Source organism: Xenopus tropicalis, chromosome 8, assembly GCF_000004195.4.
Source record: "Xenopus tropicalis strain Nigerian chromosome 8, UCB_Xtro_10.0, whole genome shotgun sequence".
NCBI classification, from domain to species: Eukaryota; Metazoa; Chordata; class Amphibia; order Anura; family Pipidae; genus Xenopus; species Xenopus tropicalis.
Window position 1 is genome coordinate 90,827,590 of NC_030684.2, and position 144,179 is coordinate 90,971,768.

At 38.0% G+C, this 144,179-nt stretch overlaps 3 protein-coding genes across 6 annotated transcripts; 2 read left to right on the forward strand and 1 right to left on the reverse strand.

The window, feature by feature from the left end:
- Nucleotides 1–543: 543 nt before the first annotated feature.
- On the forward strand, nt 544–22,776 carry cyp46a1.3 (cytochrome P450 family 46 subfamily A member 1, gene 3). Its single transcript, NM_001032346.1, is given in 15 exon segments — nt 544–692; nt 3,124–3,201; nt 4,261–4,342; nt 5,851–5,921; nt 7,216–7,302; nt 8,098–8,236; nt 9,182–9,292; nt 11,616–11,772; nt 12,645–12,707; nt 15,021–15,093; nt 18,396–18,480; nt 18,967–19,077; nt 19,649–19,737; nt 20,461–20,527; nt 21,494–22,776. Coding segments are annotated over 15 exon segments (1,515 nt in total). The 5' UTR covers nt 544–555; the 3' UTR covers nt 21,659–22,776.
- Nucleotides 22,777–25,259: 2,483 nt separating this feature from the next.
- Nucleotides 25,260–70,814, forward strand: mia2 (MIA SH3 domain ER export factor 2). 4 transcript variants are annotated; one of them, XM_012968602.3, is made up of 32 exons: nt 25,262–25,473; nt 27,154–27,287; nt 28,859–28,945; nt 29,728–29,845; nt 29,932–30,567; nt 31,207–31,545; nt 38,991–39,134; nt 41,083–41,210; nt 46,379–46,507; nt 47,153–47,174; nt 48,589–48,677; nt 48,767–48,838; nt 50,618–50,728; nt 51,522–51,593; nt 53,461–53,565; nt 54,580–54,702; nt 55,253–55,373; nt 56,111–56,157; nt 57,315–57,405; nt 58,122–58,260; nt 59,141–59,242; nt 59,338–59,398; nt 65,036–65,071; nt 65,184–65,251; nt 65,420–65,499; nt 65,922–65,951; nt 66,364–66,486; nt 67,028–67,186; nt 67,730–67,864; nt 69,133–69,179; nt 69,262–69,484; nt 70,280–70,814. In XM_012968602.3, exons 1-32 carry the CDS (start codon nt 25,359–25,361, stop codon nt 70,441–70,443), a joined length of 4,050 nt encoding a protein of 1,349 aa, XP_012824056.2. In that variant the 5' UTR covers nt 25,262–25,358; the 3' UTR covers nt 70,444–70,814. The 4 variants fall into 4 exon arrangements, with proteins under 4 accessions (XP_012824053.2, XP_012824054.2, XP_012824055.2 ...); XM_012968599.3 differs by having other exon boundaries at nt 25,260–25,473; nt 29,932–31,545; XM_012968600.2 differs by having other exon boundaries at nt 25,260–25,473; nt 29,932–31,545; nt 41,110–41,210.
- A 9,213-nt stretch (nt 70,815–80,027) lies between these two features.
- On the reverse strand, nt 80,028–92,313 carry fbxo33 (F-box protein 33). The gene is given in 5 exon segments (NM_001142195.1): nt 80,028–82,440; nt 84,518–85,203; nt 87,673–87,783; nt 91,461–91,977; nt 92,237–92,313. Coding segments are annotated over 4 exon segments (1,551 nt in total). The 5' UTR covers nt 91,943–91,977; nt 92,237–92,313; the 3' UTR covers nt 80,028–82,168.
- Between the last annotated feature and the right edge of the window lie 51,866 nt (nt 92,314–144,179).

The following is a 144,179-nucleotide window of genomic DNA, read 5'->3' on the forward strand; positions in this document are numbered from 1 at the left end:
TGCCTCGTGATTTTTTTCATGAAACAAGTGTGCCTTTGCCCAAAAAAGGTTGAAAAACACTGGGTTAGGTTAATCTTAATGTAACATATTCATCCCCACGTAACTAAAACATATACATTCTTTCAAGCTATAAGTTCATTTGTGTGTTCTTGGACACAAAGTTTTTTTATTATCTCACTATTTATGCAGCCACATTCCACTTTATTGCTCATAAAAACCTGTTTTGCAAGGTGTGCCTACGACTGCATAACATATTTACATAGGCATGCTGATTTAGTGTTTGGTATTGGAGACATTTATATTATAACACAAGCAGACACGCCATACAAAATTGCAGTTCTAATGGGGGCAAGGAAACTTTGCTGACCATTTATTTGAAATACGACTACTCCTGTATTTTGCATGGGATTTCCCCTTTATAAGGCCTCAGCAGAGACAGCTGCTATTGTACAAATGCCTTCCGGTATGGTGTGAAGCCCAGCCCACTGTCCTTCCCTCCCCAGCTGCATTCATGTCACTCAGAACACACAAACAGTTCTGTCCCGCACAGTGATCATGGGGCTGTGGGCACTTATCGGCTGGGCAGCCCTCCTGCTGCTGGCACTGATACTGATCTGCTTCCTCCTGTTCAGTGGATACATCCACTATATTCATATGAAGTATGACCACATCCCAGGGCCGCCCAGAGACAGGTGAGAAACTGTGAAAGAGGAACATGTAATGAAAAATACCCAATACAATGCTAAGCAGGTCTCACCCTGCAAAATATGTCTGTTAACTCTTTCACTGATGCTTTGGTAAGTGATGGAGCACTAGTGGGAGACTGAGTCAAGTACAATGTAATACAGGCAACAGCAGCCCCTTATACAGGGAGAAAATGCTGTTATGTTCGTTTGGCAAATGGTTTTTATCACACTGTCTAGAGAGCAGTGAAGTGACATTGTTTAGCTGATTGTATTTACAAGATATTCGACTGCACATTTGAGAAATGTATTGACCTGTTCTTTTGTTGTTTCTGTCACTGAAAAATCTGTTCAGAGTGTTTCTCTTGGTAGCAGAACTATAAAGTACTTCTTCCTTCACCCTAACATATAAGTTACTATTGCTGTTAAATAAGCCCTGAGAAACTGAATAATGAGCGCCTGGCCAGTGCTACCAGTTTTTGGATTTAACCATTTTTATCAGCCCCTTGTCTTAGACTAATAAATGTGTGATGGCAAATAAAATGGGTAAAAGTGCACTCACTTAAGTGGTTACCTGTACATGGCCATTCTGAGCATATCATTACCATATTATTACTGTCTGTTTAAAGAAACTAAATTTTTAATATAAATATTCAGCTGTCCAACAGAACTAGACATACAGCTGGGAATGGATTGTTTAATGGTAAATTCCACATTTTGTTATAGTGCAACTTCCACCATGTTTAAAATAGTGTCAATAGTGCTTGTGTTAAATTTTAAAGGTGTTGTTTACCTTTACGTTCAGTTTTAGTATATAGAATATACCATTTCTATCGTGTTCAATTGTTCTTCCGTTTTAAAAGTTTTTTAATTATTTGCCTACTTCTTAATCCTCTTTGAAGGTTTCAAATAGGGGTCATTGACCCCAGCAGCCAAAATACAATGCCCTATAAGGCTACAACTTTATTGCTATTGTTATATTAAAAATATATTTTTCAGAATATCACTGTCCACATAACGCTAAAAGTTTATTTAAAGTTCAGCAGTGTAACTACTCTGCGCCAGGCCCCCCAATTTTTGGATGGGCCCGGCACAGAGTAGCAAACTCAAGGGGCTCCCTTCCCCCCGCCAGCTTTGCCCCCTGTGTTTCCGCTAGCCGCCCACTCTCCCAGGGCTACCATCAGAAACTTTGGGGCCCCACACAAGTTATTTATAAGGGGCCCCCATGAACACAAGTACACAGTACCAAAATTTTGGCCACACACGCCCCTTGTGTAAAATATAAACTGCTAATGTTACTCTATAATAATCAATTCATATAAAGAGTTCCATTGATTAATGTGCTAATAAGTCATTCAGTTTATTGGGGGGCAGTGAAGTTTGCCCTAAGTTTAACCCCTTCCCACCTACCTGCCCCTGCTCTTAACAATCATTGTTTGATATGGAAGTTACATACGTTTACGTAAACTGTGTAAGTTTAGGAGCCCCATGTGGGTCCAATATCTAGCCAGTATTAGTTCATAAAAACAGTAAAAATTATGAATGTGTTAATAAGCCTATTTAATTGGGGGGGGGGGGGGTCAGAGGAGTCTATATGTAAGTTACGTAAGTTTCTTTAAAAAAAAAAAATGTTTTTGCATATGTTACGTAAATAGCATAAGCTTAGGGACCCCATATATTGCTGTGGGGCTCAATAACCAGTCATTTCCCTGTTGCAAAGTTCATGTAGAATAGTAAATAGGTCCCAATATAAACAGCTGACGTTACTCTATAATAAGCAGCTCATATGAATAGTTCAAGTTAATCATTAATGAGCTAATAATTCAGTCAGCTTATTGAGGGCAGTGGAATTTACCTTAAATTTTTTAATTAATTGGTGGTCAGTGGAGTTTGTCCCTGCCAAGCTTCTCTGCATTGTCTTTTGCTTGATACACAAGTGACCTAAGTTTCTAGGCAAGTTATGTAGTTTTCTAAGCAGTTTTTGCAAAAGTTACGTAATTTATGTAACTTAATGTGTAACATACACAATTTGCGACCAGGTCCCCTTACAGAAGATTTCACGGGGCCCCTCCCCCCTGATGGCGGCCCTGCGCTCTTCTATCTAAGAGCTGGCAGTTGCGGGCATTTACAAGCAACCATAGAGGAAGCAGACCCAGTGGTCCAGGCCCCCCTGTCCCCCAGGCCCCCCTTCCACAGCGACTAATCTCCCCGTCTGTCACAGCCCTAATAAGAGACAACCATCAGCAATTTAAATCCTCACCTCTGTTAATTTTTATATAATGTAACTACCAGTTAAACAGATTTCATTTAGTGAACCTGATTGATAGGTGTCTGTTTTTAACCATACATTACCGTTTCAACCTTTGACATTACTATGTTGCTATGTATTCAGAGAATATGTTATTGCAAGTCACTAGGTCTGTGTGTCTTTGTTTTTAAGCTTTTTCTTGGGACATTCACCGACAATGCTCCGCTTAATGAAAAACAATTTGCTCATGTATGATCATTTTCTGGGATGGTAAGTCACTTTTTTAAACATGATTATTATCTTCTGTGCTCAGAGTTCTGGACATTCATAGACCAATGAAAAATCATAGAAATATAAAGCTCATCTGCTCCATTAATTTAATTTAGGCGAGAATAGAATCATCTGTCTACTGCTACAAAATAGAAAGATGTTTGGATTCTAAGAATAATAAGTTATTCTAGCCATTTTGCATACTGGGCCAATACTAAATAAAACCTATGGTTTCTAGTGTGAAATACATATTCTGTACTATTTGTAATTCATGCCACATTGGTGCCCCACTTTAAATGCTGTCTTGCTATTATCTATTTTGTCTTGACAATTAAAGCTGGCATACATAGAGAGATCCACATGTTTGGTACGGTGGCCAAATGACTAGGTATTTACCCTCCAGACTGATTAGATCATGTATATGGGGCTTGTTCGGATCCCACTAGGAAAAGGTGTACATCCCAGGCCAGCGTGATCATTGTCAGAAGGGTTTTTTCATCCTTCCTCGCAATTATAAGATATAGATTATGAGAGTATTATTTTGGTCCTACATAAGGGCCAATAAGTTGCTGACAGCCATTAAGAAATCATGTGCCAATATTGCCAGCTTCAGTCTGTAACACACAATTTACAGCTAGTGCTGTCCAACTTTTTACATGCAGTGGTAGGATTATCTGACATACCACATACCTGAAGCAGATTATATTAAAATGGACAGATCATACAAAGATGATCTCTTGACTAATCTTGACAAAGATGGGCTGGGAGAGATAAAAATAGCTTGGAGGGCCACATCCTACCTGCAGGCCTTCAGCTGGACAACCCTGGGCTAGAAGAAGACAATGTACAAAGAAAAAGATGCACATAGTTAAGTACATTATTATTTTGTTTACATTTAACTTGTTCCATAACTAAACAGCCTGCTATGCACTTGTATCTAGTGTACCACCTATGTGATTGCATTATATATACTTAATTAGAACCTATGCTGGATTGCAGAGTTTACGTAACCACTTATGACTACAGCTACTGCACACTATACTTCTGTTCTGTTTACAGGGTTCAGAAGTATGGCCCAGTTGTTCGCATTAATGGATTACATAGGGTCATTATACTTGTTGTTAGCCCTGAAGCAGTAAAGGTATGAACTCAAATACACAACCTTTTGATGAAATATAGAATTTCTTTCCAGAAATAAGGTTGCTCTAAAAATAGCAATGCATTGTCACTGTCTATCAACCTTCAGATTATTATAATACACACATTTCAGTGAATCATGACAGAAATTACATCACTAAAAACCATTTATAACTGATGACATCACTAAGCACTGTTTATAAGGATATAATTTACAGAATATTCATAGGTCTTGTGCTTTATAAATATATATCACAGATCTGCCCATGGATGTAATGTGCAGTATTTATTGTTGGAGCTGTCTTTACAGGCCTACCTATATGTCCTGTCCTTCTTCCCTATTAAAGGACATGTAAAGTCTATTTCACTGGGGGTACCAAAATGTTAGGCCCCCCTCTCCAGTAAAATAGATTTTACTTCTATTATTTGGTGCTTGGCGTTCTGCACATGTGCAGTAGAGTAGATGCTAGGTTTACTTTACTGCACAAGCGCAAACATGGATTTTCACTTGGACACCAGTAGGAAAGGTATGTAAAATGTAGATGCAGCACTTAGACGTTTTTTTCCACTGGCTTGTGCAGTTTTCTCCTAACAAGAGCACCAGCTTGGGGAAAAAAAACCTAGCAACCTATTTTACTGGGGGGTGCCTAATATTTTGGACCCTCCCATGAAATAAACTTTACATATCCTTTAATACCATTGGCGTTATTGACTGGCAAGGCCAGTAAAATTTTGGGTACGTGGCAACTGTATGTGTGAGTTGACAGGTGACCAAGGTTTCAGCTTTTGTGAGAGCATTTACCAAAAAGAACTGAACTGTGCACACAACAAACTTTTATTTCCCCCTTGCAAACAGAGTACAGGTGCAAACGTCACATTATTAGAAATGCAGCAGGAATTGCTGTTATCTTAAGTTTCCACCAGATGTCACCATAAGTAAAGAAACTGACACGTGAAATAAGTATCTGCAATAAATGCAGTTATTTTTATTCACCTATGTGCAGACATTCTTAGTAAAAGACATTACCTTTCTACTATATTCCAAAATTATATACCCTCTGTCCACAACCAGATACATGAAATGTGTGTGGAAGGTCCTCCAAATGCAGTTTGTACAGGTACAGGTATAGGATCTATTACCTAGAAACCCAATATCTAGATAGCACTGGATCACAGAGTCTATTTTTGAGCAAATGATAACATTTTAAATATGATTTCCATTTTCTCTGTAATAATAAAACAGTACCTTGAACTTGATGGTAACTAACCTGTATGATTCCATATTGGTGACAAAACAGTACTATTGGGTTTATTTAATATTTAAATATTAAAATACTTAAATAAAGGGCAAAACCCATTACCTGGAAAACCCCAGGTCCCCAGATCCCATACTGTGTATTCTGCTTTTCTAATTACAAAGTTTACTGAGAAGTACCAAGGGGCAGTGCATACTTCTGTAGTATCCTTCAAAACTATTTTGTTTCCTTGTCTCAGATCTTTGTTTATTTTCAGGAACTTCTCATGTCACCAAAATACTCCAAGGACAAGTTCTATGATGTTATTGCAAACATGTTTGGAGTGAGGTATGTAAAGAAGTGGAGGGATAGGTTGGGAAATATGTGTTAACTTTAAATTGACATGCATTTACAGGCTTGTGTTAATTTGACCATTAAGGGCCAAGCAAACAGCTCCTTAAAGTATTAAATATGCTGGTTTCTATCAATAAAACAATTGGAATATTTTTCTCATTATACACAGTATCTAAAGGTGCTATACACACAGGCACATTCCATAAAAGCTATATCTAATTCCAAGTATGAATTATAATGGGGTTTTTTGAATGTTTTCTCGGGGTCCAATTAAAATCAGCTTCATGACTCAGGTGCCAGTGCACCAATGTTGCTAGCTTGTAGTAGACCAATAAAACAAATTGCTGCTGGTATAGTTTATATTAGCAAATGAGCCCCACTGAAACATGGACTGCCTTGATATTTTATTACATCTCGGCTGCTTTCTATGTGCCCCCCCCAAAAAAACTGGTGCTGTGAACCATGGCCCAAACCCAATCATATCCTGTCAGTGTAATATAAACAAAGAGAAATACCCTGTTAAGAACCATTCTGCAAAGCTGTACATAGACACTGCACAATATACAAAAACAAAAGCCAATAAAGGTAAAAAAAAAAATCTAGAATAGGAAGCTAGAGAAATAAAATGTGTGGTCTGGCCATAGTGGCCAGGTTGGAAAATTAGATAAATAGAATAAGGTAAAATTGCTAGCAAAAACCTTTCTTTTATAGAAAGAGTGTATCAAAATCTAGTGTAAGGGTAGGTGTCACAAAATTATATATTTTTTTTAATGTGTAATGGTGGGATAAAGTAGTTAAATCCCATAGGTATCTCTAAAGCAGTGGTTCATAAACTGTAGGTCTGTGGGCAGGGTTGTAGCTGTGGCAGGGGCAGGGCCCAGTCTCAAGGTCAGTCAGAGAAAGATTTGCTCTCCTAGATATTCCTGGAAGCTCAACCCAAGGGTTAATGGTAGGATTTAGGGTGAAAATGTATTTCCTGTCCTACATATTCTTAGATCCATGACTGATACAGCAATGTTTAAAGAAGAAAATTATTTAGATTACAAATCTAGTATTGGTAAAAGTTATGATCTATTTTAAAGGTCTACGAGTTAACTCGTAGTTTTATTGGTTAATTGGGTTGACAGAACTGTAGTAGCTGATGAGCTGCTTGAAACTGCATTTTAAATGGCAATGCCAGGGTAATGGAATTTTGGTGGCCTTATATGAAAAATGCATAGTGCATTTTGGAAATATTCTGTGTTTAAAAGATTTATAGTAAACATCTCAACTGTACTGCTTCCTCTAGGTTCATGGGAAAGGGTTTAGTGACTGATCGAGATTATGATCATTGGCATAAACAGAGGAGAATTATGGATCCTGCTTTCAGCAGAACGTAAGTGAATAGCAATTGTTTGAAAGGAAATGTTGTTTATGTGTTCATATCGAATCATCCTCTTCCTGAAGTTATAATAACATATTATTTTAATAAAAAAATTAATTGCAATCTCTGTAGAAAAATATGTATCCCTTACTGTTTATTTTATATTTAGGATCATGTTGGGCTGTAATTATTTGCCACATTTTGTTATAGCCCCATATGGCTTAGCTGTTTTAACCATATATTTTGAATGGTAACTGAAATACAATAGTGATCCCTGCTTTGTGTTAAGCGCAAAGGACGAGTGAACATGTAAGAGCTAAAGGAAAAGTAATGCTATCACTGTAAGTAGCACAACCATGATTTCTAAATACTACTGGGATATTATTTTAACACTAACAGGGAAATTCAGAGAAGAATTAGAAGATTTTTGGCCATAGACTAGAATGTGATTCAGTATTGCAGTGACCAAGCCAGTGAAGATGCTTTAATAAAAAAAAAAAGCAAATCTATTTCAACAATAGGAAAAAAGTTAGGAAACCTTTAATAAAATTAGAAAAAGTTTGAACTGCTGGGAACATGCAAGGGAACCATCAGGAAACCTACTGTAAACCTTTCCCTTAATTATGCTTTTTTATCAGGTATTGCTACACTTGTATTAAAGAACCATTGGCATTGGTTAATTTGTCTTCCAGTGTGTAACCCCTAATTTGCAGAGAAATGGGCAGGTCTGATCTTTTTATAAAGTAAAAAAAAATAGTACCCCTTATTACCTAAAATACATTGGGTTTTTTTTACTTTTCCATGTAGCTACCTAATGGGTTTAATGGGGCCCTTTAATGAAAAAGCAGAGGAGCTGATGGAGAAACTAATGGAGAAAGCAGATGGAAAGTGCGAGATTAAAATGCATGACATGCTCAGTAGACTGACATTGGATGTAATTGGCAAGGTAACACTGACGCTTCAGGTATTAGTAATTATAACAAAGTCATTGTAGACTTAGACATATATATATATATATATATATATATATATATATATATATATATATATATATATATATTTGTTTTATACCACATTTTTACAGTGGAAAGATTAAAAAAAATGTGCACTACCTTCATACAGTTGAAGAGTTCTCAAACTACACTGGGCCCTATGTGGACCACCAGTAAAAGGGGCCTGGGGTCATCTGTATTTACAACAATTGTTGATTCTCTTGCAACTCTTTAGGTGAATTTTCAGCCCCTTAGTCATCATCATTCCCTCTGCTCCTTGCAGTGGCAGACAGCATCCCAGCCCCTCTAGGAGTTGCCTCCACAGGCAGGCAGGCTTACTGACCTGTGTCCTGCTCTGAGAGCCATTTTCTCTTTCTCACAGAAAGGCTGTCTCTCCTTCTCACACAAAAGGAAAAGTCCATTGGTGTAAAAGGACACCCCGTTTTCATACAGTAATAGCTCAGCTTTTAGCTGCCACCTAATTACCTGACAGAGGGAAAGTTAACAATCTCTCACCTAAGCATCCCTACACAGCCCATATAATGTACCTTAAAGGCACACTTCCCTGTTCATTTCTATACTGTTCTGCCACACCCCTTACTAATATTTATGGTGGTCCTTTAGAGTTACAAAGACTGAATTAAGCACGCTGTGGAGTAGCACACACAAACTGCTGTGCAGGAAGGCGGGTGATACCTTTTTCTAGCTGTGTTTAATTGCTTAATTCTCCGAATTTTGTCTTTTGATAAACAGCAACCTAGTTTTCACTAAAACTATCAGCATCTAAGCAAGGCAGCCAATCCTATTTACTCTGTGAAGTATTGCAAACACACTAAGCAATTATGGTACTTTTTTCTCAAAAAAAGTATGTGCACTTCAGCTTTCTTTATAATTTACAGGTTGCTTTTGGAATGGAATTGAATTCCCTCAATGATGATCTAACACCGTTCCCAAAAGCTATTTCACTGGTTATGAAAGGTATAGTGGAAATGAGGAATCCAATGGTAAGGGTAAGCATTCTGAGAAATAAACAACTAGAAAAAAGATACCTCACCCACACTGTAAGGTGAAGGGACTTGTTCTATGGTTAGGATAGACGATCCACCTCAGCTGGCCCTTAATGATTATAAGAACCACCTGAAGTGGCCCCAGACAAAAAGTTAACCACAAAACAGAATTAATAAAATACCTGTACACAATTCTTATCCTATACACTCTACTCCTATGCAGTTCTTATCCTATTCACACTACAACTGCAAGGTGTCGACTACATGATTTGGTTTTATCAATTGATGCCAGTATGTTCACTACTAATACAGTAAGTCCCTAACAGATATTAGCTACGATGCTAGCTACTCCTAATTATTGAAATATATGCTTAGAGTGGATATTTTATTCTTTCTCTGAATCTAAGGCACCCTGATAAACTATATAACAAATACATGATATTGTTGCTAATACTCTTTAACAAGTTGCGTTATCGGACGTGCTACATTTTTTTGCCATGTTAGCATACAGTGTTGCGCTTCGTTATCATACAATTGCCCAAAATCTCTTGTATATAGTTGCTATTTGTTGTATCCCTTGTGTATATATTCCCTTTCGATAGTTTTTTCCCCCACTTTTTTCCCACCACTGAATGTTTATTAGACGCTGTTTTGTTGTGTGAGTCACTTTGTAAAAGGCTAGTGATATAGCCAAAATGTTAGTCTTCATAATAAACACCGTATTTATTTTAGAAGCCCTGTGAGTGCGGATCTCTTCGCTGCTATATAATGGAGTGCTGGGGTAATGTGTATAGTATACTGTATAATACAAGCCACTCACCTACGTGCAACCAATTAGTTTTGATTGAATCATGGGATGAGCTGCATTTTTTGGATATATTTGTATGGTAAGGGGAAGTGGCTATTCCCTAATTGAATGCGTGCTCTCCCAACCCCGGCCCTTTAAGGATAGCCTTGCAGTTAGGAAGGTGTTTATAAGCTCAATCGCTGTCATGCCAAATAAAGAGAAAAGCAGGTATGGTCTTTGTCCCACCAAAGAAAATATACTCTCTCTTTTTTTGCTAGGTTAGGACTGATGCAAGGACACTGCCTTGACGGGCGCATCAGCTTATGCATACTTTGTACAAACCGTGTAACTAAACGTGTCTCTTTTCACTAAATGCAGACATTTTTCCTTCAGTGTGTGCAAATTGGTTTTTAATATTTTCTTGAAGCTATATAATAGAGTGCTGGGGTAATGTGTATAGTATATATATATATGTTTAAAACAAAAGTTAATGTGCATCAGACCATATGTCCATATCTATTTCCACTCCCACCAGTAAAGGTCGCTCTCAACCCATACCAGCACCACAAAGAACTGTCTTTTTTAGTTGAAGAGAAGCAGGAAACCATTACCTTTGCCTCTGTGTCTCAATTAATTTTCTTTAACGGGTATGTAGTTTACTGCCTGTTTAGCCTCAAAAAATGTTGGCACAATATGATTATCTAAATTCTAAAGAATAGATTTCCTTTAGAGGCAATTAGTGCCTTGACATGCTCTCATATGTTAACATGGTAACTGGGAAAAAAATTACAAAATGGCTGATGCAACATACTGGTTTAGGTATATGGATACCTATGTTTACCGTATTTTTCGCCATATAAGACGCACTTTTTCTTCCCCAAAACTGGGGGGGAAAAGTTTGTGCGTCTTATACGGCGAATGCGTCTTCCTGTATGTGCCGCGGCTCTCTGCCACATACTCGCTTTTATAAGGTTGCGCCCGTGCGTACTGACGTCACACGCACAGGGCGCAACCTTATAAAACCACAGAAGAAGCTGGGAGCCGCGGCACAGAGAGGAAGACATCATGGGAGCCGGAGGCTGCTGGGGGAAAATGGAAGGTGCTTGGGGGCCCGGGGGGAAGCTGAAGAATGCTGTGGGTGCCGTGGGGGAGCTGGAGGATGCTTGGAAGCCCTGGGGGATGCTGAAGGATACTTGGGGAGGCCCTGGGGGAAGCTGAAGGATGCTTGGGGGGGGCACTAGGGGAAGCCTCATTATGTGCGAGCCCAGAGACAATTAACTTTATACAGTTGATATAAAATATTTTACGACAGTATTTGCTTCAGAATCTTTTTTTTCTAGATTTTCCTCCTTTAAAATTGGGTGCGTATTATATTCCGGAGCGTCTTATAGGGCGAAAAATACGGTATTCTCAGATTTGGGAACTTTGGTTGTGTGCTATGTTTTACAAACAAAAAATAAAAAAATGTAAATATGATAGAACCCATATTAATAACATAATCTGTATTATGGTTAGAAACTTTTCTTTTTCTGTTCATAGTATTCTCTGGCAAAGAGAGGGTTCATCAGGAAAGTGCAGGAGAGCATCAGGCTGCTTCGCCAGACAGGGAAGGAATGCATTGAAAGGAGACAGAAGCAGATACAGGATGGAGAGGACATTCCAGTGGATATACTGACACAGATACTCAAGGGGGCAGGTAGCGTTTATTTTAAAGAGATACCGAGCATCAGTAACTCCTCAAGCTCAGAGTTCAATTTTATAGCTTGCCTGACAATGGGGTAATTTGTATTAAATTGTAAGGCCTTAACCACTTTATTGGCAGTAAGGACTGGACCCCCATTACACATATACACTTATTTATACACTCTTTATAATTCAATACAGGTATGAGACCTCTTATCCAGAATGCTCGGGACCTAGGGTCCAGATAAGGAGTCTTTCCGTAATTTGGAACTTAAAATCATTTAAACAGTAAATAATTTCAATAGGATTGTTTTGCCTCAAATAAGAATTAGTTATATCTTAGTAAAAGGTACTGTTTAATTATAACAGTGACAAAGGAAACCATTTTTGAAAATCAGAATTATTTGATTAAAACAGAATCTATGGGAGATGGCCTTCCCATGATGCCTTCCTTTCTGGATAGCGGATTTCTGGATAACGGATCCCATAACTATAACCTATATATAACCATACTTAGGTTTTAAGTTAAAATACACCATTTACTACACTACACTTATTTACTGGTATTTTGTAATAGAAGTATTGCATAGTGGTAGGTCTGATCACAGTAATATCACATACTGTATATTTTCTCTGTGGCCACCACTGCATGATTTTTTTTCTTTAAATGTCTAGGAAAGATAGTTCCCTTAACTGCATTTTAATAATTAAAGCTAGCTCTGTCCTGTACTAGTAATAGAGAGGTAGGATCAAGGATCAAATGTGCAAGAGCACAAGTGTGCATGCCAAGTTATGGTTGTTATGGTAGGTAGATTTTCTTATTTCAGGTGCTCTGCAATCCCGTGCTGTCAGATATTAAAATAGTCTAATTTTGTCTTTCTGCAGCTATGGAAGAGGAATGTGATCCTGAGATTCTCTTGGACAATTTTGTCACTTTCTTTATTGCAGGTTTGGAATTTTTTAATGTTTTCATTCTTTTGTGGGGGTAAATCATATATAAGATAAACAAACAAAGTCATTCTATACATGCTTACTAGCAACTTGCAGCAACTAACAATGTGCCTGCTCTGATGAACTGCACAGCACTGTACAAGGGAACCTGGACTTATCATCTTTAATCTACAGGTTATTTAAGATTGCAGTGGTCTTGAAACTTTTTAAGATCAAGATCTTCTTTGATGGCCAACATTTAGTAAGGGCATCTCTTCATTATTAACAAGGTTACAAATTTACGAGCATTTCTCTATCAGCCATAGCAACATCTAGGAGAAGAAATAAGTACTGACTGAAATGTTAACTACTTATCTTTAAACTAAACCTTCAGTAACTATCTAGAAGCATAATCAGGCATTCTTTCCAGACCTTACTGTAACAAGCCTTCAGGCTGGACCCCCCCTTCCCCAGCCATTTTTCCAAGCCTCCCTACAAGGCCATCCCCACAGTTTGGGAATCACTGCCTAATTGTCACAACTGTCTTTAATCAAGTAAATGCTGTTATTGACTCCACATGCCTTTTGTGCGCTAAAAGTTATGCCAACCCCCTACAAAAGGAGTGTGTTAAGAAATTGGACTGCATCTAAAAATTAAATTGAATTCATAAATAAACTCAATTGTATACAACACTTGTTTACCCTGGCCAGTGGGAAATAATAAGCTTAGTGATGGGTGAATATGTCCCGTTGTCACTTAGACAAAAAAAAATCTCAAATCGCATTGAAGTAAATGTTTTTTTACTGCAACTTTTTCCAAACCGTGGCAAATTTTTTTTTTTTAGATGTTACTGATCAGTACAGGCTATATATATATAAGGTCTTGACAAAGGCCCAAGGTGGGGGCCGAAACGTTGACCTATTTCTCCATGTATTAAGTTTTATATAGTTCAATAAAAGCTAACTTTTAAAGGATTCCCAGTGTGCACCGCTATACCTGTGGACTCTATTGAAATTGCTTGAATCGGTAGCACCTGGGTCAATTAGCCACTTGCTAAGGAGTGCTGAACCCTCTTGGTTTGTGTGTGTGTATATATATATATATATATATATATATATATATATATATATAAATAGCTAGCTAACAGCACTATTGCCCTCAGAGTACAGTAACAATTGCCCTCAGAGTACAGTAACACAAATAAGCATTTATTCTGTAATAAATGCAGGAAATCAAAGAAACCAACTAGGACATATGATTTTATAGCTCTCAAAATTACAATTGTTCAGCATATCAAGCTAGAGAATCTATAAACAGTGCCAAATCTTCTCCTCATATTTTAATGAAATGAATGCCTACCAGGACTTGTTCACTTTGTGAGTAGGAATGTTGGGGGGGGTGGTCATTACTTATATGAAAAGTAATTGAAATATAGTAAGCCATATTGTGACTATTAAGAAAGTTTACAGGAAAGTGTTTAACAAAGTGACACATTTATTAAATAATAGCAGATAAATGTGTCAGTTCATCAGAATGTGATTGATGGCTGTAAGCAGTCGATTCTGTTAAATTGGGTCATTAAGCTTTAACATCTCTCTGAATCCTTAAAGGAGTGTTTTAAAGTAATTGAAATATAATGTACTGTGGCCCTGCAATGGTAAAACTTGGGTGTTTGCTTCAGGAACACTACTATAGTTTAAATAAATAAGCTGCTGTGTAGCCATGGGGGCAGCCATTCAAGCTGGAAAAAAGGAGAAAAGGCACAGGTTACATAGCAAATAACAGATAAGACACCATTGTATTCTACAGGGTTTATCTGTTAGCTGCTATATAACCTGTGCCTTTGCTTCTTTTGAATGGCTGCCCCTATGGCTACACACCAGGGTTTATATAAACTCTAGTAATGTTTCTGAAGCAAACACAAAACTTTTACCTGTGCAGGGCAGCAGTACATTATAGTTTAATTTCTTTGAAATATATACATTTTTTGGTGTTACTGTTCCTTTAATCCCTGATGCAAATTGCAAGGAGGATTAATAATTTAGACTACACTTTCTTATACTAGAACAAATTGCTCCAGCCTGAAAAAAGCTCCCTAAATCTGATAGCATCATTATTTACAGTATTGACCACTCTGTAAAAAATAATGCTTTAATAAATTAGCCCCTAAATTGGTGACCCAGCAGTCACGAGCACAATTTGGTACCTAAATTAGTACCATAAAGTATTGTTTACTTAATCTAAAAAATCCAGTTTCCAGCCTGTTGCAACTCAAAATGTATGATGATTGATTTATAATAATTATGTTAATTAGGCTTGTTTATTTTTCAGGCCAAGAAACCACTGCCAACCAGTTGTCATTTGTAGTGATGGAATTGGGGCGAAATCCAGAGATTCTAGAAAAGTAAGGCAAAAGTTCCACTTTACTAATTTATATCAAGTATATATATATATATATATATACAGAGCCCTGGTTGCTACGAAACCATAGTCCTAGGATACCAATCGCTTTGTACTGCATAACTTATGATTAAAACAAGTGGATATGAATCACAATAACAAATGGATTTAATTGTTGTTTAGCGCCTTTCATTGTTCGTCTACTGTAAACTCGCGCTCAACAAAATGAATGTAGACACAAGGAAACGATGGTTAGAGTTTATTTATTGCTTACATTCTGTAACATAACTGTAACATTCTGTTATTATGCTTAACACTTCAGTGATATTTTTTTCTTTTTACCCTCAACTGTTGTATTTGCACTTTTGTGTATATCACTGATGGGAGACGTCATGCATTCACGTCACAGACTGTGTTTTCCCGCCACACTAAGGGGCACATTTACAAAAGCACGAACGCACGAGCGTTCATGTGAATGATTTTTTCAGGCGTCCGCACGACTTTTTCGTACGGCGCACAACTTTTTCGGACGTTTGCACGAAAAAATCGGAAAGGTTTTACCGCTGTTTACAATTGTTCAGTACGAAAATTTTGTGACTTTCGGATCGCCAATACGATATTATCGTGACTAATACGATTTTTCGTAAGCATTTTCGTGATATTTGTGATCTTACGAAATTTTCGTTTCCAATACGATTTTTTCCCATTCGTGATTCGGATTCGTGGATTAGTAAATGTGCCCCTATGTATTTAAGTTTGGTTTCATTACTTTTTTGTTACTTTTGAGAAAGGCTGCAGGAGTGGCCAAAATGTCAGTCATAAGATTTTTTTATGTCCTGTGTGAAGCGGCCCATTTTTGTTTGATTATCTACGCTCGTGAGGACTGCACCCAAGCATCTATTGTATATTTTTCGGGAGTGCCGACCTGTTTGAACTTCTAAGTATATATATATATATATATATATATAATATATATACCGTATATACTCAAATATAAGCCGAGTTTTTCAGCACTAAAAATGTGCTCAAAAAGTAACCCTCGGCGTATACTCAAGTATACCTCCCCCCTACCTCCCTCCACTTGTGTCCGTCCTGCACGTAACGCACTCGGACCCCCTTGCTTGGCCGCCGTGTATAGTGACGAGTCGCTGTGCTGATCTGCCAGCCACATAATCTGCAGGCAGTTCTTTACCTGCACTGTCCGGACCAGGAAGCGGGAGCATTCTTCAAACAGAGCCGTAAGCTGGAACATATCTGCCACCTCGTACGTCGCATAGCGTGTGCGCGCATGAACACCATGCACTCCGTTCACTTTCCTGCCGACTCTTGATCTGACGATGCAATGCACACGCACTCACCTCCAAGCGCGTTACATCGTCAGATCAAGAAGAATGCTCCCGCTTCCTGGTCCGGACAGTGCAGGTAAAGAACTGCCTGCAGATTATGTGGCTGACAGATCAGCGCAGCAACTCATCACTATACACGGCGGCCAAGCACCTGCGCAAAAACTCACTTGTCCCAGATACTGTACATGATTCAGAAGAGTTCCTTAACCTTGCGTGCATGGACACACCTCCATCCACAGGGGGCGGGTTCAAGATCAGCGCAGTGGGGGGCAAGGGGAAGCAGGATGGGACCAGCAAGGGGCAAGTCATTGGTGAGTAGGAGTGGAAGCGTGGTGGCCATTGTAACTGTTTAATAAGAGTGTAAGCTCTTCGGGACAAGCCATTAGTTTAGTACCCCCTCCCCTGATCTACCTAGACACACATCCGTTCACGGGGGGCAGGGGGGGGTTGGGTGCGCGTTACATCTTCTTGGCACTTCAGCAGAATGGCTGCCAACAGGACTTCCCCTTTATACTGTATGTAAGGAAGATGATTTATGCACCAAGCAAGTCCTTTTCACACTGCCTACACTACAAAGACACCTGCCTTTTGCTTTTACATCAACTGTGATTTGCCTGTTTCTTCCTGTGTGAAACCACCCATACAGTCTGATGAATACAAAAAAATAACAAAAGAAAAGTCAGAGAATTTTACTGCCCTAATGACTAGAATCTCAGCCATAAAGCAGAGCTGCTGTACTGCAATCACAAGACTGATTTTCAAAATGTAAGAAAATTATTTTTGTAGTACTGTGGTGGGACTTGTACACTGGGGTCCAAGTACTTGATAATTAGTATGGCAGCTTCCTTAGCGTTCCCAAACTTGCTTTTGTCTGCTGCTGTAGCATTTTTCTTTCCCTAAAGTTATCTATTTATTTATCTGTTATTTATTTGATTATTGAAACTTAGCAGTAGCGGCTGCATTTCCCACCCTAGGCTTATACTCGAGTCAATAAGTTTTTCCAGTTTTCTTAGGTAAAATTAGGTACCTCGGCTTATATTCGGATCGGCTTATACTCGAGTATATACGGTATATATATATATTTATTTATTGATAGTGAAAATAATGCAATAATTACAGATATCTATCAGTTTTATTTTATGGAATCTGGTGTTTTTTTATTTACTTTGCTATCTGTTGTTCTTGAGATTAAACCAAAATGTGCACTAAGTTCAGTGATACTAGCAACCAAAATGGGATCATTTGAAAGGCTAGACACTATCATATTTACAGCGAATCCCTCTTTCTATGCACTTCTTTATTTCTATATCATTCTGACATTCAAAGACAGGGTGAGCTTAGTAATCAGAAGTAATAACTAAAAAATATATCTATAAAATGTCTAATTTTCCTTAAATCAGTCATCACCCAAACGGAACATAATACAACTTCTAAACCACCCTAATGCATACCTTAATACATTTCTGTGCACCATAGCATATGCAAAAGAGAAAAAAAATTTAATATGTGTAAAAGGTGTATGCACAATAGTATATCAGAAAAAAGCTCTGGGCATTGTACACGATCCGACTCATCCTGGCCACTGTCTCTTCCAGCTCTTGCCATCAGGGAAGAGATATAGAGCAATGAAAGCCAGAACTAATCGTTTGAGAGACAGCTTTTATCCAAGAGCAATTATGGCTTTAAATATGAAACAGTAGAATGATATTTTCTATTATTATGCCACTGCTTTGAGTTGTTGCTTGCTTCTTTTTAAATCTCGTTGTTTACTATGTGACAATGACAATAAAGATATATTCTATTCTATATAAATACCACCAGTGTCACAGGTACAATTTGTGGAATTATAATTGTTTTGGATTGGCAAGCTTTTTTTGTCATTTTGTATACATTGCTCTATTTGATCGTGTTGAAAAAAAATATTGTTTTTATTTGTTCATTTTAAATATGCTATTTTCAGAGCCCAGGCGGAAATTGATGAAGTCATAGGATCTAAGAGAGACATTGAGTATGAAGACCTTGGCAAACTGCAGTACTTGTCCCAGGTACCATAAACAACTTAAACAATAACTATATGCAGTGGCCTGTGTTGAAGATAATTAGAACCAGGAAACATAGAATCTTATTGTGGCAAGGACTCTGAGCCATGACAGAAATGTGTATATATTTAATTGCGTAGACACAACCCTTTTTTTAGTGTACCAGAAGTTACTTATGATTCTACTAGTGCATTTATCATATGTACAGTGTGCAATATAATCAACATATAAGGGCAGACACAATCGTAAACAGGTCCAGCAACATTGCTCTCTGCTGTTACTACTATAGGGTAGTTGATGTTGGCATGCAAATTGGATAAAAAGTTTGAAAAAAATCAAATCATGTATGTAATACTAGTACATCTGAACATATGGATATTGCTATCCTTTGAACTAATCCTAACTTATTGCATTTTATTAATTTATATTATTTGCCTAAATAGTTTAAACTATTTTGCAAATGTATAAATCTGCATCCCATCTGTCCTACAGGTCCTAAAGGAAACCCTTCGCTTATACCCTACAGCACCAGGCACTTCACGGGGGCTTACGGAGGACATGGTAATAGATGGAGTTAAGGTCCCAGAAAATGTAACTATTATGGTAAGTCACATTAAACTTCATCTACATCAGTCCCTTTCATAATGAATTTTATAAGCCCCTATATTACACACACTATGGTCAATTTTATCAGGAGCCACTTAACCTGCCTGTATGTTTTGGAGTATGTGAAGAAAGCAAAGCACCCTGTCAAAATTGAATTGATGAGACATTGGCAGATTAAGGTATCCATATCTCTTTAGTCATGGATCCCCAACCTTTTTTTACCAGTGAGCCACTTTCAAATGTAAAATGAATTGGGGAGCAACACAAGCATGAAAATTGTACCTGGGGCTACCAAATAAGGGCTGTGATTGGCTATTTGATAGCCCCTATATGGACTGGTAGCCTACAGGAGGCTCTGTTAGGCAAAAGAAAAGTGGCAAAAACTTGCCTTCAAACCAGGAATTAAAAAATAAGCACCTGCTTTGGGCCACTGGGAGCAACATCCAAGGGGTTGGTGAGCAACATGTTGCTCCTGAGCCTGTTGGGGACCACTGTCTTTAGTTGTGTCAAAATTATATTTAATTCAACCACTGCTGCTAGTCTAATGCTCTGTTCTGTCCTTTTACAGTTAAACTCTTATATTATGGGAAGGATGGAGCAGTATTATTCAGATCCACTTACCTTCAACCCAGACAGATTCAGCCCTGATGCGCCAAAGTAAGTGCAACATTACTTTCTGGCAAATGTGACCTTATAGGAAGAAAAGTCATATCCATGAGGCCACTAGAGATATGCCTAGTGGCCCAATCATATGCACAGTGTCTAGTTCTGTAACTAGATATTCCCCTGATTGTGACATGTTCTATTTTTGGAGCATACTACTGGCTTGATTTGGCAGAAGCTATACTAGGGACTTCTGTTCTAAAACTCCCACCACACTTGGGGGAACAGAGCAAAGCTAACCTCCAACGGTCTGAATAGGGCTGGAGTTTTGAAGGTGAAGCTTCCTGTTCTTCATTATGAATAAGTTTAGTTATGACATTCTCTGTTGGTTCTATGAAGATCAGAAAACTAATGAAAAGGGTCACAGGATTCCCACCATATTTAGATGGGTTTTAAGATTATCAGACTTTTTAGCTGGGACACCAGATTAGTGTGTAGTATAATAAAACTCATTAAATTAAAATAATAAATAAATAATTACTTACGCACCAAAAAATTACACCATCCTAAATACACAAGTTGTGCATTGTCAAATGTCTGCAATATAATAGTTTCCTTATGAATAACACTGTAATATGTATTTTTTTTTCCTTTTTCCTATTTATCTCATTTATTAAATTTATAGGATAGTGGTGCTTCTAGCTTTTTCATTGATTGCTATACTATACATGAATGTATCCATCTATAATCTTTAATTTGTAACTTTTTTCTCAACAGACCTTATTACTCATATTTCCCATTTTCTCTGGGACCACGCTCCTGTATAGGACAGGTTTTTTCACAGGTAGGTAGACATTAAAGGGCTGATTTCAAATTAAACGTAATTATTGTTTTATTTATAAAATGGTAGGATAATGTTATGGGTTGGATGAAAATTTCGACTTTACGTTCGAATATTACAAATTGTTTGAGCTGAAAGTATCATGAAAACTCAAAAAATTTGAATTTAAATGGATGTTTGCTTCCATGAATCCTTTTTATTTTTCCCAAACAGGAATTGCTCCAGCAGCCATTTTAGGAGCACTGGCATTCATTCTTGGAAAACAATAATGTGTTTAAATTTCATTTGAAACTGGGTGAAATAGAAAACAATGATTGGGTTAACTTCCCCTTGAAACTGGGTGAAATAGAAAACAATGATAGAATTCATTTACACTTGAAAGTGTGTGAAATAAAAACCAGAGATGAGATTAACTTCCCCTTGAAACTGGGTGAAATGGAAAACAATGAAGTGATTAACTTCCCCTTGAACAATTTTTCGAGAAACAATACTGGCAAAAACCCATTCATAAATCACGAAAATATCTAGAAGTAAAATTGCTTAGTAAATGTGCCCCTAAAAGGTTAAAGATTAAAGTACCAATTTATAAATGTTGTGAAACAAAATTGTTTTACTACAGTCTTTCAAGTTTCTAAAGTAGACTTGGAAAGATCATTACCTACAGCTGTAGCTCCTTTGTAAGTGTTTTTTTGTATGTTGTTTCATTCTGTTTGTCATGGATATATAACACAAACTCCAATATGTAATAAAAGGCACTAAGTTTGCCCAGGAGCAGTAACCCATAGCAACCAATCAGTTCTCTGCTTTTAAACAGGTTAACCAGTAAATGCTACCTGCTGATTGGTTGCTATGGGTTACTGCTCCTGGGCAAATTTAGTGCCTTTTTTAGTGCCTTTGCATAACATACATTGTAACCTCCCACCAAAATAGAAGAATCCTAAATGTAAAATGTATTTTCTCTCATTACAGATGGAGGCCAAGGTAGTAATGGCAAAACTCCTGCAAAGATATGAGTTTGAGCTGGCTGAAGGACAAAGTTTTAAGATTTTAGATACAGGGACTCTCCGGCCCCTGGATGGGGTGATTTGCAGGCTGAGACCTCGGACAAGCAAGAAAGCAGCCACACTCCAATAGCTACTTGCAATGCTATGATATAATACATATGTTTTCCTTCATACATAAGGCAGACATGTTTTCTTTGACTTGGAGAAAGCTCATTTTTGTGTTGTGTTGTATGTGTCATCTGAAAAGTGACATGAAACCTAAAACTAAAGTTACTCTAAATGTTTTTTGTACAATTCGTGATACATATTTTTAGATTCAGAGGCAAGCAAGTCTCCTTGCCATTTGCACAGTGGGAAAGATTTTTATGACCTCAGTATTGCAAATGGATCATTTCTGGGATCAATTATAAATATTCTCAAATCTACATAGTATTTAACATCTGATGAACATTCTGTTTATTAGGTTAAGGAATTTGGGATGTGTGTAATTGTAACTAAATACTGATAGCTTTTTATAGCTGCAGAAAAAGATTTTTGGCAAGGAATGGGGTCGCGGGTAAGTTTCATTGCTGTGCAAAACTTTTACTCCATCACTGGCTCCCTGCCAGGTCACACAAGCTGACTCCAGAAGCTGGGATAGAAATTCTGGTCCTCTCAGTTCTGACGTGCAGAACAGACGGGGGGAAAATATCTGTAAATCACATTTTTGTGTAAAACATTTTTTTACAGTTTTATAAATAGGACCCTTGAATTTTGGCTCTGCTAAAACTTTTGTAGAGTGTGCTGGTGTTCCTACTGACCATGTGTATGATGTCCCGGGGGTTGTGCATGGAACGCATCTAGCATGTAAGTTCAAGGGGAAAGAGTGAGACAATAAGCTAGCCATAGGGGTGCTGTTTAGAAAAGTGGTACAGCAGCGCTGTGCACTTGAATAAAAATAATAAGTGGATTTTGTTGGTTTTAAGTTTCTCTTTGTTAAAAACACATAGCTCTGAACAGGTGCTAAAACTTACACATATTTCTGTGAATGTTTTTCTGGCTGTTAAATATACAGTGGCATGGGCAACAATGTCTTGCGGGTATGTACTGGGTTCCCGGAATCTGAGATGTTATTTATATTTCCTACCTGAAGAATGTTTAGATATACCAAATGAACATATGAGTTTTATCTTTTCTATTTGTCTTTTTATTGATTTGTTATACTAGATAATTAACATTAATACAATCCATTAAAAATTTTAAATCAAATGGTGTATGAAAGTGTGAGTAATATTTATAATAAAGCATTGATAGGATAGTAATGGTGGTAATTTAAAATCCGTAATTTGGGGATAACCCCTTTGCAAAATGTGCCAATGACATTGCAGAATTGTCCCTATATTTTTACTATAGGAAATAAGCTTCTCAGCTTCTCATTCCCTCTGCTCCTACCGCATTATGTCCTTGTCTGGTCCCTTGCTCCCTCTGCCCCCACCCTCCATCAATCTCCAGTTTCACTTACTCCTTGCTCCCTTCCACTCTTTTTCAATCTCTGCTCTTGCTCTCCCTCATTCTCGGTGTCTCCTCTCCCATTCCTCTCATTAACCTGCACAATATGGCATGGCTGGCCAGAATGCCACTGAAGTCAGATCACAGGAAGGAAAAAAATGCTGAACAAACACAGGTAAATGGGGACTACAGAAAGAGGCAAGACTAAACATTAAAACAACAAGGGGAACAAAAAGTAAGAGACTGAAGTGTGTCTTTGCATAGGATAGAATAGAGCAAACACAGAGGGCTCATTGAAGACACTGCACACAGAAATACTGTAGATTATAATGAATAATGCACCCCATTACTGTACTTTATAAAGATATTGTAAGTCACATTGGAGTTATGTGACCTTTATAAAAGCACTCAGTTTTTATTTTGGCTGAAACAAATGATTGTAGCCAGAAAAAATAGAACTTAATTTAGTAAATAAAAAAAACTGACATCTTGGGTTGTCTTTCTTTATTAGCTGACATATATCTTTGAACTAAAAATGGGTGAAATAACTTTAGACCTTCCTTTGCAATTATTATTACCCTCCAAACAAAGTTAATTATTTCTTCATTTTAATAGAGTTATAAAATTATACAGTATCTTAGAACTAACAGTTGGTGTTACTTGAGGTAGCTTCATACCTTCATCTACCTTACACCAAAAAGACTAAAGGCACGTTTATATCCATTATCCTTTGTGTGTTTTGGTGACATAAGTATCTCCTGTAATCAAAATCATAAACAATAAAATTAATTAAAGCACGCAGTGAGTTTGGGACCTTCTGAAGGAAGGAGAAACTAAGTTACAGGTCTAAAAGAGACTAATATATGCCCCCCTCACTACCAATAGCTGATAAGTTAGAGGTGGTTGGAGCCCTTAACTTATTATCCAAATGGTTTGGTCGAGGATTTTTGAGTCCAAGTTTTTTAGAAATTCTAAAATTAGTCATTTAAAATATTAATATATCTGCTTTGTGGAGACACATTTATTAACATTCTTATTTTCGTGGTCTTAGACTCATTTCCACTAAAACCACGAATGTCTATTCATTTATTGAAAGATCCGAAAATAATTAAGGCCTTTTCCTTATACCTTTATTCCATTAGTGCTAGTATTAAGAATCCTCACATTGTGTAACCAGTTAATACGTATTACTGGTCCATATGTTTTTGCCCTGGAAAAGTGAAAAATAATTATTGTAAATCATCAATATAGCAGATTTAAGGCTAGATTCAATTATTTCTAAAATGTAAAAAAAGCCCAAAGTTTCTCCTTATTCAATAATCCATCAGAAAAGTTTTTGTTATTGTATTGAATCTAGGCCTTAAAGGGGTGGTTCACCTACAGGTTACCTTTTAGTATGTTATAGAATTACGTATTCTTAACAACATTTCAATTGGTCTGTGTTTTTTATTTTCTATAATTTTTAAACTTCTTCTGACTCTTTCCAGCTTTCAAATGGGGGGTCACTGACCACAGCAGCCATAACATTATTGCTCTGTGAGGCTACAATTTTATTGTTATTGTTACTTTGTAATTACTTATCTTTCTATTTAGGCTTCCCTATTCATTTTTCTGTCCATATTTCAAACCATTGCAAATTGTCTCAGAATAACACTCTCTATGTTATATTAAAAGTTAATATAAAGGTGAACAACCCCTTTAATGTCATATGTTCGTATTAAATGTTGCCTCTTTATGAAGTATACAAGTAACAGGAACCTTTTAAACCTGCTACTAGTAGCTCTGTGTGTCTTCACCCTAAGACAGGGCATTGAGGAATGTCAATAGAGTGAAGGAAAGAAATGGTGATTGAGCTAGGAAAAGCAACGTTTAGTGCAATGGTACACATAGTGCTTTGTCACTCATAGATGAATGCCTTTAACACTTTACATGCAGCAATCCAGGTTAATTGTGGGAACATACATTTTCCTGCTAATCATGAAATACAAATGTCAAATGTACAAAAGATAACGTAACATATCTGGTAGTGTTAATCTCCCTACTTAGTGAACAAATCCTAAAGGTTATATAGCTGTAGACTAAAAAAAACAATATATTTATAAATCAATCAATATTGCTACTCTGAGAGTTCCCAAGGTCCAGTTTCTGTGTTTATGGTGGCTGTTAAATCTCTGTACTTTAGTTAACCATTAAACTAATCAGTGATGTTCAGATTCCTGACTCTGCAATTCATTCCTGCCATGTTACAAAAGACATGCATGAGACTACAAGAAATCAAGCAGCTCCAATAATTTTGCTTTGGAATTCCCAATTATTTTTGAAAAGCAGCTCATGAAAGCAAAATGGTGGAACAGTGGGGACATAGGATTGTTGTTCTTGGCCTGTTATTGTCTGTGCCACTTCAGTCGCAGAAAATTCTGTCAGATAAGAAGAAATGTGCGGATCCTCATTGTGAAAGTAAGTATTTTACAAAAGCAATAACAGCGATGTTTATATGATATGTTCTCTTTCTCTAGTAAATCAGTCTAAAGTGAATGTTTGTGCACAACAGTATATTATTCACTAAGCTATTGTAACTGTGAAGTAAGTTGAATTAGAGACACATTCATTTAGCATTTCTTTTAAATATATTTTTTTATCATGCCTTTTCCAACACCCACAGGCCATGGTGCTATCACACAAGCAGGGCAAGGTTCACCACCATTGTTTAGCAATAGGACATATATTACACAGCAGCACACGTGTTGCAAACTAGTGCTGGGAAAGCTCTAACCAGAGCTTTATTAAGGGAAAAAAAACAAGCACATAAAAACAAGGATAGTCTGATTTCTATCTTTGCTTAAATCTTACCATTTGCTAAAGCAAAGAATGCACTCTGCCTTTTGTCTTGTGACAATAAGGGCACTGTTTCAATGGAGATTTCTTATTCCTGCACAGTAATCTCCCATAATTTTTTTCTCATGCAGATCAATGATGTTGGGAAACATTAAAAGGAATGACTGTATTTTAACCCAAAATAACTATAGTAAATATATACACAGATATGTAGATATGTGAGGTTCCATCAACCATACACAGGCAGATTTAAGCTGCAGATTTGAGTCCTTTAGACAGATTCGGCAACTTATCTGCCTCTGTATGGGGCCTCCCTGATCAATATCTGGCCAAAAATCAGCTAGGTGTCAATTGAGATTGACACCTGGCTGAGCAGATCTTATTGACCAAATAAGTGGATCTTAACTTGTATGGCCACCTTAAGATATTGTGAGAGATGCAATGGGAAAGAGCGTTATTTGGTGTATTTCCACCAGTACTTAAGGTGGGATACAAATGGCCCAAGGTAAAATACCTGGTTTTACAGCAGGTAATGCTGTTTTGGAGTAAATCTCCTTTAAGGTTTGATTTGGCCAGCTGTAGGGAGCTGCCTGATTAGGCTGCAGGTGAAGCAGTCAATAAAAGGGGTTGTGTGATTTAGAGAATTGGAATTAAACTTTGAGTGAAGGTCACTCTCAGAGCAGGGCACAGAGCAGGAGGGCTGCCTGTGTTAGGAACTCCCAGAGGAGCTGGGGGTGCCACCTGCCACTGCCAGGAAGCAGAGGGAGTGCTGACCGAACGGATGAGTGCTGAGAGGGCTCGGCAAGGCTTAGTGTGAAGCCTGAGTGTTCCAGACCGTGGAAATAACCCTGGAAGGTGAGAACCCTGAAGAAGGGACATCTCAAAACCCTGAACTGTTTACTGAACTGTCTTTATGTTTCTGTTGGGAAGAATTGGCCCTAAATAAACCTGAGTTTTGCCTGAAGACTTGGTGTCCCTGTCTCTATGCTCCAGATCCTCTGCATGCCTGCCTGCCTACCATTGCTATTTCCCCCAAAATTGCGTGTACAGGCATTCAGCATGTCACAATATATAAGCTGATAGGGCAAGCCCAGAACCAAAGCTCCTATTAGATTTTCTCTGCCATCATAAAGTGTGCTGAATCCTAGAATATATATATATATATATATTGTTTTCTGTATCCCACAATTTATCACGTGGCACCCAGGCCGTATCTATATTTTTTTGGCGAGTGCCCTCCCTCTATTATGTTATATATATCCACTTACTTGTCAATGCTAATTATTCTTTACTATACCGAAGGTTTAATGTTCAGAGCTCAGGCTATTCAAGATTACAATGGACCTGACTGCAGATATCTGAGTTTTAAAGTAGGAGCAGAAATCATTGTGTACTACAAACTGTCTGGTAAACGAGAGGATCTATGGCAAGGAAGTGTAAGTAAACACCATTAATTCAGAAACCTTTGTCAGATTCCGGCATCGTTGTGCGAGCATTTACAGTTTAGATTATGAAACTATTAAAATTACAGAATAAAAAAATGGTGTAAAGAAAAAAAATAGTTAATAGTATACTGCCATCATTGCATTACACTAAAAAGTTGTTCTGCCACCAACATGTCTGCACTATAGAGAAAGCAAATGTTTATTAACATTGGAAACAAACATAACCAGAACTTTGCTTTTGTTTTCCTATTTGTAGTTGACCATTCAAATCTAATTGCTGATTTGTTGCTATGGGCAACATCACCGATGACGTTTGTCTCCAATGTTAATAAATACACCACTGAATAAAGTGCTGCTCTGCTTATTTTGCTTAGTGTGCCTACCTTTGAAATATTAATACGCTAACATGCAGCAAGAGCAGAGGGTCATTTGTATGGCTCCTTAAAGGGAAACTGTACAGTTTTCATTATATAAGCAATTGTATTTATTATTAACAATAAATTTGCAAAAGAAGTGCCCCTACTATTCTAAGCAGAGAGGCCTCAGAAGCCACTTCCTGCTTCAGTGACGTAACCTGGCGGCTGCACAAGCAGAGCTGCAGGGGGCGCCCAAAACAGCAGTCAGCAATTTTTACATAACTTTATTTTGGTGTCTATAGTTCCATTTTAATAATTGTTAGCCGGAATGTTCTTCAGGGACATTCTGCAAACTTCTAGCTGTCTGTAAACTGAAATCCCCACCAACTGTTGGAGGGTTCTTGGTTGCACAAGATTTATGTAGTTTTTTTTCTTATTAGAACCAAAAACTGCAGTTCTCTTCTCCCCATAAACATATTTCATTCCTGCTGCTTAGAGGTCTTTCAAACTCCATTTAATTTCTAGAACTGCAGTTTCTTTGCACCATAACCAATAGTCCAAGTCCATCAGTTCTCATATATACAGTACAAGCTTTGTTTCCAGTTATCCAAATATTTGTATCAGGGCTCTATTGGTCCCTAAATATTTCAGAAAGTAACAATTTAAGGTTCAAAAATAGCAGTTGGTGCACTAAATTTTATTTATTTTAATTTTCAACATATTTTAAGTGCATCAATTGCTATTTCTGAATTTTGTTTTCCATCTGTTCTTCTCTTCACCCCTTGAAGTCACAGTCCTATCTCTTCCCCAACACATCTCTAGCCCCAGGGCTCAAGTGATTTAATTCCTGGACTTAAGTGAAATTGATATGCAAGTCCATATGTTGAAATACCCCATTAGGCAAATAATTAAAGGAAAGAAAGCTAAATGTGGCAGATTGGTTGATGTAAATAATTGTGTACAAAGGTTGAATGTCCCCTTTAAACAACAGAGGTCATTTACAGCATGGATGGCAGTATGCAAAGTGCAACAAATGACTGCAATTGGCTCAGTGCTATCATACGTTGCTGTATTACTACAGGTCTCTGTGCTGTGCTTTTTAGTGCAGAAACTGATTGTTCAGGCCATTTTTGGCCAATGTTATACATTTTGGGCCAATATTCTCAGGAACTATAATAGTAACACAAGATAATATATTGTTTCCAGACTGGTAAAGAATATGGCTTTTTCCCAATGCATACTGTTACAATTGAAGAAATCTACGTGACTGAAGAAGTAGAGGTTGATGCACAGGTAAGACTATATTAGCATTTCATAACATTTATAATTTCTTATATTAGTAGTAATTTTCCTGAAGGCTGATTCTGTAACCCAAAACTGCCATATTGGGAACCAAGCTCAGCACTTGGGTTAATGTTACTGTGCGCTAAGTGCAGTTTTTAATGCAAGGCACCATTTTTCCCACAGTGTTATGAGAATTCAGTGCAACTATTCTATCTGCCAAATTGTGCCCAGTGCATCAAAGCGAATGCAATTTTGCATGCATGTGTTTGTGAATCAGACACAAGTTGCGGGACTACATTGTTTCCATAGCATGGTATTTAAATTCCATTAGCATATGATTCTTTCTTTGCTAGTCTGTTGCATCTAGTGACACAGCAGCTGTTGGTACCATGGCACTACTGGCATGCCCAGTGTGGCCGCAGCTCCAGTGCTCCCCAGAGTCACTTTTATCAGAAAAGACGGGGTGAATGCAACGGTGCTCAATGCAACTATGAGAATGTGAAAGGTTAATTTTTTGACTGCATGTACCTTTTAATAAAGAGCATCAATACCTAGTTCCATCCATTTTAGTGTAACCACACTTTCACCTGCATATATAAATGACCCATTTGGTCTAAAAAGTTCTTTACAGACTGAAGACTAAAAGATTTCTGCCTTACAAACAGGTTGACTAAGGTGGAATAATTTTGGAGAATGAGGCTTACAAGTGACTTCAAATTGATATAAGAGAATGCTCAATATTAGATATGTACATTAAGATTGTATCATCATTGTTTTGAATCTTCTTTCAGGAAATTGATTTTGTTTGTCTGAATGGGGGTGAATATGTATTTGAAAATGAGGACAGTGTACTGCTTAAGCCTGAGGAAAGCGAATATGCTCGTGACTTGGAGAGTAAAGTAATTAAAGGTGAGAAGGTACAATCTTTAAAGGTAAAAACATATTTTTAACAGTAACTGCTAAATGTTTAATTAAAATGTCTTTATGTGTTCCAGATAACAAGTTTGTTGGAAATACAGAGACAAATACAGAAACAAACATACAGACATCCGAGAACCTGGAAGAAATAGACAAATCTAAATGGTCTACATCAAGTATTGCAGGATGGTTCGGCATAGGAGAGTCAGAAGACAAACAAAGTACTGAAATTAACACAGAACCTGTAAAAGAAGATACTTTTCACTCAAGGAAAATTGCAATAAGTGAAGAAATGGAAATTAAAGGAACTGATGAAGTGGAACTGAAAAAGTCTGGATGGTTAAGCAGTCAATTTACAAATTTTCTGCCATTTGGAAAAAGGGAGGTTGATGCTCCAGTTCAAAAAGAAAAAACAGATGATGTGGTTTCTGCTCATACAAGTCAATCTGATGAGATGAAAATGAATGTCAAGGAAATACCAACCGAAGCAAGCACTTCTACAGAGCCACAGTCAAAATGGTTTAACTTTGCTATAAAAGATGTTTTCGGAGTTGGCAGTAAAGATGAAGTTAAGATAAAAGATGTTCATGAACATGGAGATATCATTTTAGAAAATGAACCATCAGAAATTTCCAGTGATGGTGAAGAATTAACTGCAACAAACAGTGAAGACAGAGAGGAAACATTTGATGAAACTAAAAGCCAAGAGAAAGGTGGGTCTTGTGATTCACAGCTGTTAGATGACTTTTCATGTGTAATGTCAGGGGGAAAAGGCTCCCAATCCATTGAGAGTGTTATATCAGAAAACCAAAATACTTTGCAATCTTATAAAGAGCTCCACAATGAAGATATTAGTGAAAATTCGTATACACAATCATATGCCATGCCAAACTGGGTAAACAATAAAGAGGATAGGACTGTAGAAATTCATATAGAAGCTAGAGAAACAATATATGAAGGTCAGTCATATAATTCAAAGGAAAATAAGGAAATGGTTCAAGCAGACTCTGGTAAAACTGAAAATCATGATATGGCAAATGGTCAAAAAAATAGTAGCAAGCTTAGTCTTGAGCCCTCTCTTAATATACTCCCAAATACAGACACAAATGGTATAAATACACTTGTCCAGACAACTACAGGAACAACATCTGGAGATAGAGATGAGCCTAAAAAGACTTATACTGATGAGATAGAAAATCAGTTTACAGCTGAGATCAATAGTACTGTATCCCCAAAAGAAGAAAACAATAAATCTCAAAAGAGTTTTATACCTCAGGTTGATCTCTTGGAATCTCAGGATAAAAAAGATCTGGATACTTTAAAAAATAATATATATTCTTCCAATCACATAGATGAAGCAAGCCCTAAAGAGAACACTGTGGTGGATTTACCCCTGGATGACAAAATTGAGCAAATGTATGCTGAAAATACTGTCAATTCAACAAAAACACAGGAAGAGAACATCAAAATAAATGAATTTTCAGCTGATGGGACAAAGGAAAAACACAAAATTCTGTCTACTGATAACCCTATAGTGAGTGAAACATTTAGGACAGAACTGTCTTCAGATATTGGGAACCCAAATACTGACTGTGATATCAGTAGCAACACTAAGATTCATAAAACTGTTGCACAAGACTTTCTATCAAAGAATGAACTGAGTGAACATAGCCAGGAACTAGAAACAGCAGGTAAGTTGGGATACTGATTTATGCATATTAGGTTATGTAGAGCCGTACTGTCTTGTGCAAAATAGAGAACATTCAACAAAAAATGATCACATGGAGTAAAATGGCAAAGCTAATCTGACACTAATTTAATTGTTCCCCTAAAACAGAAAAAACAGCATGTAGGAGGAAACAGTGTCTGGACTGTAATTTTGTAGGTGCCTGATGTATTGTAGTGCTTAGTTAAACACTAGTTCGAACTACTTGATTAAAGCCTTATGCTCTTTCATATAAATGGTGCGCACCACAGTATTAAACAATAAGATCCTCTCTTGTTTTGACAAGAATTCTTTATTTGCAAAGTTATAGCACCATGAAAAAATAAACAAAAATATAATTTATGATTTATGTCACAGTGTATTGGCAGCTTTTTATTTGGATCGGGTTCTTTACATTTCAAATTAAAAGAGACCTGTTATGCAGAATTTTTGGAAAAGAGGGTTTTCCAGATAAGGGTCTTTCTGTAATTTGGATCTCCTTAAGTCTACTAAAAAATAATCTAATCATTAAGCCCAATGGGATTGTTTTGCATCCATTAAGGATTGATTATATCTTAGTCGGGATTAAGCATAATCTTCTGTTGTATTATTACAGAGAAAAATGAATCATTTTAAAAAAATTTAATTATTTGTTTAAAATGGAGTCTATGGGAGATGGGCTTCCTGTAACTCAGATCTTACTGGATAACTTTTCCCATCCCTGTATTAAAAATGAAAAAAAAACTTGATTGTGCAGAAATATCCCACATGAAAAGAAAAAAAAAAATAATCAATACCAGAAAACATTAATAATCCTGAACCCAAACACCATCAGGTAATAAAAATGTACATATACAGTATATATATAGTACACAGCGAGGAGCACACCCTATACAAGTCCAAATGCCCTTGGTGCAGGTTAAAAACAAAAGTATAATAGAAAGAGTGCCGCACTCACAAGGACTTGATACAAAAGAAAAAGTGTTTTTCAGCCAAGACTTTTTCTTTTGTATCAAGTCCCTGTGAGTGCGGCACTCTTTCCAGTGTATATATATATATATATATATAGCATGAAATAATCCATGGCCGGCACACCCTTAAAATTCAAAAAAAATTTTTATTGAAAACTCATTGTTTTTTGATGGTTTTTAAACAATGAGTTTTCAATAAAAATTTTTTTTGAATTTTAAGGGTGTGCCGGCCATGGATTATTTCATGCTAAATACTCAGATTTTGGCTGTGCACCCCACAGAATACTAAAAGCTTTGGAGTGCAGACACCATCAGGACTGATATATATATATATATATATATATATATACTTATACTTGAAATAATAATATATAAATACAAATTATAACAAATATATACAAGGTACAGTTGCAATAAGTTAAGAATCCAAGAGACAAGAGGATGAAGGTCTCTGCCCCGTAGAGCACTGTACAGGTATGGGACCTGTTTTCCAGAATGCTCTGGACCTGGGGTTTTTTCCGGATAATGGATCTTTCCGTAATTTGGATCTCCGTTACTTAAGTCTGCTAAAAATCATTCAAATATTGAATACATCCAATAGGCTTGTTTTGCCTCCAATAAGGGTTAATTATATCTTAGTTAGGATCAAGTACAAGGTACTGTTTTATTATTACAGAGAAAAATTTGAATTATTTTCTTACAATGGAGTCTATGGGAGATGAACTTTCCATAATTCGGAACTTTTTGGATAACGGGTTTCCGGATAAGGGATCCCATACCTGTACCATGTCCAGATTATGTTGCATACATGTACAGTGGAGGAAATAATTATTTGACCCCTCACTGATTTTGTAAGTTTGTCCAATGACAAAGAAATGAAAAGTCTCAGAACAGTATCATTTCAATGGTAGGTTTATTTTAACAGTGGCAGATAGCACATCAAAAGGAAAATCGAAAAAATAACTTTAAATAAAAGATAGCAACTGATTTGCATTTCATTGAGTGAAATAAGTTTTTGAACCCCTACCAACCATTAAGAGTTCTGGCTCCCACAGAGTGGTTAGACACTTCTACTCAATTAGTCAACCTCATTAAGGACACCTGTCTTAACTAGTCACCTGTATAAAAGACACCTGTCCACAGAATCAATCAATCAAGCAGACTCCAAACTCTCCAACATGGGAAAGACCAAAGAGCTGTCCAAGGATGTCAGAGACAAAATTGTAGACCTGCACAAGGCTGGAATGGGCTACAAAACCATTAGCAAGAAGCTGGGAGAGAAGGTGACAACTGTTGGTGCGATTGTTCGAAAATGGAAGGAGCACAAAATGACTATCAATCGACCTCGCTCTGGGGCTCCACGCAAGATCTCACCTCGTGGGGTGTCAATGATTCTGAGAAAGGTGAAAAAGCATCCTAGAACTACACGGGAGGAGTTAGTTAATGACCTCAAATTAGCAGGGACCACAGTCACCAAGAAAACCATTGGAAACACATTACACCGCAATGGATTAAAATCCTGCAGGGCTCGCAAGGTCCCCCTGCTCAAGAAGGCACATGTGCAGGCCCGTCTGAAGTTTGCCATTGAACACCTGAATGATTCTGTGAGTGACTGGGAGAAGGTGCTGTGGTCTGATGAGACCAAAATAGAGCTCTTTGCCATTAACTCAACTCGCTGTGTTTGGAGGAAGAAAAATGCTGCCTATGACCCCCAAAACACCGTCCCCACCGTCAAGCATGGGGGTGGAAACATTTTGCTTTGGGGGTGTTTTTCTGCTAAGGGCACAGGACAACTTATTCGCATTAACGGGAAAATGGACGGAGCCATGTATCGTGAAATCCTGAACGACAACCTCCTTCCCTCTGCCAGGAAACTGAAAATGGGTCGTGGATGGGTGTTCCAGCACGACAATGACCCAAAACATACAGCAAAGGCAACAAAGGAGTGGCTCAAGAAGAAGCACATTAAGGTCATGGAGTGGCCTAGTCAGTCTCCGGACCTTAATCCAATAGAAAACCTATGGAGGGAGCTCAAGCTCAGAGTTGCACAGAGACAGCCTCGAAACCTTAAGGATTTAGAGATGATCTGCAAAGAGGAGTGGACCAACATTCCTCCTAAAATGTGCGCAAACTTGGTCATCAATTACAAGAAACGTTTGACCTCTGTGCTTGCAAACAAGGGTTTTTCCACTAAGTATTAAGTCTTTTTTTGTTCGAGGGTTCAAAAACTTATTTCACTCAATGAAATGCAAATCAGTTGCTATCTTTTTTTAAAGTTATTTTTTCGATTTTCCTTTTGATGTGCTATCTGCCACTGTTAAAATAAACCTACCATTGAAATGATACTGTTCTGAGACTTTTCATTTCTTTGTCATTGGACAAACTTACAAAATCAGTGAGGGGTCAAATAATTATTTCCTCCACTGTATATTACTAATTCAGTTGATTGTATTCATCTGAGTATTGCCTGCATTCATATTATTTTTACATTTTGTATCACTAGTTACTTATCTTTATTATTATTATGTTGAGATGTGCAACCCTGTGTTTTTCTCACTTTACATTTGCTGTCTTTACCGGCTCCTATTACCAGCTATACTAACCATTTATAGGGTCTGGTACATCATCAAAGTCTCTGTTTAACAGCTTTTCCCAGCATCTTCTTTACCAGCTATTTCTATCTTTTTAGAGATAAATACCTATACCTGCCCTTCATAGTTTTTTTTTTTTTAGTTACTATTCAACCCTTTTTTGCAATTACTGTACAAAGAGTTTTTTGTAGTCATATTAATTGTTTGCAAGGGTTATTCATCAATTATATTAACCTTGCCAGGATTTTGTTCAGTTTGTAGGTTTACCAACACATGCTGGCTGTTTAATTATTAAAGGGACTGGGTAAAATGAGGTAAAAAAAAAACAGCTCTTCACTCGCATTTCCTTTTCTTTGCAGCTTTTGTATTCCCGAAATGTTTTTTAAAAATGCACCTAAAATGCAATTAACAAAAGGCAAAGAAAGGCAAATGAGATAAAGAAGTCGCTTTCATATTTTACAAACTTGACCCTAGCCCCTGATGAATAATAAATCAGCCCCTTAGTGGGCACTTAAGCACAGATTTATCAAAACATGAGATTAGAGCTCATCATAAACAAAATTTCAGTGCCAAGTAGAACTAACTACATGAGACAGGGTCAATAATGGCAACTTAGCCTGCTGTTTGTTCCTAGCCTTAGAAAACCAATTTTTCTAATCGCATTTCTTAAATCATTATGCTACTTAAGGGTGTATATTGTTTTGTAATTAGGCCGATACTTTTTTTCTTGTAATTTTTACATCTTAATATGTCCTTTTTTTAACCTATATTACTATATGCTATATGGATTTGCAACTCTTTATTTAGCCCTTGCACTGTGCTTATTACTTAGGCTTTAAACTCAGGGGTCTGTATGTTATTAACAGTTTACTTACCACTTTGAATGTGTTCCTCTGAGGATCCTACCTTCCTGTCTTACAAGAAGCATTTTCCATCACTTTCTACCCAATCTATTTTAATTACTGTTGTTGCCTTTCTTCCACCTTTATACATGCTCAATTTATTGAACCTTTTATTACATACTTTTCTTCTGCATTTGTGAGGTGCCTCCTAGCAATGTAATCTTTTCACTTTTTTATTGAAAGCTCTGTTTTTCTGTATTTTTATCTTCTTCAAATTGCATAAATTTGAAGAATAACATGATTTTAATCTGCATGATTCATTCATATCTGGATGGCACTATTAAAGCAGCATTAATCTGATCCTTTAAAACATTTAAAAAAATCACAATTGCATATAGCCTTTCTTTTTTAAGAAAGAGACTTCTCGTATCACCTTCATTGTAATGCAATCATTTGGCCCTGAATCTTACCGTGTATGGCCACCTTAAGCCTGAAGCTCACTTGACATTAAAATGCAGGGATTTCAGAATCTTAAATATTGTATTATTTTTTATTCTCGTGTGTGTGCATTAGTTTCTCTTGAATGCAGATAAAATGCATGACTCAGCTGAAAAGACCAGCTTCATAAGAAGACTAATATCAAAAGCTAACTGATATCCAGACCCAGTATTAGGTTTCAAATAAAAGCTTGAATCGGAAAGCCTCTTAAAATGCAACAGGTGTTTTGATGACTCAATGAACTAAAGCTGCAAAAATCTGCAGATACCCAGGAGCAATATATTGATGTTTTGCAAGCCAATGAAACTATTAACAAAGAAGCTGAAGCCTGTTATTCTATGGCAACAAAGCAACAGGCACAGAAAAGAAAATGGCTACCTTGGAAAAATCTTTCATGGTAAAAAAGAAAGCCACTGAAAATGGAATGTATAATAGTTAGTAATGTAATGAAAAACTGACATTTAACTACAAAAGAACCGTTGTTAACTTTGGAACCTGATACGGTTGATGTATGATACGGCTATCTATGAAGGAAAAAGTGAAGACTAGTATGTTGGTTTTCCTAACACAGAATTTTAGTAATCATAAAAAAGGATCAAAATATTCCTGTTGTGAACTATATTCCATTGAAGCACAGTGTGGAAATCTGATTTCCAAAGTCAATTAGCAAGTATACTAACCGACCAGTACTGCAGCGCAATGAAAAGAGTCTGCCAGTAATATCTAAATGTACTGGGAGACACTATTACCCATAGTTTGGCATGATCGGAAAATACATGGTGAAAACCCTACCGAAGGACTAAACAGAGAGTAAAAATCAGTGTAACCATGGGTAGAAGCCAGATGCACTATACATTAGATTCACAATTAAACAACAAATAGGGCTTACAAATGTAGCACTTATAACCAAGAGCAAGCAATCTACACTTAGCGCTGATCAGTCATTTGTAGTAAGGCTAATGAAAACAAAATTTTCTTGTTTTGTGAATCACCCCCCGCACCCAGTATGTTTGATGTGACTTTCTATATAATTGCAGCAGTCATCTTTGCCCAAAGATTCAGATTTGGGTGAATCCATGGTCCTGGCCGAACTGAATCCAAATCCTTAAAATCATGTGACTTTCCTTCACAAACATGAAAGTTGGGAATTTTTCACCTTGCGTTGCGTACACGCTTGTTATTAAACCTTTGTTAGCTTGATTTGCAGGACTGTCCCTGTTTTTTTTTTAAGTCTGATATAAAGCAGTCCCCTGCTTTTTTCACATCAGGAGGGCCACTGGCCCTGTAGGTTCTCAGGGTAATAGCATAAGATGAAAAATACAAAGCCTTTTTATGGGTTTTTATTGCAAATTTATTTCATTTGGTCTAAATAACATACACAAGGATCATGATTTTTGACTTTGCATCCCCTCTGACGCTGTAAAAGTAAGTGCAAGAGGGGGCGGCATCGGAGGAGCCGCCTCGGGTGGCCTAGAGGCCAAAAACTCCCCTGTGTGTGCATGCGCGCAAGCAAATGCTAGATCCATTTTCGTACGATATTTGGTGCGTGTATGACAACTCTGTGAGGCAACCAATATCGCAGAAGGCTGCAGATATCAGACGACTCGCCGATCAGGCGGGTTAAAAGATTTTGATTGGGCACCAGTAAAGGCGCCCAAGCAAAATCTATGTTCAGGGCTGAATCGGCAGAAATCATATTGTTTCCACCTCCATATCTGACGATTCAGCACTGAACGTCAGTGGAGGGTTGGAACAATCTTTCGTGCGACCATCATGTGTGGCTAGCATTACACACAAAAACAATGAATCAGATAAATTATTTGTATTTGTATATGCCCAAAACTGTGCACATGTACAGTTACAAATTTAAAGCCAGTGAGGAGGGAGGGGAAATGTGAGGAGTGCAGTGACATCTAGAAAGTACATAATGAAAAGTGAATATAATTTTCTCTCCAGTAGAGTTGGGCGAAATAATTCATGCAAATTATTTTGAACATCCCTACTCTCCATCTCTATGCCATAATATATGACTGACAGCTGAGAATTTTTAAATATTTTTATAACAGATATGGATGTTTAAAAAATGGATTTCATGTTTAATTTGCAAAGGACTGTTATTAAATAAGTGTTTATGTGTAGGTGACAAGGCCCCTTTAATTGTTTTACTAAAGATAGTTTTAGGGTATATCTGAGTAAATGTAAGTCACTCACAAACAAAGGTAGTGACAACACACCCATACAGTTTCTATAAATTGTACCCCTCTTATAACTCTGCCCTCTTACCGATTGAGTCACAATCTCTTTGAATTGTACACATGGGTACATGCACCAAATCAAGATGGCACACTTTTATGGCTATGACTCTTTTTTTGTTAAGCTTAATATGATTAGCCATTTTTAATATATATTTGTACTACACTAACATTTAATATCCAGGAACAAAACCAAATCTAATATTGGTTTATTAACAGTTTTGTTAGTCATATTTAATAAAGTTTAATATTGTGTTGTTCACTTTACACTTTGCAGCTGAAAGAATACCCACATTTCAGCCTGGATATGATACTCTTAAGGAAGAGCTGGACCTACCTCAGGAAAACACATTTCATCAAGGGCAGAAATTAAATGCAAGAATGGAAAAAGCATCTGAATCAACTACACTATCATTCAAAGGTAAAGACACAATTAAAAGAAAAACTGGGCCTTTATTATAGTGCACCTATCATACAAAAATTGTTCCCCCCACTGGAGGTTGGAGGAAATAATAGTGTTAAGAAACCTATGAGCCCTATGCGACCACACCAGGAGAGCCCCTGATGTGAATGGTGTGTAGGATTACATGATGCATAATGAGAGAGTGCTCCAGCTACCTTATAAGCATGACATAATACAGAGGAAGTTGATGCCATGTCACATGTATAACGATCAAGCTGGCTCACCGGTTTGTGCAGCGTAGTTCCCTTTTCTGTTTCTTTAGGCTCACAGCTCATTCAGCATTCAGGTACAGGTGGTAAACAATTTGCTAAAATAGCGGATAGATTTTTTTAGCCTCATCTGTGTAATGTCAGCAATAATTGTATCAATTCTAACGGCTGACGCCACACTTAGGGGGACATTTATTAAGGCACAAGCGCTCCGAACCTATTTTGCATGACAATTTCGTACCTTGCGACAAAATTTGTGTGACAAAATAGTATTGTCGCGCCGGGTACGAAAGTTTCGTATTCATTCAAGCTTCGTTATCGTGACTTTCCTTGGGCCAGGTTGGAGCTGCAGAGTGCCATTGATTCCTATGGGAGGCTTCCAAAATCATGCACTGAAGGATCAAAGTCGGAAAGGTTTTCCCGCTGTTTACAATCGTTCGGTACAAAAATTTCGGATCGCCAATACAATTTTTTCGTAAGCATTTTCGTGATATTTGCGATCTTCAGAAATTATTGTATCCAATCCGAATTTTTCCCATTCAGGATTCAAACTCATGATTTGATTAATGTAGCCCTTAGCGTATGGCGTATATTTTCGGCAAGCCAAAAATCGGGCCATACGCTTCTACCTGTGCCTGCACCTGAATGAATGGAGTACGCTCGGGTGCAGGCACATGTAGCCGATATCTGCCAAAGGTGTGAAGTCTCGCGTTTTTGGGCAGATATCGGTTACATGTGCCTGCACCCGAGCGTATTCAATGCATTCGGGTGCAAGCACAAGGTAGGCTAAAGTTACAGTAGTGGGGTGTATTCTCAGCAAGTGTTTTTCGGCTTACCGAGAATACGCCTCTGTGGCATTAGCCTTAATGAAAATCACAGATTATGCTAAGCTGGGCCAAAGATAAAATATGTATCAACTCATATATCAAATTACAACAGTTTACTGAGTAAGTCACCAACCCGTCTCAAAGCTGAGGTGAACAAATACATTTTAATATTAAAAAACAGTCAAAAATGAAAAATAGAAAGCAACTGAAAAAGAGTATTTATTTCTATCTTAAACCATTACACTAAAACATTTATCTGAAAGGTGAACTACCCCTTTTAATTATATTTTAATAGAAATGAAGTTCCTTTATTTTTTACTGCCCAAAAATATTACAGGTATGGGATCACTTATCCGGTAACCCATTATCCAAAAAGTTCCGAATTACAGAAAGGCCATCTCCCATAGACTCCATTATAAGCAAATAATTCTAATTTTTTAAAATTTTCCTTTTTCTCTGTAATTATGAAACAGTACCTTGTACTTGATCCCAACTGATATAATTAATCCTTATTAGAGGTAAAACAAGCCTATTGGGTTTATTCAATATTTAAATTATTTTTAGCAGACTTATGTTATGGAGATCCAAATTACAGAAAGATCCCTTATCAGGAAAACCCCAGGTCCCAAGCATTCTGGATACACAGGTCCCATACCTGCACTAGGACTCTTTATTCATACCACTAACCTGTGTTTCAGAGCCACTTCTCTTAACAAATCTGATCCAGTGGTTAAAATAAAAATCTTATGTATTTTCACCACTAAGTGACTTTAGAGCTGTGTAGAAGGCTGAGATGTAGTGAACCAGCAGTTGGTTATACACAGATTAACTTACTTGGATGTACTTTTTTTTCTTAATGTTTTACATAAGTTAATGGATTCGTATTTAAAATCACAGAACTGACAGCGTTTGGTGAGATGGCAGCTTCAGAAATCCTTGAAATATACACCAACTGGATTTGTCCAGCTGTATCCTCGATTGTCAGGATTACTAAGCAGGTAGAGAGTCTTTTATTTTACTTCTTTATTTTGCAATATGCCATATATAACTTTAAAACTTGCATTAGGTTGAACAAACAGTAGGCAAACACCTGCGATACAAGTTCACATTCAGTAGCACCTAGTATCAGAGGGTATTAGGTGACATATGGTTATAAAAGTATTCCCAGAAGATAATTTACTATTCTGCTGATCGGCTGCAGGAGGGGAAAGGAAGGGGGGAGATATCACTCCAACTTGCAGCTCATCAGCTTTTGACCGATGCAATTTTATGGTAGAGTGTCTAGTCGACTTTAGTTTTTGTTAGGGTTCCTGACTGCAGGCTGTAAGTGTAGGGACCTGAGGGAGCCCTCCTGCCAGGACAAAGGTGTATATACGGGAACAAGAAGGACCCAACCTCAATAGAAGTTCAAACTTGTTCAGTTTATTCTTACGTGCTCATAGCTTTTATACCTTTGGTGTAAGTGCAGATAAAAGGGAATTTATTATAAAAAATAGAATAGGATCTCATTGCCTTCAAGGATGGCAGGTGCAGCACAGGAATTTAAGGAGGACAAAAAGATGTGTTAGTGCACAGATAAGATTAAGTTGTTTTTCAAACTGTATATTTTGTAAGGTGCAAGCTGTGCAAGGGTACTATTTGGGAAAAACAACTATTATAGGATGTTCAAGCCTTGCTGTTTGCTGTTACAAAAAGGAGATACATTGGTAAAATGGAACCTGATATGCTAAGCATCAAAGTATATCAAGTTACCAAAGTACATATATATGTATATATGATTATATCAATATGAGAATATAAGATATTACATCAAACCTCACAGTTTTGGCCTGAAAATACTGAAGTGGTTACAAGGCCTTACTCAAACCTCACAGCTAAGGTACAGAAAAATAATACCCCCTTTAAACCCACCATCATACCAAATGCCAGGGATGCCCCCTATTCCTGATTTATTTTCATTTATACACTAGAGGCACTTCTAGTTTAGATATAGTTACATGTGGGTTTGGGCTGACCGTCACACATTCCTTGCAGGTTAAATTCTACAATCTGCCAACACCCACAATTTGGTATTCTCCTGGTTTAGACGCATGCATATTATTGAAACGAATGTCTTCCCAAGGCTACTGTATATCGTTCAAATGTAACCCCGACAATACCCCAGGCTTCATCAACTCCAGTCACTCATCACCAAGTTAAATTCCTACAGTACCCTGCACAGTCCAATGCCTCTCATTAGCGTTCTCTGATTGGGTGACACGGAGTTACTTCCGCACTCCAAAACGCTGGTTTACGTGCTACGTCACTGCGCTCATATGCGTGTAGTCGTGACACCTCAGTCTCGCGAGATGGGATTTGTGATTTCGGGATTAGGATGTTTGGCAAGAGCCAAGGAGCTGGGTATTAACAGCTGCGATCCTGGGACTGCCGGTTGTGATTAGAAAAGCGGGTCTGGGCTGCTTTGCGACATGATAATACACTGAAGATAGGCAGTAATTAGGATATTTTCCCAGTAAGTGCATTATGTTATTCTGTGCTTCCAGTATTTGTTACATTTCATTGGATTTATGTGTGTGTCAACTAGATGTCAGGTACAGGGGATATAGTATGCAGTGGATATAGAAGTTAGTAGTAACCATTTTGGGACTCCTGATCTCTGATAATCAGGAATATCTTCATGTACTCAATAGAATTGTCAGCCACTGTAGGCCCTGTAGCCAGTGAGGATCCAGGGGAACAATGTCCTTCCTCTTTCTGTTATGCTGTCAGTGGTTGAACCTGTGCCTTATAAAAGCTCTAGAGACGCTGATGTTACAAATTTAATTTGTATTTAATTTTAGTGATATGCCAGTCCCCTGATTACATGAAAATCAGCTTTTCTGTCCAGTTTGGGGTACAGTACCTCTTCAATCATGTGACACTGATATCACAGCCCTGCATAATATGTTGGAGCTTTATGGATATTTGTTAATAACACAGTAATGCTCCTGATAGATTTTGTAGTGTAGTTGCTTAATTAACACAAAATCTGGTAAAAGAATAAGGAGGGAGAAAACTGGATTTTCTGTACAGACACTGATTGTGGGAAAATAGTTGTTTGTTTAATCTGCCTCCCACATTACATAGTTTACACATGTAGCCATAGTCAAGCAGTAAGGCTGGCATCTGCTACACTTCCCAACCATATCTCTCTTGTCCTGGTCACCTTTAGTAGACAATTTTTTGTTGTTTCAGTGGGTTCTTAAAAATGTTGTGGCCGTGTTCTTTAATGGAGACATATTGGATAAATTCAATAGGCAATTATGAATAATATATGGTGCTGGTTTTACTTTGGGCTAAAATGAATCCTATCTGTAAAAATGAACCCTTTATTGGAGCTCCCTATAATGTCAAATGTAGGGTGGGTGTGTCCTAACAGTCCCAGCCAGAAACAGAGGGGGATAGCCAATCACAGCCCTGCAGTCACACAACCAAAGGCAGGCTTTAGTTCCCTGTCAGGTCAGCCTAGCTGCTGATTGGTTCCTATCCTACACAGGCCTGGATTTGTGGCAAGGCCACAAAGGCCCGGGCCTAGTGCGGCACAAATTTAGGGGCAGCCTTGGGGTTCGGGTCTGAAACACAACTTTTTTACGCGCAATCCTTCTATATTTAGAGGAGTTTAATTCACTGGTACATTCTTAATTTTTATATGATATGTCTCCTTTAACTTTTTCTTAAAAACAATAGTTCTGGCCCACCTTATACAGCTATGATCATTGCTTTAACAACAAAGTGCCCATAACATAACAGGCCAGTGGTATGCAGTGGAAACATGCATTCTCCCCGTCTACTTAGAACCTGCATATTTTTGGGTCACTCAAATTTTAAGCATGCAAGAGTTTGCTTAGAATAGGTTAGTTGCATCCCAAGTTAATTAATTCTAGTGTGCTATGTTCCTTCCTATATTTTATGTATATCAATTAAGTCATGTACACAAATATCATGACTTTGTGTCATCATGACTTGGTCTCTCCAAGTTTAAAATACATATTGTTCTGTGTGGTTCACAATTTGTTGTGTACACAAGAGTCATTGCATGTGTATCCCTTAGGGGGAACGTTATTTGTTTGCTTTGTGTAAATATACAGTAGTAGGGACCTTCGCTCTAGATCAGGCTGAGACTGAAATGAATGGTGACCAAATAGCATAATACTCACTTGGTAGATGGATGAAGCTTTGCTGTCACTTTTAATGTCCACCCCCCCGCCGTTTAAGTTTCAGACAAAAGGAGACCTAACATTTAGGGGCACATTTACAAAAGCACGAACGCTCCGAGCATATTTTCGCCGTTTTTTTCGGGCGTCCGCACGACTTTTTCGTACGGCGCACGACTTTTTCAGACGTTTGCACGAAAAAATCGGAAAGGTTTTACCGCTGTTTACAATTGGTCGGTACGAAAATTCCGTGACTTTCGGAACACCAATGCGATATTATCGTGACTAATACGATTTTTTCGTAAGCATTTTCGTGATATTTGCGATCTTCCGAAATTTTCGTTTCCAATACGATTTTTTCCCATTCGTGATTAGAAAATGTGCCCCATAGTGTAGAGAATGTCACACAAGTCTTACACAAAACAACTGCACTTAGGTTGCCAGAGCCAAGGCCACTTTTTAATAAAGTATTATCCTTAATGCCAGCTTAGTATCACTGAAATGAAAGGTCAGTGTTTAGACAAAGTGGTCGCATTTTAACAGGAACTAAGATCTCTCCCTAGAGTCACATTCGCGATCAGATGTAATCCACTTAATATTGCCTTATAGTATATCTTGAAAGCATGTGTGTTTATCACAGTCTTAAAAGCTTAATTGAATACCAAGCATTATACACTAGTTTCTCAGAAAAGATCATTTTTGGTACAGTAAATAAGGGGCTCTGACTTGCACAGAAAAGGTAGATTTCATTTGTTCTGTAATACGTACATAGTGAGTGATGTTCTGCAACTATTAGGAATGTGTGCAGCATACAGCACATCTATGTAAAAGGTTCTTGGAGTCTGTAGAATAGCACAAAACATGCTCTTTGTTAAGCTCATTTTAATCCTGAAACAAATGAACACATTCAAGATAAGAAGTCATTTACCTTGTATAGTCTCACTCTCTGAACTAACACTATCCGTCTAAACCCGGAGCTACATGTAAATGTGCTGCTGTATTAGGTATAAACAGTTTGTTAACACCTGTCAGTATGTAGACATGATTGAATTGCACTCTTAAGCATAAACAGTACAAATCAACTTCCCACAGCACAGGTTTAGCAAGGAACATCTCTTTAAACTACTGCATGGTAAACGAGCATATTCTATGCATCACCATCCCATCTTTTTAAAGGAAAAGGAAAGGTAAAAACTAAGCTTTATCAGAAAGGTCTATGTAAATACAGCCATAAGCACTCACAGAAATGCTGCGCTGCGTTCTCTGTCAAAAGAAACAGGATTTCTTGTCTTTTTTTTTTTCCTGTGCCAGAGTCTGAGCAGCTCTGTCATCTCTCCCCTCTCCTGCACCCCCCTCCCACAAGAATGCTAAGAACTCCCCCTCCCCTTTAGGAATGTGTGATCTGAGCCAATCAGCAGGAAGCTTACTCATAGTCTTACAAACTGGGCATATACAGGGGCCTTGGTCTTGGTGCAGGAGTGAGGCATTATGCGGCTTCTGATCATCTGAACAGGAGAAATATGGGGAGACTTAAGGGCACTATAGAGACAACTGAAGGTATGCCTGCAGCTTGAGATTAACTCTTTATTAGCCTTTCCTTCTCCTTTAAAGCTAAACAGGAAAACCATTTTGTGCAATGGCAAGTTAGCAGTTTATAGTTACTGCAAATGTGCAAATAAAAAGGGGTTTACATGTGATTCTGACTTTTTTGGGTGCTTTTTACTGAGTATAAGGGAGGAATTGGAATTATTTTAGGTATAAAAGGTACAATAGGTAAAAAGTGGTTTAAAACATAGAAGAGACAGTATTGCACAAAAATATTACTGTGTTTGCTAATGTTTTAAAACCTGAATTTTTTTCAGTTTTCTTTTGTTTTTGACTTTACAATTTTCCCTTGAATGTCCTTTGATTAAGTTTATATCTATTTATTAAACATATGTTTACATTAGTTCTGTTATCTTATTTTGCCATAGGTCATGTCAACTTTATCAGATCTGCTTCCTGATTCTGACTTCTATGGGTGTTCCTGGGAAGTGGTGGCTTTTACTGCCCTTTTTGGGTTTTCAACAGTGTTATTGTTTACATGCAGAACTGTTCGCTCTGTAAGTAATTAAATCTGTATAATCCTTGTTGCTAAGGTAAAACCAGCTCCTATATAAAGTGTAGTTTCAGGCCTAATTTTTCCTTCCTTAGGTGAAAAGTTATAACTGAGGAAGGAACAGTTAGGTCTGAAACATGTAGTCCTATGCATCCAGAATAAACCTTTGCACTGATCATTTGTGAATGTAATAGCTATTGAAAGCATTATATATCTGTTCCTTTTTTTCTCTGCACTGGTGAGTCTGACATTTGAAACAATGTAGCAGAAGCCAGCTGTAAAAAAGCCTGCAAGGCTGTCCTTGATACATTGTTTCAAGGAACAGAATGCCAGCATCACAGAAAGGGGCACTATACACTGTTTTCAATTGCAATAAGATTGAAAATAAATGAATAAAATAGACATTGTAAATAGTCTATTGATGTTAAAGTTGATTAAAATTACATTTGCCCTAATGAAAAAATTAATTATTTTTTTGTTAACATTACCCTTAATTTTCCCAAATGTTTATTTCTGAGATCACCAAATGGGTTTTGACACTTTGTCTGGAATGAATAGTAAATTAATTGTAGCTATGCACCTATACATAGTTAAGTTTTACAAATCCTTCCAGTGGAGCTAACTTTTTTTTTTCTACTTTGATTTTCAGATTAAAAGCAGATGTTATGCAGGTATGTTCTTTGTTCCTATTTGTCCTCCTTGAAGGTATAATTTGTGTAGAGTTGACATTATGGCTACTAAAGCACCGGTATAAAAGGACCATGCATTATACAGTAGTGCAGTCAGTGGTTGTAAGGCTTTCAAGAGTCTGGTGAAAGGTAATGGAAATATTAGCTCAGCAATTAGAGGACTTAAAGTATGTACTTTTTTTGGTGTATGTCATGTGTTGATGATTAATAGGAAGCTTTAGTTCAGCAGTTAGTTTTCTAGCTTTTATTTTGTTAGGTGAGATAGTATGGTCTCATACAGATGAGTGTTTCTTCCTGCACTCCCCTGTGGTGGTATCCTCCTGCCTTCTACCGCAGGGGAGCGCAGTAAGAAACAAATCTTATTCTTTCTTATGGGGCTGCATGTTGCGTTCTATCATCGTTTGGCACTTATATGTGTCTGTGATAGTACAGCCCCATAAGAAATAATCGTATGCATGTCTTCCTGGGCTTCCTGCGGTGCAAAGCCCTGATCTGCCTGAGAGTTGTGGGGACATTTACATGTGATGGGACAGTGTTTTAAAATTTGGTACTAACTGCCATTTTCCTTGCATTTTACACCTTACCCCTCTAATAGCATCCCCAGACGTATTTGCACAAGGACCTGCACATCTCCTATAAATACAGCCCTGTCTGTATTTAGCAGTGCTGTATTTATGTGGGGCAGGTGGCGGAGGTGTAATTCTCTACTGCCATATGGCATGTGGTAAGACAAGGCCTACCTTGTGCCCACCAGTGCTGCTCTCTAAAATGTTGGTGACTGCTTGCATTTGGCAGTGCTGTATTACTTAGGGGTGGGGTCAGAGGGGCATCATTCAGATAGCACTTGCTCTGGAGTCATGGTAAATTAGCAAATCACAAAAAAAACTTTTCACTGTGTGACTAAAAGCTCACCAGTAATTGTGTGGGATCTGGATGCACTTAGCCCAGACCTACAGCTTGAGAAAGTTCGATTTTGCCAAGCCCTCAAAGATCTCAGGAACAGGCATAGTAAAATAACTACAGATTTTGGAAGAATGCTTATTTGTTGTCCTAGCTGCCCCTGGAGGTCATTCATGGCAATTTTTTTGGTTAACACTTTTTCATGTCTGAGATATTTTTGGATGTATGGCTGAATGCCAATGTTTTCAACTGTTTGGAGGCTTGTTTTTAGATAAGGTGGGCCCTCACCAAATATTGGTCCTTAAACAGGGGGCTTGGCACAGTTAGGTCTGACATCCTCTGGTTTAGTGTACTCTTGCTGTTGTTTTGAGCATGTTTTTAATTATTATTATAATTGGTCATTGTTATGTGCAGTACTGAATGGAGGAGTAAACACTATAGATTTTTTTCTCTTTTTAACCATGAAGTATAGTTCTTATTGTGCTTTTCCTTTTAGGCAGAGAAAAGAAACTTAGTGCTAAATTTTCTGAAGCAGTGAATGGCAAGAGTGAGGTTCTACAGAAACTCAGTATTATTCAAAAACAAGTAAGCTTGACCATTAAGGTATCTTCCTTTACCATTAATATTAGTCCAGAAGATACCCCTTTAACCTTTTGCTTGTTGTTGGATTATAGTATGAAGAAGTTCAGCAATCTCTAGAGGACTCAAGCCATCAGCGACTACTCGCTGAAATCACTGAGCAGAAGGTAATATATTTTTTATATAAAATTTAATTTTGACATGTTGTTAAAGGAAGACTTTACCTACAGAATTAATGCTAAAAGGGCATATTCTGCTCTGTAGCTCCTTTTTGCCTCTTGAACCAACCTTCAATTCCCTGTTCAGCTTGGTTTTCTGTTTTTGTCCCCTGCAGGGTTCCAAAAAAAACCCCAAGCGCTATTTGCGCATGTGCCCTCCTTCTGGTTAATTTGTATGTGAGTGATATGATTGGCTGGCACAATGCAACCAATCAGCTCAATGACATGCAAATTAAAGGGGCATGCAGAGTAGCACTAGATTGCCAAACTTACTACTTTGTCATCCTGAGGGCTGCAACAAGTTTCGGGGAGGGGGGGAGGAATAGGTGATTTGTTTAGGATTGGCAAAGAGGAGCTGTAGAAGTTAATATCTTCGTAACACTTTGTAATAAACATCAATTAGGAAAATGTTTTTAAGTGGCATAGGCTGTTCACTTTTTGCACATATATCTGCAGGTGAACATTCCCTTTAACCAACAGATAATTTATTATTGTAAGTGACCTATAATTAAAAAATCTTGCTACTTTAGCACACACTCTCATATAAATATACATGAAATGAGAATGGTTTATTTATATGAAGCAGTGTTTTCTATATGGGCTGTCTTCTGCTTTTGCCAGATGGTGTCAGATTGACAAAACATTCTACAAGTCAGATGTAGTCACATGGGTTAAAATATAACAAAACTGATACAAAAATCTGACGTGTAAACTACATGGAAAGATTGCTATCTGACACACTTATTGCAAGGGAATGCTGCATGATGTGTCTTTATCTTACAAGAGAAAATCTGATGGTGTCTGACAGTTTTTTTTTCTCATTTAAATACATGGACTGTCAGATGTAAAGGCAGAAACAAAACATGTCATCCGACTTTATCTGACCTGACTTTACCTTACAAATGATAGAGATCAGATTTTGTTGGATCCTACAGAATCTTGTGCAGTTGCATGACAAGATCAGATAAAATCTAACCCACAAAATCTGAAAAAAATTTCCTGTGGCCCTTAAGGTGCCTATACATGGGACAATAAAATCTGCAGATCTTTAAGTGTATGGGCAGCTTTAAAAGGAAAGTCCAGCGCTTACTATGGGGCAATGTTCTCACACATAGGTAAGTCAGCAGCATTTTTAAGCATAATACATTTAGATTAACATGAGTGTAAAGTTAACAAAGTTAAATTACTAAACCTTCCAATAAAATAAGTTCTTATTGGTGCTTGCACTATATGGCCAGTATGTGGATAAGTTTGCCTTTCTCTTACTTTATGTATTTATTTTTATCTTGCTATATTTATTTTGTTGATTCTGGAAGCAGTAGGGTTAGTGTACACAACAGAGGAATGTCAGGAGATTCTAAACCTGATTTAGATGCTCTTATGGCAATTTTAACCCTTTCAGAATTCACAATGTTACTTTGGGTTGGTATGAAAACATACTGGAATGAGGTACTTTATGCTGTTAACTGCACAGCACACATTTTTTATGTATATATAATGCTTTTTTGGTGCCTCGCTCTGCCACTGTGCCCCAGACCTGTAGCTAAGGGGGAATCCAATCAGCACTTGATATACCCACACCCCGGCATTCATATAGGATTCTATGTGAAATATAATAAATATTGAGAATGAAGCACTGTGCAGCTATGACAACCATCTTAAGGCTAAAGGGCCAGATATGGCCCTGGCTTTCTAAAGAGCTTAATGATTAACTTAAAATTCTTTTAGACGTTACAGGAAACCCTGCAGAAATCAAATTGTGATTTGGAAGAGAAAATCCTTAAACTGGAACAAGAGCTGGAAGAAGAGAAGGCACTGGGACTGGAGTTAGAAACTAAGGTAATTTATTTCTAAATGGAAAAATAACGGGGAGTGCGGTTATTATACACTTTGGGGCATATTTATTAGTGTGTAAGCCAATATCACCGGTGATGTTGCCCATAGCAACCAATCAGATCTTTTGTGTTTTAAGTTGTAGCAAGACATGCAAAACTGTCATCTATGTTTGGTTATCCATATCAACCTACCAGCAGTTAGCTTTTACTTGTCTAGTGCAGTTAGAACAGTAAAGGCAAACATCTGGTTCGAAATTATGGGCAATTGGCCAAGGAAATTATGTGCATTTTAAAATGCAGTTAGAGATAATGGTACCTGTTAATAATTTTCAAACTATTGCTTTACAAAGTGTCTGAGCTGCTAATATACAGTATAGCTGTAGTAATCTGATTAAAGTTTTGCTTGGTTTAGAGCCTAGTCTTAGAGCCTATTGAAAATCATTAAAGAGAAATATATTTGCAATGCGAAAGTTTACACCTTTGTGCAAATTTAATATAGCTTTTGTGAACCCGAAAACTGTTTAGTGACCACTTCCACCAGTGGAAAAAATGTTTAATTTAATGTTTGCACCAGTGTACAATGTTTGTGATAAAACTTCTTCCTTTTTTTTTTTTTTTTTTTGCTCCAAAAGATTATGCCACTTTCAAGCACATTTTAAAAGTGCATTGTGCACAATGACAATTCACAATGCCATAACTGTCTAACAAAGAATTTCACATTGTAAATAATAATTTTTAGATTTTAATTACATTCATATATAAATGTTTTATTACAAAATATGCTTCTAAATTCGCAGATTTCTAACGTAAATGAAAAAATCAAAACTCTGGAAGATGATTTGAAGAAGGGAAAATCACAAAAAGAAGAGGTAATGTAGACTTGTTTCATGCTTGCTATACCACATCTCACTGTGTAGAGAAAGGGATTTGTCTAATATTGAAATTAACTTATACACACTTGATGCCTCAGCATAGTTTGTTGTTTTAACACTTGGGGGCAGATTTATTAAAATGAGCGTTTAAAGCTTAATGCATAATAACATTCCTATAGGATTTTTAGAAGGGTATTTATCAATGGGTGAAAGTTAGAATTCACCATTTGATTAATTACTTCTAAAATCCCATGGGAATGAATAGAACATGGGTGAGTTTTTATGTATTAAGCCCTAAACTCACATTTTGATAAATCTGCCCCTTGATGCCATTCCATATGTGGAAGATACACATGGAAGGAATTAAATCAACAACAGCATTAGTTAGACAAAAGATTATTATTCTACTGTGCCAAGTCATGTCCAGATCAGAACCCAAATGATATACTCTGACATGACCGGAAGAGAGGTTTTCTTGCAAAGGATCTGTGAAACAGTAAAGAATTGAAACCGTTTTGTAAAGAGGAATAGTCTAAAAGTCTTCCTTACCATTATTTGCTGTAGGTCCTACTAGTCACTTATCAAAAATGTTAGCATTTGTAGAAACCGCAAGCACTGTTTTAGGAGGGTCACTTAATGTGACCAAAGCTGAAACCTGTGTGCTCGGTAAAGGGTTCCAATAGTATAAAAAAAAACAGCAACTCCGGGATTTCTTGTGAAAAATCAAAACATATATTCAAAGTAGCATAAACAGCCGACGTAACGTTTCTTAATATGCCAGGTACTAAAACAATTTGTCCTATGAACGTCTAAGATGACCATGGATTTTGGGTTTGTTTGTTTTAAACTACTTGCATTGTATGTTTTTTCGTATTAATATTTTCTTGCTTTATAAGTGTCATTTAGTACCTGGCATATTAAGATATGTGTCAACTAGTGTAGACTAAGTAGTTGAACTATAAGACTAAGTAGTTGAACTATATAAAATTGGGGGCCCCCAATTGCCAGGATAGTGAGGTTAGTTGATCGGCTTGCGCAGCGTAATAAAGGATGTATTTAACTTTGGATTTTAATGTAGCAACAGGTTTCGCACGTGCACTTTCTGTATATATGTCAATGTATGGTTGAAAAAGTACTTTATGTTGCACATTAACCTCTTACTGCAAATGTTTACTGTATGGAATTTTATATGAATTTTTATATGATATTATGCATACCTGTAATTTTTGGACTAACAGTCTTCACTAAGTTACTTTATTATGTTAATGCTGCTTAACACTTTATTAGGCTGATGTTGCCTAGCACTGAACACTTGACAGCACTTTTCAGCACTTTCACTTGCTTTATGGCTTCAGCCACTTTATGGCAGTACACTGTGATGTCACTTCCTATTGATTTACTGGTTTTTGGTGATTTAAAGATGTGTGTTACAAGGCATGGATGCCCTGAGAAAGGTCCCGATGGGGACCGAAACGTTACGTCGGCTGTTTATGCTACTTTGAATATATGTTTTGATTTTTCACAAGAAATCCCGGAGTACGTACGTACATACATACATACATACATACATACATACATACATACATACATACATACATACATACATACATACATACATACATACATACATACATACATACATACATACATACATACATACATACATACATACATACATACATACATACATACATACATACATACATACATACATACATACATACATACATACATACATACATACATACATACATACATACATACATACATACATACATACATACATACATAGCCGTTGCATAGTACTGGGGAACTACTTAGTGTCTAGCAGTGTATAATCTAACTTTTTTTTTTTTTTTTGCAGATCCACACAACCATGAAAGTATTTGAGATTAATCAGGGCAGACTAGAGACATCCTCTCAAGATGCTATAGAAGAAAGATCTCATCTACAAGAAAGCATTAAGCAGGTTTGTGTGATTATACAGACCAAAACTTAAAGGGGTTCACCTTTTGATTTAACTTTTAGTATGATGTAGTTGTAGAGAGTAACACTGTTTGTTCAGAAGCATTACAGGTTGGAGGTTGCTAGGATCTTTATTACCTTAGCAACCAGGCAGCAGTTTAAAGGAGAGACTGGAATATGAATAGGAGAAACCTAAATAGAAAAATGTTATTAAAATGTTATTAAAAGTAAATGTAACAATAACATTGTAGCCTCACAGAGCAATAGTTTTTTGACTGCCAGGTTCAGAGTGAATCCCTGCCCCCACTTCCTATTCAGTTCGATCTTCAATTCGACTACCTTTAGTCGACCTGGAGAGCCTTCTAGGCATGCCTGGAGGCAGCAGGAGCCAGTCTGTGTATTAGCAGGGTTTTTTTTTTTTGATGAGAGACCTGAACACGAAGAGGGGGCGGGGCTTCACTCTGAGAAAGAAAGCAAAGAAAAACGATTAACTTCTATCTGAGGAACCAGGTCAGACAGAATGCTGGGACAAAGGTAGGTAATTCTGGAGGCTGTTTAGAGTAATTTTAGTGATAGAAAAAAAAGGTTTACTTATTCTTTAAGATCTTTAATAAGCAAGTCAGAATTCAGGAATAATGTAGATTTCATTTGTTTCTCTTTTAAAAAAAAAAAAAAAAAAAAAAAAAAATAGATATGAACTCTAGAAGTTGCTAATGTTAAACTCCTAGTTATACATTTTGAGATTTTGCATGAGGCTGCTAATGGCTTTGAGTTGTTAAATTTTTTTTTTTTTTTTTTAGGAGAACATTCTAATGGGGTGATGTTATAAAAAGCACTAAGTTAGCCTAGGTGCACAAATAGACAGACAGCATTTACTGTTCGCATATTTAAAATCAAACATCTTTTTGGTTGCTGTGGGTTACTGCTCGGAGGTTAATCTAGCATAATTTATACGATCTTAAACTTCCATCAGGGCTTTTATAGATAAAATATACATTTTGTTTGTTTTTCAATGCAGCTTTCCAAGGAAGCAGAGGGATGGGAAGAAAGGTTTAGTGAACTTGCAGAGAATTCTAAAATGCTGAGTTCATCGGTGGATGCAATGCACGAAGACATGAACAATAAACAGATCCAGATTAAAGTATGCTTTAGAATTCTCCTGGTCTAACTGTTCACTGAAACATCGTAGTTTACTTAACATAAATATAATGCAGCCCCTAAGTGTAAGAGTTTCCCAAGTGTGAAATGTATTGTGTCTCAAAGTTTGAGATGCAAACTGTATTGTCACCAGTAGAGGATTTTTAAATTTGAGCTTAAATCTATGAACATGTATAAAGTCATTTAAAAGAAAATAATCTTTTGACCTTTTTTCTGTGATTTTGTTATATGGTACCTTTAAAACATGTAATTTTTGCAAAGTGCAAAGAAATATTTAAGTCACTTATTTAGTCTTGCTTTTTATTTTTTTTTTTATTTAATTTTGAAATGCTATGCCTATACTAATCAGATTATTTTAGTTAGTCTTTGTTGTCACCTCAGTTTATTAAATATACTTATCAATTGCCTATCAGTATTTAGTCTTTAGTGATTTTACTCTAGTTTAGTGGAATTCTGTCTGCTGGGAATTACTAGCACTTAATAAACGTTCTGCAAATTTCTGAAGCATTTTATTTTTCATTAATACCTTGCAGTCACTTATTGACAATTTGTTGAAAATGAAAGACTGGGGCCCAGAGATGGATGAAGTTGAAGAAGGAGAAGACCTTTCTATCCCCAATCTAACATGGGACTTTGAAAATGGAGAATCCTTAGGTAACAAAAATAAATGTCCCCCATTTCCCTTCCACTCCCCAACATGTTTCATTATACTATCCACTAAGTATCTACTTTTATGTTAAACATTGATTTTCCAGTTAATATCCACCTTCTCTTTGATTTTTTTTGTTATTTTCAAACTTTGGAAAGCTTTTGCCGTCAGGTAAATGTTTAAGGGAGTACCTAGCCATCACAAAATGGTGGCTCAAGGTAAAAGATTTAAAAGGAATTACGTAAGATTCTTAAATAGGGCACTTAATATGATATAAACTGTCTGTTGGTTAAGTATCCATTCTGGCGATATAGTTTTCATTTAGGCTTGGTGTAGCAAGCCTTCTGAAGAGGCAGCAAAAACTGCACAGAACAGTGGCTTTGCCTGTGGTGTTTTTTTTGTATCTTTCCATGTTTCTATTTTTAAAATGTGTACTGTCTGTCACAGTTTTCTATAAAAGTGAGAAAATTATTAGTGATAGTATAAAAAGAGAGCTGGCATGATCAGTACACAGCTCCCTGAATGGCTTCCAAGAGGAAGGAAGGTTCAGTATACTAAAGGGGGTGGAGCTTCACGCTAGATAAAGAAGTATGTCATTTCTGCAAAATGGTCACCTAATTTCTGCAAAAAGGACACCTGCCTCATTATTGGAACAGAGGTTTGTTGTTTTGGGGGCTGTCTTACTAGCTTATTGTCTGACGATGTTTTTTTTTTTTTTTTTCCTTCTTCCTATAAAATGTAGCTGACCCTCAGAAGCGGACTATAAAAAAGTTAATTTATGCTGCCATGGTATGTCTTGCATTTATTTATTTTTTTCATTCCTGTATTCATGTTTTTCATTTTGTGTGCATTTTGTCTCAAATTTTCTGGGCTGACTTTAGAAATTGTTACTGATTTTGGTAAGCAAAGATTTCCAGAAGAAGGCTGATTTGCCACTACAGAAGGTTAACTGCACTATTTATCTTCCAGTATGGAAAATAAATCTTACTGATGGCACTTCTTCCACCCGTTTCCTTTTCTTCATCAACACATATGAGCAAAAGTTTGCCAAAACGCTTGAGTGTGACCCAGCTGCAATCAGTAGATAGAGCTTTTAACAATGTTCAAATGTGCAGTGAAAATCCAACACTGCACACACTCCAAAAAGCTTTATGCAGTGGTGCTTGAACCCCTTATGTTCTTCCCCCAGTCAGTTGTATATGTGTGTACATTTGAGTGCACTTTTACACTTCAGAACATTTAATAAAAGTAATAGGAATAATCCTATATGTTAGAATGGATGAAGGGAATATATATTTATAATGTAAGGTGCGTATCGCTGCCTGCTATAGGTATCCTTGTAGAAACAATGTGTAATAAATATACGTGTGTATATATGTATATATATGTGTGTGTGTGTGTGTATATATATATATATATATATATATATATATATATATATATATATATATATATATATTATACTAGATAACGAAGAAGCCGCTCTCACAGGACTTATGTACAAAACAAATAATCTTTTTATTAACTGGTGAACTGACGTTTCGCCTGAAAACCTCAGCCTTTCTCAAAGTTATATAAAGTTATGTATGTGTATGTGTGTGTATGTGTATATATATATATATATATATATATATATATATATATATATATATATATATATATATATAATATATATATATATATATATATATATATATATAATATGTCAAAGTCTCAACAGGCACTCACTTTAGAACTCTGGCAAAATGCCTGGGTGCAGTCCATAAAATGAAAATAATGTAACAAAAATGCAAGGTATATATATATATATATATATATATATATATATATATATATATATATACGTATAAATAAATGTCAAGTTTAAAAAATTATAAAAAAAAGTTATAAATAGTGCTTGTTTATGTTTTTGTACATTTGTTAAGACCATCTCTTACCATAAACAGCTAAATGCATCATTGAGAAGTACAGAATCGGAAAAGAAACAGTTGTATGATAACCTCTCTGATGAAATGAAAGTCAAAGAACAGCTTTTAGGTAAGTTAATGATTCTGTACAAACCACATATGGGAAAAAACACAAGTCTTTTTTACCTTCCCCTTCAGCATCACTTGAGACTCCAGCATATTTTTTACAAATCTTAGCTGCATGAGTGAGGGGTTACTTAATAAGGGACTGCTGTTGAAGTATGCATATAGTGAATCTGGTTCATACTGTGTGGGTGCAAATTTACATTAGCATACAGACCTCCTTGCCAGAAGTGTCTGTAGAAGGTTACTGCCTTCATAAAAAGTACTTCAGATTGTACAAAGCTGGAAATCCCCATGTGATTAATACACTGGGTTACATTCCCCCCGCTTCTCAAATATGAACATTTTTCTATTTTTTTCCTATATCTACTTACATATAGAATTTGAACCCCATTATGTAGCATTTTTTCTTGGCCTCTGTGTTTCCAGGAAAGAATTGCCTGGCAAGTACTTGAATAAGAGCTTTCAAGATATTCTCACAGAGGGCAACAGAGAGCAATTTCAGTCATGTTTGTGTGTGTGTGATTTGCTTTATTGCCCTATGACCAAATAATATATTCCCAATTTTAGCAGACATCCAATACTAGTCTGTGTATAAATAATGGTTATGCAGATTACTTCTCTCCATATTTTTTTTCTCTTTTAAGGAAACGTATCTATTGGCACTGGTAAATGTATTACATTGCCATGTTTATTACATACATGTTTCTTTTCTTCTGTCAGAATGTATTAATAATCTTCAAAATACTAAGCAGTCCCTGATCTCTGAAAAGGAACAGCTTGAAGGAGATGTGGAAAATATGAAGCACAAAATGAGTGTGATGTCAGAAATGTATCAAGAAAATGAAAAGAAACTTCACAGGTATAATGTTGCATAGCTACAGAAACTGACATTGGGATACTACTGTAGCAAAATCAGAGCAGCTTTAGGGTACAGGTATAGGACCCATTATCCAGAATGCTCGGGACCAAGGGTATTCCGGATAAGGGGTCTTTCCGTAATTTGGATCTCCATACCTTAAGTCTACTAAAAAATTAATAAAACATTAATTAAACCCAATAGGATTGTTTTGCATCCAATAAGGATTATTTATATCTTAGTTGGGATCAATTACAAGGTTCTGTTTTATTTCTACATAAAAAAAGGAAATCAGTTTTAAAATTCTGAATTATTTGCTTATAATGGAGTCTATGGGAGACAGGCTTTCCGTAATTCGGAGCTTTCTGGATAACGGGTTTCCGGATAAGGGGTCCGATACCTGTATATGCAGCACAAGCACAACAGATAGTCATAGAAGCAAGTTACTACAGTAAAGTTGTTAAAAGGACATACATTTTGCTTCTAGCTTCTCTCTCTCTCATAAATAATATCAGTATGTATTATGGTATCAGTCATGTGATTGGTGTATGTAGGGATCTGTTTTTGAGATTTACTTGCAAGACTACGTGCTTCATGCTAGAGTTTCTAACAGATGCATATATTATTGATCTCCTATACTTGAAATTTACAGACTATTGTACAATCATATACAATGTGACCTAAGCACACAGTTTTTAAAATTGTTCACACACAAATGTTTTTGAGCACCAAACCAAGAAGAAATTAGAGGGAACATTGGTCAAATACAAAGTTAAATTACATGATGAGTATATGAACTACTTGCACTTTAATGCATGGTGTGCCAGTAATTATGCACTTTCTATTTGTGTTGTGTTCTATATTTGCATTATTATCATTTCAGAAAGTTGACCGTGCAGGAGAAGGAGCGTATTCAAAAAGAGGAGAAGCTTTCAAAAGTAGATGAAAAAATACATTTGGCAACTGGGGAACTTTTGACTGTCAAGTAAGAGAATAAAAATACATAGATAAATCCTAAATAGAGTTATAAGCTTTGCCATGAAAGGATTTTAATGTTTTGCCCTCTCATGTCCCCAACAGGACACGGGTGAAGGAACTGGAAGATGAAATTGAGAAAACAGTCTATTCCTACCAAAGTCAGGTCTGTTACTTTTGTTGAACTGCATGAAATACTTGAAGACATTTTGCTATGGCTGTATTTTTAGCAGGGCGTTGGAGCGAATCCAAACAAGGCTATATTTACATTGTGGTCTTTCCAGCTGCTAGTAATGATAAACAGCCATTATAGGTAAAAAAAAAAGAGTAGAAAGATTGCCAGCACACTGTTTCATCCCTTATAAAATGAGAATTTCACTTACCTCTTATCGTAAATTCCATTTCTTCTAGTCCCGACATGTCAGTACGCATGGGCAGTATTGCCCCCACAGCTAGGAGGTAGGACCTATATACCAAAGCCAATCAAAATTAGCCCTTACCTATAAGACCATGTGACTTCCTCCTCACCACTGTTATACATTTGCCAAGCAATACAAGAAGCAAATATTTGGGATGGGAAACCCCGTACTGACATGTCGGGACTAGAAGAAATGGAATTTACGATAAGAGGTAAGTGAAATTCTCATTTTCTTCTTCGTCCCTTCCATGTCAGTACGCATGGGATCTACCAAGCCATGCCCCTAAAATATAAGGGGTGGGAACAATAATATCAACAGATGCTAAAAACAAATCAAGCATCACAAGAAAAAACGGACCATTACAAGAATCCTCTCAGGGACCAGAGGGATTTCCACACTACGGTTGCCATAAACATCCAAGCCCGGCTCGGGAGGATCCTCTGCCAACAAGAAGAAAATGGTCACAATCATGACTCTGACACTGGGCAGTTCACTGGTGTTACCAGCCCCGCAGCAACCAACCAGTTAACCACAACTCTGATGCATTATCCACTAGAGCTGTCTCTATGCCCCCAATCCTTAGCACTAACCTGGGGCCCTAGAAAAATAATTGTGGCACACAAGCATCTAGCTCCAAAGCACACCGGTATCAGCTTAAATTGGTGTTGACAGCCGTCAAACTCAACACCCCCAGAGATCAGCCAAAGATGGGCACACTAGCCATCAAGCCCCCCTATGGCACAAACAAGCTAGGGACTCCAGCCTGTAACAGAGCATGACAGGCTGAAACCCAACTTCCTACCACTCACTGTAGCTACCAACCTTGAGAGGCTACCTAACCAGCAATGTTAGGGCCAGGTTTAGGAACTGTACACGACCTGCAGATGGAAGATCAGCTAACCAGTAAAACATGACTGGAATCAACTGGAAAACATGCATGGAACAACTGGTGCACAGCCAGCCCATACTCAATGTACCATCTAGCCACCCTGCATGAAAGTCAGAAGCGCCATATACTATGCATGCTAAACAACCAGCGGACAAACCAACACCCTGCCAGAAAGCAGTGGTGGACATGTCAAGCAAAGCACTGGAGAACACGCCAGCTGCCCTCCCTGCATGCAAGAGCCCAGAGTGAAAGATAGCTAACACACAAGCAATAGCAAAAAACTAGCGCTGTGCTTGCAATACATGACTCTGCAACCACTGATGGACTGTTCAGATACTGTAACTGCAAAGAAACCGCTCCCTAAACTAGCCACTGCTAGTAAGGAGTGGAATACAAGGTGAAAAACAAGCACCCACACATGCAAAGAAAGCAGCTAAGGTAGACAGCCACAAGCGCCAAGGCACACCATGACGTGAACCAAATACCATATCAAAGGCAGCCAACCACATGCCTGCACCAAGGACCACAGCATGACTGGCAACCATATACGCCAAGGACTAAGCTAAGGCCAGCAGCCACCTGCACCAAGGAGCACACCAAAATTGGCAGCCTCATAAACAATTGCCAGCATCCTATGAGCCTAAGCTCCTAACCAGGGCCAGTCTCCCTGGGAGCCAAAGGACAGAAAACAGGGCAAGTTGGCAAGCAAACCAAGGCTAAAACCGGGGTCAAATGAGCCACAAACCAGGACCAAAGGCCAAAACTGGTCAAACGCCAAGCAAGCCAAAGGCCAGAACTAGAGCCAACGGCCAAGCAAGCCAAAGGCCAGAAACAGAGCCACCATCCAAGCAAGCCAAAGGCCAAAACCAATGGGCAAGCAAGCCAAAACTGGAGCCAATGGCCAAGCAAGCTGAAGGCCAAAAACAGAGCCAAAAGGCCAATCAAGCCAAAGGTCAAAACCTGAGCCAAAAGGCCAAGCAAGCCAAAGGCCAGAGCCAAGCAAGCCAAAGGCCAGAGCCAAGCAAGCCAAAGGCCAGAGCCAAGCGGCCAAGCAAGCCAAAGGCCAGAGCCAAGCGGCCAAGCAAGCCAAAGGCCAGAACCAGAGCCAAGTGGCCAAGCAAGCCAAAGGCCAGAACCAGAGCCAAGCAAGCCAAAGGCCAGAATCAGAGCCAATGGCCAAGCAAGCCAAAGACCAGAACCGGGCCAACGGTCACACCAAAGGCCAAAACCAATGGGTAAGTGAGCCAAAAGGTCAAAACTGGAGCCAATGGCCAAAACCAGAGTCAATGGCCAAGCAAACTAAGGCCCAAAACAGAGCCAAAAGGCTGAAACCAGAGCCAAAGGTCTGAACCAATGGACAAGCAAGTCAAAGACTAAACTAATGTCCAAGTGAGCCAAAGGTCAAAACTGGAACCAATGGGCAAGCAAGCCAAAGGCCAAAATCAGATCCCACTGCCGAGCAAGCCAAAGGACAGAACTGGGAAAAAACGGCCAAGCAAACCAGAACCAGCGGCCAAGTGAGCTAAAAGCCAGAATGGAAGAAGCAGCCAAGTGAGTCAAGGCCAGAACCAGGGCCAGCAACCAAGCAAAGAAAACGGCCAAACCAAGGACCAGTGGCCACTCAAGCCAACAAGGACCAGCAGGCAAGCAAGCCAGAGTCCAAAACAAGGACCAGCAGGCAAGCCTATAGCAAAAATTCTGCTGCCAGGGGTGAGAGGCAGTAGCAAAGCAAGCCAAAGGCCATAACCCGGAACCACAGCCAAGGGCAACAAAAGCCATAAACAGACCCAACAGCCAAGCAAGCCAAAGACCGTAATCTGGGCCAACAGGCACACAAGGCAAAGTCCATGACAAGGACCAGCAGCCAAGCAAGTCAAGGCTATAGCAGAAAGTCTGATGCCAGGGGTCAGAGGCAGTAGACAGATGAGCTCGAGGCCATAAGCAGAAACTGCAGCCAAGTTAGGCAAAGGCCATAGACAGAACCAACAGCCAAGCAAGCCAAAGACCATAATCAGGGCCAACAGACACACAAGACAAAGTCCATGAAAAGGACCAGCAGCCAAGCAAGTCAAGGCTATAGCAGAAAGTCTGATGCCAGGGGTCAGAGGCAGTAGACAGATGAGCCGGAGGCCATAAGCAGGAACTGCAGCCAAGTGAGGCAAAGGCCATAGACAGAACCAACGGCCAAGCAAACCAAAAACAATAATCACGGCCAGGGTCAACAGGCACACAAGGCAAAGCCCAAAACAAGGAACATCAGTCATGCAAGCCAGAGACATAGCAAAAAACTGGCTAACAGGGACCAAGAACAGCGGTCACGCTGACCAAAGGCCATAACCAGGACAACGACCAACAGGCACGTAAGCAAAAGTCATAGCACAAGCCGGCAGTCATGCAAAATGACAGTCACAGAGCAATCAAACATTTACTAATGTTGGCTCCTATCATGCTAGCAGACAGAAATATACCTGTAAACACACCAGAAAGAAAAAGGAGTGGTTGAACTACAACTCTGTTCATACCTGGTAGGAAAAAACTGCCTTTTAAGCCAAAGACCCAACCAGGGCCTGCAGAAATAAAATAAGCAGGAAAAGGTACACCACTGCCACAGCAGAAACCCCAGTTAAACCAGGAAGCCCCTGATGAAATAAGAGCTGCTATACCTGCTGTGTCTGCCCAGTAGATTTGACTCACAAGGAAATCTACATATATGAAATAGCAATAACAAGGAGCCCAAGAAGCATACAAGCACCTAACAAGATAACACTGGCTTGTAGGTAAAGGCAAACTCTAGTCAGAACCCTGGAGAAAGACTGGTTAAAAGGTGCAGACTCCCTGTGAGAAAAGGAGATACCATACTGCTACAACAGTGCAACTCCCAGCCAGTCTGGGCACACCTGGTGTAATAATGAGCTCCCATACCTGCAGAGTCCGCATGGTAGACTCACAAAGAAAAGCTAACAATATGAAACAGCAATAGCAAGGAGGCCTAGAAGCATACAAACACCTTACAGGATAAAATTGGCTTGTAGGCAAAATGCAAACTCCAGTCAGAACCGTGGAGAAAGGTTGGTTATAAGGTTCAGACTCCCTGCGAGAAAAGGAGATACCATACTGCTACAGCAGTGCAACTCCCAGCCAGTCTGGATGTACCCAGTGTAATAATGAGCCCCAATACCTGCAGAGTTTGCATGGTAGACTCGACTCACCAAGAAAGGCTAACAATATGAAACAGCAATAGCAAGTAGGCCTAGAAGCATACAAACACCTTACAGGATAAAATTGGCTTGTAGGCAAAATGCAAACTCCAGTCAGAACCCTGGAGAAAGGCTGGTTATAAGGTGCAGACTCCCCGTAAGAAAAGGAGATACCATACTGCTACAGCAGTGCAACTCCTAGAACAGTCTTGGAAGCACCTGGTGTAAATGAGCACACATACGAGCACCCATACCTGCACCCATACCTGCTGTGTCTGCACAGAGGACTCAGGCTTACAGTAAAAACACTAAAGATATCAATAGCAAAGTGCCCTAAAGGAGCCTTACCAGATAGCAGTGAGTAGTCAGCAGCATGGCAACTCCCACAAGAACCCAGACAGCCTTCAGCTGAGGGCCATAATTAGCTCATTAGTATGCAGGCTTCTCAGTGCACTGAGCATTTCAAACACACAGTGGAGACTGAAGATTCATACTCACCAGATTCAGGCTTAGTTATCACTAGCCCATATCCATACCCATGGCCCTTTAGTCCGAAATGTCTTCAAAGGCTCAAAACACCATAGGAAAAAGGAGACTCAATTGATCACAGGCAGGAAAGTGGAAATACCCACGCCTGTATACTTTCCCACTAAGCAGCTGTTTGCATACTGTGCAAACATGGGAATAGAGCAGGGGGCTATTTTAGCACAAGGCTAGGACCATGGGTATGCCCACACCTGCATTTCTTCCCAATAGGTGAAAGTTTGATTACTTTACTTATTGGGGCATCAGGTAAAATCTTCTCCATTACCTGGGAATCATCCCTCTATGTATACACAGAGGTAAAAAATAAAATAAATAAATAAAATGACAAAAACAAAAGAAAAATCAAACTGTGAAATCACAAAATGGTGAGGAGGGAGATCCTACCTCCTGTTCAGTAGGACAAAAAATAACAGTGGTGAGGAGGAAGTCACATGGTCTTATAGGTAAGGGCTAATTTTGATTGGCTTTGGTATATAGGTCCTACCTCCTAGCTGTGGGGGCAATACTGCCCATGCGTACTGACATGGAAGGGACGAAGAAGAAATAATTATTACAGAAAATGAGGTGAAAATGAAGCCCCTTATTGTGCATGATTCCCACATTGCCTTGTAAATATGTAGTGCGTTTGAAATCATTAGTCCCCCGGCAAACAATGTGGCCCAACAACAACTATTCTACAACTATCCACTCTAAAAATAAAATAGCAGTTATTTAAAATCCAATAACAATTATTTTGTTTTCTTTTATCTCAGGTTACTTCTTATGAAAAAAAATCTCATGACAACTGGGTGAGTTTCCATTCATTCCCATATTGACATATTCACATTCAATTTTTGAATAATTAACTGTTAATCCCGAGCATTAAGATATTTTCACAATTGGAATCAAATTCTTTTCTAGCTCACAGCAAGGGCTGCAGAGAGGCACTTAAGTGAGATCAAAAAAGAGACAGCACATTTCAGACAGAAGTAAGTATTGTGCAGAACCTTAAAAGCAGTACATTATTGTGTAAATGACAAAGAAAAAATAGTCTGCTCCCTTTACCACTTTTTACTTTACAGGATATGTAGAAATAAATTATAAATGTGGCAGGTATGAATGTTTCATCTTGCATGTGTGTGCTTCCCATTTCGCAGATTAATAGAAGCAGAATATAAAGTGGAACTTCTGGAAAAGGATCCATTTGCTTTGGATGTGATTCATGCTATAGGCAGAGGTATGTCACGCAGTTGTCCTGTCTCTGCTGTAATCAAAATCTTTTGCAAATAATTGAATACTATTTACAGTATGTAATATATAAAAAAAAATGATAAACACAACTCCCCACTGACACCCCAGTGTATAAATGAACTCAGTTCCGGGATATCTTTGGTAAAAATGAAATTCGCCTGTGTATATTACTTTTAAGCATTGGCCTTCTTTATTTGTTTAGCACCTAACAATCAACTTATGGGCCAGACTCTGTAGCACCCTGTTTGGATAAGTATTTTCATTTTGTTTATGGTGTGCTGCTTCATTTTAGTTAAGAAGCAACGTGGCTATTCATAGTTACTCACAAGCCATATTGACTGGAATGTAGAATATTTTAAATAGTATTTTAATCAGAATATAAAAACATTTTCTCTCTTTCCCTAATAGCTTATGCAGATGTTTTTATAAACCACCAAGGTATACTTTTAATATTGTTTGAGAATTTATTTTTAGTAGAAACCTTGTTTACGACCCAATAATCACATTATTTTGCAATTATATTAGTCTTTGAAGTGATTTACCACTTCTGTCTTGTTTTTTTCTCGTTTCTTTTTTTTTTATGTGTGTGGGTTTTTTTTAAGTAAAGGAAAATCCTAAAATAGGAAACCATTGATGATCTTAAACTGCAATCCAGCATCTCTTTATTAGCTTACCTTATGAGGATATGCCAGAATGGTGGATGTCGTTTTTCCACTAACAACCAGAGTGACACCTGTTGTGTATCATCAGCACAGAATAGATATTTTAGTATTAATAATAATTCTTAGCTCCTTGCTTATTGTTCCTTCCTCAGTTGGTACATTGATTCTTTTCTCTCTCTCCCCTTCAGATAGCTCACCATATGGAATATCTCCCATTAGCAGACTGCCAGATAGCAGAGCATTTCTCTCTCCCCCAACCCTTCTAGAAGGCCCTTTGAGGCTCTCTCCAATGCTTCCAGGAGTAGACAGAGGTATGTGCTTTCCTGTTAAAGTCTGTGTCAACCACATAATTATTTTCCAGCTGTTGTATGCCATTGTCTGATAGGATTTCACCTTTAATCTAATTTTGCTTTGTATAGTTTTATAGTAACCCAGATGAGCTAAAGAAAAATATTGGGGAAGGTTGTAAAATGGATAACAGCAGACATGAATGAAATCTTGCAAATGCAAATAGACATTTATAAAGGATAATAATCCAGGGAGCTGTAAAAACACTGGAAAAATAGAAGAGATTTAGCTCAGAAATATTTATATCCTTAAAAATCTGAGATTTGATATTTATGTCTGGGCTTCAGTATCTAGTGAGGTGGGGTTTTTTAGGTGTTGCAGCAAATGGTTGGTTAGTGGAAATGAAAAGGTATAGAACAGGCAAAGTATGCATCTGTAGTTATTGCAAGATAGGACATTAAAGGGTACATATCAGTGAAAGGTGTAGTAATGGCATATATCTGTTGCTTGTCTTTATGCAGTTTATTTATGTATGTCAAAATAATTCACTTTCTTTTTAACAAGGTGTGAGACCTCCTGGATATTACCCAGCACATGGCGGAGTTAAAGAACGTGGGGACATAAATGCTGATCGAAAGGCAGATCAGCAGCGCACACATTCTGATGCTGGTTCTTTATCACCTCCATGGGAGAGAGACCATAAAGCCAGTATGCCACCACCAGGTAAAAAATATAGTGCCTTCTTTAAAGTGGGCAAAGTGACAAAAAAAATAAAATAAATAAATATAAACTCCTTGAAGGATTGTTAAATTGTCATATATAAGCTTCTTGGTTTAGCATGGACCTCAGGGCGCCATCCAGCTGTAGGATCCATTTGATGAATTCTTTTAATTTGTCCATTTAACGCAGTAGAAAAGTACATGAACATTATTTAAAGACAAGGACATTCAGGTGAAGCTTTGAAACACAAGATGGGGATAATATTAAAAACGCAAACCCTAGTCCCTTTCTTAATGGAATCCTGGTGCTTATTCATGTGGCAACCACTCAGTGATAAGGAAAACACAAATGCACATTGGAGCAAGTACAAAGTGTGTCCATATAGTTTTATCAGGTTCTGCCACCTTGTGCTTTTTCTAAGCCTTGGAACATTGGGATTTGACAGTGTAATGCTCACAGTTTTTTTTAAAACTTAAACAACATTGACCTTCAAATAGATTTTGGTGTATATTAATAATTATAATATTTAATGCTAAATTTTTCCAGGTTTACCATATCCTGAGCTACCCTTCCCATCTAGAAGGCCAGAAAGATTTTATCAATACCCTGTATCATCAGGACGATTTTCAGGACCAGCAGAACTCACTAGAAATCAGGGGATATCTTTCACAGATCTGCCAGGTATGCTACATGTAGAATATTTCCAGTATATGACTGCCACACTTAACAGTCAAAATTAAGGTTACAAGATTTTCAAAGTGAAATCTGGTGACACATGTTGAGGTTAGGCTTGCAAAGCACACCCCACAAGTTTTTTTGTAGGTCTTACCATAAAACAATAATACAACCAAGCCATAAAGTCAAGGTATATTTCATGATTACCAAACTAATCAGATGTGTAGCAGTATAAATACAGTGCTAACTTCATGTTTAATTTTGCTAGGTTACTTAGCAGTATAAATGCAGTGCCAGATTCAGGTTTTAATACCCTCAGAACTTAAAGCAGTATAAATGCAAAGGCAACATCATATTTAATGTCCTAGAACAAAAGGAAGGAAAAACCCAAATTGTCCAACTGTCCAGTTTCCCTCTTAAGTCAAAGACCCACTTGCAACAAGAAAGGAAATTATGTTATAGTTATTGCTAGCTTCATTGTTTATCAAAGTGAATATGATATCTCTAATCACAAATGTCCAGCTGGCCTGCTTTCCTCTATAATTCTCTACATCCCTCAAAAACCAAATGATATCTTATAGATAAAACCACATATTACATTTTATTTAAATATCTTTAAAAAAAAGTACTTCCCTTTCTCATAAAAACGTAAACAGGAGGATACAAGAGGGCCCCCCCCCTACTGCTAACAATGTGCTACCAATTAAAATAGAAGTAATGGGGTATCACCAAGCACAATTTTTAACCACAGTATTGAATTCAAAAGTTCCAAATGGTAAAAAGGCTAGTAGAATCAATCCTGGTACTCGGTTATACCAATATCCAGTGGTTTTCAAGATCAGTGGCATTAAATAAAGCCCAGTAGTAGACTGTGCAGCCTCTAGGTAGAATTGTAGTTCAACAATGGCTGTACAGGGATACAAACACTTTTTTGAAAATTACTCTCCCTGTTCTATGACCAGTATAGCTCCTGTGAGGGAAGCTTATTCAATCATATTTGTCACAAAGTTACTTATATTGTACTTCCGTTATGAAGTTGAATAAACAAGTAGCACCCAGGTTTCCACAGCATAACTAGTCCATAAAATTATACTTATCCAGTGTATGGCTGTATGGCTGTTAAACCTTCCAGGACATCAATAATAGTTCGTTGGGATACCAGTAGAGTCCCAGTGGCATAACAACCCTGCATCGGGAAATCCCGGAACCCTACCAAATTAAATGAGTTTATACTTGAATATGTGGATAACTGTTTCTTTCCTTCCATGGTTTAGATGGTCAATCAGCTAACACAATCAGGAATGGATCTGAAGATAATGATGTATGTATGCAGCCATGTGGTATAAACTTTTCAGTGATTCTCTGGAGAGGCAATATATGTAGTATTTCTGTTTATCTTGCAGACTTTACATGGTAGTTCCAACCAACCACTTCTTAAAGAGGGGGAAACAGCTGATGTACCACCAATGGCATATGCAGTCCATCCCCTTCCTCCAATGCGGGTTCCTTTATTACCAATGGACCCTAGAGGACCTTATTTTAGAAGACCTTTTCCAATGCAACCACCTCCAGTTGACATGTACCCACCACCAGAATACCCAGGAATACCACCAATTCATGCTACAAGTAAGTAGTTAATTGTTTTGCTGCTTGTACTGTTATGGTAAACCACACAACAGAAGCAGCATAGGTAACAGCTCTCTCCAATATCTCACAGAAATCTTAACATGGATTTAGTATATAGTTTAATTCTTCTACAGTTCATCTATTCTTATTCTTTGAAAGACAGTAACAGTAGGAGGTATAGTCTTTACTATAAAAATGGCAAGATATCCAAACTTGTATATCACATTTGCATTAAATGCACTTTGGTAAGTTTAGCGTGCATATCTCTATTTTATTGTATTTGAAGGGATGGTTCATTTGAAAATCATACGTCCTAACGCTCATCCAGGTTAAATAAAGTTGAAATCAGTTAGTTTACACTCTGTGTTGTCTCAAACACCTGGGATTAAGGGCCCTAAGCCCATGGGAACTGCTATAGTCCTCTTGTAAATGATTTCTTATTGAAACACATTTCAATGGGTGATGGGGGAATCATATTACTAAAAACCTGTGGTAGTGCACAATCCGTGACTGTGCCGTCGGTGTAGTCGGTTAATCCCAGGGTCGGTGACAGGGTAGCTCGGAAAAAGAGCTGCTGAGCTGACATCCTGGCATGATGGCTGGAACTAGGGGTAGACTACGTGTGCGTAGAGTAGAGCCCTGTACATCTACCAGTAATTATAAAGAATGATTGCTACGTGTATGGCCAGCTTACTGAAAGGAAATCTTTTAGCATTCCCTAATACAAAGTTTAGATGAAATGTGTCTAAATATTTTCAAGCTCGTGTTTTGCTTGTTTTTTTTTTCCTCAAATAGTGAGAAGTCCTCTTCCACCCCATCACTATCCTCCTTTCCCAATGCACGGGGATCAGTTTTTCCCACCACCACATTTAAGACAACCAATTCGAAGTGAACATCTTCCTGATCCTCCTCCTGTTGCATCTGAAACCCAAGAGAAGCCACCAGAACCAACAGCTTAATGTCATCTCTTGCTCCAGCAGTTTAGAAATCTCAAGAAATAATATTTATTTTTAATATGACCTGCTTTACTTTTGGTTTAGATTGATATGAGTTTAGAGATTTGTATAAAATGTTAATTTAACTTTTTGTGAATAATTGATATGTACATTAGATGCTATCATGCATGTTATTTTAATTTTTTTTAATCTGAGGAAAATGAGTGCTTGTTTTAAAAAAAAAAATTTTTACAGTGAGTATGTGAAAATGACCTCCGTGGCATTCATTCGCCAACCACAACGCCCTGAACTACACAGGGGAATGGAAGAGACATATGTACGCTAATAAAACTGGTTATGTACGCTAATAAAACTGGTTTATTTCACATAATGTACAATGGTTTTTAGCACTTTTCTTTCAAACTTTGAGAGGCTGAAATGCCATCATGAGCTAAAGGGGAAGAGCAGGATACCAGCAGAAAAAGTATGCATCTACAGTAAAAGCCTTAAATTTCGGCCTACACAACTGACTTGTCCCACCCCTAATAAGGAGTCATTGAATATAAGTACTAAACTGTACAAATGAATAAACAGCAAAAATTTCAGTGGAATAAAAACAACATTTATTGCCTCAAATTAAACAAATCAACAAAAAGCAAACATATAAGACAATACTATACCAAACAATGCATAGGTGCATCCCAGTGCCTCATGGTACCCACTCTCCTAATGCGTTTCGTACCATGTGGTGCTTCATCAGAGGAAGCACCACATGGTGCGAAACGTGTTAGGAGAGTGGAATGATGAAGCACCACATGGTGCGAAACGCTTTAGGAGAGTGGGATGATGAAGCACCACATGGTGCGAAACGCTTTAGGAGAGTGGGTACCATGAGGCACTGGGATGCACCTATGCATTGTTTGGTATAGTATGTCTTATGTGTTTGCTTTTTGTTGATTTGTTTAATTTGAGCCAATAAATGTTGTTTTTATTCCACTGATATTTTTGCTGTTTATTCATATGTTGATTCGGGACCTATCAGTGGGATATAACTTTTAGATTCCTTTTCTTAACCTAATTTATTATTAAACTGTACAAATGCAGTTGCCAATAGCAACCCATTGTGTTCATGCTCAAAGTTTGCTTTCATCTTGTAGTAGACTGGTTAAAACAAATTCCTAATTGGTTACTATTTGCAACTGCACTTGTACAATTTAGCACCTGTGTATGTGAATCAGCTTCATGGTGTCAAACAGTGCCACAATACATTTATCCTGTCTGTCCCACTTCTATCAAGTGATTATAGGCAGCACTCCATCTTAATTCATTAAAATGCCTTTATTGTCACAATGCCGGCAGCAGCAAAGTTTCGAGCCTAACTGTCTCTTTATCAAGCTCGAGCTTGGGGTGTAAAAATTGTGGGACTGACAGCATTTTACATTTCACCATTGAAAGTAAATAGGTGAAATGTGATTGGCTGTCGGTGGATCCGCCCAGTTTTTCTAACTTTGAACCATAAATGTGACTAATTTTTGCAAAGTTTAAATAAACCACAATTTTTTTCCATCACAGCATATATTGTTTTAAACTATTCTTGCAGGATTTGTTTTGCGCTGGCAGACCTATTTGCAGAGCTGAATGGCAGGCATTGCCCCCATAGTGTCAAATCATTTTATATATAAATAATTATAACCTGTATTGCACTCACAATTTTGAGCCTTAACATTTACTGTATGTACTGTAAAATGTTTTAAAGCTCAAATTTGTAAGTATAATACAGTACCAAAGGTTGGATTGGCCCTAACAGAAGGCTAAACCTTCAAGCTGGACTTGAACTGAGAAAGATTTACAGCAGAAAACAGAATTAACGCGTGTATTAAATAATTTATTTTATTTAAGGTTATTAACAAAACCCATAAGGTTAGTATGATAGCACTGAATTACAAAAGGATCCACAACAAGGAGTTGTATTGGATCCCTCCTTGGACATATACAGTGGCAAGAGCTTAACAGATTGCTCAAGGGGTAACGACTTTTTGGAGTGAGAACTGAAGTCCATCTTCACCAGGTGAACTGATTATGATGTAGAACCAATCGTCCGACATGTTCTTAGGTATTGCAAAACCGTAGATCTACAGCAGAACAAAATTTGAAAGGCAACATTAACATATTATAGAATAATAATATAACTGTGCAAATGTTTAACTATTCCCTTACTTTTCTGATTAAATTCAATATATATATATATATATATATATATATATATATATATATAAATATTGCGTACTTACCTTAAAGTCTGTAGCAAATGTGGCCAGATACCCATAAAATATGATGGTTGCAAGCCATTCGCTGATAACTCGTACAATATTGATGATCTGAAAGAACAATTATGAGTTAATTTCAACAAGAAAATGATTCAAGGTTGCACAGTGACAGGACTGAAACACACACATGCATTGCATTTACAGAATAATACCCACCAAAATTGCAAAACTGCCATAGCTATGATTAAAAAAAACATTAACTAGAACAAAGCTAATGATAGCCAAGAGTCAGCACTAAAGATTTGTAAAATTGGTAAGGTATATTGCAAGTCACCTGTGTGGCCCTGAAGCAATAGTACAATACACAGAATGAGTAAATCCACTCATACATCTGTCCATTTGCTGGTATGATCCAGATGAGCATAATATCAAATGTTCAATCTGAAACATTTATAAAGGAAAAATTAGCTCATGGCTAATGAAAATGTTAAATGTTTTAAAATGCTGACCCCTCTTCTCACCCACCTATCCACTATAACTAGATATAGAACAAAGTTGGTACAGGTATGGGACCTGTTATCCAGAATGCTCAGAACCTGGGGTTTCCTGGATAAGTAATTCCGTAATTTGGATCTCCTACCTTAAGTCTGCTAAAAAAATTACTTAATCAGTAATTAAACCCAAAAGTATTGTTCTGCCCCCAATAAGGGGTAAGTATATCTTAGTTGGGATCAAGTACAAGGTACTGTTTTATTATTACAGAGAAAGGGGAAACCATTTAAAAATGTGAATTATTTGATTAAAATGGAATCTATGGGAGATGGCCTTTCCGTAATTCGGAACTTTCTGGATATAGGGTCCGATACCTGTACAGAGTATCTATTAATTCAAAAGTAATATTAGCAGTAAAAAAAATACCTAGCGCTAATGCGAATATGGTGACCAATGATATGATCAAGCGCAAATGGCACTTGACTCTGCTGTCCTTCTCCGGTGGAGTCCTGTAAGATATCACTGTGTTTATTATAGTACAGGCACTTGCACAAACAGTGGCTGTCAGCACTCCTGCTATGTGCACTTTCTGGAACACCAGCACCTAAACATACAAATACATTATATATCAGTCAGTAAATCTATTATGTGTTTGTTCCTTGTTTTTAACACTTTATAGGACAGGAATGCATCATACCGGAAAGATATTCTCCAAGATGTATGCTTGACAGGTCAACAATCCTAGCAACAATAGGGCTATGTTGGCCCAGGTACGCTTCTTTACAGATTCAGCACTGCGATGTTTCAGCAGTGTATATCTGGCGTATATTGTGGCAGCTCCTAAGAAACAATATGAAATTAGTTAGCTTATTGGTGCTTAGAATTCATTAGGTGGGAGTGTAAGAATATTTGTAAAGCCATGACTGCCACTGATGAAAAATAATCTCAGAGACTGCTTGCAAGTGAATATTCCTGCTAACTAGCTTTTTATTTAAATAGTACATTTTCTTAATTCTATGTGTAGTACATACAACTCACAACTAGATTATTTCATATGTGTGTGTATATATATATATATATATATATATATATATATATTACCAGTTTTTGTTTTGGAATACCAAAAAGTTCTAAAATTTGACCGATTTGATCTATAAGGTCTTCTAACTGACAACCGTTTGGATGAGGCTCATTTGTGCAAATAGAAGCCTATACTTTGTACACTAATTCTGCAAACAACCACCACAGACAATCCTGCCACTTGTATCTAACTTGGAAGGCAGGAAATATGGACATTCCTTGTACATAAGAGTCAGGAGTCGATATTGTGGTAATAAAGGAATTATCATTAAAACCTATATCCCTAGACTCCATTATAAGTGATGTCCAGGACATCATAGCGAGGTGGGCACAGGTGTATAAGTTTGGAAGAGCGGCGGGTAAGGGTCAGGTGGTGGAGCAGCAGGTTAGGGTCGGGTGCAGGTTGACTTTTGGGTCGGGTGCGGGTTTCAGAGCACAGGGACCTGTGGCAATTTAACTAGGCTGGAAGGCAGGGTGTAAACTAAAATAAAATTATGGATTGTGTCCATTTTTTACAGCAGGGATCCCCAACCTGTAGCTCGCGAGCAACATGTTGCTCGCAGCCACTCTTGATGTTGCTCGCGTAGGTCTCCCAGCAGGTGTCCATTAACATCCACCCCCCTCAGAGCTCCAGTGTGCCATACTGCTTCCCATCTGTACCCTCAGAGCTCCAGTGTGCCATACTGCTTCCCATCTGTACCCTCAGAGCTCTTGTGTGCCATACTGCTTCCCGTCAGCTACACCTCAGATTTTCACTGGCAGAAAACATGCAGTGCCAGATTTCACACTGATATTTTGATATTATATAACATTTATATATAGTGTATATTCTTCTTCTTATTATTATTATTAAAAATTGTGTTTGCGCTACTGTTCATGTATTGTGTTGCTCGCGAATAAGTTTTGCAGCTGAATGTTGCTCACGGGGTAAAAAAGGTTGGGGATCCCTGTTTTACAGTATACACATTGCCTTCCAGGTTGTAAACAACTCTTATAAAGTTTAAGCTTGTTGGGTATCATGTGGGAGTTTCACATGTCTACAAACCAGATGCTGCACCAATCCATTAAAGTTGCAAGTGAAATCATTTTTCATATAGTTTTTTCCTACAACTTTGTCAAGGTTATTGCCAATGATCATCAGTGCATCTTATAAATACTGAGCAACAGAAAGCCTGTGGAAAAAAATCCATTTATAAATGCCAATTATTGAGTATAATGGAATTACAAAACAAACTAGAAAGGGAAGTTTGAGAACAAGCTTCATGTTGGTTTGAAAAACGTGAAGTCACTGAATGAAATCTGATTGGCTGTTGGCTCCGCCCAGTGACTAACTTTGCAAAGTTTAGGGACCCTAGGATTAATAGTTAAAGAACGGCAGCAGTTTAAATTTAAACCAATAAAAGTCAATAGGTGAACTGTGATTGGTGGTTCGTGGGTGTGCCCCCTCTTTCTAACCTTGAATCACCCAGTGACAAACAGTGGGCACCCTGGCATAAATAGTGTGTGAATTACAGCATTTTAAATTTAAACCAATAACATTCAATGGATGAAATCTGATTGGCTGTTAGTGGCCCAACCCACTTTTCCTATTTTTGAACTGCAGTCCCCCAGTGACTAACTCTGCAAAGTTTGGGGACTCAGCCGTAAAAATTGCGGGAAAAAAGTAAATAGGTGAAATGTGATTGGCTGTTGGTGGCCCCCACTTTTTTTTCTAGTTTTGAACCTCAAATACCCAGTGACTAACTTTTCAAAGTTCAACAACCCTGGAATTAATACTTAAACAATGGCATCAGTTTAAATATAAACCAATGAAATTTAATGGGTGGAAATGGATTGGCTGTTGGTGGCTCCACCCACTTTTCCTAACCTTTAACCTTAGCCCTAGTGAGAAACTATGAAAAGTTTGGGGACACTGCCATTAAACATGTGAGAATGGCAGCAGTTTAAATTTCCTCATTAAAATCAATTGAATAAATCTGACTGGTAGTGGCGAAATGTTTCACCAGGCATGGATTCGCAGCAAATTTCTGCATTTTGCCATTGGCGGATTGTTTCGAGAAACGGATGAAAAAATTCGCCGCACATCCAAAAATTGTCGCAGGCGTCAAAAGAATAGCTGCTCGACGAAATAATAGCCGCGGGCAACAAAATAATAGCCGCGGGCAACAAAACAATAGCCGCGCGACAAAATAATAGCCGTGGGCGACGAAACAATAGCCACGCGACAAAATAATAGCTGCAGGCGACAATTTTTTTTTGTCGCACAACATTTTCGACGTTTTGCAAATTTTTCAGCGTTTCGCGGATCTTTTGAAAGATTCGCAAATTTTTCGGCGAAGCGAAACGGAACAAATTCACTCATCACTACTGACTGGCTGTCTGTGGCTCCACAAACCTTGAATTATTGTCACTCAGTAATTAACTAATGAATTAATGAAATCTGGCTGTTGGTGGCTCTGTCCCCTTTTTTAACCTAAAAATGCAGTCCACTTATGACCAACTGTGGGGACCCTGGTGTTAATACTGTGAGAATGGCAGCAGGTTAAATTTCCACACTAAAAATCAACAGGTAAAATCTAATTGGCTGTTGGTGACCCCACCCACTTTTTCTAACCTTGAACCAGTTACCTGGTGACAAACTCTGCAAAGTTTGGGGTCCTTAGTATTAATATTTAAAGAATGGCAGCTGTTTAAAATGTAAACCAATGAAAGTGTATAAGTGAAATCACCACAAAAAGACAGGGGACGGGATCGCTTAGAAAAACACAAGCAACCTGCTCCGCTATAGGGCGAAGAAGTGTGGAGAGTTTGGGTGTTGTACCCCTAAAACTGTAGGAGGAGTAGCGTTTAGAAAATGGGGGGTGATAGAATAATAATAAGAAAAAGCTGAAGAATAAGCTGAAGTTGAAGAACAGTATGTTGGGTTTTTCAATCCAACATAATTAATTTGGTAACATAATAGATTATAGTCCATATAAAAATTCAATCCACACATAGACACAACAGTAGCAATAAAGTGTCAAGCAAACCTTTTTTTCAAGCCTTACAAAAATTGTATCCACCACGTAAGGACCCTGACCCATGGGTTTAGTGAACTGAAGTTCTGATCTTAAAAGGTGGTTTTTGCAAGTTGTTCAGCTGTTTGATCTGAGGACACTGGATGATCTTCCACCAGGACAAGGTTGTTTGCGGATCATTCCATCCCATCCCATCTTACAAAAATAACTTCTTCCTTCCTCCTCAGTGAAGAAATTGTTATTCCATCCTCTTGCTCAAAACCTTTGAATAAAAGAGCTACAGCTTCACAAACTAAGGGAAGTTAGTGCATCCACGTTTACCTTCACAGGACACTTGAATATTGGAAGTCAGACTAATTGTCCTTTTTGGTCACCATAATAATAGCCTGCTGGCTTATAAAGGACTATAGCAAGATGGATAGTACCAGCTATATCTCAGGCTTACACAGCAGCAGGCAGACCTACACCCTTGTCTCTTACAGCCAATTTTACTAGGAAATGTAGTGCTTCATGGGCTCTTCACCATTTGCCTTTGCTAGAGAAACTACTTACAAAACTGCTAAGTTTATTGCCTCTGCAGCAATGTCATTTGGTAGGTAAGTGCTACAAGCAGCAGCAAATAGGTAGGTTCCTGTTTATGTTAGTTACATCAGCGCTTTATTCCTGTTTTTAATTAATTGCTTATTTTTGACATTGTTAATTTTACATTAGCCTAGCCCATATTTTCTGGACAGCTTTGGCACATCTCAAATCATCTTGCAAGGACAGGCAGATCTGTATTCAGAAAAGGAGATTTTCCCTCATGTCCCTTGGCAGCACTTACTTTTGAGAGACCTTCTAAACAGTAGAAAAAAAAAAAAAACACTGCTCCATTCCTCAAGGAAAAGGAAAGGCTAAGTCACTGGGGGGTGTTAGGTGCTCCCCAGTGACTTTAATCACTTACCTTTTACCACGGATTGGTGGGGGGTACCTGTGAGTGAGTGTCTCCTCTTCTTTCTTCTGTCTTTATGCACTTGCGCAGTAGAGTGAAAAGAGCGAAAAGTCAGCCGGCCCCTGGAATTCAGAAGACAGAAGAAGGAAGAGGAGACAGTCGCTGCAAGTACCCCAGGCTGGTGTGGCTTTCTCCTAACAGGAACACCAGCCCGGCTAAAAGGTAAGTCACATTTGGCACCCCCCAGTGATTTTTCCTTCCCTTCTCCTTTAAAAAAATTACGGCATAGCCATAGCCCACATCTTCCCTATGGGACTGTTGTCGAACACCTTTTAGATGTTTGTGCCTCCTCCAAATTAAATACTATGAACCAGTATTTGTGGCCACCTTTCAGATGATTGAGCCTCCAAAGTAATACATGTATTACCTGTGCCTCCTGCCTGTGTGTACTGTGTTTGCTGCCTTACTTCTGTCTTGAACCGGTTTGGTCTTTAGCGATCCCCCTGGGTTAGTTCACTGTGAACTAAGGAAATGACATCAGCAGTGTACACTTGTGACCCTTCTAATTCTTTATGTTATACCCCAACCAAGATGGCAGAATCTGCTGTGTTGGGGTCCCAATATGCTGAGCTCCACTTCTGCGAGTGTCATTTTTAATGGGGTTATACTATTCTTTGATTGCTTAGCAAAACAGAATTATTAATGTATTGCTTTTCAGTTATGGCTAATATTAGTGATTTAAAAATCAGAATTTCGGCTCTTTAAGTTACCAAGGGCGGCCTTTTGCTTTTAGTTCAAGTTTCCCTAGAATTGAGTGCACAGTCAACTCATTCAGTATCAGTCTTGTCAATGAATGTTGGCACATCCTGGGGAGCGGCTTGTGCTAGAGATGTTCTTAACACTATGGGGCACATTTAGGAATGCACTAGCCTTCAGGCTCAAGCATTCGTATCCCAAAACCATGCAAGAGTTCCTAGATTTTAGGTGCCAAGCTTACTTTTTTGGTCAGGGAAAAGAAAAACCCGACTCGCATGAATTGGGCTATTCGGATGCAGAAACCACAGGTGAGTTTGGGAACTCTCACCTGGTTTTGTGATACAAAGGCTCCAGATTTTTATGTGTGACCCTATATCTAAATACCCCCATTTTTATCTACTGCTTAACTCAGTAAAGTTCTGCCAAGAAGTGATTAAAAAAAAGATGGTGATTAGGAGTTCTTTAGTGTATCCTCCAATGAAAGTACAGATAAGAAAGCTCTTTTTCTGTTTATATATGATTTGATAATAAAATATTACATTTAAAACACAAATGAATACATATAGTAAGTGATTTAAATAATTCTTCCATTTAACACAAATAAAAATGAAACTTTTCTATTGCAATCTGCCTTCTCAGGTCTGCTCTGCTCAGCCATGTTTTATATGTTCAATAAATTACTCCAAAGTGCCCTCTTCTGGTTTAGACTTAGCGATGAGGTCTTATGAGGAAAAGAAGAAAAAAAAAAAATATATAGTGTAATACTGTTATTACTTCACAATGTGCACTCTCATGTCCTCTCTCACCGTTTGAGTCGTCACGCATTAAAAATCACACAAAACCGTGCCTAATCCATTTATTTCAAGACTTCCTTAAGAAATTCAGGGAAGTAAATGCACCAACGTGTGTGCAAGCAATCCCCATGCAGTTAATGCTAGTAGAGTGGACAATCACTCCTGACTGTCACAATACGTCCATGTATGTGATTATTCCATGAAACCCAAGGTCGAGTTCAAGATCTAGTTGACCAGTTCTTTGTGAAAAAAAGGGACAAAATACCCAGTATTGCCTTTTAATGCTTTATTCATTGATTAAAAGAATATACATTTAACATAAACCAAACAGTATCAGTCATTTCAAACATACGGCTGGTTTCCTTGTTTTCTGTCAGGAGTTCCATTTTTTTTTTCCATTTATCTGATCACATTTATAAAGATAAAATTTTTACCACATCTGGCATTTCCCCCCACACACTGTGCCAGTGGATCTTTTATAGTGATGTACATATAAAATCTGCATGGTATGTGCTCACTGGAGACAAAACAGTGCACACCTGTCAAAGGTCATTTTTAAATATAAGATGGTAAAACCATTTGTAAAACACATATAAACTTTTTCCATAAATAGAATCATATCCGGACATCTGTTGCATAAAGTGATTTTCAAAGCTTATGAAAGAGCAGCCAGGTCTCAGCACTGCTGGGCACCCATGATGGCCACTTCAACTTTGTTTTTATTGCAGACTGTCCTTTTATCATTAAATGCACAACATTCGTACCACTTAAAACTGGGGTCAGGTGGAAGTCTCACAGAGACCACGTCCGTACCGCGGTTGCCCTGAAACAGTTAATTAGGCTTGTAAAGCCTTTCAGATATAACAAGATATTAAAACAAACTTCATGGAATGTTCTTCATGCATTATAGCAGCTTATACCAGTGATAGAACAAGCTTTTTCATTATCTCTTCCTATCTCTACATTCGCTAGTCACAGTGAAACAGGTGCATGTTAGTGTAGAGTTCTGAGGTTGTGACTGAGCCACAGCACAGCTGCGTACCACAGGTCGAAACTCGACCTTTTTATATTACAATCTAGCAGTATCTGGCCGGCCTGGTGATGGCTGGCCCCTGCCAGCATGTGGGCACTTCTTCAAATTTTTATTCTATTCTTTGGCAGCTGAAACAGGCGCTGACAGAGAAAATCCAGTGACTTGGTTGCCAGGGATCTCACGACTAAAGATTTACCAACACATTACTCTGGTAAGTTTGCTCCCTAAAACGCATTTACGTTTAGGTGGGATTAAATTAAAAAAAATCCATCTTGGGGAGGGGAAAAAAAAAACAAAAAAAGTTACAAACCCGCCAAATGGAACATATGTTCTTTGCTCCTTTAGGAGTTAAAACAATAGTTCAGATTAACATTGAACTGCACAAATGAACCAAAATTACTTACAATTAAGACTTGAAAGCTGATCTGAGAATATAGGGAATTAAACCAAGTACTTGATTTTAGGTCTGTTTTTTTAGGCAAGAAGAAATCGTTATCCCCTACAAAAAGACTGATTCAGTTTTTACTTCTTTACCAAGTAAATAGCAAACTCTATTATGCACACCCACTGGAATACAGGTATATTAAAAGAAAGAAAAAAAAATATTATTTGGCTCCTGAGCACTCCACTTAAACACATTGCAAAATGCATAATTACTTGGTAAAAAAAAAACAAAACAAAAACAAAAAACGCAAATGCCAAAGTTATATAGCAACCTGAGAAAAACTTGTAGTATGCTGTCATCATCAACATCTTTGCTAGCTGGTCAGTGGATCTGCTAGTCCAGCAAGCCCATATTTGAATGGAAAGGTCTTTAAAGGCTCAAAACTTATTAATCATATTGATTCATCTGCGCTTAGCCTCTCAGCTGTCTTCAAGTATCTTAACCTCAGAGATCTATAAAGATTTTCTAAACCCCTGAACATTAGTTTCATCTATGGAGAATCCTAACATTGGTCTGTAAAAAGGCTTAACAGCCTGCAACGAATACACAATCATAGGTCCCAAAGTTAATAAGTGCTCATAATTGCATTTGTACCACCTACTTATGCAGCGGGCTGCATATGCTTTCTGGTTAGATACACAGTTCTCTCAATAAAAAACTGCTGTATTTGGGGACCAAAAGTACTTTAACCGTGAAACGCCCTGAACAATGTCACTTTTGACTTCTAAACCAATACCCGACTTTCCTTTTTGATCAAGAAGTAGATACACACATACAATTTTATATAGCTAATACTGATTAAACACAGCACGAAGGATTAGTTCACGCTACTGAGAAAACATAATAGGACCCTATTTTGCATATGTAACCACAGGAAACCTCTAGGATAATTAAAAAAAAAAAAAAAGAAAAGAAGAAAAAACAAACAAAAAAATTAAATGCCTTCACTGAAGTTTTGCATCTCTCTGTAAAAATGGCGAGCAGGCTCTGTGAATACACTGAGCAACTCTATGTCCATGATTGCTCGCCAGGGTCGTGCAAGTCCAATTGATACCTGCTCTATAAGGTTATGTACTGGATCCACATCTTGATCTGCCAGCTCACTTTGATCAAAGTCTATGCTTTCTTCTGTTACTTCCAACATTTTCAAATCGGGTCCACGAAGACGAGCAATTGCTATTAGATTATGTGCCCAAACTGTGTATCCTGGAAAAGGGGGGGGGGGGGAAGAGACAGAGATAAAAAAAAAAAATGTATCAGTGTATGCATATTTTTATTATATGTAAAAGTATATTTTTGCCTGAATGGAGCATAGTATTACCTGGACAGCAAACATTTGAATAATCAAACAGAATTTTTCACTGTGGTGACTTTTTAGTGTCTTATTTTAATTAGAGACAGGTCATGTAGTCTCTATGAATGAGCTGATACCTGATCGATATAGTATAAACAATTTAAGCAGGTGAAAAGGCCAATACCTCTCAACCCTTTTAGTAAATCAACAGCAACACACCAACCCCTAATATCTGAGAAACGTGCACAGTGAAATCGCGCCACCGCATATGCCATCCCACCGCCGATTTACATTTTCGCCGGAGGGATGGCATTTAGGGGAGATTAGTAGCCCGAGACACGGGAGATTTGTTGCGGGCGACTAATCTCCCTGTGTGCCAGAGCCCTTACATTGTAAGCTCTTGCGACCAGGGCCCACTTCCTATTGTCTCCTAACAACATCCAATTGTAATTATGCATCTATTCTGCTAAAATGTTTCTCTGTATATGTAAATGGTTAGGTCTTGCATTTGTATCCATTAATTCTGAAATGCACTGTAAATAACGAAGGCACTATATAAAATAATATGTAAAAACTATTATTATAAATGAATTCTTTCTAGCGGAGCTCCCTGGTTAAAGGAGCAGTAATACAAAAAAAAAAAAAAAAATGTATCTAAGTATCAAAAAATTAAAATATAATGTACTGTTGCCCTGCACTGGTAAAGGCTGCGTGTTTGCTTCAGGAACACTACTGTAGCCATGGGGGGTAGCTATTCAAATTAAAATAGGGCTAAATGGCACAGGTTACATAGCAGATAAGCTCTGTAAAACAGCATTGCAATCTACAGAGTTCATCTGTATCTGCTATATAACCTGTGCCTTTCCTCTTTTTTTCCACCTTGAATGGCTGCCCCCATGACTACACAGCTGCTTGTTTATATAAATGATAGTAGTCTTTCTATAGTAGCCCCAAGGAGCCTTACCCTCTTACCACTGCTCTCAGCCTGGCGTTTTTTTTGGCACTGAAGGCCAGCCCAAATAGGCAAAAGCAGGCGGTTTCAGGCCGACCTCTAATCCGCTCCACTGCATGTGCCTGCAAGCAAGCACATGCTTTGCAGATTGATGGAGCGGCGTACAGGAGCAGATCCACAAGGAAAAAGGATAAAAACCTGGTTGCATTTCTGTGCACACCCTTTAATAATCAAGGATGTTGCTGCATTCAGAATCAACCAATCACATTGTCTCATCTCAAATTGTAGTTAATATTACACCTCTCATCAATTAAAGTGGCTCTGATTGAGCTCAGATAGTTTGGCTGTTCCTGTCAGGGAGGCCACCGAGAGCCCTACAGCAACACTAAGGCCTGTGACAATCTCCCCAAAATGCAATCCCACGGCGGCACGATTCGCTGCAGTTGCAGAAATTTCCTCTCCAGGCAACTTCCGCGACATCGGCAAATCGCGGCGCTGCGTATGCCATCCCCCCGACGATTAACATTCTAGCCGGTGGGATGGCATTTCGGGGAGATTAGTCACTCGCGACAAGGGAGATTTGTCGTGCAGCGACTAATGTCCCTGTGTGTCACAGCCCTAAAGGAACTGCAGGATTTCTTGGCAAGTACTGGTTGTTCCCTTCATGTGCCAACAATCAGTCTCATTCTTAATATGTCTGGGTTGTGGGGTAGGGTAGCAAAACCAAAGCCTTTACTTGCAAAATAAAACTAGACCGGCTAAAGTTTGCAAAAAGGTATACCATGTGTAATGTATTATGGTCTGATGAACCAAAGTTGCATTTATTTGGCCATAATTTCAAAAAGTTGGTTTGGTGCAAAAATAACAGCACATTATCACAACACCACCACCTTTAAGCAAAAGCACCAGAACTGTATCTGTAAAAATTTAATCCCAAGCAACTGTAGTTTTCTTTGCATTGGGGAAAAAAATGTTCCCCTAAGTGAGGTGACACATAACTTGAAGCACAAACACAACAAAATGACCTAGAACCTTACCATGAACAGCCAGAAGAGAGAGTCTCATACATCTCCAGGCCAGGAGGACCAAAGGATCTTCATTCCTATTGTCACTGAGATCTGGGAACCCAGACATATCATTGACATCATTCATTAAGATGAAGTGAGTTAGGAATGCGTCATACTGTCTAGAGATGAGGTCTACAACTGCTCCTGATACACATGTTATGTAGCTGTCAAAATGAATCCTCTCTAGCGGTATGCTGGGTTTTAGAATCCTTAACATATCATCACTCTTGACATCAAATGCCATCATGTAGACACGAAGATTACCACTATTTCTGGTTAGGGCTTTCCAATCTTCATCTTCTGGCATTTTATCCAGGGTCTTGTTTTTAAGTGAAGTGTTATGAACTAGAAGGGACAGTCTATGCAAAGGCACATGGTTGTTGTTAGCCAACACTCTTGCCATTTCTGCTGTGAAATCACAAAAGTCCAGAGCAAGTGAGCGAAGATTAACAAACCGCTCCAACTCAACAGCAGTTACCAGTGTGGTATTAGCAGGAGTGTGATTGTCTATTAAACTTAAATGTTCTATGGTGTTGGCAACTGGGTTAGATAAGGATGACAACGATGTTGGAGTAACAATCTCAAGCATAAATCCACACGACAACCATTTTAACTGTCTGCTGTTCCGCAATATTTCTTCAAAGAACTGCTGTATTCTGAGTGAAAAAATAAAAAAGGAGTTATTTTAAAGCTAGAGCCTCCTGCAGTTCAGGAAGGATTGAGATGTGGCATTGCAGGTGACAAAACTACAAAAAATTGCAGGCCTTTTAATTTAGAGGAAAAAGCAGTATAATGTAAGTTAAAAACCCTCCTTTTAAAAGGAAAACATTACCCCCACAAACAATGTAGATATCTATAAAAAAAATTACATAAAACAGCTCAAATTTAATACCCTGTGTCATCTAAAAAAAAAAACATTCATAAAAAAATATACTGTTTTAGCAGTATGTGCAATTGGTTAATCCTTAAAATAGAAGTACTAGGGGACCCCCCCTGGAATACAATTCACAGTGCAGACAAACAAACCAAGGACACACCTATACATTAGGTCAGCCAATTAATGGAAAAAGTTCTTTCTTTTACTCTCACACTACTTCCTGTTACCGTTAGAGCTGCATTATGTCCTGGCAGGTGATCTCTAAGGGGGAACACAGACCATTGCAAAATGGTGGCTCAAGGGAAAAGATGTAAAAGGGCAATATTTACTTATATATATATTCCAGTTTTGGAAGATTCTTTAATGGGCCACTTAACCAACAGGTTATATCATATTAAGTATTCATTCTGGGGGTATATTTACCTAATAAATGTGAATACAAATGCAAGTACCTATGCATCAAAAGGGGCAACATTTGCCCTGATTTATCAACCACAACAAACAATCAGAATATAGGGAGTTACAGGTGCTAACAACAATTTTGAAAAGCATACTTTTCCAGTCTTATGTGCTACTGGATACAGGAAAACTACACAAGCCAATGGCACACATGCATGCTAGGTCACATCAACTGATAACTGTACAAAGCAGTGTCTTTTACTCCCTCTTCAGAAAACATCACAAAATAGAGACTATAAGAAAAAATTGTAAAGGGAAATATTTACGGATATGCATATGCTAATTTAAAAAGTTCTTCAATAGGTCAATTATTGTATTAGGCACACAGGTTGTTTTCTACATTTGCGTAGTAATGGTGGTTACAATTTGTTTGGAATCTCAACTTAAATAGCACAAATAATGGCACTATATAAATTATAATATTGGGATGTACGAGTTATGCACGTGTACACATTTCTGTACGTGGATACAGATGCTTTTTCAGTTCAGTGATGCTACATATGCTTTGCCGTACCTGGAAAGTTCAATGGGTGGTAGAAATGTTTTAACAATTCTAAACAGGAAAATTCCAGAATTGGGGACCTTAGTCAGTACAAGCAGTACTGTGTTTTTAAATTCTTTTGACTAAAACAATCAGAACTGTGGCACAAAGCACAGAACTCTAGTTAAACCTGTGTATGTGCTACAGAGTCAGCAAAGCCAGTGAATGACTTGTGTGTCCAGTTGTGTTGTTCTTTCTAACCTCACGCTTATGCCTTACAGTCTGGGAAATAAGGTAGAAACACAACGACAGATGTTCTATATATATTAACTGCCTTTTAATACTTAAAAAAACCCCAAAAAATAATGTTTGCTTTCCATCAGTAAACTGCTCATTGCATCTAATAATAATTGTACACGGCTATAGAGCAGTGCAGCCGCTGTTACTATTTTGCCCACCCACATGAAATGTACCATTCAGCAGCAAAGGAAATTGTTCATAAGAGGTGGAATTTCCCTCAGATTCAGAGAATGCATAACAAGGCACACTGTATTTTGACAAGCATCACAGGACACAGAAGTAGTGTTGATCCTTTATATGGCTTCTGCATTACTAAACATGCCCATTGACAACAGACAGATTATTTGGTACATGTATAGGATCTATTGTCCAGATGCTAGGGACCTGGGGTTTTCTGGATAAAGGGTTATTTCATAATTTGGATCACTATACTGGTATAAGATCTATTATCCTGAAAGCTTGAGACCTGGAGTATTCTGGATAAGTAATCTTTCTGTAATTTGGATCTTCATACCTTAAGTCTGCTAAAAAATATTTAAACATTAAAAATAGGATTGTTTTAAGACCAATATGGATTCATGCAGGTCAGTTAGAATCAAGTACAAGGTACTGATTTATTATTACAGAGAAGGGAGATAATCCCTAAAAATGAAAATGATTAGCTTAAAATAGACTTAATGGAAGATGGTTGTCCCATAATTAAGGGCTTCAGGATAAGGGATCCCATGCCTTAATAACCAATGCTTAAATATTTAAGCATAAAAAAAAATATAATTGCTACCAAATGAATTCATGCAGTTTTGTTAGAAATAAGTACAAACTACTCTCTCTTTTTTATTTGATTAAAATGGACTATATGGGAGATGGCCTTCCTGTAATTTGCAACTTTCTGGATAACGTGTTTTCAGATAAGGGATCCAACCTTCTATTAATATTCTTCTCCACAATATATTTGGTCAACAGCATAATTTTACCATTAAGTATCACTTATCAATATTTGGTACTTACTGCCCGATTTTCTTCCCACCAGGGTCCACCTTATTTAGGTAAGCATTTGTTATGGTGCCATTTTGTTGCAAAATACTGATGTCACCAAAAAGGCTTAACTTCTGGAGGTTCCTACAGTGACAAGAGAAAAAGTTTAAATATGCCTAGTATCTGTTTTCCAACATAAAGTACTAACACTTTAACTCTGTTAAAGGGGTAGTCAAGTTTAAATATTTTGATACAGTAAGATTTTTTTGTGGTTATAAATGATTGAGTTTTTTGTTGCATTGCTCAAAAGAAACTCAATACACAGACATTTCACACACCTCAGAGTAAACCTAATTAAGTCACACATCTGTCCATTAAAAGTAAAATATATGTAATGTATTTATTTTTGGATCAGTCCCAAAACAATACCATATTCTACACAAGTTCTCGAGAGCGAGTTGCAGAAATTAGGACTTTCTTCAAATGGCAGAATTCTGCAATGCATTTTAGGAACAGATATTCTCAAATCATAAATCATTTCTTGGTAGCTTAATGCACAGAATGTCCTATATATATTGATAATGGGTGAGTGCAGAGGATATCTTGTTGCTTCTATGTATTTTGTGGTCACAACCTCATTGCACCCCTGCCTAATGGTTTAAAATTTATGGTTGAGCACAACTTTCCCTTTTTTTGCTCAAATCATAAAGGATATCCAATACTTAAAGGAACAGTAACACCAAAAAATGAAAGTGTTTTAAAGTAATTAAAATATAATGTACAGTTGCCCTGCGCTGGTAAAACTGGTAAGTTTGCAACAGAAATGCTACTATAGTTTATATAAATGAGCAGCTATGTCAACACGGGGGCAGCCATTGAAGCTGGGAAAAAGGAGAAAAGGCACAGGCACATAGCAGATAACAGATAAGCTTTGTAGAATATAATGGGGTTTTATCTGTTATCTGCTAAGTAACCTGTGCCTTTTCTCCTTTGAATGGCTGCCCCCATGGCTACACAGAAGCTTTATTATATAAACTATAGTAGTCTATCTAAGGAAAACACACCAGTTGTACCAGTACAGGGCAGCATTACATTATATTGTAATTACTTTTATACACTTTCATTTTTTAGTGTTACTGTCCCTTTAAACTGTCACTGCCCAGGTGCCTGTCCCACAAACCATTTAGCTTAGTGGTTATCAGCAAAAAAAAAAAAAGCAAAGACTATCTGAACCAGTTTGTTAAAAGCTAGACTGAGTGCCTATGTAAGGCACATAACGGTTTCTGCATTCTTTTTAATCAGTGGTAAAGTCTTTTTTTTTTCCTTTTCATATCCAAAACAGATATTCTGCCTACAGCAGAAAAATGCACAGTGCAGTCACCGCAGCAAGTAACGATAATGGTTCATTTTATCATTTATATTTTTCATAGTTGTAAGAAGTGTGAGGACCTCATTTATGTAAAATAGGGATGCACCGTATCCAGGATTCCGCCAAGATTCTGCCTTTTTTGCCAGGATTAGTCCGAATCCATGCTCCTAGCCGAAGGAATCCTAAAAAAATCACATGACTTTTTGTCTCGTAAACACGCAAGAATTTTTTTTTTGTTTTAAAAACTTCCAGAACCTAATTAGCATATACTAATTAGGATTTGGTACGGGATAGGTGGTTTGGCTAAATCCGGAAAAGTGAATTTCGGTGCATCCCTAATGTAAAACACCAATAAAGCCATTACCGGCCATTTAAGCTACAAGAATGGCCAGTTCTCAAATGAGCCCCATTGCATCTATTTTATTTAAGTTAATTTTAGCAGCGTGGATATCAGACATTACACAATAATATGCAACAAAATTGGATATTCAAAGGGAAGTGCACTTTTTAAGTATAAATAGATGAGACTATTATAATGGTGCCTTACAATCTAGAATTCCCATAGTGTATTTTACTCTCTTTGCCCTTTAAGTTCCATCTCACAGTTGCAGTTGGTTCCAATGATGTGCTCGGATGGGCACGCTGCAATAAGAATACCCTACAATACAATGAATCAACTAACTAGATTAATTTCAAGCACAGTATTAACGGAGATGTGATTAGAGCCTTATACAAAAAATATCAGAATTAGTGCTTTAGGATTTCCTGTCATTCTGTTCTACCAGCCTTTCCTTTTCAATCAGACACCATATTTTTCTGTACAGACTACACCAACTCCATTTCATATATTTAATTTCCTTAATACCTTTTAAGGCTTTAAATGGTCGTCAACACAGCTACACAAGGGACTGGTATATTTTGCAAACCTTGCGCTTTTCTGCCTGGCTGAGAGAAGCAGATCTGCTTCCGTACGCGGTGTGGATTGGTGGTCGGCCTGGAAAATGTTTGCTTTTGCATTTTCCAGGCCGACCGCCAATCTGCTCCACTCTGGCTGTTGCCATAACTTTTAATGCACGCAAACAGTGGCGTACAGAAGTGGATCCGCTTCTCTCAGCCAGGCAGAAAAGCGCAGGGTTGAGAGAAGCGGATTAACGCTTCATCTGCCCTTGCCCTTAAAAGTTTCCTCAGACCATAATATGTTTCCATTGGAGAGCAAGTGATCTGTTTGGGCAGAAAGTTAGGCCTGCAATTGCCACTTTACCCTTTTAAAGGAAAACGTAAGCCAAATCGTGAATGTATACAAGCTTGCTCTAACTGCAAACCTGGGACACGTCCTCTTAAAAAAAAACACACACACAACAGCCTTGGGTTTATTCTGCAGAACGTGAGCCAGCCGTTTTTACTTATTCAGATGATCCGCTGCGCTGCCCTGGGTGAGTGCATGTGCGGAACAGAAATTTCAGTACTGCACATTAGCAAACCTTTATTTCAATATAGGGAATCAAGAAGACTTCAAATGGATTTATCATGCTGTGTAGAAAAGGATTTTAGAATAACTGGGATTTTGGCTTGCACTGCTCTTTAAAAGCAGACACAAAATCAACAATCTAATATTGCTAATTAGCAATTAACTGAGACATGCTGCACAGCTACAAAAACACAGCTTAAGCTGCAGCATGCCACATATGTACCTACTAATTAACCATGCAAGATATGGCTATAACGTGTCCAGTTTTGATTATGCTGGGTTGCCATATTTCAATTAGTTTTATCATGCTTCCCCTATTAATAACATTGGCATTCAAGCACTGTTTTTAAGTGACAACTGTAGCAGCATACAAAGAAGAGGGCATAGACAGCACAGTTATGGGCCACTAGTTAAACAAGCATCAAGATTATTTTCCATTGCTCTGGTAACCGACCAAGTAGTTTAAGTGGTAGTAGTTCCATTGCTCTCACTAACGACCAAGTAGTTTAAGTGGTAGTAGTTCCATTGCTCTCACTAACCGACCAAGTAGTTTAAGTGGGGATTAGTCCTGTGCACCAAACATGAGCCAACCTATCATTGGAGCAGGCAGGCCAAGCACCCAAGCTAAGTTTCTAGGGGCATTGGCAACACTCTGAGGATGAAAGTCCTAGTCTGTTTGCTTGTTGGCTTTAGTCCCACTTCATTTATATAACAAATGACAGGCTCCTACTGGGATTCTGTGGATTCTGGCAAATGCCAGAGGGGCTGCTGTAAGATGCCATAGACAGTCACTATTTATTGGGCAGGTGGGGGCTGTTTGGGCCTCGGTGTCCATGAGTGCCTGGGCCTATTTTGAATCCCAGTCCAGGCCTGACAAGGTACATATGGCTAACACACAGTCAACTCAACTGAAGCGATAAAAAAGATCCCTGTGAAGCCCGTGGGCATGGCACTCCCGGTAGCAGATGTGCCCCCATCACTCACCTGTTATTCCTGACGCTACTCAGCACACACAGCACCAGCTCCAGGTAAGTGCGCAGTACATCCAGCCAGCGGGAAGAATGCTGCGCATCCGTCTCATTCCCTAGGCCTCCCTGGGCCCCGTCATCCCCCTCAGAGTATGCGGTGCAGCAGCATGAGGAGGCCGGGGGAGTCACGTCAGGCTCGGACGCCTCAGCAGTTGAAGAGCCGCCGGCCGTGTAATTTTCAGCGGCGAATTCCACTCTCAGCTCCCGCACGAATGCCCCGCATTTTCTCATGAGAAATTCAAGGCGAGGACGCTCCGCGGCGGACACTCGGAGGCCCAGGCGGAGTTCGGGCCACAGAGCGGGGTAGAAGAGACAATCCCGCCAGCGTGAACAGGTAGCGGAGGCCCGGAGCCGGTCAGAAGCCGGCAGGAACGAAAAGATATGGACAATTAGCTCGCTGGGGAGGGATGAGGCTCCCACATCCCCACAGAGAGCCATGGGAAAGCCGGGCACCTGGAGCACTGGGGCTGCGCCTGCAAAACAACAACATGAAGTGACAAGCTGAGCTGTGGGCGGGGCTCGGTCCGCCCAATCTAATCATGTTGTGGGGGGGAAGCGAGCTTGTAAAGCAAGCCAGTCAAACCTGCGGTTAGCGATCCGCATTTTCCAACATCTTCTACCTATAGACTTCGCCATTAGCAAATGCCACGGCCTGTAAATTCAAATACTACTGGAGGGCACAGGACTAGTCAGCCGTAGCCTATGGCCTATCTAGTGCCAGCCCTTACTTACCGAGCACACGGAAAGTACTTGTGAGTTTAGGCAACTGGGAGACAAAGTTGCGATTTTACGTATTTAGACACGTTCCCCAATTCGCTCACAGATGGTTTATTCCACGCACAGGGGCGGGCAGCGCTGCGATTTCAGACTGTACCATCACGCAAAGACATTGAATATGATGGGGATCTTTAGATACTTTGTCAAACATGGGATTCTTTTCCTGTTTGCTAGATGATGGACCCGCGCTTTAAAATATGAATACAGTGGCGATCTTGAGCTTTCAGGGGCTTAATGCTATAAACAAAGCTTTGAACAAATGGTAAAGTCTAGTTCTGGAGGGGAGGGGCTTGTCCCGGAACTTTCTTGCTGGGTGCTGATCAAGTTCAGTTTAGTTTAGTTGGGGTTGCGTTTGATGGCCACAGGTTGGAACCAAATTGCCAAAACGTAACCTGCCTAATTAAGCTAATCCAGACAAAATAGAGAATGCTGATCATTTACTGATAATTGTGTTTTGGCAGAGGCAGTTCTCTGTATTGTCTGTGGCAGGGTATTAAATGGTGTTTAGTAGCTGTGACAAGTAGCTGCTCCTCAGTATCTCTTTGTGTCTTTGCCCTATATTCCCACTCACACTCTTCATTTCTATGAGGTTTTTAGAAGTGTGTTTATCAATGGGTGAAAGCTACAGCTCACCATTTGAAAAATATATTTCTAAAAATCCCACAGGAATGAATAGAATGTGAGTGAGTTTTTAAGTATTAAGCTCTATGCTCCCATTTTGATAAATCTGCTATTTAGATTTCAGTAACCCTGTATTTTCTTATCTGGCAGAATGAAACCCAACTGATTCTTGAAGCTGTTGTATTCAACAACAATAACAACAAATAAAACAACCTTGGGAAATTTAATTTAGAGAATAAATTATGTCTTTATTAGAACTACCTCACAGATTAATTTGTAGACATAATAAGAATATATCTTTATGGTTCATACCACAGTGATAAATCACAGCATGATCTGAGAAGAACCTAACAGCTAGTGACTTTTTTTTTCCTGGGTTTGAATAAATAAAATCTTAATTATTTAATGTTTGATGAAAGGATGTTATAACCCAAGCTACCTCTAAAGGGAGTATTTTAAAAGGGTATTTAATCATGCTGTAAATGGAGTCTTTTTGACAACTAAAACAAAAGTAGGAAACCAATGAGACTGGTCAGAATTTGACCAGAAATGCACATTGTTTTGGGCTCCTGTACCAGTCCAAGGCAATCACAGCCAATTAGCAAGGAAAGACTGTGGTTCCAGTAATTCCCCATTGTCTTTTACTGCTGATTCTGTGCTGCTGTCAGTTACTGAGCTTAGGGACTGATGCATAATATACTGTATATATAGAACAAAAATGTTTCATTATAATGTTGATTAGTAATTTAGATTCTTATCACCTTAGCTCCGAAACCAGTTTAATTAGCATCAGAACTTAATAATCAGCCCTATAGATAGATATGGTCACTGGTCATTGGCCACCAAGTACTTAAGGCCTAAATATGTCTCCTTGCCATATAAAAATGCTATAGCGTTGGCTCACAATAAAAAGAGCAGAAATAGGATAACATTTTATTAAAACAAATATACAGTGGTGTGAAAAACTATTTGCCCCCTTCCTGATTTCTTATTCTTTTGCATGTTTGTCACACTTAAATGTTTCTGCTTATCAAAAACCGTTAACTATTAGTCAAAGATAACATAATTGAACACAAAATGCAGTTTTTAAATGAAGGTTCACGTTATTAAGGGAGAAAAAAAACTCCAAATCTACATGGCCCCGTGTGAAAAAGTGATTGCCCCCTTGTTAAAAAATAACTTAACTGTGGTTTATCAATTTCAATTTTCAATTTCAATATCAATTTCTGTAGTCACCCCCAGGCCTGATTACTGCCACACCTGTTTCAATCAAGAAATCACTTAAATAGGAGCTACCTGACACAGAGAAGTAGCCCAAAAGCACCTCAAAAGCTAGACATCATGCCAAGATCCAAAGAAATTCAGGAACAAATGAGAACAAAAGTAATTGAGATCTATCAGTCTGGTAAAGGTTATAAAGCCATTTCTAAAGCTTTGGGACTCCAGCGAACCACAGTGAGAGCCATTATCCACAAATGGCAAAACCATGGAACAGTGGTGAACCTTCCCAGGAGTGGCCGGCCGACCAAAATTACCCCAAGAGCGCAGAGACAACTCATCCGAGAGGCCACAAAAGACCCCAGGACAACATCTAAAGAACTGCAGGCCTCACTTGCCTCAATTAAGGTCAGTGTTCACGACTCCACCATAAGAAAGAGACTGGGCAAAAACGGCCTGCATGGCAGATTTCCAAGGCGCAAACCACTTTTAAGCAAAAAGAACATTATGGCTCGTCTCAATTTTGCTAAAAAACATCTCAATGATTGCCAAGACTTTTGGGAAAATACCTTGTGGACCGACGAGACAAAAGTTGAACTTTTTGGAAGGTGCGTGTCCCGTTACATCTGGCGTAAAAGTAACACAGCATTTCAGAAAAAGAACATCATACCAACAGTAAAATATGGTGGTGGTAGTGTGATGGTCTGGGGTTGTTTTGCTGCTTCAGGACCTGGAAGGCTTGCTGTGATAGATGGAACCATGAATTCTACTGTCTACCAAAAAATCCTGAAGGAGAATGTCCGGCCATCTGTTCGTCAACTCAAGCTGAAGCGATCTTGGGTGCTGCAGCAGGACAATGACCCAAAACACACCAGCAAATCCACCTCTGAATGGCTGAAGAAAAACAAAATGAAGACTTTGGAGTGGCCTAGTCAAAGTCCTGACCTGAATCTTATTGAGATGTTGTGGCATGACCTTAAAAAGGCAGTTCATGCTAGAAAACCCTCAAATAAAGCTGAATTACAACAATTCTGCAAAGATGAGTGGGCCAAAATTCCTCCAGAGCACTGTAAAAGACTCGTTGCAAGTTATCGCAAACGCTTGATTGCAGTTATTGCTGCTAAGGGTGGCCCAACCAGTTATTAGGTTCAGGGGGCAATTACTTTTTCACACAGGGCCATGTAGGTTTGGATTTTTTTTCTCCCTAAATAATAAAAACCCTCATTTAAAAACTGCATTTTGTGTTTACTTGTGTTATCTTTGACTAATAGTTAAATGTGTTTGATGATCAGAAACATTTTGTGTGACAAACATGCAAAAGAATAAGAAATCAGGAGGGGGGGCAAATAGTTTTTCACGCCACTGTACATCATATGTTGAGCATTACAAATATAAGAAACCCACCAAAAATGATGTACTCAGAGTTGCAATTTACATTTTTTTTCTATTACTAAGTTAGAAGCACTTTGATTGCTAGTAAATGGCTTTGGCTATTTTAAAGTCAGCATTGTATGTGTGCCCCTGCCCTAACTCCTGCTGTTACTCAGATATTCAATTCATCTCTGGCTTCTGGTACTTTCCCCTCTCTATTCGAACAAGCATGTGTCAAACTCATTCTTTAAAAGGCCACGTTGGACCTGTCCTGCCTATCTAACTATCATCTGGTCTCTCTCGTACCCCTAGCCTCTAAACTCTTGGAACGTCTTGTTTTTTCTTGTGTCATTAACGTCCTCTGCACCCATAATATGCTGGACCCTATGCAGTCTGGTTTTTGGCTTGCGCACTCCACATAGACAGCCTTATGTACAGTGGCAAACGATCTCCAGACTGCCAAGGCCAAAGGACACTACTTAGTTCTCATTCTCCTGGGCCTATCCTCTGCTTTTGATACTGTCGACCATTCTGTCCTTATGCAAATTCTCTATTCTATGGGTATCCTGGATCAAGCTGCAGCCTGATTCTCTTCCTATCTTTCTAACCACTCCTTTTCTGTTGCTTTTACTAACAAATCCTCTACCCAGTTCAGCTTAATGTGGGGGTGCCTCAGGGCTCTGTACTTGGTCCTTTGCTGTTCTCCCTGTAGAGACCTTATCTCTTTGTTTGGCCTTAAATATCACTTATATGCAGATGACATCCAGATGTATTTAGACTTCACTAACCACTGATGTTCAACCCAGATTGCTAACTGCCTTCTGCCAATCTCCTCCTGGATGAACCAATGCCACCTCAAACTTAACCTAGCTAAAACAGAGCTCATGGTCTTTCTGCACTAACCTAGCCCTTCTGCTCCTTTCACCATCACTATTAACGGCATGACCATTAACCCTGTTAATTCAGCACGCTGCCTTGGCGTTGTCTTCGACCAATCCCTCTCCTTTTCTAACCATATTAATAACACCTTCTGCTTTTTCCTCTGCAATATTGCCAAGATACAACCCTTTCTTTTACAAGTTACTGCTAAAACACTTATCCATGCCCTTATCCTTTCCCGCTTAGATTATTGCAATTTCCTACTAACCAGCCTCCCAGACTCCCACCTCTCTCCCCTGCAATCAATATTAAACTCTGCTGCCAGGATTCTCCTACTCTCTCCAAAGAAGGAACCTTTTCAGCCCCACTTAATTTCTCTAGCATGTTTGCTTGTTAAGCAAAGGATAGCATATAAAATCCTTCTGCTAACTTGCAAAGCCCTTCACTTCTCTGCTCCTCACTACATTTCTTCACTGGTCTCCCTGCACGTTCCTGGTTGTCTCCTCTGCTCCTCTCAGAGCCCCTGCCTTTTTAGGGCTGTGACAGACGGGGAGATTAGTTGCCGCGCCACAAATCTCCCTTGTCGCAGGCGACTAATCTCCCCAAAATGCCATCCCACCGGCTAGAATGTAAATCGCCGCTGGGATGGCAAATGTGGCGCCGAAATCGGCGAAGTTTCCTGTCAAGGCAACTTTGCCGATTTCGGCAAATCGGCACGCCGCATATGACATCCCACTGGCTGTAACAGACTGTGACAGACAGGGAGTTTAGTCGCCGCGCGACAAATCTCCCTTGTCGCTGGTGACTAATCTCCCCGTCTGTCACAGCCCTTATACCATCCACACCCATTGCTCTCTCTCTTTAAGAAGAAACTCAGATGCTACCTTCTGAAGCACTAAAACATTATTTTGTCTAGTTTTTGTGCTTAAGGGCAAATGCCCTTGCCTGGTGCACTATTACCTTCCAATTTGTGCCTGTATGTTACCCAACCACTTAGACTGTAAGCTCTATGGTGCAGGAATCTCCTTCCTACTGTGTCTCATACCACATGTAATCTTTGCGTATTTATACTTATTTATTGTATTTATTGTAACACTTGTCCTCGCTGTGTGTAATTGTGTATATTGTAAGATTGTACAGCTCTGCGTATCCTTGTAGCACTTTATAAATAAAGCTATACATACATACATACATACATTGGACCCTAACTGTCTATACTCAACCCACATAAAATAATTTAAATATCTAATTACGCTAATGTCAGTTCTCCCCATTTTTTTAGCAAGATAAATGGAAATCACTAAGTAGTTTGCCCACATACAGTATCTATTCTGGTATCCTTGTGTCTTTACCATGTTTTTAAAGAAATGAGAATGTGGCCCACATTGTGGGATTACTCTTTTTTGATCAATGGTTAGGAATTATTCCATTACACGAATCAATTCTATCAATTAACTTTTAAATCACTGTACAAATGTTATTGTCACAGGCATCATTTTCTAATTTTAACACACTGACTCCTTAGTAAACCTCTAGTGACGCCTGGTGGGTAAAACCTAGAATGCAGGAGTGAATTATTTCACATGAATCTGTAGAAAAATAACCATCTTCCAACAACTGCTATTTCATTCACATATAAATTTGATGTTGTTGTGAAAAGAATCTAAGACTAATCAACTAATTCTGGTCTATTCTGGTCTATAATATATATATATATAAATATATTATAATAAATATACCTTTCCATAAATACATTTTGTTCCAGAATTTGGAATGATTAAGTATAATAGAGTTCTCCAGTGTTTGCACAAAATATTGACATATGCTTGAGCCTAATTTGAAAAATTTTGAACTTAAAACATAAAAATTAGGGACTCTATGATTAGTTTTATTTAACAGGTTCTCAATTTCATGTGAAATCACATCTCTTTGGACAGAAGCATATTCATTTTCTTATTAAATCCTTTAATCACATGTAAATAGTTTGTACATACTGTATATACGTTACTCAACTAGCTGTTAGCCTATAGTACTTATTACCTTTCTGTTTTGACACTGAGAGACAGTGACTGTGCCTTCAACTGCGCTACTTGCTCACAGTCATTTTGCTGCCCAAACAGACAGCAACCTCTGTCTCATATGACATCCCATGTGTGGCCCATGCTGGCAATGCCAAAATGGAGACTACCAGCCACAGCATGTGGTCACTTTATAAACTACCAAAAGGTACATCCTTTCACTACATGACTACAAAATCTGAATGGGCACCTGGCTGCCCCAATTACTAGTCAACCTACCATAAGAGCTCCCAAGAGCAGTCCCCCCATACCCCCTTAATAGAGGCCCTGCACTGTCAGCCAATACAGTAAAACAGCTTTGTTGCATACAATCTCCATTAATAGTTTAAAGCGGACCTGTCACCCAGACATAAAAAGCTGAATAATAAAAGTTGTCAATCATATATTGCCTGTCCCGCCTCTATGCCTTAGGCTTAGAGGCGGGGCAGACAATACCTTTAGCTTTCCATTCAGCACTTCCTAGATGTCACTGCTCTTCTCACTTTTCCCCTCCCTCCTCATCACCTAATGATATAGCCAGTGCAAAGGTATGAGCATCTGGTCCTCCAACAAGATTTTGTGGCAATGCAAAGCTTGCCTTACTAACAGTGTCCCCAAAATGGCAGCTGCCTGCTTGCTGTGTCTGAGTAGTTTCTAGACTGAAGGAAACAAGATTTATACTATCTGTATAGTGTAAGTGAAGTTAATTTTGCTCAACTAAAATAATAGAAAAGAATTTGACAGGTCCCCTTTAATCAACAGCTAAATCTTGATACTTCTGGTAGAAGTGCCTTTTGAGAGCAATATAAGCTGTTTAATTGAGCTGGTTGTGAGTTGTGTCCATAAAAAGGGAAAAAATGGCAGCATCTTGATGTCCACTATCCCTTGCGTACCTTTTTTGACAGTAGGTCAATAATATCATCTTGTACATTGACTGTCTTGTACACTGGCTTAAATATGAAACTGATGCTCTTGGTATGTCCAGTAGTAGTAGTAAGATATTGTTATATAATTCTAGTGGTTGATTAATTCATAGCATAACATCATTATTGGATCTTTCAAGTACCTTTAAATGAGTTCTAATAGGAAAGTTGCACATTACTAGTTTCAAGTAACATTCATTTTTCAATTGAGTATTTCCTGAATATTATATTTTCTGCCCATATGATTCCTTATACTATCTTGGTTTTACAGTGCTGTATTATCATGCAGGTATTAATATGTTTGATGATGCTGGTTTCTTTCACCTTATATCCATCCATGAGCAATTAACAAATATCTAAATGGCTTTCTATGGACTCTTTCTAATTTTGGTGACATACTGTAACCAGTTGTACTGCTATTCCATCTCTGATTTTTGTTTTGTAAAAACCCATTGCAATACACTAATAAACTTTTAAAACACTGCTCCTGATATCAAAATATGTTACATTGGTAAAAATTCTACTAAAAGTCAGTTTTATCCAAAAAGCCCTATATTTTTGTAAAAGTACACATTTTGGTAAACTCAAAATGGGCAAATACTTCTGTCTATTATAAACTACAAAGCTTTGCTACGATTAGCAATTTTATAATGTATCTGGAAATTATTGGAGAAGAAGAATCTAGGGAGGAATCTCTATGTATGAATTTGTACAGGAAACATAAAACAAAGTACCTGGTGCCTTATTAATCAGTAGATCTTTCCAAAGGACACCACTACATTAATTAGGAGTGGTAGAAGGAGGTTAGGTTTTATAATAAGATTTAAATATTGGGTATCTTTCTTCAACTGCTGTAAAAAATGACCAAACAGAGAAAAACAATTAACATAAAATAAAAAGTGGAAGATAGAAACACTGGGGTGGGGGGGGGGGGGGGTAAAATAATAAAGAATAAAGTGGAATGAAAATCATATTAAGCAGAGAAGAGATAGGTGGAGTAAAAAAATACAGGAATAAATAAATATTAAAATTAAATTGCATGCATCTAATTCCTTGTATGTGTAAAAATCCAAAAATAGGAAAAAAAGCTCCAGCAGATTAACTGCAAAACATTTATTATGGGTAGTGGTAACACTACCCATAATAAATGTTTTGCAGTTAATCTGCTGGAGCTTTTTTTCCTATTTTTGGATTTTTGCAGTTGTATTTGGTTGCAGCACAGAGCAACAACTAGGAGCTAAAGCATTTTTCGTAAGTACTTTATACAAAGTTCACCAATAATTTTTCTTCCTTGTATGTGTGTAGGTATTGGATCCCTTGTCCGGCAACCCATTATCCAGCAAACTCTAAATTATGATAAGCCATCTCCAGTAGTCCTCATTGGATTTCCTTATTCTGTGTAATAATAAAATAGTATCTTGTACTTGATAGTAACTAACCATGAATCCATACTGGTGGCAAATCAATCTTATTGGGTTTACTTAAAGTTTAAATTATTTTTAGCAGACCCAAGTATAGTTATCCAGATTTCATCTGAAAACCCCACCAGATAGTAGATCCTATACCTGTACCTTATACACATTTACAACATAGATGTTTCTGTCTGAGCTTGCATTACCCAGAATTGCTGATAAGCTGTTCAGCTGTGTCACGTGCAGTTTAGATGAGTGGCTGTTTTTTCCAGAAAAACAGAATGAGATTAGTTCACATGGGACCTATTGCAGATATTTATTGTGAGTAATACAATTACAGTACACTAATTACTGGTGCTTGCGTTTTATGGTAATTTCTTACATGTTATATTCTGTTAATAACAGCCCCCAAATTAATTGCCACCAAACTTTTTATTCTTTATTAGCATTTGTGCAAAGATTGTGTCATCATACACTGAATTATATTGACCAACCTGTATAATACTTTTCTATTTTATTCCCATTTTTTTATTGCATTTAATTATTTTATTGCATTTTTAATCAGTTTTATTGCATTTCTATTATTATTATTATTATTAACATTTATTTATAAAGCGCCAAATTCCAGTTGTTTGTGCCTGTAAACGTTCATATCACAGTGAAAATACTGAAACTAGGTGTATAACAGGTCTGATAGGAATCCTTTTCCTTGGATAGCCAAAAAAAAGATTGATTCTGTAATGGCTAAAGAACTGAGGGATGGTGTTATTCCAAAGGATTTGGAAACATATCTTACAGTACTCTTTCCTCTCACTCCTTCTATTTATACACTTCCTAAGATCCATATAGATTCTATAGATTGTAAGCTCTACGGGGCAGGGACCTCCTTCCTCTTGTGTCCTCGACTCTTAACTTATTGCAGCTGTATTTATCTGTATTTATTGTTATACTTTGTATTTATCTATTATTATCTTAACACCCTGTTTGTTTTAATGTACTCTACTGTACAGCGCTGCGTACATAAGTAGCGCTTTATAAATAAAGATATACATACATACATAAGGACCCTGTCTTTCCACCTAGTTGCCGTATTTTTTCAGGCATTGATTTTGTCTTTTGTCCAATTGCGGACACACTGGACAGGGTTCGGGGACCTTTGATTAAGGGAATCTCTACTTATGTAGGAGATAGTGAATATTATGTATCTAGCCTATATACTCCAGTTCTATACCAAAAGAAAGCCACATTTATTTATGAATAAAGCTGTTTAGCCTTCACTGCTGCCCTGGTGTCCGATTGAGTGCATGCCACATGGTGCTTTGATTCGGTATATATTTCAGTTCCACACAGTAATGGGGTAAAGGTGTCTGATCGGATTTTGCGAGGAAGTGGAACTTATACTAATGCTCAGATACGTATTTTTCTTCAGATGTTTGAGATTATTCTCAAGATGATTTTTTTTGAGATGTTTGAGATTTTTTTTTGTATTTCAGGATGATCAGTGATAGTTGTGTGAAATCGCAATGGGATCTAAGGTCAACCCGTCATATGCAAATATTTTTTGGGATGTTTGGAATATCTCCATGTCTATCGCGATGACTGCTACCAGAGCCATTGTATGGCCTGGGGAAGGTGTATCAATAATATATTTATTGTATGGTGGGGTGACTGGGATTCCCTATCTCGGTTCCAGGCACACCTTGAGAGCTTCCATTCCTCTATCAAATTTTCCTGTACATGTGATGAGATAGGGGTACACATCCTAGATGTGGAGGTAAACAGATGAAGTGGGCTACAAGCTAAGTTGTATTCAAAACTGACAGATTAAAACCAGGTACCGCATTATTCCAGTTATCATCACTTACATACGCAAAAATTCAAGCCCGATAAGTCATCTTAATAGATACATTGATTGGTCAGTGTTGGCAACCACACAAACCACAGTATGATTTACACAGATACATTGCAACATTTGGTTATTAAACAGATTAGGGGCAGGTTTATCAAAGTACGATTTTCGCGATTGTTGCGATTTTTTCGTATTTGCGACAAATTTGCGACAATTCGCGAAAAAGTCGCAAAATACCGATCAGTACGAAAAAAAATGCATTTGGACGCTTTTCGGACGTTCGTGGATTAGTAAATGTGCCCCTTAGTGTCAGCAGAATACATACTGGAAATTTTCCTGTGCTAAAACATGTAAAACATTGATTTCTGCTAATGCTTGCTGACAATGTAATATTTAGTTCCATTGCATGAAGCCTTCTTATTGGTATAGTGAATATGCACATATTGAAATAGAAAGTGTTTACATGCACAAATTGAAATAGAAACCGTTTCCTCTATGAACATGTTCATAGTTTTAGTGCTCTCACTGGAAAGTTTGTGTAGCTGCATATATTTCTTTTTGCAGCATACTTGCTGCTTTATACATAGGTACAGCTTCCAATGCTCATTTATAAACTAGGCCCTGTGTTACTGTTGCATGGGTGAATTTCTTTGCTGGTTAATTTAACAATCACTTAAAATGCAAACACATATAAAGCTTAAACCTCTCACAGGGAAAGTTGTTTTCTAGAGAAGGGAGAGGGAAGAGATACAAACTCTTATGGATCTGATGAACCACTGGTAAAGTTGGGCAGAAGAAGTTGCTGGGTTATAATAGGGTGTTTTTGGGAAAGGAAGTGTATCAGGCAGTGGTTGTCAGAGTTTTTCAGGTAAAACCTCGCTTAAAAGGTCAATCCTTTGTTCAGGAACCTCCACTCATGAAAGCAGTGAGTTACATAGTTACATAGTTACATAGGGTTGAAAAAAGACCATTGTCCATCAAGTTCAACCCATCCGAGTAAACCCAGCACACAACCTATACTTACCAATCTATACACTCACATACATAAACTATATATACAACCAGTAATACTAACTGTAGATATTAGTATCACAATAGCCTTGGATATTCTGCTTGTTCAAAAACTCATCCAGGCCCCTCTTAAAGGCATTAACAGAATCTGCCATTACCACATCACTAGGAAGGGCATTCCACAACCTCACTGTCCTCACCGTGAAAAACCACCTACGCTGCTTCAAATGGAAGCTCTGTTCCTCTAATCTAGTGAGTGATAGGACATACAGTATTTTTTGAAGCTGTGATGAGTAATTTTCTTAATGTCTGCATTACACAGAAAATGCAGACATTTTCACATTATATTTATATATACCATTCTTTGTTGCCTGCATTCACATATATTTTCATCAGCTTTCTTTTTTGCAAAATCTTTTTGATATTTTTCTGTACTCTGTGTAAAGTGTATATATGCACTACATTGTTTTGGCAAATGTAAACCAAGATTTTTATCTTCTTAGTGGAATGCCAAATAGCCAAGGGGCAATTTACTGTACCTTGCATTGTGTACGAACAGTATATAGTATAGTATAGAACAGCAAGTATCCAAACACCCTAAATGTGCAGGTGGTTCCATCCTGGGCATTATAAATTCAGGGTTTCTAGGAAGTTGTCATGACAATTATATCCCTTTGTATGTAAGTTTCTCCCTTTTTATTTTTAAATTGGCATTTTTAACACAGGAGATTCAGAAGAAAGAAGGAAGATGAGACACTCGCTGGCAGCTACCGCGGGTGGGGGCGGTTTTCTCCTAACAGGAGCACCAGACCAGGGTGGTAAGCGAAAGGTAAGTGATTACAATTTCCTTCTTCTTTAAAGGAGAATGCAAGTCAAAATTTAAAAAGCATACTGCCCAATAGTCCTCCTATTGTTTAGTAAAAACGCCCTACTTTTGGCTCACCTAATCAAATATTTACTCAGTCACACTTACTTTACATTTTCTAGAACAGGCAGCCATCTCTAAAAATGTATTCTCCCTTCCTTTCCCTCCTTGCTTCATACTGCACATGTGTTTCATTCCCTCCCCCCCCTCCCCTCTGGCAGATCCGCTTCTGATTGGCTGGTGGGCATGTGTAGCTCACAACAGCAGACAGGATCAAGTTACACACATGCTCAGAGAATAGGAAGGCTGCCGCTGGCACCTACAGTAAGGGAAGAGAGATTTCAGTGATGTCACTGGAGTCTTCACACTGCTGTAGGCTGCCAGCACCATATCTCAGAGAAGCAAGCAGGGATCTGGGAATTTAGATATGCAGTAAGTACTTAAAAAGAATGCCTTTAGACTTACTTTTAATTTATATTAACCTTTCATTGTCCTTTAATGATGGTTGATGACTGCAGAATGGATCCCTCAAAAAGAAGCGAAACAAGGGTATAATAGTATCCATCATAAGACAAGAAATCTAATTGAGAGACTCTTTGGTGTATGGAAGCCGTGCTTCCATTGTCTCTTTAGTACTGGTGGGAAATTGCTATATACTCTAGGAAACGTTTTCAAAGATAATTATTGTGTGTCAAATCTTGCAGTTAAACATGGACTTGATGAATACATGGAGAATGATTTGGAACGAATGATGAGCAAATCTGTTCTGTTTTCAAAGCTGAGCAACTTTTTTTTTTTATGATACACTGGAGCATTTTTTTATGGTGAAAAATTTCACCCTTTACTATTTAGAATTATAAATAACCTTTGTTGCTTTAAACATTATTACATATATAAGTAGAAATGTGTGTTGATATCAATGGTGCACAATGAATCTTTTTTTGTTATATACTCAAATTTTTTTTAAATAATCCTAAAAATGTTTTTACATAGTAATCATATATAATGAATCACTTTATTGAGCTTTGCCTTATAGTGCTCTCACCTGGTCCAAGGGGGCAGCAGGAATTTTGCACAAAACGTACCTGGCTTCATCTGAGTACCCCCTTTCAGGGGGAAAGGGGCAGTTAAAGGTGCTAATATCGGATTGCTCCTGTGCTTTAGACCTAGTTTGGAAATGTTCAAATCAAAAAATAAAGATTGGGAATTTATCATCAACATATCTTGTTTTAAACTTATTCATCCATTTTTATGAATATTTCTTCAGTAAAACAAAAATTGTTTAAATATGTCCCTGTATTTTTTCACCAATAAATATTATAAATAAACTAAAAAAAAATAATAAAATGTTTATTTGGGAACAGCCAAATCAGCTTTGTATATACTTTCACTGTGGCCTAAGCTGATTAGAGAATATCGTTGTTTCTAAAATAAGAAAACCAAATATTTAAGATACAAAGACTATTGTTTTGGTGGTAAAAGAACCATCCGGTTATTGCAAAACATAATCTTTTACTAAGGATATACTGTCAATGCTATAGTTTTAGTCCCAGTCTAATAACTGCAAGCAGAATACGTGGCCGTCATTATGAATTAGAAACCCATCTTCTAAGACATTCTTATGCGTGTGATGAGTTGTTGAGACACTCACTTATGACGGGTAAGTTCTATATAAAGGGACACATAAAATCCCCCAGTGTCCCCTATAAAGACAATCCAAGGCAGGTGAGGTAGGAGATTAAAGTATACAAATATGCTATATATGTGAAGTATAAAATATGTCTATTATCCAGCAGTCCCACCCACCTGCTGGAGATGCAAAACTGAGGTAGGAACACTTACCGACATTTTCTGGAGCTGCCCACTACTGAAACCATACTGGGACACCATTAGCGACACTATGAAATCAATAACCGATATTGACATACCTAACGCGCCACTGACGCTACTACTTCATGATATGCCACTACCTCATTCAGCTTACAAAAATTCACTAGTCCCAGTCATGTTAGACGCAGCCAAGTTACTAATCCCAATCAAATGGCGTCAAACTGAACCCCCCAAGATAAAGGATTGACTATATAAGCTGTCGTAAATTTACAGATTTGAGGAGATGAAATCCACATCTGAAAAGGAATCAAGAAAATTTATACAGAAATGGTTTTATTGGAACCAATTCAAACATTCAGAACAATGTCTAGAATTGGCTGCAACCTAGGACTCTACATTTGAATCACCCCCCCTGGCACAGACCCCACCGATCTTTTAATCTTTATAAAAACTAATCATATTTTGTACCTCACGGGCCTGTGCCCCCCCCGGCCTCTGACGGCTGCACCCCGTATGCAAGAACCTCTATCAACAGTATTCTCACAGCCAACTCTCCCTGGACCGATATCAGCAAACAGACTGAACAAGATTTGCAGACCTCAGCTAGATGGTTCCTGCCCGTATTAACGCAACAAGACCAGGTAATAACAGCGAACTAATTCACAAAATGTCTGAGCAGACTGACTTCATAACCTCTTCTACTTCTCTCTCACCTCTCCGCATATATACCCATCTTTAACTTTGATTGATTAAGTAGCACCAGGCAGCACACCACTGCTATTTTCTAGCCTGTTAACCGGTGAAATGGACTCAGGAAACATCACCAGCACTGAGAGGCCCAGGACTGGCCCTCAATGATGGGAACCCCCATATATTGAAATAATGGTTAATGTTATCATGCACGGCTATCTTGCTATGACTAATACTTGCACAGACTTTGCATAACTTGATTTACTCTTATTGTCAAATATGAACATAATATGAGTGTGCTGTCATGGTTTGTTATGCTACAAATATCAATAAAAATTGATAGTCCATATCTATGTGATTAAAATCCCCCATTATTAATATCCTTTCTTCCTCATTAAGGGCTCTGGCACACGGGGAGATTAGTCGCCTGCAACAAATCTCCCTGTTTGCGGGCGACTAATCTCCCCGAAATGCCATCCCAACGGCGAAAATGTAAATTGCCAGTGGGATGGCATACGCGGTGCTGCAATTTCCCTGAAATCGTGGAAGTTGCCTTGAGAGGAAACTTCCGCGATTTCAGGGAAATCACGGCGCCGCGTATGCCATCCCACCGGCGATTTACATTTTCGCCGGTGGGATGGCATTTCGTGGAGATTAGTCGCCCGCGAACAGAGAGATTTGTCGCAGGCGACTAATCTCCCCGTGTGCCAGAGCCCTAATAAGAGTTTTCTATAGTGGCTTCTAATATTATCAGGGATATAACATAGATTATCAGCTCAGTAACTCAGAACAAAATGTCTTCAAATGGCATTTTGGTTTTTCATTCAGAGTTTCATGTGGATCTCACACTGTCCACTAGAATTACTATTGCATATGAATAAATTTTGGATCCGCATCTGATATTAAGCTTTTTTTGAAAAATGTTTTTATTGTATTTTTTTAAAGAACTGATTGCACCATGTATGGAGTTTATAACTTGTTCTGGTATTTGTGTTTGGGAAATTAAAAACAAAATTGATATGAACATTAAGCCAACAAAGACATAGCATGCAACAACTGAAGATACTTTACATGCCATTGACCACATGCAGGCATGCCTGTTCGCGGGCGACTAATCTCCCCGTGTGCCAGAGCCCTTAAGGGGCCCTAAGTAATGATGCTATGGGGCCTTGTAACATAGACTTATACTGATTAAGGGTGAAAGGATCGTTTTTATAATCATTGTATCTTATCTTGTGTCTCTTTGAGATATGGAACACAGGTACTCTAAGGGAGTTCTGATCAGAGAAGGACACCACAAACAAAAATCTTTTGATCTAAGAGAAAGCTAATTGCAAATAGTTTTAAATTTGGATAAAAAATAAATTATTCATTGTTGTACCAGCAGCTGCTATGCAGATAAAACATTAGAATGATCAATATATATTTGTTTCTTATCTTTTACACTATAAAAATGCATGCGGTAGAATATGAAACATTGAATTACTTAACCAAAATCTTTTTGTCTCAGCCATGTGGCTAACATGTAGCTTATCCATCATGTTAAATGTTCCTTACATTTGAATAAAACTCAGAATCCAGCACATTTCTATTGTAAAACCATTATGTGCAGCAGATGGCACTGTTGTACTTTCAGTATAATTAAATTTTCTCCTACCTGCATTACTGCATTTTCTATTAAAAGCCAAAGCTTGTTCCCTTCTGCTTCGATTTCACTAACCTTTTTTTTTTGGGCCTGTTATACTGCGTTTGACAAAAAAAAAAACTAGGACATTTTAGGACTTAGCAAATATCAATTGCAATTGTAATAAATATATATTAATACCTCTTCAATATCCAACTACCCCTTAAAAATATGTACATATATACAGTGCCGTCCATAATGTTTAGAACAAAGACACATTTTATTTTTTTTATATACTCCTCTGCTCCTCAGTGTACAATTGTAAATCAAACTATTCAGACATTCATGGGTGACTCCTAAGATAAGATACCTAGGCTGCTTCTACCATTTGGAGTATGTTGTTGCCAATCAAGGAAGCTATTATGAGGCTGAAAAACAAGAATAAAACCATTACAGGCATCATTTATAAGTACATTAGAGGGGATTATAGGCAGATGGGGGATGTTCTTTTTTCCCATAAAAACAATCAACGCACCATAGGTCACCCCTTTAGATTAGAGGAACGGAGCTTCCATTTGAAGCAGCATAGGTGGTTTTTCACGGTGAGGGCAGTGAGGTTGTGGAATGCCCTTCCTAGAGATGTGGTAATGGCAGATTCTGTAAATGCCTTTAAGAGGGGCCTGGATGAGTTCTTGAACAATCAGAATATCCAAGGCTATTGTGATACTAATATCTACAGTTAGTACTAGTGGTTGTATTTATAGTTTATGTATGTGAGTGTATAGATTGGTAGGTGTGGGTTAGGTGTGCTGGGTTTACTTGGATGGGTTGAACTTGATGGACACTGGTCTTTTTTCAACCCTATGTAACTATGTAACTATCTGTCAAACCTTAGGATTACCAAAATCACCTGTCTGGAATATCATTAAGAAAAAAGAATGCACTAGTGAGCTCTGTAATCTCAAGGGACTGGTAGGCCAAGGAAGCCCTCCACTGCTGATGACAGAAGACTTCTTACCATAAAGAAAAATCCTCAAATGTCTGTCCAGCAGATCAGAAACATTTTTTAGGAGGCAAGTGTGACTACTATCTGTACAAGACTTCATGAAAGAAATACTTAACTGCCAGATTACAGTTTGCGAGAAAGTACTTGTAACAAGACAGACAAGACCAAGGTTAATCTGTATCAGTGTGATGGCAAGAGGAAAGTTTGGAGATGAAAAGGAACTGCCCAAGATCCAAAGCATATCAGCTCATATGTTAAACATGGTGGTGGGGGTGTTTGGGCATGTATGGCTGCCACAGGTACTGGCACACTTATCTTCATTGATGATGAATTCTGTGGTATACAGAAACATCTTATCTACTCAAATTCCAGTAAATGCCTCCAAAGCATTGGATGGTGCTTCATCCTGCAACATGATAATGATCCCAAACATACCATTAAAGGTCCTCTGTGTAGGACTGAAATGTTGACTTAAACCATTAAAGTTATGCACATAATTTAAGTCCCACAAGTGCTCTGTGTTCTACATGTTGAAAGGCACCTGAGCCTTTCTTGCCTTTTTTTTTGGTGATTGCACTGCCCCGCAAACTCTCTATGTACAGTGTATATAAATGTATCTACATAATTTTTCTTTATGGAAATTAGAATGTGTTCAGTATATTTAAGGCTCCATAAGGCTCATTTAACACAAGGACAAAGTGAACCAAAAATTAAAGTACAGCATCTCGTGTTTTGCCCACAGTGGATTAAAAGCCCAACATTGATTGAAGGTGGCCTGTATATACCATCAGAGGTGCAACTGATGCAAAGTAAAGATTATATCTGACAGGCACAAGTGCTATGTAAATAGGAACCTAGGGACGCTAGGGTCAAATGCAATAACTTGCGTCTGTGTTGGGCACAAGGTATGTTTTCTCCCCCAAAAGTGACACTTTGACCATGCCCCCTTTAGTAAATGACCCCTTATGTGATCATAATATGTAAAATCATTCTTAATTATGAATACTGTAGTTTATAGATGCAGATATGCGTTTGTATACAATTGAATATCTCCAGTTTTCTGGTACCTCCTGTAGATAAAAGCCTAAACATTTTGAGCACAATAAAATCACTCAATAGGAAGAATGACACAACATTCCACTACCTTTCAGTATACAATTTTATTTCCCAGAGGTGTTCAGATATTGTGATTTTCTCCTACTTAATATAAACCTCATTTGGTATATTGACTTTTTTTGAAGCAATAGAACTCAAACCCCCGTTACAAAGCTATTCCAAAACATTCTGGTTTATATTGTTTTCCTTATAATCGGCACATTTATAAAGTATTTCACTAATGTAAATTAGGATTTTTGCATAGAATTAAATGTACTTTTTATACATTTTGTTTTCTGTCTGTACCTGCACAGAATCTCTGGCCTGTTTATTCAGTAGACTGCGCTAATAAGTGCCAGTTAGAACATAAGCGGACTTAATTAGGTGGCTTCAACTACTAATATAATTGTTGCCATATCGCATTGCTAATTCCAAATACTTAAATTGAGAAAAAGTTAAATCCAGATAAATTACAGGGGGTTTTTTTCCACATATTTTTTTCTATATTCTGGACAAAATACACAAACTTTAAAGTGAGTTAATTCTTGTTAAGCAGGATTTACTTGCAGCTATCAATAAAATTCTGAATAAAATATAAACCAGCAATGGTTGTGGTCAGTTTTACTCTCTGAGAATATTTTCTGCTCTATCCTCCAAATTTCATTCTCTAACATCGCGGTCACATTCTGTTGGCATACGTACAAAACCAAAGAACAAAAGAATTGGTATTCTGTAACTACAAGCATTGTATTTTTTCAGTGCAATCCTATGATGGATCGTTCTGCTGAATTCTCTGTATCATTTCTCAACCGCTAATAGAGGATTTTTATTCTGTCAACATTTTTGCTATAACCAGAATACTTTCTAGAGATAAACCTTCTGGAGTTTTCCTGATGAGCTCTTTCTAGTGGACAACTGGAGCCAGAAAACATTCACTGGTCCAACTCAAAGCAAGTAATTATTTTCTAGTGAACACTTGAAAAGCTACCTTCTACAGTATAGGCAGATGTCTGTCTTTGGTTGCAAAACAAAAGTGTCTTTTTACATTTTTCTAACCTTACTGATAGAGGGACATTAAATTTTTTAATAATAATATGGAGCAACACAGAAATAAATCTGATAGAGGCAATAGCCTCTCTTTAAGCTAAAATTTTGCTAAAAAATATAGGAGCTGGAGTTGCCCGGCTTGTAATTGTCTGCTTTCTGTGCTAGCGTTTTGCTTACATTGTAAACCCCAATCCAGTTTAAGGGTGGTGGTAGCACCAGTGTTTTGCTGTTTCAGTAAGTTCCAAACAGGTGGCATGACAGACTCAGTGGTGCAGAGCGCTCTATAGGGAGATGCAAGGAGCATCTTTGGGTGCAAGTACCTTTGAATGGTGTCAATTTATGAAACAGCTGCATCTATTTTTGCATGAATCCAACTATTGTTGTCTGCAAAAAGTCCCATAAGGACACTATCTCGTTGCATTGTGTCTTGCCATTATTTTGGGGTGTGCTTGATATTGATAGGTTATTTCTTAGTCTTCTCTGTTGGATTTTGCTTTACAGTAAAAGATCCAGAATAGGTTCTGGTTTAGGAATGCTTTATCAAGACACTGTACAATATCTGTTCTTGGTCAACAATAATGTGTTTTTACAAATGTCTTGTTTCATCCTGATACTAAAGTACATTTAAACATTCCTAATAATTTGTTGTTTACTGAGGCTACTATTTGGTAATAGGGACATGAAAATGGATCTTTGATGCAAAAGGGCAAATTACAATGTCATTTATTATTTTGTCCTGTTGATGAGACAGCACATATTATCTTAAGGTTGTTAAACATAACATACATTTCAGTGTAGAGGATCAATAGCTTTTGAGGGTGGCATCAAGTTAATACAAGCATAGTTTTAAAATGTCTGTAAAAGTGTATGCCACCACAATATTGATGCACTTTATTTCTGGCTTAATACATGGCTAAAACACTCTGTAAACAGTGACATGATTCTCAAAAATGTACCTTTATTCGTATTTCCGATATTAATCTTTTTAATAATTCATCTTTTTAATGTTAACTTGAGTTATCATTATTATCTTTATTAAAACTAAATTATCTTTATTTTAAACAACTGACAATTGGAATCAGCTGTGTGTTCTCAAAATATATAGTATAGCATCCAAAATTACTACCAATGGTTTTAAAACTTAAAAACCCACCATCACCCAACATCACATATTATTAGCATATCATTGACACTGGAGAGATTTTGGTGTGTTCCACATCAGTATTTGGGGTTAAAAAGAAACAATACAGGTATAGGACCCATTATCCAGAATGCTCGGAACCAAAGGTATTCCGGATAAGGGGTCTTTCCGTAATTTGGATCTCCACACCTTAAGTCTACTAAAAAAATCAATAAAACGGTTTTCCGGATAAGGGATCCCATACCTGTACAAGAAAAGGGTGATTTTAATTTTTGCAATTGATTCTACTTATTGATCATCGGTGTCTGTGGTTAATTCTGTTACATATCATATATTTACTGTGAGGCATGACACAATAAATGTGTTAAACCATAGCAGACCTTATTTCAGGCTTCGCACAGGTGGTGTAAGGGCAGACTGGAGCTAATTCAATAGCAAAACATCAATTGCACAAATAGCTCAGTGCAGATGAGCTCTTTAAATTCTCTATCTAGCACACAATCTCCTAGGGGCTCTACCAGAACATACTCTGCATTGGGACACAGGCTGTCCTTGCTAGCTAACCTATCGCTTACCCCTAGGTGAGCTAATAAAAGTCTCCTTCCTCTCTATGTAATCCTAGCAAAGGCACAGCTTCCCTCCTGGTTTGGCTCAGTATGTCTGCCTCTCTGTAGATGGCTAAAAGAGTGTGCTAATGCACTTCCATTTATAAACTCCTGAAGGGGACTTTCCCCCTACGTGCCAGTCTTAGTGGTTGGTGCCATCTAATGGACATCCCAAGTATAGTTTAAGTATATACACTGAAATAAATCTTATTTCACCTCCTTACTTGACAAGGATGAAGAATTTTATCCCACTAACATAATTACATTACACCAATATAGAGTTTGAACTTTATATTACAACATCATGCCTTCCGTTTTTCAGTTTCTTTTACAGAGTCTTTTTTACAGATAGATGTCACACCATCTTATGCCAGTTTGATTGTTGGCTATATTGAGGAACAGTACATCTTTGCCTCAGAGTCATTTAATACATAGATGACATCTTAATGTTGTGGCAGGGCTCTCATGACGATTTGGTAGACTTATGGGCTATCATAACATGTTAGTTTGAAAATTGCCTTTCAGTATGAAATGTGAGAGATCACCCTTTTAGATGTTCAAGTAAGTGGTTTACTGAAAACTAACAGATAGAAATACATTACTGAGATTTGACAGCTCCTATCCAAAACATTTAAGGGCAAGTTTAGCAATTTTTCAGTTTATGCAGGTATTGCAAATTTGTACAGATGATAATGAAGGGGAACTGGAAGCCATGATGATGAAAGAGGGTTTTTGAAACAGGTGTATCTGTTATAGAGAGGGCATTGAAATTAGCCCAGCAGTGCACATTTGGAACAAAGAAGTATTAATTAAAACTTAAAGATAATATTATCTAACAAATCTTTATGCAGTGAAGTAAAAAATGAATCTACTCATGTATGTAAGAGATGTAAGTCAATGGGGATTTATTAGTATGGGTGGATCCTGTTTCTTAAAATTCAGTGCCTAAACATCCAGTGGCGTAGCGTGGGCTTTCGTCGCCTGGGGCCGACCGGAAATTTGCCGCCCCTCTATTTAGTTATTCTTAAAAAAAATAGACAAAATAAAAAAAGCAGCATTAAATTTTTTTTTTTTTTGATTGAATTTGAAATGCGGTGCGCATGTCATAATTGTCAAAAGTGGATTCAGCTGTGCGTCCGTGGCTGCCCATGGTGGCAGGGCCGCCATCAGAAATCACGGGGCCCCTCCCATCAGTACAGGACACACAGACATAAAAAGTATTAGGGTCACCCTACCACAGTGCCCCCTAACACTATGCTGGCCAGGCCCCCCTAACGCTATTCTGGCCACGGTCCCCCCATACAACTGCCCCATAGACAGTACCCCCATACACAGTGCCCCCAATTGCCCCATACACAGTGCCCCCCACACACATTGCCTCCAATTGCCCATAGAAAGTGCCCCAATTTCCCCATAGACAGTGCCTCCAATTGCCCCATACACAGTGTCCCCATAGACAGCCCCCTCCACACAGTGCCCCCAATTGCCCTTAGACAGTGCCCCCAATAGGAAGTGCCCCCATACACAGTGCCCCAATTTCCCCATACACAGTTCCCCCATAGACAGTACCCCCCAAAGACCTTGCCCCCCCCACAGAAAGTGCCCCCATACACAGTGCCCCAATTGCCCCATACACAGTTCCCCCAATAGAAAGTGCCCCCATACACAGTGCCCCCATAAACAGTGCCCCCAATTGCCCCATACAAAGTGCCCCCAATAGGAAGTGCCCCCATACACAGTGCCCCAATTTCCCCATACACAGTGTCCCCATAGACAATACCCCCCAAAGACCTTGCCCCCCAATAGAAAGTGCCCTCATACACAGAGCCCCAATTTCCCCATACACAGTGCCCCCAATAGGAAGTGCCCCCATACACAATACCCCACAAAGACCTGCCCCCCCCCATGGAAAGTGCCCCAATTTCCCCATAGACAGTAGCCCCCACACAGTGCCCCCAATTTCCCCCATAGTACATACCCCCAACAGACCATCGGCGGCGGCTCCTTCTCTCTTACAGGCAACAGGCGCTTCTATAAGGTTGCGCCTCGTCGCTGACGTGTGACGTCATACGCACGGGCGCAACCTTATAAAAGCGCCTGTTGCCTGTAAGAGAGAAGGAGCCGCCGCCGCCCCTTCTGATACGCCGCCCGGGGCCATGGCCCCCTCGGCACCCCCCTCGCTACGCCACTGTAAACATCTTGTGAAAAAATTGTGGTGCTATAATTGTATATGTTGCAGTTCAATGATTTAAGGTAAATATTTCACACATCCATATTCTGGTTATAAATAAATGGTTCAGGGACACTATATGAATGCTACACGAACTCTTGGGGTTATGTTATATTAGCCACTAAGTTTGCCCAGGAACAGTAACCCATAGCAACCAATCAGCAGGTAGGATTTACTGGTCACCTGTTTAAAAGCAAACATTGTATTGGTTGCTATGGGTTACTGCTCCTGGGCAAACTTAGTGCCTTTAATAACATATGGGGGTTTCCATCAACTATATTATCTGTCAATATATTAGTATAAATATTAGTATAAAATACATTCCAAGTGGTAAAGACGCTGTTTAAGTGACTGCACAAAGTGGCACTCATACAACAGGGCCACCACATACTCAAAACTCTTAGCACCTCTTAGCAATATTTCCCAAATTATGGGGCCATTCTCATTTGTGTATCTCATTGGGGCCAAATTTATTAACATTTGAATGTAACTTTTTACTGTAGTTCCAGTTTTTTTGCAGCAAAAATCGTAATTTCAAACTTGAGTTTCGAAAACTCAAAATCACGAGATTTATTAAGCACAGGAAACTCAAATTCAGAAATTCGGCATCTAAAAGCTGGAGAGTTCATGTTAAAAACAATTGAGTTGTATTAGCATTTTAAATCTATGTTTCAGTTCAAGTTTTTGCGATTACATGGTAACATAGTAATACAGGGGAGGAATAAGGATCCCTTTTGAAGCCTCTCAGTGGGTAAAAAAAAAATCCTTCCTGACTCCAAGATGGCAATCGGACTAGTCCCTGGATCAACTAGTACTAAGAGCTATCTCCCATAACCCTGTATTCCCTCACTTCTTCGATCTATCTAATGTATCCGCCAGTACGACTGATTCAAGGAGAGAATTCCACAACTTCATCTCTCACCGTAAAAAAACGGTGACTTTGTGACTGCTTGAAGGACCTACTGGTAAATAACACATTAGAGCGAATATTATATGATCCCCTTATAATATTTATACATAGTTATCATATTACCCTTAAATTGTTTCTTCTCCATTGTAAACAACTGACTAGTCTTTTCAAACCCTTTACCAGCTTAGTTGCCTTTTTCTGGACCCTCTCTGATTTAATAATATCCCGTTTCAGCACTGGAGACCAAAACTGCCCAGCATATTCAAGATGGTGCATTATCAGCGCTCTGTAAAGTGGAAAAATGACCCTCTCTGCCCACGAATCTATGCCCCTTTTAATACAGCCAAGTTTATTATCTTCAAGGACCCCCAGGTCCTTTTTCATTATGGATATGCCTTGTGCAGTCGCATTAGGGTTATAAGTAGCTTGCCTATTTTTACAGATGCATAACGTTAAATTTATCAACATTGAATCTCATCTGCCACTTAGCTGCCCAGACTGGCAGTTTGTCAGAATTTGGCAGATGCTTTGAAAATAAATGGTAGAATGTGATTTCACTGCGATCAAGTTTTTTTTTTTTTTACATTTTACAAGATTAAGCTTTTGAATTTTTTATATAAATTATATAAATTGCCCTTTGAAGTGCCCATTGAAAATGGAAAGATGTTAAATTCAGTTTTCTCAATTTTGTGTTGACAATTACAAAAAATTGACACAAACATTTTGTAAAAATATTATATACCTCTGTGTTGCTTATATATAATCTAAAAATGTGAAAAGTTCAAGAACAGTTGCAAACTGATCATTTCATTTACTGCATGCGCAGTAGAGTGAAAAGCTGAACTTTAACAGAAAAGTTGTCTTTTTCACTCTACTGCGCATGCACCGGACTCGGAGTCTAGGGGAAAGGAAGGCGAAAGGAGGAAGCGAATCGCCCCAGGTGCCCCGGGCTGGTGCGGTTTTCTCCTAACAGGGGCACCAGCCCGGGGTACGAGGTAAGCGATTCAAGTCACTTGGGGGTGCTTAACATTTTAGCACCCGAAGTGACTTAGCCTTTCCTTCCCCTTTAAATATATTTGGTGCTAAATAGATGGCCAGTAAATGCTACCTGCTGATTGATTTCTGTAGGTGACAAGACCCAGAGCAAACTTTGCACCTTTTTTACATTACCCCAAAAAACTTACATGGTGTATGGTGAGAAAAGTGCTGGTTCTAAAATGGTTTAATACCCAAAATGACAGGACATCTCACCTATTCCAGTGCAAAGGGGAAAAAGACAATGCAATTTAACATGTTTTTTGACACGCTGCATTTTTTCCCAGAATTCCATCTTAATTGCCACTACCAAAACCCAGCAATCTTACATTCCCAATTTTTAAATTTTCCACTATTGGCATGCAATTATTTATAAGTTGCTCTGGCAATTAGGTGTAAGAAAGTATGTGCAACCATGGTGGTTTTGCACATGCTTTTGTGCTGACTGGTTGCGCCAACATTAAAAATGAGCCTCAAGATTTTGCTCATAATTGATAAAATTGGTAACTTTTGTTTATTCTCATTCACTGTGTGAACACATGGCTAGTAGACAATCTGCTTGGGTTTACCTGTACACAAGAAAAGGAAGGGGAGGTAATAATAATACACAGAAATCAACAGTAATATAAAAGGTGCCCTCTAACAAGATCACACAAATAGTGTCAGTGTTTTAGCTGCTTGCACTTATCTTTTATGTAAAGAGTTGACTGTTTATTTTAAAGCTTTTCAGATAAACGGTTTATTTTGTGCTCAGAAGATTAGTAAGTATATAAATACAGGATATATACACACATACAAGGCTCGCTCTAAGAGACTGCTTCATGCTGTGGCATAAATGATCTTTAAGCAGGGATTTGTTGTGGCAGTTTCATTAATGTGTACAGGGTTGTTTATGGTGGTGAAGATTAATGTAACAAGTAATTTGGTAATTAATATATTAAGCTTTAAGTGTGAGCTATATAATTAGTATTCTGACAGTACGAGTGGGCAAGAGCTTGTTCAGAAAATTGCATCTAAATCTTGTATCTTACTTTCCAAATTAATATCTTGTTTTTCTTTGCTGCTTAACACCTTCCAATGCAGAATTGCAAGAGAGTCTTTTATTCATGCCTGCTGACTGATTTTTTTTAGCAATCAATTGCATGTTGTTATTGCGTCTGTTTCATGAGGCAGAGAGATAGGTTGGAGGAACTGGAACATAAATATCAGGCAGCGTTAGTCCTATGAAATGTAAATATTTATTCTTTCCAACTGTCTTGTTTAGGAACAGGTTAATTGTGTTACCATTCACTGATCTAACTAATAATTTGCTGTACTTGTAAACCCTTTTGACAAACTGGGCAGCAAGAGGCAGTCTGTGGAAATGCAAGGGGTCAAGGCCAGAGTGCAGTAGCAATAAAGGGGCTTCAGCAAGTTAGGAGGTAGACTTAAACGGTATTAAGGACCAAGATTTGGAGAAATGCATCTGAGCATGCGCCATGTCATAAGAGAGGCAAGTGTGATGACAACGAAATACATGGGAGCACAACAGCATCTGCAAACTGCCAGCACATGTGAAAGAATGTATCTAAAAAAAGAGAAGGCACTGAAAAAAACACAAGTCTACCATTTGGTGCCTTTCACAAAGAGAATACTAAATGCAGGGTGAAGGTGGTAGACTTGCAGTACTTTGTACAAGGGACAGCATTTCATTTATGTTTTGACATGTGTCTTTGCAAAACTGTCTGTCTTAAAAAATAGGAATAACAGGGAGAGGCAGGAAACATTTTAATCTTTGAATTGTTCAGCTTTCACATTTTATTATGTCATGAGTTCCTTTCCAGGAAAATGTTCATGGCACTCAGTGACGCTTGTCATATAAATGTATTAAAAGCGCCAGTTCAAACAAACGACATCACAAGAGCACAAACTGACTCAGAAAAGCTAAACAAGAAGGGAAAGGCTACTGGATATAGGTTTATATTGATGTCAGGTGCTCAGAATCATTGGCACCTAACATTGCTTCCAGGGAAATTCACATAATTTATTTTCCCTGCCACAAAAAGAGATTCTTTCCAACAGATAGATATCATTTCTGTAGAGCAAGGAGAAAAACACTTGGCCAAATTGCACATAACTGGTAGAATGATGATAGCGACACATTTTAGTATGATTTATTGCATGTAGAGGTGAATACGGTGCCTTTTTAAGCCATACATTATTTAATTTCACTTAAAAAAGTATATATTCACATTTTATTTCTCTAGAAAACTGGATGGTTTTAAAGAGAGGTAATACTCATGAACATGCTTTGTTTTAATTTGTTAATTTACAAAAATTGTTTAACCAGTTTAAAAAAACTTACAGCATTGGGAAAGACTAGCAAAACTCTGACGAACAGTCAGTCGCAATGGCAACACAGTTAAACTGAGCAGGCATTCATTCATAAAAGGCATACCCTACCCAAACATGCAACGTTCATTTGGAAGGACAACATAGTGAGTCCAAGAAGTGCACTTTTTACTATACACTGTAATTGTGCAGAGATGAGATAAACCTAAGGCAAAAGTGTTTTCTGACTGAGCACTAAGGGGAACAATTTTGCACCCCTCAGTGTCTAGCATTGGGGCATTGGAAATCGACACCTGTAAAACCTAGGTTGGTTCATTTGGTACAAATTGCTGCTTTCAATGCTCCCCAGTAAACGTAGGAGTTTCTGAAAATTAAGAGGTGTGTAAATCAGAGTGCACATATGACTGAAAACAGGCAGTTTTCCAACTACTTATCTTTTTGACCTATTCATCTTTTAGCCCATTCACCCTAGCTTCTCTGGTAGCCCCGATCTGAAATGAAAATGTTTCAAACTTAGACCGTCTGAAATACTAAATTAAACTGATAACAAATCAGAAGTGACCCATTTTAATAGAAGCAGATACCTGGAAATCTGGCAATATAATCTTTAACTGAAATAAATGTGCATGGAGGGCCCCCTATAACAGATGTTGTAATCCAGAAGCCCTGACCAAAAACCCAAAAACATCTGTCTTGGAATGCCTTAGTGAACACAGGAATTGTAACATAGGACATTGTCACCTAACAAAGCCTCCAAATTTTAATGCACAGGGCCTCAAAGAAGGTCATTTGATTCAGGGAGGTCTTGTAAGGGGATATGCACACCACCTCTAAGATGGACACAGGTCTTTCCTGTCCATCCTTTTGTGGCCTGTAATATAGCAAAATGTTTTCCTAGCCCATAAGCATGAAAAGGAGAGCTTTTGCTGAAAGACGCTTCCCAGCAAGTATGAACCTAATGACCCCGGTGACAGAGCTGCAAAAATAGCCAAGTAAAACCACTTGTCAGCTAAAAAGTATGCGCTTGAAAGGAACAAGGTGGACTACTTACTCAAGTCTTAAAAGGGACCTGTCACTCGCACATAAAAAAACTATGTAATAAATGTCCTTGGCAAATTAAACATGAAACCCAAATCATTTTTTTAATGGAAACATCTATACCTGTTACAAATGTATTGTAAAACCTTGGCTGTCATTATATATTATGCCTGAGGAATAGATGTGGGGCAGTCAATTATGTTCACTTTAGATGCAGCACTTCTTGGATGGCACTGCACTTGTCACATTCCCCTTCCCTCCTCATGATTTCAAATTGTGTAGCCAGTACATAGGCATTGGCATCAGGTCCCCAATTCTGGCACATACACAATATTTTGGCGTCATAGCCTATGACTAAGTGCCTTGTAGCATGAAATACGTCAGGTTTTTATTGGACATGTAATATTCAATATTTATTGACGAAAGTCCCAGTGAGGACTGAAACGTTGGTAATAAATACTCACCTTTGCAACATACCAGCCTTGATGACTTTTTTGACAAGGTATGAAAACCCTTTGAGTGCTGACACTTACTCCATATGAAGATTTCTCTGCTTTAGCACCAAGGTACTGATAATTTTTTGGAGTCCTTCCCACTCTGGACTCTCAATATTTATATATATATATATATATTTTTTTTTTCTATACTTCATCTGAACCATCACTGTTTATATTTTTGGAGTGCCTGTCCAAGTTCTTTGTGACTTGGCGAAAAAATTTGTCTTAATGACGGTGTCTACAAAATGGTGCTGGAAGGAAACAAGATTTATATAATTTATATAATGTTAAGTAAAGTTTATTTTGCTCAACTAAGATGGTAGAAGAGGATTTGGAATTATTTCTCAGGATGACAGGTCCCCTTTAACATCTGCAACCAATGACCCAGCCAAGCTAGGTTTCACTTTCTCCAACAAGAACATTGTTTTCTGCCTATAAGGTGGCTTCTGGCATCCTTAAATCTCGGTCACTGCGGACAAGAGGGAGAGACTCAGCCACTTCATTATACATACCAGGAATATACTTTATCTGAAAACCATATACTATTGGTCAGACGCTGCATTTGTGTAACTATATGTTTCCTGTGTCTCTTATTCCCATGTCTTTTTAAGGAAATGTCTCGAGAACAGGAGGAGGAAGAGAAGGCAGAAACAGAGGTTTTCAATGATAAGAAAGATGGGGAAGAAGGAGATAGACGAGATGGGCAGTTAACCTTGCACTTCCTCTTACCAGCAGTTCAGCAATCATGCCTGCCTGCACTCTGGGATGTTGACCCTCGTTTAGCAGAGCATGTTGTCCTGCTGGTATGTCTAGCACTAAAATGTGCTGCGTCCTGAAACTGGGAAGAGTCAGGAGGGGTGTGAGATGAGGGCAAACTGACCAGATCATCAATATCTGGTATGTCAAAAAATATTAGGCCACTATCTGCTAATGATTTTACAGCAGCTACTGTCAGTACTGCTAATTACTGTGGACCATTTTCCTCCCTGTTCAGTAGTGGGAACTGCACTTTTGGCACAGACACTGCAGAATGGCCTGCTTCTTAGATGCACAAAAGATCCATTTCAAATTGTTAGAGCTGCAACCTCACTACTCTGGGGCCTGAGACTCAGAGGTGGGCCAAGCCTGTGGGTTGCCATAGGCAATCTTGCCCCACCGCTCCTCCTCCTGCATGTGCATGAATGCACGCATGTGGATGAGGGAGTGCGGTGTGCAAGGCGTCGTGGAGGGAGCATGCCATGAAATGAGCAGTGGGAGTAAGAGATTCTGGACTAGGGGTTGGCAAAAGTGCCTAGCGCCCCCTCACTGTTGTACTGTAGGCAGGTGCCTCTTCTGCCTACCGCTAGTTCCGGCCCTACTGAGACTAAGTTGTCAGGGAGGTTGAAGCAGTAACCCCTCCCCTGCTCTTGGTGGCCAATCCCAAGCTAAGGAGCCACATAGCTTGGATTCCTTTCCCTGCCAAAATGCATCCCCACAGTCCTGAGCACCTTTGTAACCACTTTGGTGCTGGGCAAAGTTTAGGGTAAAGAAAAGTTGTCACATTTCTTATTGAATGTTAAGCAATTAAAAATAGGCACATGGGTAACAAACAATAACCCATTCATATAAATGCTTCCACATGATATATGACTATGCTGTATCTGTGCTATTGATCAGTTTTGGATGCATAGTTGGCCTCAGGGACATTGGGGAGTGATTTGTCCCATTTAACCGGGGCATAGTTTGTAGGCAGTAAGAGTAAGCTTTGAGTAGAACGCCTGTTTATTTTAGATGGTCAAAAATCAAAAGAAAAAAAAATAGATGATGGATCCCATACTTGTATTAGGAAATATTTGCAGATTTAGCTTAATAACATGTATACTGTGACAGACACAAGCGCTAAGATTTAATGTTTCAAATGTTACTATTTGTTGCGAGGGTTAAACAGCTTACATTTTCTGCCATATGGCCGCTCTTTGAGGCAAGAGATTTTTTTCTTTCTTTATTTGTTTTATCAAATCTTATAAACATGAACAAAAGAAAATGGTAAAGTGCTTAAGTGAAAGAAAGGGGAAAAATGAAATTATAGGGGAAGGCTGTCTTGCCAGATGTGAAAAGCAGCTCTTGAACGTTCCAATTTTGTAGATACACCACATGGTACATTTGAGGGCAGTAATGCTCAGGATACTAAAATCAACTTGCTTTTTGCATTTAGGATGCTGTGGGTCACTTATTTAATATTAAATCTAAAGATTTATGGCACAAAAAATGTTTTGTTTTGGCAACTTCTCCAGGCAGTATGCAAAGTGCTTATACATGGGTAATCCTCATTGATCACATACATTTATATTAATTGAGAATTCCTGATTCATTGCTTGTGTTATTGTTATGTTTTGCCTTTTTTATGCTGCCTATTTAATTAAATAGTTTTTTGAATTCCACTGCTTCACTAGTGTCAGTCCACTCTTGCTACAAACTACTACAGACTATAAACACCTGATTTCTCGCAACTCATCAAATGTGGCTCTGAGCTGCTCCAGTCTTGCCCTCAAGTCTGTACAATGCATTCACTTTAGAAGACAGGGCTTGCACAACCTAAATTAGAAGTGCTTACTATTTTTCATAAAAATCCATTATTTTCCTAGTGCTTTATTCCACTTGCCAATTTTTAGTACTAGCAAGATATCACTTCCCCCTAAGTCTAAAGTCTCTTTTGTTGGATTTCAACTTACTCATGTCCATACATGTTTAGATAAGAGTGGGGCAAATTTAGTAACCTATAGCAACCAATCAGAAATTAGCTTTGTTTCAGCCAGCTGCAGGTAGAACAATGAATGAACCATTTGCTGTGGGTTACTGGCTAGAGGCAATTTTGCCTAGCATTGATAAATGACCCTAAGGAGGGCATTTACTAAAGATTGTATTTTTCACCATTCTTTTTTTTCTGTGCAAAAAAAATTTGTCATGGAAAAAATTGGAATTTTGCCATTTATTATATGACAAAACAAATTCAAAAGTAAAACAACACCATCTAAAAGCTGTTGAGAGGTAACGTAGAAGTCAGTGACCGCTGGAAGATCTTTCTTTGTTTTGTGGTTTTAGAGGTGTTCATGTTTTTTTTTATGTGCGATAGTATGAAAAATTGAAGTTTTTAACATTTTCTCTGTGTCTTTTTTTGTTTGTGCTTTTTTTTTAAAAGCTGTTTTAATAAATCACTTGCCATTTGTAGTTTCAGAGACAATGAGTTTAGTCATGTTTTAAAAACTTCTAAAACCACAAAAATCAGAATATTGAATGTGCCTCTAAGTGTGTCTTGTTCAGGGCCAAATGGCTAATTATGGTACATGTACAGAAGTGTCTGGCAGCCATTTTTGTGAGGTTGGTGGAGAAAAGATGGCAGCCATGTTCAGAGAAGCAGTGAAGACTTTGGAAGAATCTGTTTCATGGAAAGTAAAGGACGTTACCAAAAAAAAAAAATGAAAGTAGGCAAGGGAGGCATAAGAGGTCTTCATACAAGTTGGAAAAAAATATGTTTTAGAAGTTGTCTTGACCTTTAAGTGTAAAAGTGTTCTAGTTTGATAACTAATAGTATCCAATCATACATTTCTTTTCATCATTCTGTGTTCTCAACTGTACTGAATACAGGGCCTTCTTTAATTCTGAAAGTATCAGATTTAACGCAAAGCAATTTCTGTTTCTAGATTTGGAAGGCTTTTAATGCTCAAATAGTTTTCGCTTTCACTGCATGCATAAGCTAGAATGCTGAGCTGGCACGCTCTATTATTCTGGTAAGCACATTTAAATCATTTTCTAACATATAATTTACACAAGGTAAAGAGAAATATATACTTTTTATCAGTAGGACAAAAGTTTGGAAAGCTTTTTCAGACAAACAAATGCTGCATATAGAACAATTATTCCCCATTCCGAAAACATTCTCTGCTTTTTCATCCGACTTAGAATTGTGAAAATGAAATGTGATTTATTTTTAAATTTTAACAATGCTCGAGTTCTGTCAAGGAAAGGATGGAAACGAAAACAGTATTAGCATAATGGATAGCATTTATACAGCTGCAATGGGCACTGTATTTTAGGTGTCAGTTTGATTGATAATCTATATTATTAAAACTGGTGTTGGTGCTGTCTAATGATTCTAGTAAGTTATACTTGTGTTTTATTTTATTCTTACCAGCATGATCTCATATAGCTCAGACAGCAATGTAAAACAGAGGACTTTTGCTCTAAGCTAGAAATGTTTCTCCAGCATACATAAAGATTGTGCACTATTGTGACTAAGCAAGTGACTTTGACCAAGAATGTACTTACTAAGTAAGGCATGATTGTCTTACCTCACTATGCTTCAACAGATAATACTGAGTGTGTGCGTGTATGTGCAACATTTTGGGGGTTAAGCTAGATCGCTGAGAGTAATGAGTTTTACTTTTGACGATCTTAACGTTACTCAATGGGTAACTCAATGAAAAGTATTTTTGGGAGATTTGTCATTTGTGGAAGTGAAGGTTTAACAGCAGGCAGCAAATCTCCTCTACAGGTTCTTTTTAATTTTTTTTTATAACACCGCAAATCTTGGGGATAAGCCCTATCAGCAGTCTTCTGACACATGTCATTAGTGCATTTATCAGATTGTTTCACACTGATTAACTGATTGACAGGTTTATATTGACTGTGGGCTATTGAACTATTAGAAGGAGATTTCTAATAGAATAAAGAAGGTTCTTATGGTTTGCTTAACAAAAATATCTATAGTGTATCCTCCCATATTAATGGACAGGCTAGGATTTAGGGAAACTTTGCTTATGGTGCTTATGGCCCGCTGGCCACAAAATATCACTATATCCAAAAAACACGAAAAATATTATAATACAAAATATAATAGATTTGTATAAATGTTTTTCTTTTCTAAATTATAAATTGTATTATTAATTATGTTAGGGATTTCATCCTTTCTAATGTTTATTTTGGTTTACATGTATATCAGTATTAAAGGAACAATAACCTCCACATTTAGTGACCTTACCCTAGTATCTTCAGTAAATGGTGCCACATTGTATATTCCATCAATGGGCTGATGAGAAGAGGTTTTGCTGCTTTTCTGTGGGGACCCCTAAGCATGTCTGCAATGTTTACATGCTGTGGATCCTCTCTAACTCCAGCTTCCAAACTTCTTTACAAAGCACTGATAGTACAAAATACAACAAAGAATAGCTGTCTTACTTGCTGCTTGTAGTACCTTGCTTTGTAAATACAGAATAAAGACTTACTTGGCAATTAGAATTGACCGCTTTAAACAGAAGTCAGGATAGGAGAGGATAGGAAATCTCTACAGGGAGAATGTCCGATCTCCCTATTTTTGTAAGGCAGTATAGAGAGTATATTTATTTATTAAGCATTGTAAGTAATGAAGTTAAGATAGGATTGATCTATTATTGGAAGGGTTTAGAATACAATTTTTGGTGTTACTGGGCCTTTAAAGATGTTCTTACTGGATTATGTAAGGTACTGCAAATTTTTTAATTTTTAGATGACTGCCACTCTGGTACCATTCAAGTCCTCTTCTGGCTTAACCCCCAATAATAAATATATATATATTATATATGTAAATTCTGTATGTAAATTCTTCTGTTTTGTTTTTCGTTTTCGTTTCTTCTGTATGTAAATATATTCTATTTTATTTTATGACTGGATTTGGGTTGTTTACATGTATTGTTTGATGTCATCACGTTTGAATTTTGGGGGTGGTCCCACACGTTCACTTTATTGTCCGTTGGTTTTCCCGCCAAACACTGTATATAAGGTTTTTGCTCACTTACACTTGTAACTTTGACAAAGGCTGGTGTTGCAGCCGAAACGTCAGTTCCCTTGCCTCTACAATAAAATTTCAAAATTGATCCTAAGACCTGTGTGAGCGGTACCTTCCTCCAAGCATCTGCAAACATTTTGTTGGGACTGCACCCAGGCACACTTATCTACTTTACACGTGAGTGCCGGCTTCTGCTGCATATTATATATATATATATATATATATGAAGGCAGAGAGCCGAACAGGGACTTTGCAATAAGTGAAAAATTTATTGAAAAAAATCCAACGTTTTGAGCACTAACAGTGCTCTTCCTCAGGTTTGTCCCTGAGGAAGCACTGTTAGTGCTTGAAATGTTGGATTTTTGTCAATAAATTTGAGAAAGGCTGCGGATGCAGCCGAAACGTTAGATGTTGATTTGAATAAACACCTCTACGCTTTTGATAAGACCTGCGAGTGCAGACTCTCTCTACAGCTATCTTTCTTAACCTTGGTGGGACTGCACCCAGGCAACTTTGGACCTACTGATACGTGAGTGCCTGTCCATACGCATTATATATATATGTGTATATATATATATAGTACACAGGGAGGAGCACACCCTATACAAGTCCAAATGCCCTTGGTGCAGGTCAAAAACAAAAATATAATAGAAAGAGTGCCACACACACAGGGACTTGATACAAAAGAAAAAGTCTTTTTATTGAAAAAATTCCAAAGTTTCGAGCACAACCAGTGCTTTTCCTTACGGACAAACCAACAGACCATATCCCAACACCCACAGTAAATACCCCCACCACATAAAATGGTGCCAAAAAAAAAAAACCGGCCATAGTTACCATGGCAACCAGTGTAAACAAGCCCCACACCCACCAGAGCAAGATAAATTCAAATGTCAACATATACAGGGAAATAGAATGGGAGTGCAGTGCTAGAAAACAAGGTTAAATTTAAAATCATGTAGCTAGTAGGCAAATGGATACATGTTGCAAAAGATATGTGTTGCAAAAAAAAATGTTGCAAAAAACTATACAGAGAAAGTTCCCAGTCAGAGACATCAAGCATTTCACTGTGCTAAGTGATGAATGCCTTGGTTGCAAGGAGCAAAAGATTATAGAGGATAATTATTTGTTGGAGATGACAGGCATCGGGTATTAAACCCAGGACCCATGTCCGGACGCACCAGAGAAGCTAGGAGTATAAAGGAACGCACAGAGAGAGGAGCCACCACCTGTCAACTGTACCCAGCGATCTCTGAACCTCAGTGTGTAAATGTGATCATCATGTGGAGCAGATTATATCGCCCACAGAGGCAATGCCCAGTCAAATGTTGCGGACGCTGGTCGGGCGTATTCAATTAGCGTGCCAAATTGTAGGGAGCGTGGGGCGCGCTGTTGCCTAGTTACCATGTATACAACGCACCCCAGCTGGCACCAGGAGTGCAAGTTAGACGTGCCCAATAGGCAACCAACGCAAATATCTAGGTTCGGCTGGCAGACAGTGAGGAGTACAAGGGTCCAGTGCAAGGGAATTTTTTCAATAAAAACACTTTTTCTTTTGTATCAAGTCCCTGTGTGTGCAGCACTATTTCTATTATATATATATAAGGTGAAAATGGATCGCATCACACAGGACTTATAGAAAAAATAGATTTTATTTGGGTGCAGAGCAAAAAAAAGTTTTTTGCTTTGCACCCAAATAAAATCTATTTTTTCTATAAGTCCTGTGTGATGCGATCCATTTTCACCTACTGTCTACGCCAATGAGGACTGCACCCAGGCAATCGGTAACCATTTATTTCGTGAGTGCTGTACGTTTTGAACTGTATATATATATATATATATATATATTTTTTTTTTTTTTTTTTTTTCCAACTGTAGTCCAGACGATGCTAGGAGAGAGGCTAAGCATGCTTTAAAGCAGTCCCCAGAGCAGATAAGTGCAGATGCATTTCAAAAAAGAAGAGTAAAGCTCTGATTTCACTTGACATTTAAGTGTGTGCACAGTAAAAAAATTTATTTCTAGCATGCCATTGTGCAGCAAGAAAAGCCTTTGAAATCTTGTCAGTTTGATTTCCCTTTTCTCCCCCTAAGACCAATTGTAATTTATTTTCCATTGAGATTATATTCCATTGAGATGTCATATTTAACACTGCTGAGCATAAGAACATATTGTAATGTAATAAATGCTAAGAATGCTGATTAGGAAGAGGGATATGTGAAAGTACAGGCACAAAAAAATATCTTCCTAAAACTCAAAATTGTCAGTACCTTCTGTAGATAGAAAGTCAACTGACTGACAGTCTAATGGGCTTGTATAAGTACCATTTATATAATTTGTATATAAAATTAAAGAGATAGAAAGCCCTGTGTTTTGTAATATTTTTTTGGTTTGGAATTTAGAGATGCCTGGGAAAAGCTTTTTTGTATTACTGGTTCATTTAAGCTGGGATTTTAAATCCTTTGCCACTTAACAGAAAAAGACAAAGAAATGGCAACTTGGATACAGATAATAAAAAGATATAATAGGAATGGAATACAGATATGGGACCTGTTATCCAGAATGCTTGGGACACGGTGTTTTCTGAATAAGATAAAATAGGATTGTTGTGCCACCAGTATGGATTCATGCAGCTTAGTTACCATTAAGTACAAGGAACTGTTTTTTTTTTTACTGAGAAAATGGACATCCTTTTTAAAAATTAGAATTGTTTGCTCATAATAGAATCTATGGGAGATGGCCTTTCCGTCATTTGGAACTTTCTGGATAATGGGTTTCCTGATAACGGATCCCATACCTGCATCTTTATCTGATGGAAGCATTTTTTTGTGAGGGATGAGGGTTGATTTATAGTGGATTGGAGAATGGCTGATGTAAGTTCAGTACTTATGCAAAAAGTTGCATGGTGTTAAACCTGTAATTAATGTTTTTTTTTTACATTTTTTATAGTCACTGTTTCAAGGTTTCTTATCTTTCTGATTGAACTTGTTATTAGTCATGCCCATTATTTTATAGTGGACTCCTTTTTGTATAGCTTGCATATTAAAGATTTATGTTAAAAAGCAATGAAAAGATTATGAAATCAGTGACTCTCAGCTATCACTGATACAATTGCAGCTTGTAACCACTTGTAATCACTTGTAACCAGTTTTCAATCTGGTGTAGTTTAGTTTAATAGGATCCCACTCTGTAATAGTCTTGATAATATACAGCACACAACACGGTCGCCAATTAATTCGACACAAAATACTATTAATTGCTATATAACTATTAACTTTTTCTATAAAATATTTCCTGCCATATTGAAATTCAACATTTCACTCTATTGCACCTGCCAACTGCAGACTGAAGGTTTAAATGACTCCTGTTGCCTAGATCGCGTTTGATCCATTTTTTTTACTCTACCCGAGCATGCTAAAACACTTTGGGGCCGATTCACTAAAGTGCGATAAAACGTGCGCTATTTATAGCGTGCAGTAAAAATTTTATCTTGTCTAAAATTTCGCGACTTATCGCACGATTCACTATTAGCACACTTGCGCTATTTTACACGCGATACTGAATGCGATATTTTTGTCGCGGTAAATATCGTGCGCTGTGTTTTTCGCATGAACGCTAATTATCGCGACATTACGCACGCGCCAATCGGCAGTATAAAACTGGTGACATTTTGCCCTGGGAGAGCACAGAAGTGCTACAGAGGTGCTGTATAAATGTTTATTTGCAAAAAAAACCCCAAAAAACAATAAAAATATAAGTAAGAAAAAAAAATAAGTGCTAGAGATAATAAAATAGGGGGGGGCATTTAAGAATTTAATTTGCTAAAGTGGCTTAAATTAAGTGGGAGATTTTAGACACAGAATAAATGGCAAAAATGTTATGGGCACTTTATTAAACGGGAACAAATATAATATTGCAATTATTCTGGCAACAAAACATTGGATTGGCAGTTATCACACTTGCCAGAAAATACGCTACGTACTAATTAACGCAAGCTTTACAATTCAGCAAAATGGGCTAAAGACAAAATTGTTGCCAGAATATTTGCAAAAATTTAACCCATATAGCATATTGATGCTGTTACTGATAAATGTGAGAGTGTAGGGGAAACTACATAAAAGTATAGAATACCATTTCAAGGAAGGAAAAATAATTAGACATTAACCAGTTCAAAAGTAGAACATGCAATTTTGGGGGAATTAGCAATGGTAGGCAGGCATGCAGAGGATCTGGAGCATAGAGACAGGGACACCAAGTCTTCAGGCAAAACTCAGGTTTATTAAGGGCCCATTCTTCCCAACAGAGACATAAAGACAGTTCAGTAAACAGTTCAGGGTTTTGAGATGTCCCTTCTTCAGGGCTCTCACCTTTCGGGGTTGGTTCCACACTCTGGAACACTCAGGCTTCACAGTAAGCCTTGCCGAGCCCTCTCAGCACTCATCCGTTTGGTCAGCACTCCCTCTGCTTCCTGGCAGTGGCAGGTGGCACCCCCAGCTCCTCTGGGAGTTCCTAACACAGGCAGCCCTCCTGCTCTGTGCCCTGCTCTGAGAGTGACCTTCACTCAGTCAGCGTTCAATTCCAACTCCAACCCTTTCTCTAAATCCCACAGCCCTTTTATTGGCTGCTCACCTGCAGCCTAATGAGGCAGCTCCCTACAGCTGGCCAAATCAAACCTTAAAGGAGATTTACTCCAACACAGCATTACCTGCTGTAAAACCAGGCATTTTACATTGGGCCATTTGTATCCCACCTTAAACACTGGTGGAAATACACCAAATAAGGACCTTTCCCATTGCATCTCTCACAATATATATATATATATACAAGACGAAATGCTGGGAAGCTGCACACCATAAGGAACAATAATACCTGGGTGCCTGTGGCAAAACAAAATCTAGACAGGCATGGGGTGACGGCACACACAGGATTTTCACAAGGAGTCACGAAGATGTGAAATAATATTCAGAGGTTTATTGTGACCAACGTTTCAGTTCCTCACTGGCATTATGGTTGAACGTGATGGACATATGTCTTTTTTCAACCCAGCCAGATCAAAATGTCAGCTAGTCCCGTTTTGAATTTATACCAAGCAACTGTTTCTGACAACCCCTGGTCTAATGCCACAATTGGGCCCCAAGACCTTAAAGTCCATTTTCTAGCAGTCAGATCATAATGGCATTAGCCAGGGATTAATAGGCATGGGGCATATTTTCTCCTGAAATATGAGATAAGGAGCACTTGGCACTTCCTGAACAGGCCCAAATTATGATTTTGAGAACAGGGATTATAACTATAATTTTAAATGATTAAAATATAGTCCTTTTCAGTGGGGCTTTAAAATCTGTAGCTTTTAGCCTAAAATGTTTTCTTGAGCTATCTCTTTAAAGATGTAATGATCCCATCAAAATCAATTAATTCACTGACCTCAAAAGCATCCAGGATTACATTCTTTCCTTCCTAACAGGCCATCTGAGAAAGTTATGTCAAGGTCTGCAACCAAATATAATGAGCTCCACTTCCAGAGTCCCACTCCCTTGGCTTCTGGCTTCCAGGAATCTATTGGCTGTAGGCAACATAGAGCTTGATCATAACGATGACAAAACACTGCAGCCAGGAAAGCTCAACTCAGTGCAGAACTTTTTTTGGCAATATGCATTACTAATATTAATATCACAAAGCTTGTTTTATGCATTATGGTAGCCCCCACCTTTTATACACATGGATAAGTGAAATGGAGCTCTAACTTATAATAAATAACTAAAATACACTATACATTATCAAGCCAGCCTATGTTTTCCTTTTAATTTACGTAGTAATTTTAGAATATATCCTGATGCATATGCATTTCCTTGACTATAATTTGGTGTAGTTTTCTCTCTGAAGAGTAATATGAGTGCGTTGCTGTGATTGATAAGGGATTCTCAGAATTCTATGGAGAAATAAGCAAGTGCATCCCTTACAGCATTTGTGTCAGCACTTTAATAACTTTCTGCAGGTGATTATATTTTGTCTTGACAGGTCCAAGCTTCGATAAGCTGAATTTTCTAATAAGCTCTTGAGGGTATTTAAGGTAAAAGAAACAAATAACAAAACCCACAATATAGCTCTTTGGATCACCACAGAATTACTTTGTTCATTCCAATCTATGTTAGAAACCTACATTTAGCAAAACATAGTTTGTGTCGCAAATTAAGACTATATTAAATTATAGTCCCAAAACATGGCTTTGAGTACTATAGAAAAAGTAGATTTCAGTTTTTGAATGACCATTCTGCAAACTAATTAAGGGTTGGCGTCATTTTTCACCGATAAAGAAAAAAACGCCTTAAGTACTACAATGTCTATATAAACGAACAATAGAATCACTATAATATTGTGCTCTAATTGTATAAAGGTACACGTACCAATAAACCAGTTGAGGTCCGGGTGTGAATACCCCGAACCTATCACCCGTGCTGCTCAAGAACACAAGAATCAATTAAGGTTAACTCAAGTCAAATTGCTCACCGGAATCCCTGGTTGGTCCGGGTGCTTAGGGCCCCGAACCCGCAGCTAAGGGAGAAATCCAAGTTCAAACTCAAGGGACACCAAGCGCTCCGGACTCTGGGGTCTCACTTTAAAAACAGGTCTTTATTAATCTATTAAAAGAGCTGAACGCCTGACGCGTTTCGTGCGCACTTACTCATAGCCTATGAGTAAGTGTGCATGCGCACGAAACGCATCAGGCATTCAGCTCTTTTAATGGATTAATAAAGACCTGTTTTTAAAGTGAGACCCCAGAGTCCGGAGCGCTTGGTGTCCCTTGAGATTGAACTTGGCGTCATTTTTCATTACATTTTTCTCATAGACATTCTCCATAGCTAATAACAGTAACCACATAATATTATGATTATTGTTGTGGGTGCTACTAAATATATTTAGAGAATGTCTCAGAGAAGCCAAGCCACCAAACAAAAATTTTAGGGCAAAATGCACCTTACTCTGTATGGTACTGTATATCTTATAAATTAACATATAAACAAGTCATGATTATACTTTAAATAATGGCTTTTTTCCCATAATGTGTTTTGTTTCCTCCTAAATAAAAAAAAAAAAATTCAACCCATACGTTAAGCTCATTGTGAGCATGTTGCAGCTTCCCTTCACCCAATACAGTTCTAAACAAATTTGACAATCGCAGATGGCCATAGGCCTGTACACACATACTGTATTTGTCTATTTGGCCTGCATGCCAATCAGTCAGATACTATAGACTTTATGGTGTAGTGTACATGTAGTGGCCCAATTATTTCTCATGTAGCATGTTTGAGGGTCCAGTTAAATTAAAATAATGTCATACATTGAAGTCTATGGAGCCCTTGACTAGACTGTGGGCCATAAAAATACTTTGAAGAGCCACATCCGGCACAGTTGGACAGCCCTGGTATAGAGGATTGGTCATTATATAGCCACAATAGACCCACTATAGACATATATTTAGCTATTATCTATTATCTGCCAGCCTTTTCTAAACAGGGCTTATTAATAACTGAGCTATGATATTTTATTGGTAGGCAAGATAACACTAAGCTAAAGCCAAAATGACTTACTTCTCAGCCTTGGACAAGTTAGAATTTGCATATATCTTTTCTTCATGTGTGTGGGGTTTTTTAGGATTTAACCATCGGATATTGCTTACCATTTTTTTGACTTTGCTAAGTATTTGTTTTTTTTTTTCTTTTATAAGCCAATACTCTCCCAGCACTTAATGCTGTTATAGGGACCACAGTCATTTTCACACATGTTCCTTTATCTGTAATGTTAATGTTAATATATAACAAAAATGAATTGTGTTTGCTTATGAGATTTCCACTATTAGTGAGAAATAATTTAAATAAAGGAAAATTATCTGCTCAGATCAGTTCACTTTATTTCATAAATGAGAGATTAGGTAGTCATGACATGAACCAAGGAAGCAGAATGTCAAAGAAATTTCCATTTTCCAGTGACTGAATAACAGATGTGATAGCAGAAATCATTTCAGAGAACTGAGAGCAATATGTTGATGGAATTCCAAATGTAGGTGTAATATTACTTAGTTTAACACAAGGAAGCATCTTTATTTATGAATAAAGCAAAATTATAGCTAACAGGGTAAAGAAGAACTCACAGGAAACAATGTTGAGCTCAGGTGCATGGTCCGACACTTCAGCTTGAGGGAGGCAATAACACTCTTACAGAAAGAATTAGGTCAGCTCTGAGTCTAGTGGAGGAATTGTGTGGCTCTCACAATCAAATGTACAGACAGGTGGAATTCAAGCAGCCCACCATTAGCCTGACTAGTTCCTATCAGCAGCATTCTTAGCGCCTCCCATTTTCTATATGCTTCTCCTCCTAAAGTTCTAGTGGTACAACAGCCAAACTCTTCACTCTTCTCTGTCCTATAGCGGGTTGCTTGTGCTTTTCTAAGCAACCACGCTCCCCGTATTTAGTTTGATGCATTTAATAGGAAGCGGACCATCAGAAATGTACTCTTTTAGACATGAAATGAAATATATTTGTTCCTACAATATTTAAATTACCTTTCTTCGTAGTAGCACTACCTTTTAAAATGCTTTTGTAAATTACAGTCCATTCCTTAGAGAACTGGTAACTTTACATCATATAAAACTGATGCTAAGTATGGTGTTCTTACCTGTGCATAAAGATAGCTCAATTACATTAACTTGAATGTAATATCCTTTTACAGCTGTCGTTTATCTTAGCATGAAAGTCATTATTAGAGTTTAAGCAAGGATTCTTTTATACCGCTAATTATTTAAAAAGTGCATTTCATTTTTTTGAGTAGCCATCAGACTAAAGCTGTGAAGCAAGAGTTTAGGACAGTGTCATTTGTAATATGGATTTACTACATTTTCAAACCATTTCTTTTAACATCATGATTTCCCGATTGCTGTTTTTCTGTTTGCGCTTGAATATTATCACCTCTCAGTTCTGCTTCAGAACATTTCACAAGAACGTGCCCAAAGCCTGAATAAAAAAACTTCTGCCAGTGTATCCTTAGGTTCATTACAGCAGATAAACACTACATACATTTCTGTTGCTAGTTTTATGTAATGAAATAATTTTTGGTGTCAACCAAGTTTAAATCAAGATAAATACCTTATGAACACTCCATTTTAATGTTTTGTATAAGAACCCTAGTTAAGTCACAAGAAAATACAGGCACAATGTCACTTCTCTATGTCGTATTTTGTTTGTCAATTTTGAAGGATACTCAAAACATTGCTTTGGTATGACATTCTGTACATGTGATGTTGATTCACTCTGTAGAAAAAACATTTTGTTGCACAATTTGTAATGTTAAAGGAATACTGTCATGGTAAAACAGTTTTAAAGGCATCAGTTACCCCAGCAGAATCCTGCACTGAAATACATTTTTCAAAAGCACAAACTTTTTTAGACTTAATTTTTAAATTTCACATGGGGCTAGCCATATTCTTCATTTCCCAGGGTGCCACAGCCATGTGACCTGTGCTCTGATAAAACCCAATCACTTTACTGCTGCACTGCAAGTTGGAGTGATATCGCCCCCCTTCCTTTCCCCCCAGCAGCCAATCAGCAGAACAATGGGAAGGTAGCAAGATAGAGGCTGACACCTGTATTACTGGTAGATATGAGAATAGCAATCAAAGGTAAAAAAAATCCAAGTCTGGCTTGGGACTCCTCTATTTACATATTTGTAGGAGGAACAATAGGTTATCTTAAAGCAGTTCTAATGTGTAGAGCTGGCTACTTCTGAAAGGACAGACTCAGGCACAATGCACTGACATGGCCTACACACTAATATTACAACTAAACAAAAATATTTGTAGGTTCAAAAATAACATTTTAAATGGTAGGTAAATTGTTTGCTATGTAAACTGTAATTTAGAAATAAAAAGTACACCATTAAAATAATGACAGACTCCCTTTAATAGAAATCCCCTTGTAGCAAAAGCATTTTTAAGCCAAAACACTTAGGGGCTGATTTACTAAGACACGAATTCCGACCGAATTGGAAAAATTCCGATTGGAAAACGAACATTTTGCGACTTTTTCGTATTTTTACGACTTTTCGGAAATTATCGCGACTTTTTCGTTACCAATACGATTTGCGCGAAAAAACGCGAGTTTTTCGTAGCCATTCCGAAAGTTGCGATTTTTTCGTAGCGTTAAAACTTGCGCAAAAAGTTGCGATTCTTTCGTAGCGTTAAAACTTGCGCAAAACGTTGCGCCTTTTAAGTTTTAACGCTACGAAAAAATCGCAACTTTCGGAATGGCTACGAAAAACTCGCGTTTTTCCGCAAAAATCGTATTGGTAACGAAAAAGTCACGATAATTTCCGAAAAAATCGCAAAATACCGATCATTTACCCTATAAGTGTTCATGAGGATTGAAAAATTGATGTGATCACATGACTCAGAATATAGGTCAGATCATTTATTGTTATCACTGTAGGTAAGGAGATGATGTATGTTTATAATTAACTTTGCTTTAAAGATTTTGACTGCTATAGCAGTTTTGCTGTATTAAGTCTGGCAAGTTATTGTGGTTTGACAGCAGCAAGGTAGGCAAAACACAAACCAACATGCTAATATGGTATAAATAGTTACACACCATTGTAGCAAACTTCAGACATATTAAATATAATATTTCTTACCATCAAATTGTTCATTTTCTGTTAATAGACAACAGCATGTGACACTACCTTGACACCTTTAATGTCATTAGCATCATTGAAGCTGCCATTACAGTTAATCACAGCTTAGGTGCGTATTGCTTCAACCAGAAAATTCATGAAAGGGGTTACAGCCTTGAAATATGTAGTACTTAGAATCTCCAGTCTGTTTATGTTTGTACAGAACCTGCCAAGTGATGCTTAGCTAATTTTCCAAGTGCACACGATTTCATAAGGCGGTGTGACTGAATTGTGTAAAATAATGTAACTACAATGGGATATCTTGGCTTAACCTTCTTGGTTGAGCTAAGGGAGCATATGTTCCTGTGCTTATGATGTGCTTCAAGTACATGTCATTAAATCTATAAGATATAGGGCTATCACACTGACAAGGACACAAAATCCTCTGCACTCACCCATTATCAATATGCTAAATACATTAAAACATTTTGTGCATTAATCTATCAAAAAATGGCTCCCCTTCCTCCCTGATCTGGCCAAGGTTAGACTCCCATATGGTTGCCCATTTTATTGGCCACTACTGGGATCACCTGACTATAGTTGGGAATGATGGGAGCTACAGCAGCTCTTGTATGAAGCCTAACAAAAAAAAAGGGAAAGTTGTGCTTACCACTAAACAATTTTAAAGCATTAGGTGGGGGTGCAATGAGGACCACAAAATTCATAAAGACAAAAGATCCTCTGCACTCATCTACGATCAATATATTAAGCATATTAAGACATTCTGTGCACATTGTACGTTGTACATTCCCTCATTGTACATTCCTGAATGACTGAAAATGATAATATCATACCACCAAAGATCTTCAGCTCAGCTGCATCTAATTTGCATCAAAACACATGCAATGCATTGGCAACAATTGTATCAGGAGTATTGCCAAATACAGTGGCTTGCTAAAGTATTCGGCCCCCTTGAACTTTTCCACATTTTGTCACATTACAGCCACAAACATGTATCACTTTTATTGGAATTCCACGTGAAAGACCAATACAAAGTGGTGTACATGTGAGAAGTGGAACGAAAATCATACATGATTCCAAACATTTTTTACAAATAATTAACTGCAAAGTGTGGTGTGCATAATTATTCAGCCCCCTTTGGTCTGAGTGCAGTCAGTTGCCCATAGACATTGCCTGATGAGTGCTAATGACTAAATAGAGTGCACCTGTGTGTAATCTAATGTCAGTACAAATACAGCTGCTCTGTGACGGCCTCAGAGGTTGTCTAAGAGAATATTGGGAGCAACAACACCATGAAGTCCAAAGAACACACCAGACAGGTCAGGAATTAAGTTATTGAGAAATTTAAAGCAGGCTTAGGCTACAAAAATGATTTCCAAAGCCTTGAACATCCCACGGAGCACTGTTCAAGCGATCATTCAGAAATGGAAGGAATAAACCTACCAAGACAAGGCCATCCACCTAAACTCACAGGCCGAACAAGGAGAGCGCTGATCAGAAATGCAGCCAAGATGCCCATGGTGACTCTGGACGAGCTGCAGAGAGCTACAGCTCAGGTGGGGGAATCGGTCCATAGGACAACTATAAGTCGTGCACTGTACAAAGTTGGCCTTTATGGAAGAGTGGCAAGAAGAAAGCCATTGTTAACAGAAAACCATAAGAAGTCTCGTTTGCAGTTTGCCACAAGCCATGTGGGGGACACAGCAAACATGTGGAAGAAGGTGCTCTGGTCAGATGAGACCAAAATGGAACTTTTTGGCCAAAATGCAAAACGCTATGTGTGGCGGAAAACTAACACTGCACATCACTCTGAACACACCATCCCCACTGTCAAATATGGTGGTGGCAGCATCATGCTCTGGGGGTGCTTCTCTTCAGCAGGGACAGGGAAGCTGGTCAGAGTTGATGGGAAGATGGATGGAGCCAAATACAGGGCAATCTTGGAAGAAAACCTCTTGGAGTCTGCAAAAGACTTGAGACTGGGGCGGAGGTTCACCTTCAGCAGGACAACGACCCTAAACATAAAGCCAGGGCAACAATGGAATGGTTTAAAACAAAACATATCCATGTGTTAGAATGGCCCAGTCAAAGTCCAGATCTAAATCAAATCGAGAATCTGTGGCAAGATCTGAAAACTGCTGTTCACAAACGCGGTCCATCTAATCTGACTGAGCTGGAGCTGTTTTGCAAAGAAGAATGGGCAAGGATTTCAGTCTCTAGATGTGCAAAGCTGGTGGAATTCCAATAAAATTGATTCATGTTTGTGGCTGTAATGTGACAAAATGTGGAAAAGTTCAAGGGGGCCAAATACTTTTGCAAGCCACTGTATGCCGGAATTATGAAAAAAAATCTCTGCACTGTGGGTAAAACTTTGTGGGTTGCCCAGTAGGATAGAAGCACTTCTGTGCATGCCCTACTCCAATCTGCATGCTGGTGTTCTCTGCAGTTTCTCTCTGCTTAATTTTTCTTTATAATTTGGAACTATAAATGACTTCTTATTGTGCCTTCTTAACCCAACATTTCTTTCCTGCTGCAAAACACGCAACCATACTGTATAATTTACGACCTTTACCGTCTTACTCTTTTGCAGGATTGCTGCATGTTTCATAGCTCCATTTCAAAGCACAGAGACCTATCGTTTCCCCAAAGAATACAATGCTGCCTGCTTTCAACAGCATTGTATTCATGAGGAGTGGGCAGGAGACATGTAGGCACCCCCCTCCAACTCCTTCTCCCTACTTTCCCCTATCATGCGTGTCATATTTAGTTTGAGGTGCAGACTGTAGCCAGACTGAGGGGAAAATGCTTGATGAATGATCACTGAGGGTGTGCTCTTGTGCCCTTAGTATTTTGCACTTTTTACCCCACTCTGTAATTAAAAAGCATTGCGGTCATTTTGTCAATCCACCTCTATATTCCTTTTATACGAATGTGGTTTATTATATGAAATGTTGCATGATGGTGATTGCTTTTGTAGAGCTAATATACAGCACAGTATATGGGTCAGTTGAAAAAATAGGACACACATTAGCAATTCAGTTATATGAGATGACAGTAAGCAGAACAGTTCTACCTACAGAGCACACTATGGAGCTGCTAAAAAAGGCATTTGGGCTAGGCAAATAAGCTTCCTTTTTCATAAGCTGATCGATTGTTTGCTGTATTTGAAAAGCTGCTTACATTTCCTTCAATGTTGACACATCGATTCTACATAGTACAGCATACAGACAAGATAGGAATAACAATGATACTTACTGTATGTATGAAAACAAGTGATTCAGTTCATTAAAGCAATGGCCTCTGAATCAGGGAAGTTTCAGTTCTGTGTTAGCTCCCCATGATGACAGATTTTCTTTATTTCACATTAAATGTATACAGTATAGAAAAAAATGGCAACAACATGGATGGGACCTGAGTCCCGCACAGTACAAAACTGGATTTCACTGGTGAATCGGGCTAATCAGGCCCCTCATTAGACATACCTTATTAGCAAGAACTTCCCTCAAAAGATTTGATACAATCTGGAGTCCATTTTGGAATCAGAATGGGAGGGCAAGGCTGTTTAACATCCACCTTTGTCATGGGTATGATGCCACTTAGTAACAAGCAGACTTCTACTATATGTAAATGAAGACTGATATGCTAACCACAATACTGTATTAAACAATTTGTTTATATGCAGTTCCTTATATTATTTTTCTTCCTTTCTTGTGTATGCATTGTTTGTTTTATGTTTTAAAACCATAATGCATTACCTATAAAAATGTCAGGAACAAAATATCATATGCTTATAAAATGTAACATTCTCTAACTAATGGATTCATAAAGTAAAGTGCACAAAGGCAAGGCTTAATAATAAGTATTAATTAAAGGGAATTTTGAAATCAATGTGATTTTTGCATCATACAAGCATAGGTCCAGATTTAGTTTAATTCACATAAGAATTTGCTATGCAGCATGAAAGCATCCATTCTGTTTATTTCCATGAGTATTAGATTCATTTAAAGCCTTCTCTGCAGGGAGAGTTGCCATCTTTCTCAGAAGAATAATTGACTCTGACATCATTGCAGTTACTCAGTTGAAATGTTAACCACTCCATTGACTATTTCAACCAGTGTAAACCAAAAGTCAACCAAATTTAAACAAAGTTTGTTTGACAATGTATTTAAGCTGGCCTTCTCCATCAATGTCATTAAGTTCAGGCTGCTTTTTCATTTTGCTATAGTTGATATAAGGGGGCAACACTGTAGCTGCAATTTGCTTTACCAAGCTTAAAACGTCCAGAGATGGGGTCATTACTTTGGACCCTTGTGAAAATGAACGCATCAACAACCTACACACCATGACTCCCCCATGTTTTAAAAATGATTATTTAAAAAAAGTCCCTGCTGGGATATGTGGCAAGTTTAATGTTGCAAGTGTTATTTATCTAATAAAAATCTTATTTGTTCCATAGGGGCCCCTTTCCCTGACCCTGTACAGAGGGTTGGTTTCCTAAAGGACATGTAAAGTCTATTTCACTGGGGGGGGCCAAAATGTTAAATAGTTAAACAGTGAAATAGATGACTAAGTTTTTCCTTGGGCAAAGCTCCTGTTAGAAAAAACTGCACCAGCCCATGGAAAAACTAATTAAGCTCTGAGCCAGCATTTTGTTCCTTTAATCTTCTATCCTTTGGCACTTGACATTCTGGACATGCACAGTAGAGTAGATCTGCTGGGTTTACTCTACCTCACAAACCAGATTTTTGCAAGGGACACCTGGGACACCAGTGGGAGAGGTAAGTAAAATGCCAGCACAGCGCTTAGTGAGTTTTTTCCACAGCCTGGTACAGTTTTCTCCTAACAGGAGCACCAACCTGGGGAAAACAGCATTGCTGTTTGGTACTTAGGAGTTGAAAGACATGGTTACCCATTTTGGATTTGGCAGAATGTGTACTTTTCAAAAATATATGGTTTCCTGGGGTAAACCTAATGTTTAAGGACTTTTGGCTTTGGAATCTAAAGTATGCCGTATTCTGCTGTAGTGCTTGTAAATTTGGTCATTTACTGCTGGGAGTTTTTGATCTATAGAAGTCAGAAATCTCTATAAAACTATACATATCAGGTATTGGCATGTTCGGGAGACATGAGGCTTTCCGAGTCAGTTGACTTGTTGTCCATAAAATAAAATATTTTTCTGGAATAAATCCCTATATCATGAAAAACAGCAATTGTTCTTTTTTTTGTATTTAGAGTTCTAAATCTTGTTCTAGAAGTGGAAATACACAAAAACATAAATTTAGGCAGATTTAGAAAGCTCAGGTTCACCCGAAAAAAGCAATACATAGTTTACCTAAGTAAACCAATCCCCCCCAGTAAATGCCACTAAAATGAGACAGCACAAAATGTTTACAAAACGTCTGGCACTGAGGGGAACTGAAATGTAAAAATTCTGCTGGCACTTAATGGGTTAAGAATGCACTAAAAATATCTGTGGAATCCTTTGGCAACCCCATGTTAAATAACCAGCACCTCTGTACAATAACACTGCTGAAACAAATAATGGCAGCGTTCAGGCAAGTGATAATGATACTGTATTTCTATACTCTAAAGCAGTAATACATCTGAGAAGCCACAGACTTATTATGTATTCCTCAGACGTATATTTATTGTGAGTCATTTTAATTTCTATGTAAATGAGTATTTATCCTCTCATTAAGGATTCAGTTTCATGTGCTCATCTTCAATATGGGAGACAAAGTGGTCAGACTCTATTTATTGTCAAAAATATAATTCTAATGTAGAAGAAATCTTGCTTCAAATTATGCAATTATTTGTTTTTTTATAGATGACTTGTGGTTATGGTGATATGTTTTTCTTCCAGCACTTGATATTAATAAAGATAGATGATGACAATGAAAGGGTCAATTCCATTTTACACAGATATATGTTAGATTGCTAGTGTGTTATATTTATAATGATATTTAGGACAGTCATTGAAGTTAGCCATGTTTTGATGGTGTATTATGAACTATTTTTATTTTAGATAATGATAACAGATTTAGCCATTATAGCTATCATGGCATTTCTGAAGAAATTGATCATTATTCAAAGCAAACTAATTTTCCTCACAGAGGACCAACAGCTGCATTATG

What these genes read in the sequence shown, in the direction of transcription:
- mia2 (XM_012968599.3), top strand. Translation starts at nt 25,359, where the DNA reads ATGGTGGAACAGTGGGGACATAGGATTGTTGTTCTTGGCCTGTTATTG. An exon ending in TCTATTCCTACCAAAGTCAG is followed by an intron (nt 59,399 to 65,035) that starts GTCTGTTACTTT and finishes CTTTTATCTCAG; the next exon opens with GTTACTTCTTATGAAAAAAA. An exon ending in GATTCATGCTATAGGCAGAG is followed by an intron (nt 65,500 to 65,921) that starts GTATGTCACGCA and finishes TTTCCCTAATAG; the next exon opens with CTTATGCAGATGTTTTTATA.